Source organism: Mirounga leonina, unplaced genomic scaffold, assembly GCF_011800145.1.
Source record: "Mirounga leonina isolate KUSES-001 unplaced genomic scaffold, KU_Mleo_1.0 Mir_92, whole genome shotgun sequence".
NCBI classification, from domain to species: domain Eukaryota; kingdom Metazoa; phylum Chordata; class Mammalia; order Carnivora; family Phocidae; genus Mirounga; species Mirounga leonina.
The window spans coordinates 14,977,665-15,121,088 of NW_023270852.1; the positions used below are offsets into that span (position 1 = coordinate 14,977,665).

Genomic DNA, 143,424 nt, shown 5'->3' on the forward strand with positions numbered 1-143,424 from the left:
AGGCAGCTATCCGTGAACTGCTCTAATGAAAGTTATAAAGTTCTTTCTTATGTTGATCAGAAAATCTTTTTCTCTAAGTGTCTACTGTTTCTCCAAGGAATGATGCCAAGCAAGTCATACATTTGAAATAGTAAGGCTTTCTCTTTCAGCCCTATGTTGATTCCTCCTGACCCAAAGTATATGTTGTTCATGCCAGCATTTTAATCTGTCATCCAGTTTACTTCTGGGTGGTTTACTACACTGACAGTTTGTGTGAGTTCTGGAAATGCAAATGAATTTCAGTACTATTCCAGGTAAAATACAAACCAAGCTGATTTTTAAGCAGCTGCCTTTAGAGAGTGATGTTGAAGTTTCTGAACTATTCCAAAATACATTTCCCACTAGATAGTACAATGCTCACATTATTTGCTTAGGTTCAGTGTTGAGTTTTCTTGGTCAAGTTCAGACATATGATGCAGGTTGGCCACCGTATTCTCCTGTTGATACTGGGGCATAGATTAGATCAGCAGACTGGAACCATATAGCAAAGTGATGTGGCCAGGAGACATAGGATGAGAGGGTTTTGAATGGGAAAAATAGCACAGAAATGTTGGATTAGAAGCCACTGTGGGCAGGTAGGACAGGCCTTTGCTAGAGATGTGGGGAGAGGAGAGACACCCTGGAAATGCACCTTGTTTCCTCCTTTGTAAGTTTTCTGAGCTAATCCTGGCATAGTGAAACTTTAAAAAAAGTAAATCTTGGGGCGCCTGGGTGGCTCGATCAGTTAAGCGTCTGCCTTCAGCTCAGGTTGTGATCCCAGAGTCCTGGGATCAAGTCCCACATCGGGCTCCCTGCTCAGCAGGGAGTCTGCTTCTCCCTCTGCCTGTCACTCTGCCTACTTATGCGCACACTCTCTCTCTCTGTCAAATAAATAAATAAAATCCTTAAAAAATAAAAATTAAAAAAAAAAGTAAATCTTTTGCTACAAAAGAGTAGCTATGATGATGTATTTCATTCTAAAGCTAAAGAGAATCATTCAAGGAAATAATTTCTGCTTGGGATCATCCGCATCCACCTTGACTTCTGGCAAATTCTTATTTACCCTTCAAACTACATGTGCCACAGGGAGGCTTTTCCAACCCTGCTCTCACTCCATCCCAGGTAATTCATAACTCCCTCTTTTATGCCATACTGTCTCCTAGACATACTTTTTTGTTATTGTACCATTTCACTGTATTATATTGAATTATTTATTTGTCTGCCCCGCTGGACTCTGATTCCTTGAAGACCCTAAACTACGTCTCATTTTTCTCCATATTGCCAGTGCCCAGATGGTGCTCCTCAGTAACTGGCATATAGTAAGTGTGTGACAAATGCTTGTTGAATAGAGTTGCAGCAAAGGTAAAGTAACAGCTGTACACATTGGTAAAAGCATTGTTCTCACTGGACGTGTATTAGGCACAAATTGGAGAGTAGGAAACCAAGGTGAATAATAAGATAATCACAGATTCAAAAAAAAAATTCCTACAGACCCCCTTGTCAATGGGGTAGGTAACAGTCACCTGCATATAATTCTTACACAGTAAGATTAATGCTATCATATGGGTACTGTGGGTTTGGATTGGGTTATAAAGTTATAATGTTGCATGCATAAACAAAAAAACCATGTGTTCCTGAAATCTCTTAAATTACCAGGATTTAGGCCTTTGGAAACTCAAATGTAATGAGTTAAGGAAGAGACTGCATTTAATTTTGACTCCCTACATAAAAATTGAGTGCACTGCTATGTATTTCGGAAGTCCTTTTGTTTCATGGCTGACTTAGATTGCTTGAGGAGACATTTGGGCCTAATAAAAGGAAAAAATTTGTTGTTTGTAAAGGGGATTTTAACACTGGATCCAACCTATTAAAGAAGGTGAATTATGCCTACATCTCTCTAAGCATGAGTGAAACAGCCATTGGCCTTTTATCATTTAAGCAGGGTCTAGTTTGGAAACAAAGGCTTAAACCAGATGTCCTCTCTGGAGCACTTTTCCTCTTTTGACAGGATTTGTTCTTAGAACGTGTTTTGTTAATAAACTAATTCATTTCCTATTGTAGCTGCCCAGGGGAATCGTCTTTCTTGGCAGGTGGCTTTGAAAGTACAGAAGAGATTGTCATTCTTTTTCCTTAGTTGGTATATGGGCTACTTTTGACTCCTGGACTTGTGTTTACTTATTTATTTAGGAACCTGAATTCCAAGGTGGAAAGGAGTCAGAGCTGCAGTGACACTGCTCAAGACAGAGTGAAGAGCAGACTCAGAGCAGCCCCGACCAGCAAAACCAAGGTACACCTCAGACACGGGCTTCTGGAGCCCTCCGCACCCATCCGGTGGCTCCTTGCACACGGCCATAAAAGGAACTATTCCAGATGGGCAGAGGCACAGTGGGTCCGAGGCATTCTAATTATGTTGGAGAAGTTTGCAAATAGATGTGAAGGAAGAGAGTGTGAATTAGTAGCGAAGGGTGGAACGAGGACCAGTAGAAGAACTTCTTTGAAAGTTCTAGATGAGTTTTTTTTCCCCTATAGGTTTTCTTTTCCTTTCCTTTCCTTTTTTTCTTTTTTCTTTTTTTTCTTTTCCCTTCTGTTCCCTTCCTATTCTTTCTCTTTCTTTTAAAATTAAATTCAGTTAATTAACATGTAGTGTGTTATTAGTTTCAGAGGTAGAGTTCAGTGATTTATCAGTCTTCTTCCCTTTAGGTTTTCAATTTTATTAATTGTTTCAGGTGTGTAGGAATTTCTGCAGATGGTGTGCATTCTAGGTTAGGGATTTTCCCATTTCTTAGGCTCCCATCACCCTTGATCCCTTTTCTTAGCCTTCCCCTGCTATCCTTCTACCATCTTGAAGGAACTGTGAAGAGAAAAAAATATGTGTATATGTATGTCTATAGAATCTTTTTAACCTCTTTTAGGTTACGGCTATGGCCCCAGCCTCCAACCCCATCATCGGCGTCCTCCTGTCCACCCAGAACAACCGTTGCCTCTCAGCCCCCGACTTAACGGTCGAAAAACGTCTCCCCTTCAGCTCCCTCTCATCCTTGGCTTCCCTGCATAAGCCAGAACGCTCCATCAGTCCGGAGAGCAATGATAGCATCTCCGAGGAACTAAACCATTTCAAGCCCATTGTCTGCTCACCGTGTACTCCTCCCAAGAGACTCCCCGATGGCCGAGTGCTCAGTCCCCTCATCATCAAATCAACACCCCGCAACCTCAACAGAAGCCTGCAGAAGCAGACTTCTTACGAGGCTAGTCCCAGGATCCTCAAAAAGTGGGAACAGATCTTTCAGGAGCGGCAGATCAAAAAGACCCTTTCGAAAGCCACCCTCACCTCCCTGGCTCCAGAAACAGGGGAAGACTTAGTAGTGTCCGAGGTGACCCATCCTAGCAAGGAAAAGCCGCCGCTGGCTTTACAGACAAGACTGGCGGGGGGTCAGGCCCTCTCTGCGTGCGCCGGACCCACCCCCACCGACCTCGATTATGTCCCCTCCATTAGCCAAACTAAAGGCGAGCAGGGCAGCGCGAGTAAAAGGAGCCCTGAGATCCCATCGGAAACGTGCTGCTCTTCAGAACCCCGAGGGGGAGCCAGTGGGACTTCCTCGGAGAAGGAGCAGGAGGAAGGGCCGGGGCGCACCCCTGAGGCCAAGTTAGACAAAACCTGTACGAGCACAACCGTGAACATCCCAGTGGCCAATTCAGTGCTGCCCAAAAACAGTGTTCTGGGCGGGGTCCTCAAAGCGAAGAAGCAGCTGAAGACGGCGAATCCTTTTGATCTGCCCAACGGTGTGCTGGCGGACAGCCTAGGTGAGGAGCCCCTTCCTTCCTTGCGCCGGGGCCGGAAAAGGCACTGTAAGACCAAGCACTTGGAACAAAACGGCTCCCTTAAGAAGCTGCGGCAGAGCGGTGGGGAGGCGGGCCCGGCCGCCCGGGCCCCGGGCCTGCGGGAGATGGAGCAGAAGCTGCAGCAGGAGGAGGAGGACCGGCGCCTGGCCCTGCAGCTGCAGCGCATGTTCGACAACGAGAGGCGGACCGGGAGTCGGCGGAAAGGGAGCGTGGATCAGTATCGCCTACGGTCCAGCAACGTGGCCGGGGCCAAGTAGCGCCCCAGGAACATGTGGCCTGTTTTTAAGAGGTCTGTGGGCCTGATCATTTATCCTGAAGAGCTGAGTGTTCTCACTTTGGGTTTCTTTTCATGGCAAAACACTGTCTGCTATGGTTCTGAGAGGTTCCAGGGCCTTTGTGGTCTCTGTCCAAGGGCCCTATGTCTCTGCCTCCCGGTGACCACGGCCAGAAGCACTCCTCACCCCTAAGTGACCCACCCCTGAGGGCTTCTGGGCCAAATCTGGCAACACCCACTTGGAACGAGATTCAGGAGCACAGGGGCCAGAGTTAGAGATGGTAGAGGAGACAGGGGATACCTTCTGAAACTGACAGACCTCCTGACTTCTTTCAACAGGGTCTTATTTTAAATCAGCCTTGCAGATAAAAGGGAGTTCCCGCTTTCTCAGAGAAGTGGGTCAGTGTCGCTCTTTGGCAGATCCAAGATCATGTTCCCCCTTCTCCTTCCCTGTGCCACAAGTAAATATACCTAATGAAATCAGTTGAGTTTACCATCCTACAAAAGTTAATTTACCTTCCCTGTGTAAAAAGTAACATCGGATTAATGCGCTGTCTAGTCGACAGACCAACTTCACGGTCAGTGTTCAGTTTGGTCTTCCCAGGAGCGCTAACACGTAAGTGGTTATCAGCGCCGTTTTCGATGATGATGGAACTGCAGGGCGGACATTCAGGTCCCATCATTCACTAAGTGGCGTAGCCCAGACTGACTGTCGGGGCTCCTGACAACAGATCCCAGAGATTTTCCACACCAACAGGTTGAACAGGTTGCCGTAATGGACAGCAGCCCAAGGGCATGCCACGCACGGGAGCCCAGGGAAAGCTGGCTGAGCATTTGAATACTGATTGTGTAAAATGCACAGGCAGATAATTGAGATCGATGGGAACTATATAAATAAATACTATGCAGTTATCCACCCTGCTCCCCGCCCCCACCACAGTTTACAGCCTTCTGTTTTCTGGGGGGTGGAGGGGGCTTCCGCCCTGTGAGACAAATTACAGCTGAACTTCGTTATTACTCTCCACATGTCCAAGGGTTATCTGCAACGTTGATCTAAAATCCCAAAAATTTGCCCAGAAGTCAGGCAAGAGCAATGCTGAAACTCCATACTATGGAAACAAGGTATCTAGCTGGATGCAGCTGGTAAATTCAGTCCCATGGACCTTTGGGGTTTATTTTCCTTAGGAGCTGACACCATGTGTCTTTTGCATCCCTGGTGGTGCTTGGTGCTTCTGCCCGTCTGGGCTCATTGGGAATAGGGATTAAGAGATGATTTTAGGGAATCTCAGATGGGCTGGCATTCCCTGTGCATGTACGAGCTGTTACTATAAAGTCATGTGACTGGCATTTCAACAAAGGTTTTAGAGCTTATGTATCCCAGTGTACGTTGTCCCCCTTGAGTGACTCCAGCAGGATACTGCATAGATTTTCCAATGATGGTGCCATTGGCAAAAACATTTCTGGAACTGTCCTCAACATCTAGAAACATCTAGAAATATAAACTCCTAAAATGTTAGAATTGGAAGGGACCTTAATGGTCATCTTTTCCAACCTCCTCCTCTTACTAAGGCAGAAACGAAGATCCAGAACGGTGACTCACCTGATCACTAGGGATTTACCAGATCACCTTTTGATTCCTCTCAGGAGAATTTTGCCCCCTCTTCTCGGAGCAGATCTTTACTCTTTTGTGGTTACAGGAGGGAGAATTTTAAGTCTGAAACTAGTCAGAAGCTGTTTGAAGCCTCTAGAAGAGAAGGCCGGGCCAGAGGGCTTCAGAGTTACAAACGAGTTGTAGCTGTCAAGCAGTCGGAGTCATTTCCTCATGCTGCTCAGGAACAGCTCCCGGGGAGAAGTTCCAGAGATGTCGTAAGCATTTTGGTCCTCACTGAGATGTGTGGAACCTCCTCGGTGACTGCTTTGGTGAGAGGGTCCCTCACTTGAATGTATGTGTTCTGTGTTCTGTGGGTCTGTGTGCGTGCACACATGCAGATGTGTGTTTAAAACACATGCATCCGTCCCATTCCTCTGTATTCACACCACTTCGGTTCCAGGCCCTGCCAGCCACACAGGCCTCCACAGGCTGCTGGACGGTCGGTCCCCAGGATAGCAGAGCTGGTGCTGGTCTGCGGAGGAAGGGGAGGGTGACTCACTGAAGGCCCTTAGAGAAAGCCTCAGTTCCTGCCATTTCCTAGAGCTGCTCGTTGGTCTGAGCGAACATCCCTGGGAGGCTCGTCCGCTCGGTGGTAGCAAAGAAGCTTCTTTTCTCCACTTGCCGCCTTTTGTCTAGGTCTCCAGTCATTTGAAAAACACGTTTCAGTTGGAACTGGTTTTTGGTTTTGGAGAAAAGATAAATATTTTTAATAGAAAAAGATATATATTTTAAATATTTCCCCGAAGTCATACTTTTGTTTTAAGGAGTTGCATAGCAGTAGCAAGGAATTTTAGGTTCAGGTGCAGAGGGCAAAGCTCCCTCCTGTGAAGTGAGTATTGCAAACGCCAGATCCAGCTTGCTGACTTTCCCCCTTGCACCTCCTGTTGTGTCTAGAGGGGCCCTGACAGTTGTTCTGCAGACTTCCGGCCGAGCAGTAGTCCTTGCTGTGGAGGCAAAGCAGTTTAGGTTAAGGAGCGACAGGGCTTACCCTCTCATCTGCTTGGCTTTGGAGGAGGAAAAAACCACTAAGGTATTATCTGTATTTTAAAATGCTTCCCGTACTTAACTAACACCTGAACACTTTCTCCTTCTGAAAAACGTCTGTGTCCTGTTGCTTGCTTCCTTGTGAAGTTTATCACAAATGGTGTTGTTGACATGAATTATTTGGAGAAAGAGAAAGACAGGAAGGGAAAACAGAGTGATGGGGAGGGTTGGTGAGGGAGAACGAGAGAGCCGCTATTTCACAAAACAGACATTTCTCACGAATCACTGGAATCTGATTCACCATACAAATTTCCCATGTCCTACGAGCTCTGCTCCTTGTGTATATGCATTCTGTGTGTGTGGTTTTTGTTTTTGTTTTTGTTTTTTATTAAAGGGGAAGTTAGGAGAGGTTGGAGGATGAAGGTCATTCTGTGGTGCCCTGAGAAGAGGGCTCTCAGCCCTTTTCCATAGAGTGGGGAAGACCTTTGGCAACATATTCGTGACCTATTGATTGTATCTGCTGGAAGGAGTCATCAGGGCCTGTTGGGTCAGTGTCAAATCAGGGGATTAAGCACCCAGCCCTTGGACCCTTTCATATAATTGCCTCTTTTTAAAAGGTTAATTCATCATGGCTGCAACTTCCCAGGAAAACCTTTTGTAAGTGGCTTCATTTCTTATTTTTTACGTTTTAGATTTTTGTCTGGAGGAAGAACTGGTGATGAATGCCTTCTGGTTTTCTTGGTTTTGGGTGGTTTTTTTTGTTTTTGTTTTTGCTCATTTCCCCTAAAAGAAAAATGCCCTTAAGAGATTAAAGCTGCTTAATTAATTGCTGTCTGATTACAAAGTGACAGACTAAGATGGGAAGCTGCCACTGTGCTTGACTGGTGAAGCTGATGACCGAAGGCTGTGCTGTTCACCCTTTCTGTTCCATTTAACAGACATTCCTGAGCTTCGAACTTGTGCCAACCTTGTACTGGGTCATGGAGATACAGGATGGAAAGGACAGTCCCCGCTCTTGAGGAGCTCAGTCTCTAATGGAATGTATTTGAATGTCTGTGTGGCTGGAGTTCTGCTTCTTCATAGTGACCATCTTGGATGGCCCCATTTAAGATACTGTCCAGCATCTGGCAGGCTGCCTTGAACATCTTAGACCCCTCCCATCAGTATTTCTGAATTTGATTGCAACATTGCTTTCCATTTCCTAAGTAATTTTACCAGAGGAGAATGAATTTTCTCCTCCAGTGACACAGGACAATAATCTCTTCAGGAGAGCTTTTACATCAGTGCCAGGAAGTGAGGCAGGGTGTGGATCATTGACATGGGCAGAGGAGGCCCACATCCCAACTCCCTGACCTCCTCACCTCCTTCCCAACCAGACCTCTCATCACAGCTGGTAGCAACTTTTGGATTCCTTTGTCTTTTTTCTGCCTGGCTTTTCACTGAGATGGAAAACCAGCAGGAGAGGAAAGAAAGAAAAATTGAAGGCTGGATTATAATCATAAAATGCTATAGCTCGAAAGGGCATGGAAATCATTCAGGTCAAATTTTTCCCACTTGCTGCCCGTTTTTTTCTAAGAAATAAGGAACGTGAGGTCCAGTGTCCTATGCCCTATTTTATACTGTAGTTTCCTAGGATCTAAATGGTCCGTTTAAATTACACACACACACACACACACACACAATTTACTAATGAGGACACCCACATGATACAGGAGGCTTTTTGTTTTAATATTAGCTTTCTCTTTCAAATTTTTTGTTAGAATTAATACCTATATCCCCTGAACACACACCCAGATAGGGAAAACCCCACAATGTGACTAATGTGAATATGGAGTCTTGGGAAGTGATATATTTTTTGATTGGAATAGTCATCATTTTAACCACCAAGGGTTAAAACCCAGCCAGCCCTTCATTTTTCTTTGAAAAATCAAGAACTCCTTAGGGACTTAAATCTTTCTCAGCCAGCCTTTTCCCCATCAACCTATAGAGTGGTCTTTTGGCCTGGTTTTTAGAAGTAAGCATAGTTGCTTATAAATTCTTGTGAATCAGTGACAAAGCAGGTATTTTTTTCGGGGGGGGGATGTCGAGGAGATTCTAGGGAAAGCTGCTGCTGAATAGCTTTTCCTCCAAAGATGATACAGAAAATGCATCTTTCACATGCTTGTTATCCACTGTAACTTTCTGAAAAAGATTGTTCTACAGAGAAAAGAGACATAAGCAGAGGTCACAACCAGCTTAGAGATTGGTTAAATTGAAGAAAAAGTGCCAAGACTGAATGTGCACATTGTTCTATGTATGATCAGTATTTTTATTCTTCCTAAGAAAAATATTTACACACTTTGCTTTGTGAGTAAATGCTTCCTTACTGTCTTGTTAATAAGGGTGGCAGGCTCCCTCTGCCTTTTCTGGGGTCTTTTATCAACTAGTTGGACAAAGCCGAGCTAAGGCCAGGCTTATTCGTCTTCTTCCCTCTCACTTAATTGGTAAAAACAGGCAATGCACTCCTCAAAGATCAAGCTGTTAGAGCTCAAGAGTAGCTGTTTGGGCCCTGGGTCTGGAGGGCAGTGGCCAGAGTCTCCCTGGGTGGCCCTGTGCACCCTCCAACTATGCCACCAATGGGAGCAGGGCCCCTTCCTCCGTCGGTGGGTCCAGCCCTTTGCCTGCAGCAGAACACTTAAACTCCTAAGGAGAGAATGGAGAACTACTCGAGGGAAAAAATTATCTTAAATGCCACCTAATGGTTTTGTTTTTGTTGTTTCTCCTGATGTGCTGTTTACTCTCAATTTGTACACACACAGTTGTCCTTAGGGCCTTTCCTCTTCTCACCTAGAAACAGAAAATGGGATGTATATTGGTTTCCAACCTGCTGTCTACATTAGAATTGGAGACGGGGCCTGGATCCTTGTGGACTGAGCTTCCTCTCCAACTCATCACCAACAGCATCTTGACAAAGAAAGACCCAGAACAGGGCAGGCCCTGTCAGGGATACTTCTGCCAACAAAGAAACGGCACAGAATCAAACGGGACGATGTGCTGTTTGTTTAAACAGTACCAAAGTGCATTCTTCAGTGTATGTTTGCCTGCTTGAGGAGAGGCCCAAGTTGAGCACATAGTAAAGCAAACTCATGAAAGTGAATATTCTGTTTCTAGTCAAAGTCTTAACCTCTAGAGCACAATCGCAGGCAAATCTGGGCTGAGACTAGGTGTGTTTGATTTTTGGAGCTATCTTTGCTCTGAGAGATGCCCCACTTTGGAATGTCTTGTTTTGGCATTCAGAATGGTGGGAGAAATTAGGAGGCGAGATGGGGTTTCCCTGGTGTGCTGTGTCTGAGGTCTAAGTTAAGAATGGTCTGTTCAACCATTCTGACTCCTAATGAAGGCACAAGAGTCTGAGAAAAGAACGGATGTACAGGATGAGACTATCCTTGCATATTGGGGCTATACTCAAAACATCTGATTTTTAAAATACCGGCTTTGGAAGCACTGCTCAAGAATTCATCAAAATCCCCTTGGTGTCCATTTCTCATCAAACACAGAACAAATGTATCGCTGTCCCATCTAAATGTGTAAAACCAATTTGAAGGACTGATGCAAGACATGCCGTACGTGGTAAACCAGCACTTAAGGGATCTTTGAAATCTGGCCCAAGACTCTTCCAAAAGACTGTCTTTAAAATGATTTGCAAGAAACAAGGCAGCTGCATGGAAGTATACAAACAGTATGATTGTTCTTTGGCCTCTGAGGGAACAGAAAATGTCCTACATATTGCACTCATGGATTCCGATAGCCTGGTGTGGTGAAGGGGGTGCCCTCATTTACAGATGGGAAACTCTGGCCCTAACATAGCCTGGAAGTTGGGTCCTCTGACTGCAAAGCCACTGATTGCTTTTCCTGTTGCCCTAGCTCAGTCAGCTCACTGCGCTGCCATCCCCCCGCTCTGGTCTTGGCTAACTCTAAGGTTCCAGTTGCTTTCTGGGTTGGATCTTCTGGACTGGGCCTGCCCGGGATAGAGAGACCAGAATCTTCCCTCTGCACCCACCATAGGGGTGGGAGGTATCCTGCAGCAGCAAGCACTGTGAGACACAGTCTGCATCTGAATCAGTTCTCAGTTCCCTCCCCTGCGGCCATATCCAGCTCCCAGGGAGTTACTGGCATCTTGGATAAGTGGCTAGGAGGACAGGATGGCCCTACCTAGTTTTGGAGAATTAGTGGTGGGAGAAATTATTTCTTCTGGTTTGCTCACTAGGAGGTTGGAGAAGGCGAAGAGTGTGGCAGCCAGCTTCCCATCTGCTTATGAAGAAGGGAGGGCGGTGCTGGGTGAAAGCAGCCCACGGGGTCGAAGCCTCTAGTGGCAGATGTGCTGGGGAGAGTGAGTGTGCCGGCAGCAGGGAGGGCGGATGCCGCCCAAAAGGCTTTCCTGATTAGTTGTGAATTCATGTTCGTTTGACAATTCTAGTCAGAGGCTTTACTCATTGAGATGAGGACTAGTTCGTGTCTCTGCAAAAAAGGACAAAACTCAGGAAACCAAGCAACTGAAACCTGCTCACACAAGAGCCCTCAGAGTGTGTTTTTAACACCAGAAGGACCCACAGAGATTGCAAACCCCATTGTCACTGTGGGTAAGGCTAAATGACCTGCCCTTTATCATATAGCAAATAAGAGGGTTAAAAATCGAACCCTGGTAATGTATTAAGTCCAGATCACTCTGGAGACAGAAAAGAATGGACACATTTGGAAAGTGCTTGTATGGCTTCCAGAGATGCAGCAATTCGCCTGCGCGGGAGGGCGGGTGGGTAGACGTTGTGAGACCCTGCCTCTCATACTTCAAACAGGCACTAGGGGAGGAACTGATTTATTCAGATGCCATCTTAGGTGGAGTAACTGAGAACGTTAAAGAGCGTTCGGCCCGGATAGGTGTCGCCTCTCCGGGATGTTCTCACGTTGGTGGAGGGCTCTGGCCTGGCCTGGCGGAGGGAGCTGATACACTCCTGAGCAAACAGCAGCGCTGGGCGTACCGAGGGACTTAGGCAGACAGCTCAGCCCAGTGGCTAGAACTGCCTGGTAGCTTTACCAACAAAGCAAGGGACAGCCTTTGGAGGGAGGGAGTTCCCCGTCCGCAGGGGTGCAAGCAGGAGCTGAACGATCGGTTAGGGGGACCGCAAGAGGCTTCCGGTCTCGAGGCTGGGATAGGCTGTTCCCAGGAGCCTTTCAGGCCAGAGAGCCTATGGCTGGTAAGTGTTGCCGGCTGCAAAGTGCAATCCCGTTCTCTAGGCCTGGAGCCCAGCATGGCTTACAGGGTCACCGTGGGGGCGGATTCTCCTCCTCACGTTAGGGGAAGGGTGGTTTGGGGCCCCAGGAGATCCAAGTGGTGAGTCAGCAACACACCCTGCCTGCGAGTGTCACTGTCAGGGAAGCCCGTACCACGTGTACCCGTCCGGGTGCCTGTGTCGCTGTGATGTAACTGACGCTGTAACTACATGTGCGGCCGCGTGGCTGTGTGTGTGACTTGTGGGAATGCAGATGTGTGCGTCTGCTGTGACCACAGCTGGCTGTAGAGCGGACGCTGGCCACGCGTGGGAGACTGTGTGGCCAAGTAGGAGCGTTAGCAGGCGTTTCTGTGCCCTAACAGCCTCACAGTCGCGATGAGCAGACATGCCACCAGGCTTCTGTCAGACCCACGGCTGCAAGGCAAGATTCTAGCTCAAAGATCACCTTAATGGCAACTGAAGTTGGAGGGGTCTGTGCCTTGCTGAGGGTCCTTAATCCTTGTGCCACTCATTCCTGGGCCCTGGGAACTGCATGCCTGCCCCCGGGTCTGAATGCTACAACCCCCAGGAGAGTAGCCTTAGGCGCCGAGGGAGACCATTCCCAAATGCGCATCTCTGGAATTCAGTCCCAGTGGCCTCCTCTAGATCCAGCTCTGTAGCAGGTGCTGATTCTTGGACAGTCACAAAATGGGGCAACCCGACAGGCTGCCTTGGCCAGAACTGGAGCCCAGGCTGACCTTGTACAGCCCCAGGATCCGTTCCTGAGCCACAGTGTTTGCATATGGGACCTCAGCTGGTATCCCGGATTAGAGGACCTTAGGACACCACAACTGTCACAACTTTGTGGCCATCGCCATCTGATAAGGGAATTCCCGATCCTCTCTTCTTCCTCCTCTCCATTTGCCCTCATCATGGGAAAAGCTGCCCAACAAAATAAGGCCCCTTTTCTGGGGCCTGGAGGGCTCAGTTTTGCCCCCTACCCCAGCAACATGCACACTTTGTAGGCTGTGGATGGGTTGGTTCAATTCTCTGAGCTTTAGAGTCTGTGCTGCTTTTCTGTTCCATCAACCCCCTTGTTTTCTGTCCCAGTGCTCATCACAGCTCTGTTGGACAGGTGCGACTCAGGCAGGTTTCCCAAAGGATGTGTGCATCAGCCGGGATCCTTGTCTAGCCTGGGAGGCGGGCCCGATCTACAAGAAAACATGCGGGCTACCTTGCTCTATGCACCTACTCTTTATTGCTGCTGGGCCAGGTGCTGGGTCCTGCCCAGCCTGGGGAGGGGAGATCCTGACCAGTTCCCCACTCTCTGTGGCCAGCAGGCAAGGCCAAGCCAAGGTCTGAGGCCTGCACCTGGCCCACCTGGCCCCAAGGCGTGGTCCAGGGCACGGAGCCCTGGGAGGGCGTTGGGCACAGGCGGGGCAGTGCGCATGGCCCTGTGCACAGCCCTTAGCTTTTCGAGTCGCTGGCCATGGGCCCCTGGCAGAACTCATCCATGAACTCGAGGAAGCGGCCAAACCTAGGCTGGCCCTCGCTCAGCGCTGGGCGGCCCGGGGGCGGCGCTGTGGCCCTGAACACCGTCCGCAGCGAGCAGCGCACCAGCTGCCGGTAGCGGGCCTGGAACTCCTTCAGCAGCCGCTTGGCCTCCAAGTATTGCTTCTGGTTCACCAGCCGCCGCTCAGTCCGCTGGTGCAGGACAGCTCCTGCAGGGAGAGAAGGCCGAGGGGCACCAAACTCGCTCTGGGGCCCCCTAGCCCAAAGCAGTAGGGACTGTGTCCAGAGCGCCCCCACCCCCAAAAAGTGGGATGGAGTGAAAGGAGGATGCTACGGGGACTGAGAATGGCCTCCCCAGCTCCGGGCAGTAAGAAGCCAGCTGATTCTACCTCAAGCATTAGTTCTGGTCTGTAACATGCTGTGTGACTCTAGGCAACTCCCTGCCTCGCTCCAGGCAGGCCTCAGCTTCTCCATCCGCAGAGGGGGCAGGGCGGGGGCAGACGCCAAGGGCCCTCAGCCTCCTCCCGGCAGATGAGCGAACTTCTCTCTGTCTCGGGTTCTGGCCCCTGAAGACGGGGACAGGGATGGGGATGGGGGCGGGCAGAGCTGTACCTAGTGGAGCCTCTGTAATGTTCTGGGGATCCCGCATGCGAACGAGGAGGTCATCCAGCAGCTGGGCTCTAGTCTTCCGTGGCGGTGGAACAGGGATCCTCTGGGCCTGACGCAAGGTAAGAGGAGCCTGTCACCCCAGTCCGGTGCTCAGCCTCTCCGGGCCATACCTCATACAGACGCAGCAACACGCAGGAGAGCACTTGGGGGCACTGGGAAAGCACAGCCCTCAGAAGGCCGTGAGGTGACAGCCACGGCTCTACTTGGGGGATCCCAAGGAGCCAGTCGCACACGCAACGAGGTGGGGTTGACCCGCATACCCGTTTCTCCTTGGGGACGTAGTGTTTCTGAAGCGCGTCCAGCCTGGGCTTGGAAGAGCGGCCCCGCAGGGGGCACTTCAGCATGCGCTGCAGGGCCTGCGCGTTCTTCTGGATTCCTAAGGCAAAAAGGCAAGGGTTGGGGCAAGGTACTCTTCCTCCATCTGCTGGATGCCTCCCCAGTTTTCTCATTCCCCAGCAGCCCTGGGTGAAAGGATTTGAGAGGCCCCAAGAGGAACACACTGCCCCCATCTCTCCCTGATCTGCTGCAGTGCCAGAACCTCCATCATTCATTCAGTGAATACTCGTCCCCTGGGTGCATGGATCCTAATGGAAAAATAGCACTAGAATGGGGAAAGGGACTGGCCGCAATGTAACCCCATTAAACACAGTGGGTTACACTGCAGGGACTGACCTCCAAGAGAGCACAGCTGAGTGCCAGTTCCTTTGAAAGCACAAGTATTGTTAACACATCAGTCTGAAATCAGGGGCTCAGAGGGAGCACTGCCTCCCTTGCCTCAAACCAGAGAGAGAGGATTGGGGATGTTCAATCTGGGGCTCAGCTGGGCTGGGAAGGAGCTCAGGAATCTGGCCAGTCTGGGTAGCTGTTCATCAAGCCCTTCCTGGAGACGCTTCTCCAGCCAGAGCAGCTAGGCCTAGACTGGCTGGAATCTCGGAACAGCTGTGGCGCCTCAAAATCCACTGAAGGCCCGGGCCAGGGGTCCTGATATGGGAGGCTCTGAACCAGGACACCTTCAGGAGCCCTTTGACAAAGGACAGCATCCTGGTCTGGAAGTGAGGCATGCCACCAGCCTTAGCTTTGCCCTGACTTGCTCTGGGCCGTGGAGAGGGCCCCCGTCTTGGAGCCATTCTCCTCACATACCCTTTGGCTCAATAAAGGCTGGATCAGGCTTGGCTGTCAGCAGCTCCTCATAGCCATGGTACTTGCTGGGGAGGGAGGCAGTCGGGAGCTTCCTCCAAGCCCTCTTTACCTCTCTGGGAGCTGTGTGGGGTGGTCTTTGCTCTTCCTCCCTCATGGATGAATCATCCCTCTGGAGGATGGAGGAAGGCAGCTCACCCACCTGTGCCCAAAAGAAAACCAGCTTCCATTAACATGTCTAAGCATCAGCTCTGTGCAGGTCCCCACCCTGGGCCCGTAAGGGCAAGAACCAAGACCAGGGTGAGAGGAGGCAGCCGTGAAAGCAGACCGTGATTGTGCACCTTGGTAAGCGCCAGAGGAGAAGGGAGCACAAAGGTTCTGGGTGAGCCCAGGAAGCCCTCACCCCGCCTGCCTGTGGGGCTCGGAAGCTTCCTGGAGGAAGTGAGGCCTTAACCTGCACCAAGTCTTGAAGAAGCAGGGTGGCCCCATCCAAAGGCAGGGATGGGGAGAGGGGTGGGCTACAAGTGCTGGGGAGAGAGGCCTGCTGCGGGCCAGGAAGAGCAGGGGCCGAGCCACCCGTGTAAGACCCGGCAAGGTGGCTCTGGGGGTACTCTAAGTTGGTATCTTTGGGGTGTACTGTGAAGAGATGGGTGACTGGAGCAGTAAGCAGGCCTCAGATCAGTAAGGACTTTTAAAAGCCAACCTGAGGGTGTTTCTTTTGTTTTTTTTTTTGAATTTTCTTTATCCTCACGGCGATGGCAAAGCCACAGAGGAGTTTTAAGGAGGTGAATGACCACTGTCTGAACTCACATTTTTAGCCTACCCTAAGGGCTTTATAAGAAACATATTTATGAGACCTGTATTTCATGTAGGGATGTTATTTATACACTTCATGAAAGCTTGTGGCTAAGAAGAAACAGAAAATCTGAACAGATCTGTAACAAGTAGAAATCTCAACAATTCTCACAAAGAAAAGCCAAGGGCCAGATGGCTTCACAAGTGAATTCTACTAAGCATTTAAAGAAAAATTAACACCAATCCTTCACGAACTCTTCCAAAAATTAGAAAGGGGAACACTCCCAGCTCATTCTCTCAGTTATTATCCTGAAACCAAAACTAAGGAAAGACATCACAGAAGGACAATACAGACCAATATCCCTATGAACATAAACACAAAAATCCTCAAAAAATATTAGCAAACTAAATTGACAACCTATAAAAAGGATTATATACCATGATCAAGTGGGACTTATTGCAGGTAGACAAGCTTGCTTAAACATCTGGAAATCAATTAATGTGACACACCAATAGATAAAGCACGAAAGCCACATGATCATTTCAGTACACACAGAAAAAGTATTTGGCAAAATCTAACACGCCTCCGTGACAAAAAAAACCACTCAACTAGGGATAGAAACTTCCTTGACCAGGAAAAAAGGACATTTATGAAAAACCCACAACTAACGTCAGAATTAATGGTGAAAGACTGAAAGCTTTCTCCCTGAGATCAGGAATAAGACATGTTCGCTCTTTCTGCTTCTATTCCACACTGCACTGGAGGTCACAGCCTGGGCAATCCGGCAAGGGGAAGAAAAGCTTTTCCCATCACGGTGACTCCCAGTTGATTGTATTCCTTTGGCTCCTAGGAAGCCCAGAATTGCATTTTGGCAATATACCTCTGTAACGAGAGCAGCAGGGCAGATGAGCAGGTTAGAGTGACAGAGACCTTATTTCCTTTCCTGTCCATATTTTCCTTTCATCCAACTTTCTCAAGCTCATTTTATTTTTTTCAAGCTCATTTTTAAATATTTACTTATACTCTGCTTTGTTCCAAAAGGTTCTGATAGAGTTCATAAAGACAAGTTTTATACCGTATAAATGTGTATGTCACTATAAGTCATCTGTGGAATAAGGGATGGATGGAGTCAGGCATAAATGTATGCATGTGCATCTTGGAAAGATCTGGCAGACTGGAGGCATGAGATGGGAGGTGGGGAGCTGAGGAAAGGCAGTGGTACAAGAATAATGCTCGCGGGGCCCTACCAGCTCCTCCAGCCTCCTATTGCCCTTTTCCTATGTGTCACCTGTCTGCCGCCCAGACACTGAACCATCTGTGGTTTCTGCACATGCCACTTTAATTTCTGTCCTCTGTAGCCTGCTTCATGCTGTTTGCTCTGCGCAGGATGCCCTTCTGCCCATGTTTTCACCTTGTCACTGCCTACTCAGCCTGCAAAGCTCAGTTCATCGGAACCTCTTTCAGGAGCCCTCCTGGTCTGGGCAGAGGATCCTTCTTTCCCCCAGGCTCCCAGCGCCTGGGTTTCCCTTAGTCTCGGCACTGACTGCGTGCATTGTTCCTGCACTCTCCCATCAGACTGAGGACATCTCGAAGGCAGACCTTTGTCTTGGCCATCTGTATTCCCAGGATTCAGAGGCAGCATCAAAAGTGATGTGACCTTATACAGATAGGCAGAGGCAGCAGCAAACCCTCCCGAAAAACTGGTCAGAACCGTGCCCCAGCCAGACCCCAGATGCTGTCTGTGCCCCAGGACCGTGACTTGTCTCCATGGGTATCCCTACCAGGAGCCTTGGCTAGCGGAGCTCCCAGAGGGGCTTGTGGGGCCTGCCGGGGGGGGCTTCCTTCTAATTTCCGGACCTGTCTTGGACTCCCTTCTGGCTGCCTACCGCAAGCCAGCTATGCCAAGGTTGTATAGGAGCCTCTGGGAGCTAGGAACAAGGCAGGGGAAGGGGGGACCAGGCACCTGGGTCAAGAATATGGACTCCATGCTCCTGGTGTCCTCGTCTGACAGGTGCTGCGGGCTGACGTGGCCAGGTCTGTTGCTGCGGTGGGACATGGTCTCTTCACTGTACACGGTGGAATCAGAGCAGATGGGAGGCAGGGGCACGAAGGTCCGGTGGGACAGGGAAAGGCCCTCCACGCCCTCGATAGGTATCTGTGACTCCAGAATACTGCTTCTGGCAGCGGAGAGCTCTTTAGTCGGCTCTGCCTCAGACTCTGGGATCTCCTTTGAGGGAGACTGGACCGTGGTCATAGGGAGGTGATGGAGAATCAGAGGCTGCTTTGGCACCTTTGGGACTTGGGTTTTCACCTGTCATGGGAGAAAGGCTAGACTGGTTTGCTTCCTAATCAGAATCTCTCCTTCCAGACCTCACTGGACTAAGGCTACTTGGTACTGTGATCAGGGTACTGGATGAGGGCTCATAGCGGGAGGGAGGGAGCCAAATCCCACTAACTGGGCATCTACAATGTGCCCTGTACATGACAGATGTTGCTTGATTTACACCTCAAACTACCCAGGAAGTAATTCTCCTTATTTTATAAAAGTGGAAACCAGGGCTCAGAGAGGTAAGATGACTTGTCCAAGGTTACAGAATTATTTGGTGGCAGAGCCTGGACTACCTGATTTCTGCCTCATTCTATATCCCTGATCATATCACTCTGGCTCTCAACAGCCTTCTTCTTCTGATCAAGGTTTAACACGGTGCCCTCGACTTTCTTCAGGGACTCCTAGGAAGACCTGGAGGAGATGGTCCTGTCCCTTATGGAAGGCAGCAGCACCAAGCCCCTTTCAGGATGCTGGTCCCTATACCTTAAATGAAGTTTCATAAGGCAAATCTCTCTCAGGGTTCAGAACCAAGGAAATAACTTCTTTCCTGTTGAAATTCTCAGCTTCCTTAATTAGCGAAAGCCCGTCATCATGGGAGAGAGGATTATGTACTTAGCATTTGGCTCACTCTGATTGTGCCCCTCTCAGGCTGGCTGATGGGAAGGAGATACTCCAATCCTTAGAGGAGGCAACAAACAAGGGGATGATGATGGAAAACTTTTGAATTTCTGTCTATTTCTGGCTTTTAATTCTGTGCTGGTCCTCTAAGGGCTCCAGACTAGAGTTTGGCTGGACAGCGACAGGCTGCAGAGGGGGTAGAAAGGGAGTAACTATACTGTAAGGCAACTGTATAAACGGAATAAGCTGGACTGGGAATGCCCAGTCCAGCTTTTAGTTATAGGAAGGCTAAAGTTCAGGAGGGAGAAGCATTTCACAGAAATTTCTGCAATCCTTTTGATACTGTATGGCATCCCAGAAGGTAAGTCTAAGACCACCGGCTGGGGTTGGTTTTGGGGGGCAGATTGCTCTCAACATAAGGAAATGCTTCCTTATGTGTAAGAGATGTGTATTCTAGGCCTGGCAGCCATCCATGACTCCCACAGGTGGTTAGAACTTGCACAGGTATGGATTTGGGGATTTATAGCATATTTTTGTATCTGTTGCTTCATCCAGTCCTCTCAGCAGCTCAGGGAGGCTTGGAGTTGAGAAGCTGAAGCTCAGAGAGTAAAGCTCTTGCCCAGGTTCAGGCAGCTGTGGAAAGTGATGAAGCCAGGCTTATCCCCGGGTCTTCAGACTGATTTCTCCCCTACTTCTCCATAGCTCCTTCTCGGGGCCTCAGTTTCTCTGTCAAAGTTGGGGGTAGGATTCCATGACCTTCACAGCTTCTCCCTACTCTGGCAGCTGGGATCCTCTGACTGTCTTGTCCTTTCTGGGTGTATCTGTATGTAACAGACATGGAAAGGAGAAGACAATGCTAGTACTACAGACCTAACAGAAGGAATCCATGATGAGTGGGGAAGGGCACTCTCTCCCCAGGTCAGTTCACATGCAGTAAAACAGGCTCCACTTCCTCCAGGCTTGGCAGGCCTTACCTTCCTCGAGTCCTTCCAAGGCATCAAAATATGATGCTTGGCCTTTACTATCTTCTTGCGAATCAAGTGGATCCCCAGCCGCTCCTGGAGGAAGCTTTTCAGCAGTGGAGGGACCCCTGGAGTCATGATGGGGAAGATTACTATTAGCAGATATTTACTGGAGGCTTACTATGTGTCCCGCACTGTTCAAACTGCCAGACATGAATTAACTTTCATTAATACATCATTATTATGTAATGAATACATCATTCTCACACCAACCACAGGAGATAGGTACCTATATTATTCCCATTTGAAGCACGGAGAGGTTAAGAAATTTTCCCAAGGCAACAAGGATAGTGCAAAGCAAGGGTGAGAACTCTGCTGGTGTCACTCTAGGACCCAGGATTCTAAAATGCCTCCAAGGTGTAGCACTGAGGCAGCACCCACTGTACCAGGATGCAGCACCCATTTCTGGACACAGCCCATTTGAAACCTCGTGCGTGGCCCTTTACGTTTCTCATCCCTCTCCCCTGCTCAGCCATGCCTCCCCTGCAGGCCCCTCCCCAGCTGGGAAGTAGGAAATGAGGTCACAATAGACCTGCTCTACAAAGCCAGGTGGCACTTAAAGATCTCATGCAGGATCTAGCTAATTCTGTGTTCCATTCCCAGCTCTGCCTCTTTCTTGTTGTGGGACCTTGGGTAGATCATGAACCTCCCTGGTCCGCAGCATCCTTCACTGAGCACGGGGACAATGACACCTGCCTCACAAGGTTGCTGTCAGGTAAGCTGGTGCACAGCAGGTGGTCAGCAACATCTGTGGTTCTCTCCGTCCCCAAATGCACCATGAACCACATCCACCCATGACCCACAGCAGAGCCCAGGGGCTCAGCATCCATGAGGTGGGGCTGAGGGTGCCCACACTGGCCCTGGGCACCGGGGTGGGAGCACAGGTTTGTGGGCACCATACCTCGTGTATGGGCCACCAGAGGGTTGTTATGAAAGATGAGCTCGCAGAGCGACGGGAAAAGAGCTACTGGCAGGATGGCATCTTCCTTTGCGATCTGTAAGGAACACGGGGAAAAGCTTCAGGTCGGCACCGCCCCGCCTCTGCCCAAGTGCTGCCAGGCCCCACACCGCGGGGCTACATGCTTGCTAGGGCAGGGGTGGGGCCGGGGACGTGAGGCTCCTGTACTGGACTCAGTGTTGGGCAGGGTCTGCTCCTGCGATGTCACCTGCTCACACCCACAGATCAGGATCCTGTCTGAAATTCCACATCACTGTTTCACATTTGAAAGTTAAGAATTGTTTTCTCCACACTGGATATGTAGCCAAGACCAAGGAATGGAGATGTTGGTGGCAAAATAGGAACAAGCACAAAGAGTCTAGAAGTTTGGCAGGGCAATGACTTTGACTTCAGCATACAATTTGTCTGGCACTTCACCTTCCTCAATGCAACCTCTACACACCCTGTCAGTCTGTCAACAGCACTCCTGATGGTCTCTTTCATTAAGGCCTGTTCTGGGCACTGAGCTGGGGATGGGCAGGGGGCAGGCAGTCAGGGGGGACCCATTCATCTAAGGGATAAGCCGAGCCAATGATAAGGAAGACCTCCCGGCTGTCTGGGGCCCAGAGGCTGCTCTACCCCCATGAGGCCAGCCTCTGAAGGGCGAATAATACCCAAACCTTGCTGAGCAGAGTGGCTGGAACAACCTCGGGGAGGGTGTCTATTAGCAACAGAACAGTATCAGAGGGGCCACGAGTGGGGCAGTGGCCGTTCAGATGCCTGGGCACCCTGAACGTTATTGGGTTAGACTCAGGACCCGTGGAAGGCAATAAGGCCCGAGGACTGCGAGAGGGAGGGCCCTTCAGTTTGGCTTCCTCTGGAGCCCCAGTGGGTAGCACTAGATGCCCACTGGGCAATGAACCTATCCATTATCTTTGTGTTCATCCAGTCAATAAGTATTAGTGAATGCCAACATATGTCAAGCACTAGGTTGGAAATGAGCAAAACCGCTAGAACTCCTGCCCTCAAGGAGTGCTGCCTGGGGGGACACAGGCACTGAAGCTGTAACAGGAAGGATGGGAGTTCTGCAGCTATAATCAGCGCCATGAGAGAGGGCGTGGGAAGTCCTTCCCTGTCTCCCTGGTCCACGCAGGGAGATAGGGAAGGCGTCCCTGAGATTTGAAGGGTGAGGAGGAGGTAGGGACAGAGCGCACAGCATAGAAACCTCTGTATTGGGCGCCTGGGTGGCTCAGTTGGTTAAGCAACTGCCTTCGGCTCAGGTCATGATCCTGGAGTCCCGGGATCGAGTCCCACATCAGGCTCCCTGCTCAGCAGGGAGTCTGCTTCTCCCTCTGACCCTCCTCCCTCTCATGCTCTCTGTCTCTCATTCTCTCTCTCGCAAATAAATAAAATCTTAAAAAAGAAAAGAAAAGAAAAGAAAAGAAACCTCTGTATTAACCAGAACCGTTCTCTCTACTTTCTGGGCACACAGCCAGACTGTCTTTGTGCCTCCTAGGCAACTAGATGTGCTCATATGACTCAGGTCATATGCAACAAGGTAGAAGGGACCATTTCTGGGCACAGCCCATTTGAAACCTCCTGAGTGACCCTCTACGCTGCTCACCCCCCTCCCCTGCTCCACCATCGACCTGCCAGATGCAGAGGAGTGAGTAAAATCCCCTTCAGGCCCTATGGGAGGACAGAGCCACAGCCAGAAGGGAGCTGGGTCTCTGCAAGATCACATGGGAGGCCCCCAGCCCACCTGGAATACCCACAGTGGATTTTGTGAAAGCAAGAAACAGACTTCTACTGAGGGAGGCCCCTGGGAATTGAAAGTGTGTGGCAGCAGCTCACGGTGCGTGCCCCACCCACTGCAGAGAGGAAGTGCCCATGGGAGAACCATGCAAGAAGGGCCTCACAGTGAGGAGGAGGAAAGCCAGCTGGGGGGTGGAAAGAAGGCCACTTTGGTTAACAGCAGAGGGAAAATGAGGCTAGAGATGCAAGTCAGGGCCAGACAAAAGCTAGAAAGATCTTGGTCCCTGGGGACCTAATACGTGAATTTTCAGAACTATGAGGACCCACATATGACCAGATCTGGTCACAGATTAGATATGCGCAGTGAGGAGGGACATAAAGGAGAGAGAAATGTTAAGGACGACAGCCAGATTTTGGCGTGATGGAGCTCTTCTCTAAGATCCGGGGCGATGGAAGACCTTCAAATTTGAAGATCGTTAATTCACTTTGGATACATGTACTTTGGAGGTACCTTTGAGACCTCCCAGTAGAGATTCAGGTAGGCAGTGGATACACTGGTCTGGAGTGTGCAGGATACTGGTTCTGTGTTGGAATTATAAATTTGTGAGCCACCGTCCGTGGGCCAGTGGGTATATGAAGGCATCTCAGGGAGAGAGTCCAGAGTGAGAGGTGAGGGACGAGGCGCGGGCCTTGAGCAGCTGGAACATTTGGTCATCGAGACCAGGACTTGGCACGGTTTTTCTGTCAAGGACCAGACAGTAAACGTTTTAGGCTTTACTGGCCATACCCGCTGTGTTGCAACTACTCCACTGGGCCGTTGTAACACAGAAACTGCAGAGACAACTCATAAGTAAGTGTGATGGCTCTTTTCCAATAAAACTTGAGTGATGGACTCTGAAATTTGAATTTCATATCATTTTAATGTGTCATGAAGGATTATCCTTCTTTTGATTTTTCAACCATTTAAAAATCTAAGAATCAGTCTTAGCTTGAAGGCCATACAAAGACCAAGGTCGGCAGATAATGCCTGTGGGCCAAATCCACCCCCCCCATCTGTTTAATACAGTTTCATCAGATCACTGCCGTGCTCATCCATTTACACATTGTCCTCTGTGCTACAAGGACACAATTGAGTAGTAGTGACAGAGTAATGTATTTATCTGGCCCTTTATAGAAAACATTTGCTGACTTTTTATCTAGACTCTAGGGAAGGAGGGAAGGAGGATGAACCTACAAAGAAGTCTAATATGTGTTGATAAATAACTATAAAATGGTGGCTAAAGAGGGTGCAGAGTCTTTTTTTTGGGGGGGCGGTGCAGAGTCTCTTATATACAAATCAGGTGGTCAAGAAGCACGCACAACAGAATAGGGGAGGGAGAATTAAATTTAATTTTGTCAGGATGCAAAATTCCATCCATCCAAATCAGGCAACTAAAGAGTTGAAGAAAGTTACAATTAAAACTGATAGAAAGTTGAAAGATACCCATGGCACGGATGTCATATTTTCTGTGAAATTAAGTCCCAGCTGAAGATATGGACTTAGGATTCTGGCTGAGGTAGTGAGGAAAATCTGGCCATCATGCTAGCCTATCCCTGTAAAGTGAGTTGAATGCCACTGATAATAAATTCAGGGTCCAATGACAACTTAGTATTTCTGTCCAATTTCATTGGGTTAAGGCAAATACAACTTAATCTGTCAAATTTATGAACTAAGTAAATATTAGTTAAAGGTTGAATGAAAGTGATTATTTTACTTTTTTGGGGGGGGAGAGAGAGGGAGAGAGTGAGCAGGGGGAGGGGCAGAGGGAGAGGTAGATAGAAAATCTTTTTTTTTTTTAAGATTTATTTATTTATTTGAGAGAGAGAGAGACCATGTGCATGCACACAAGCTGGGGGAGGGACAGAGAGAGGGGGGAGAGAGAGAGAGTCCTCAAGCAGACTTCCTGCTGAGTGTAGAGCCCAATGCAGGGCTCGATCCCAGGACTCTGAGATCATGACCTGAGCTGAAATCACAATTCGGATGCTTAACTGACTGAGCTACCCAGGTACCCTGAGATAGAGAATCTTAAGCAGGCTGCAGGCCCTGACATGGGCTTGATCTCAGGACCCTGAGAGCATGACCTAAGCCAAAATCAAGAGTCGGACCCTCAATCGACAGAGCCACCCAGGCACCCCATTGATTTTACTTTTGACACAAAACTTACTAGATTTCTGAGTGGATATTCTAGACATTTAAGTTCTGTTTGAACACAGAATTGGTTTTAAAATTTGTAACTTTAATAAACTGAATATTAATTTCAACACAGGTAGCATGAGTATTCCTTGATGTGATCAAAACATCATTCATTCATCAAACAAACTTACTGAGTACCTATCATGTATCAGGTGCTGTTCCAGATGATGAGGATATAGTTATAAGCAAAACAAAGTCCTACTCTCAAATAAACCTACATTCTGGCAGTAGACAACTGACAATAAAGAAAAAGATATATATGTTAGGTGATAACTGTCATAAAGAAAAATATAATTTAAAAACTCAAGTAAGCATATAGAAAAATGGAGAGTAGGGACGCCTGGGTGGCTCAGTTGGTTAAGCGTCTGCCTTTGGCTCAGGTCATGATCCCAGGGTCCTGGTATCGAGCCCCACATCGGGCTCCCTGCTCAGCGGGGAGCCTGCTTCTCCTTCTCCCTTGGCCTGTCTCCCCCGCTCATGCTCTCTCTCTCTCTCTGATATAAATAAATAAAATTAAAAAAAAAAAAGGAAAGTATTGCTCCCCTCCTAACAACAAGAAAAAAGAATAACTATAACATCATAACTTTTCTTGCATCTCCAAGAGAGCTAAGGTCTCAGGGCAACCATCTGGACTGGAATCTAAGGAAAGATGGGCACCTCCAAGGAGCGATGGGCCATGGACACTGGCTCACATGTGGCAGAACATGGGAGGAAGAGATGGCAAGTGCCATATAAGCAACTAGGAAGAAATGAGCTAAACATTTTAATGAGCCACTAAAGGCTAAGTGTGGGCCTCTTAGAGTAGAAGAGAACTCTCAAGAGTTGCAGAGAGAAGGAGAATTCATGGCCACTTGTGCGCAAAAGCCTGGACCCAGGGAGCAAGACTGGAGAAAGCCATCCCTGAGGCATAGGCCTGGAGGAGAAGAGTCCCTGACACTATCAGAAAGGCAGGAAGCCTTGCCACCCCTCTCCCTAGAGAACAAAAGCCCTAAGTTTCTGAGGAAGGTCAGCAAACCCTGTCAGGCCCATGGCCCTGCATCTGGGGAAGGGAAAAAATTAAAACCTTCTGCTCCTGGGGTAGGGGCAGGAAACCAACCTAGGCCTACTACCTGAGAGGTCTCTGACTGCTTGCGGAGGGGTAGGACCACTGAGAAGGCCCATCCTTGAGACACAGGAACCCAGGGCCTACTTAAGAGTGGGGTTGGACCCTCCCTTTGGCCCTCTACCACCAGACAAGCGAGCGCTAAGTAACAAGCAAAAGCAGTCTCCTGCTTGGAGAGAGGAACACGAGTGTGGAGATAAACCCTTGTGAAGTGTAGGAGCATGGGGAAGGCTGCACCCCGAGGACAGAGCAGGAACATAGAGAAAAACGTTCTGGCACCCCAGCAAGAACCAATTATATGCTGTCCCCAAGAGATGGACTTGAAATACAAAGCTATAAAGAGGTTGAAAGTAAAAGGATAGAAAGAGACTATGCAAACAGCAAGCATAAGAATCTATATTAAAATCAGACAAGACAGGGGCACCTGGGTGGCTCAGATGGTTAAGTATCTGCCTTCGGCTCAGGTCACGATCCCAGAGTCCTGGGATCAAGCCCCACATTGGGCTCCTGGCTCAGCAGGGAGCCTGCTTCTCCTTCTCCCTCTGCTCATGCTCTCTCTCTCTCTCTCTGTGTCTCAAATGAATAAATAAAATCTTTTAAAAAAAATCAGGTAAGACAGATATCAAGACAAGAAATTTTGTTCAAGGCACAGGGAGACAAGTCAAAATAATAACACATCAGGTAGCTATAAAAATTCTAGGTGTTTATGTACCTGATAGTAAAACTTCAAAACACATGCAGCAAAAACTGACAGAACTAAAGGGAGAAATAAACAGATCCACAGTCATGACTGGGGATGTTAACACGCTGCTCTCGATAACTGGTAGAACAAAGAGACAAATAGTACAGAAATGATCTGAGTTATACTACCAACCACCTTAACTTAATTGATATTTATAGAACACTATTCCTCAAAACTGCAGAATACACATTTTTTTCTAAGTGCACACATAACATTCACTAAGATAGAATATAGGATGGGACATAAAACAAGTTTCAATAGATGTCAGAAGAATGAAATCTTACAGGTTATGTTATTTGATCACAACAGAATTAAAGTAGAAATAATAAGTATAAGACATCTAGAAGATCTCCATATATTTGGAAATGAAGCATTTCACTTATCTAAACAATGCAAGAGTAAAAGAAGAAACCACAAGAATTTAAAAAGTTTAAAAGAATAAAAATAAACACACAAATCATAATTTGTAGGATGCAGCTAAAACAGTGCTTAGAGAAAAAGTTATAGCTTTATATGCTTATATTAAAGAATAAAAAGGTCTAAATCAATGATCTAAAATTACACTATTTAGGACACTAGAAAGAGAGGAACAAATTAAACTCGTGAGTAGGACAGAAATCAAGTTAGGAGCAGAAATCGATGAAATGGGAATACAGATAGGTAGAGAAATCTAATGAAACCAGCAGTTCCTTTTTTCAATAAAAGACACAAGTGACCAATTTCAAGAATCAAAGAGGGACCCATAATACATCTATGGTCCACTGATTATTGACAAGGGTGAGAAGACCATTCAATGGGGGAAAGAGCAGTCTTTCTGATCAATGGTGTTGAGGAAACTGCATATCCACATATAAAAGAATGAAGGTGGACCCTGCCTCACACCACATATGAAGATAAACTCAAAATGGATCAAAGATCTGAGTGTCAAAGCTAAAATGATAAAACTCTTAGGAAGAAAACACTTGAGGAGTTTGGCTGTACCAACTGCTTGCCTTAGAAGGAATGTAAGCAGAGTACCTTAAAAGTTGCCTACATTTCAGACTTGAGTAGACCTCAGTTGGTGGCGTTTACAGAAGTCAAATAGTACATGGCTATTGGAAAAATATGCTAACATAAAACATGAAGGAAAAACACATTAAATTTGTCCCATGGACTTTACATCTGCTGTTCCCATAGGCTAGAACATTTCCCACTTCACTCTTCTCTCACACTTCACCTCACTACACTCACAAACCACTCTCTTGAGAACCTTCCTTGATCCCAAATATTAGGTTAGACTGCCCCTGTCATATACTTCATAGCACTGTGAGTTTATTCCTAACACTAAGCATGCTTATATTGAGACCACTTGTCCTGTACCAGTCTTCCCTAGGGGTGACAAGCTCCAAAAAGCAAGAGGCCCGATCTTTCTTTGCACAGCTGTGTACCTAGTATGCAGCTTAGAGTCTGGCACATGGTATTAAATAAATATCTGTGACTGAATGGATGGACTCCTGCCTTGGTCTGTACTCTCTCCACTTCCCCCACCCTGAGAACTCCTGAGCCCACATATCTGTAATGGGGAGTTATAGGGCTGGCCTTCAGGCCAGAGCAGATTGCATCCCACCCTCCCATCTGTGCCCCTGAGAAAATAGGAAGAGAAGCAGAAGAGTCACCTTGTTGTAGGCCAGGCTAAGGTACCTCAGCTCTGGAAAGGGCGGGGCCAGCGTCTGGTTCCTGGCCTTCAGTGACTTCACGGGAAGAATCTCGAATATGGGAGGAAGTGCACATACCTTGGTTGCCTTAGAAGGAAAAAAGGTCTATTGTCAAAGTGTCCTGATGATAAGAAGCTGAATGCTGTCAAGGACCAAGAGACCTTTCCTATGAAGGGTAATGGAAAGAAGTGACCATTCTAGAAAGGCTTGGCCAAAAGAGCCATCTAGGGTCATAACGGGAGATGTTACCAAGGGCCCAGAGTTCTGGTTCCAAGTTCTCTGAGGTCACATGATATGCTAATTCTCCGTCACCCAAAGTTCAGGCTTCAAGTGCTCTGATACCAAATGATAATATAGCAGTGATGTAGACATCAGAAGTTCTCTGCCCCCACCTCCCACTTTCTGCCCTACAGCTTATCCTGAAATGGCCGTTCTCTACAGTTGGGCTAAAATTTCTCCAACAGGCAAAAGGACAGTGCTTGCATTTTATTTTATTTTTTTAAAAAAGATTTTTAAATTTTTAAGTCATCTTCACACCCAACGTGGGATTGAACTCACAACCCTGAGATCAAGGGCCCCAGCACACTCTTCCAGCTGAGCGGGTGCTTGCATTTTAAAGGGGACTTTTCCTAGTGGGGAGATGGAGAGCACGAGCGACCTGAGCCTTGAGTACCTGGTCTGATGGGCTACAATGATCCTACAATGGAGGCTCTTCATTCCAGGATAAATCAATAGCTAAGTCCTGGATGACTTCAAGCAGGCCTTCAGGCCTGAGTGTGACCTGGTGCACCCGTGTCACTTGTAGGGTCGTGGTTTTTCAGCACAACCCAGTCTGCCTCAGGATCAACATGTTTAATTAAGCAGAAAACAGAAGGTACTGGGTTAATCATGCCTCACTGATTCCTTGAGTTAGATGGGACTAGAGGAAATTACAGGCTGAGATGCTGGGCTAATAACTGGGTTCAAATGAACTAGATTCTGTTCTAAGCTCCATTAATTGCTGTGTAATCTTGAGCAAGTCACTTAAATTTCACTTGTTCATTCAGTGAACAGTAGCGGAGTGCCTACTCAGAGCCAAGTATTTTGTGCCCTCCTAGGGTCCAACTCGTACACCCACACAAGTGGGACAGGTGAGTCATGAGTGAGAGTAAAACGAAAACCAGTGATGGTGCTGGCGCATGTCTGTGACTCTCCGCTGCAGGTGATCCAAATGCAATGTGCCAGAGGCCACAGTGGAAAGCAGTGGCAGTCTGGTAAAGCATTCTCCTCCACCGTGCAATTCCCTATCTGGAGCATGGCTGTGTGACCTGAAGGGGGCAAGTCAGACTGCCGCACAGAAAAGAAAGAGCCAGAGAGTGAGGCTCAGGGGTATCTAGCACTGTCCAGGGGCATGAGTGTCCTGCCCTGAAGGCATGAGGGATACACACCTGACTTCTACAGAAAGAGGCCACTATAAGTCTCCACCATCTAACACACTGTCTACATGCTCAGATGCCAGAGCGTTGGGATCTGAGCACTGAACAACCTACCAATTATCTTTGACTTTTGTGGCCGACTGTTTAACGGCCCACAGGCCCCTCTATGCCGTATGTATGCCCTTCGGCAGTGTGGCCTTGGTGCTCCTCTCATTCAGAGGTGGAATCTGTATCTCTATGCCCTCGAACCTAGACTGGCTGTTGTATAATAAAGAATTTGTCTGGTCTCTGTCCCAGGTTTTTGGCATTGAGCTTCCAAAACTCTTGGAACTTCCTGAGTGATAGAAATATCTTTGTTATTCATGAGCCCCGGGTTCACACTTAAGTTTATGCTAATGAGACGACTCAGGATGAGGGCTGGCCACACCTGAAAGACAACCCCACTATTAGAGAGTTGGGGTTTTGAGCCAGCCTGACCTCTGGGCTAGAGATTAAGTTCAGTCCTGTGGCCAGTGGTTCAGTCAGTCATGCCTATGTAATGAAACTCCAAAAAAAAGCTCCGGACACTGAGGCTTGAGTGAGTTTCCTGATGGGTGAATACATCAGATGTGCTGGGAGGGTGACACACCCAGATTCCACAGTGAGAGGGCACAAAAGCTCTGCATTTGGGACCCTCCTGGACCTCACATTATTTATCTTTTCAATCGGCTGGTCCTGATTTGTACCCTTTATAGTAAAACTGTGATCATAAGGATAGTGCTTTCCTGAGTTCTATAAGTTGTTCTAGTAAATTACTGAGCCTGAGAAGGTTGTGTGAACTCCAATATTTATAGCCAGTTTGTCATAAGTGCTGACAGCTTGGGGCCCCCCAAACTTGCAGCTAGCGTCTGAAGTGAGGGCAGTCTTTTTGGGAAATGTGCCCTTCACCTGTGGGGTCTGTGCTATCTACAGGTAGCTAGCATAAGAATTGTACTGCCCTATCATACTTAATACTTGCTTTGACCAACAGAATGTGGCAGAAGGGCCACCATTTGAGTTCCAGAGCCTTGCAATTCACTCTTGCCCTCTTGGAACCCTAAGGCCACCATGCTGTAAAGAAGTCCATAATAAAAAGACTCCGTATAGATGCCAAGCCATACCAGCTGTCCATGAACTCAGGCCCTAGCGAACCAGCCAGCTGCATGAATGAGCCCTGGCAAGACCAGTGGAACACCTAACCCCCCCAAATAATTGTGAGAAATAATAAATTGCTATTGTTTTAAGTCTGTAATTCTTGGGTGGGTTTGTCATGTGGCAATAGTTAATTGATATAATTTCTCACCCAGCTTTACCCGTGGGGAGGGAGTGTACTGAGCTGCCTCTCAAGGATGCAGGTTGGCTAAACGTGTACCTATACTTCTTATTGTAAATGAAGAAATCAATAGTGCATCAGTCCTCGTGAGCTTGGTTAGTAAGCATCTAACCCTGAAAGAAAAACCAATTTTCTGTCCAGACAAAAATCAAGCATCTAAACCTGTGACACCAAGGATCAGACCCTAGATGGTGGTATATTTGGCAAGGATGAGTGTAGCTTTTGGGGGCCCTTACTAGGGAGCCCCAAGGTTCCATCTTGGTGGCTGCCTCACTTCAATGCCAGCCTGATCACTTAAGGCAGCAACCATTCTGACTGCACACATCTGAGAACAGCAAAAGTGAGCTTGTGGGCTGTGTGAGGTCAGGGACCTGACTGTCTAGTCCACCACTGTATGTTCATAGGCCAGCACAGTGCCAGGCACATGGTAGGTATTCGGTAAATATCTGTTCAATGAACGGGCTTCTTCAGTGTGATATATATAAATGCCCCTCATAGCTTCATTAGCTTACTTTTGTTTTTTAAAATGAATGTTCTAACTTAAGGACACAAATATAAAATAGGCAGTTCCTACCTCTGAGGTTGAAAATCCAGGGTAAGATGAGAACACAACCTCTGAAACAAAAGAGAAACAGAATAAAGTTTGATGAGTGCACTGACTGCCCCCAGAGAGGCTGGAGTCTGGGTCTCCCATCCACTGTGTACAGGAGGGTGACCCCTAGCGGGGTTCTCACTGGTCCTCATCTCTAACTCTAACTGGGAGGAGTTGGCTGTGATACCTGTCAGGTGGTAAGTGGCACTTAGAATAAAATCAAAACTCCTTGGCCAGGCCTCTGAGGTCCTGCCTGATCTGGCTCCCACCTAACTTCTCCAATCTTATCTCATGCCACCCTGTCCTTCACTCACTACATTTCAGCCACATTGACTTTCCTTCTGACTTTGCAACATGCAAGCTCTTTTAGCCTCAGTACTACTGGGTGGGCAGACAGTACTGATCAGAGAAGGCAAACCAACTGTCTTAGAAGAGAGAAATGTATATAAAAGATTTTTTGTCAAAGGATTTGAAAATACTCTTTGTTATGCGAGTAGAAATAGAATATATTAAGACAGTGAATTCAGGAGAGATAGTAAGAATAACCAGCAGCACAGTATAGTAAGGAAGAGGTTGTGGAGTGACTTCATTCTTGGCATCATCGGAATGAGATGAGCCAATAAACATCTGAGTTCAGCCATAAATCAAAGCATCTTCTTGGACTGGATCCAAGTAGTGCAGGCACTACTCAACATTGCCCTGGCTAATAGGTTATATTAGTGATATTATACTTCCACATGTTAATGATATTATACTGATAAAAGTTACATGAAAATGAAGTAAACAATAAGAGGGGTGGAGCATCACATGGCCCAAAAAACTTCTCCTATGACATCCGTCTGGAAAGGACTGGAGGATGGGTTTGTACAAGGAACAAAGTAGGAATTAGCAAGAGGATGGGCCATGGTTGCAAGTGTGGCTGCTAAAGAGCGATCCTGTGGGGAGACAGGCCCTACATCTAGAAAGATGAGCCATGTATACTCTACCTGAACATATATCATCTCCCTATAATCTCAGGTTAGAAAGGTTATTGGGTACAAGTTCAAAATTTCTATGTACTAGCAACAAACAAGTGGAAATGTAATACAAAAAAGCATCACCATTGACAATAGCATTGAAAAAGACCAAATGCTTAAGAACAAATCTAATGCAAGACCTCACCACTGAAGACTACGAAGCACTGATGAGAACAATTTTAAAAGACCTAAAACATGGTGGGATATATTATTTTAATGATTTAGAAAACTCAATATTGTAAATATGTCAATTCTCTCCAAATTAGTCTATAGGATCAATACAATTCTTTTATCTTTTATTTTTATTTTTTTAGAGAGAGTGAGTGAGCGGGGGAGGGGAAGAGGGGCAGAGGACAAGGGAGAGAGAGAATCTTAAGCAGGCTCCACACCCAGCACAGAGCCCAATCTCACAACCCTGAGATCATAACCTAAGCCAAAATCAAGAGTCGGACACTTAACTGACTGAGCCACACATGTGCCCCTGATCAATGCAGTTCTAATCAAAATCCCCGCAGGATTTTGTGTGGAAATTGACAAGCTGATTCTAAAATTTATATACAAATGCAAAGGCTTTATAATAGCTATAGCAATTTTTAAGAACAACAATGAAGCTAAGGAACTTCACTATCAGTTCTCAAAATGTGTTACAAAGCTACAGTAATTTCTTTCTTTTTTTTTTTAGAGAGAGAGTGCACACACACGATCAGGGTGGGGGGGAGGGGCAGAGGGAGAGGGAGAGAGAGAATCCCAAGCAGGCTCATGCCCAGCACAGAGCCCCATGGGGGGCTCGATCTCACGACCCTGAGATCATGACCTGAGCCGAAATCAAGAATTGGATGCTCAACCTACTGAACCACTCAAGCACCCCTAAAGCTACAATAATTTAGACACATACAGAACCCACCTTACCATAATACCTCACTTACAACTCAGTGGGGAAACGGATATAGTCTTTTCAACAAGTGGTATTGAGTCAATTAGATACCCATATAAAAAAGTAAACTTTGACTCTACATCATACACAAAACTTCTAGGTAGATCATAGATCAAAATATAAAAACTAAAATAAGCTTCCAGAAGAAAATATAGGAAAATATCTTCTTGGCTTGAAGCAGACCCAAAATACCTGAACAGGAAATAAAAAGCACCAACCATAAAAAATTGAACTGAACTTTTATTCATCAAAATCAAGAACTTTTATTCATCAAAATTCATCATTAAGAACACGAGAAAGGAAGCTACAGACTGTGAAAAAATTTTTGTAATATACAGATCTACAAAGGACTTGTACCTAGCATATATAAAGAACTCAAGCGAATCAACAAGAAAGGACATATAACTAATTTAAGTATAGACAAAAGACTTGAACAGGTACTTCCAAAAGAGGATATCAAAGTGAGCAATAAACATATGGAAGGTACTTAAGATCATTAGTCACTTAAGAAATGCAAATTAAAACCAGAATGAGAAACCACTACATACCTACCCTAAACAGGTAGTATCAAAAAGACTGACATTACCAGAGAGAGCCTAAAAGTAACACAGACCAGAAAGGAACACAGACAATATATAGTAACAGTCACCTTACAGGTAATGCAATGGCACTAAATTCATGTAAACGGGCTGAATGTCCCAATCAAAAGACACAGGCTATCAGATTGGATAAAAAAAACAAGACCCATCGATATGCTGTCTGCAAGAGACTCATTTTAGACCCAAAGACACCCCCAGATTGAAAGTGAGGAGGTGGAAAACCATTTACTATGCTAATGGGACACCAAAAGAAAGCTGGAGTGGCAATCCTTATATCAGACAAATTAGATTTTAAACCAAAGACTGTAATAAAAGATGAGAAAGGACACTATATCCTACTTAAAGGGTCTATCCAACAAGAAGATCTAACAATTGTAAATATCTATGCCCCTAACATGGGAGCAGCCAATTATATAACCCAATTAATAACAAAAGCAAAGAAACACATCGACAACAATACAATAATGGTGGGGGACTTTAACTGACATTACCCCCCTGACTTTAAAGTTAACTGACTTTAACACCCCCCTCACTGAAATGGACAGATCATCTAAGCAAAAGATCAACAAGGAAATAAAGACTTTAAGTGACACACTGGATCAAATGGACTTCACAGATATATTCAGAACATTCCATCCCAAAGCAACAGAATACACATTCTTCTCTAGTGCCCATGGAACATTCTCCAGAATAGATCACATCCTAGGTCACAAATCAGGTCCCAACCGGTACCAAAAGATTGGGATCATTCCCTGCATATTTTCAGACAATGCTTTGAAACTAGACCTCAATCACAAGAGGAAAGTCGGAAGGAACTCAAATACATGGAGGCTAAAGAGCATCCTACTAAAGAATGAATGAATGGGTCAACCAGGAAATTAAAGAAGAATTTTAAAAATTCATGGAAACAAATGAAAATGAAAACACAACTGTTCAAAATCTTTGGGATCCAGCAAAAGCAGTCCTAAGAGGAAAGTATATAGCAATACAAGCCTTTCTCAAGAAACAAGAAAGGTCTCAAATACACAACCTAACCCTACACCTAAAGGAGCTGGAGAAAGAACAGCAAATAAAGCCTAAACCCAGCAGGAGAAGAGAAATAATAAAGATCAGAGCAGAAATCAATGAAATAGAAACCAAAAGAACAATAAAACAGATCAACGAAACTAGGAGCTGGTTCTTTGAAAGAATTAACAAGATTGATAAACCCCTGGCCAGACTTATCAAAAAGAAAAGAGAGAGGATCCAAATAAATAAAATCATGAATGAAAGAGGAGAGATCACAACCAACACCAAAGAAATACAGACAATTATAAGAACATATTATGAGCAACTCTATGCCAGCAAATTAGATAATCTGGAAGAAATGGATGCATTCCTAGAGATGCATCAAATACCAAAACTGAACCAGGAAGAAATAGAAAACCTGAACAGACCTATAACCACTAAGGAAATTGAAGCAGTAACCAAAAATCTCCCAACAAACAAAAGCCCAGGGCCAGATGGCTTCCCAGGGGAATTCTACCAAACATTTAAAGAAGAATTAATATCTATTGTTCTGAAACTGTTCCAAAAAATAGAAATGGAAGGAAAACTTCCAAACTTGTTTTATGAGGCCACCATTACCTTGATCCCAAAACAAGACAAAGACCCCATCAAAAAGGAGAATTACAGACCAATATCCTTGATGAACATGGGTACAAAAATTCTCACCAAAATACTAGCCAATAGGATCCAACAGTACATTAAAAGGATTATTCACCACGACCAAGGGGGATTTATACCTGGGCTGCAAGGTTGGTTCAACATCCGCAAATCAATCAGTGTGATACAATACATTAATAAAAGAAAGAACAATGGGGCGCCTGGGTGGCTCAGATGGTTAAGCGTCTGCCTTTGGCTCAGGTCATGATCCCAGGGTCCTGGGATCGAGCCCCACATCGGGCTCCTGGCTCAGTGGGGAGCCTGCTTCTCCCTCTCCCTCTGCCTCTCTCCCTGCTCATGCCCTCTCTCTCTCTGTATCTCCATCTCAAATGAATAAATAAAATCTTAAAAAAAATAAAAATAAAAATAAAAAAAATAAAAGAAAGAACAAGAACCATATGATCCTCTCAATAGATGCAGAAAAAGCATTTGACCAAGTACAGCATCCTTTCTTGATCAAAACTCTTCAGAGTATAGGGATAGAGGGTACATACCTCAATATCATAAAAGCCATCTATGAAAAACCCACAGCGAGTATCATTCTCAATGGGGAAAAACTGAGAGCTTTCCCCCTAAGGTCAAGAACACGACAGGGATGTCCACTATCACCACTGCTATTCAACATAGTATTAGAAGTCCTAGCCACAGCAATCAGACAACAAAAAGAAATAAAAGGCATCCAAATCGGTAAAGAAGAAGTCAAACTCTCACTCTTTGCAGATGATATGATACTTTATGGGGAAAACCCAAAAGACTCCACCCCAAAACTGCTAGGACTCATACAGGAATTCAAGCTCTATTACAAAGCTGTAATCACCAAGACAGTATGGTACTGGCACAAAAACAGACATATAGATCAATGGAACAGAACAGAGAGCCCAGAAATGGACCCTCAACTCTATGGTCAACTAATCTTCGACAAAGCAGGAAAGAATGTCCAGTGGAAAAAAGACAGTCTCTTCAACAAATGGTGTTGGGAAAATTGGACAGCCACATGCACAAGAATGAAACTGGACCATTTCCTTACACCACACACAAAAATAGACTCAAAATGGTTGAAAGACCTAAATGTGAGCCAGGAGTTTGTCAAAATGCTAAAGGAGAACACAGGCAGCAACCTCTTCCACCTCAGCTGCAGCAACTTCTTCCTAGAAATATCACCAAAGGCAAGGGAAGCAAGGGCAAAAATGAACTATTGGGACTTCATCAAGATAAAAAGTTTTTGCACAGCAAAAGAAACAGTCAACAAAACCAAAAGACAACCGACAGACTGGGAGAAGATATTTGCAAATGACATATCAGATAAAGGACTAGTATCTAAAATCTATAAAGAACTTATCAAACTCAACACCCAAAGAACAAATGATCCAATCAAGAAATGGGCAGAAGACATGAACAGACATTTTTCCAAAGAAGACATCCAAATGGTCAACAGACACATGAAAAAGTGCTCAACATCGCTCGGCATCAGGGAAATCCAAATCAAAACCTCAATGAGATACCACCTCACATCAGTCAGAATGGCTAAAATTAACAAGTCAGGAAATGACAGATGTTGGCGAGGATGAGGAGAAAGGGGAACCTACACTGTTGGTGGGAATGCAAGCTGGTGCAGCCACTCTAGAAAACAGTATGGAGGTTCCTCAAAAAGTTGAAAATAGAGCTACCATACGATTCAGCAATTGCACTACTGGGTATTTACCCCAAAGATACAAATGTAGGGATCCGAAGGATACGTGTACCCTGATGTTTATAGCAGCAATGTCCACAATAGCCTAACTATGGAAAGAGCCAAGATGTCCATCGACAGATGAATGGATAAAGAGGATGGAAAGAACCTGAATAAACAAACTGAGAGTTCTAGAGGGGAGGCGGGTGGGGGGATGGGTTAGCCTTGTGATGGATATATATATATATATACACACATACACACACGCGCGCGCACACACACACAATGGAATATTATGCAGCCATCAAAAGGAATGAAATCTTGCCATTTCCAGTGACGTGGATGGAACTGGAGGGTATTATGCTGAGCGAAATAAGTCAATCAGAGAAAGACATGTATCATATGATCTCACTGTATGAGGAATTCTTAATCTCAGGAAAGAAACTGAGGGTTGCTGGAGTGGTGGGGGGTGGGAGGGATGGGGTGGCTGGGTGATGACATTGGGGAGGGTATGTGCTATGGTGAGTGCTGTGAATTGTGTAAGACTGTTGAATCATAGACCTGTACCTCTGAAACAAATAATACATTATATGTTAAAAAAAAAAAAAAAGAAGATAGCAGGAAGGGAAGAATGAAGGGGGGGAAGTCAGAGGGGGAGACGAACCATGAGAGACTATGGACTCTGAGAAACAAACTGAGGGTTCTAGAGGGGAGGGGGGGGTGGGGGGATGCGTTAGCCTCGTGATGGGTATTAAAGAGGGCACGTTCTGCAAGGAGCACTGGGTGTTATACGCAAACAATGAATCATGGAACACTACATCAAAAACTAATGATGTATGGTGATTAACATAACATAATAATAATAAAAAAAAGACTGACATTACCAAGTGTTTATGAGGATAAACAACCGGAAATGAAATCTCTTACATTAATATGGGGATCAAAACTGTACAACTGCACTGGAAAAATACTTGGCAGTTTTTACTAATGTTAAACATACTTTTATACTCTAAGACACAACAATTCCATTCCTGGGTATATACCCAATAGAAACGAGTGCTTAAGTCCACCAAAAGAGGTAAAAGAATATTCATAGTAGCTTTATCCATAATAGCCTCAAACTAAAAACAACCAAAATGTCTATCAACAGTAAGAAGGATAAATAACTTGGAAAATACATAAGAGAAATGAAAAATAGTGAACTACCAATATATGCAACAACATGAATGAATCGGACAGACATAATATTGAGTGAAATAAATCTGACAAAAAAGAGCACATGCTGAATAGTTCAGTATTCATAAATTTCAAATCAGGCAAAACCTATAGCTGGTGATAGAAGTCAGAGTGGTGATTATTCTTGGAGGAGGTACTAATCAGGAGGATACCACATGGGATGCTGGAAATGTTCTATATTGTAATATGGGTAGTGGTTAGAAGGATGTATGTATGTATGTAACAATTCAAGCTGTACACAATATTTCTATATTTTTACTTTATGTTGGTTATTTCTCAATTTAAAATAAATATTAAGAAAACAGTAATAGATAACTAGATCAGTAAAGCAGAATATATAAGAAATATACTCATGTAATAGAGATTTTGGTTTATAATAAAGGTGACATTCCTTTCCTTTTCTGCCTCTAAAGTTGCCATTTGGATACAGTTCTTGGCACCATGGTAGTCATCTTGAGACCTCAATGGGAACCAGCCTACAAGGACAAGCAAGCAGGCCAAGGATGGCAGAAAAGAGGATGGAAAGAACCTGACTCCCTTAAGAATATCAATGCACCCCAGAATTAGCCATCTCTGGAAAGTCTTACTTCTGAGTTTCTTGTTATTTGAGATTTTTAAAAATCTACTTTTAATTGGATTTTAAAAGTATCTTAACAGAGAATCAGTTAGGAAGTCATTGAAATAATTCATGGGAGACCTCCACCTTTCCAGGCCGAGCAGCTTCAGCGCAGCAGCTCCTCAGGGAGCTACAGACCTTCAGAATAAGCTCTCAGAAGCTTATTCCCACCATGGGGCTTGAGTCTCTGGAACAAGGGGCATCACTCACCTGTCCGGTCAACATCCTTTTTCATGGGCAGTACAGTATAATCTGGTTGCTCGTCTGAGACCTCAAACATCCACGGCTTGGGCTGTCTCATGGAATGGGGCTCTTTCTGGGGACTCCCCCTGCCTCCAACCCAGTCCCCTGACCCGTCTCGGTGCTGAAACTGCTGTAGGTACGGGATCCGGAAAATCCTGTTTTGGTCCAGGCTTAACTTCTTCAGTCTTCAATTAAGGAAAGGGAATACAGAATCACAGCAATAATGATACCTCTGCGGCATTTACCAAACAACTTTAGGGAAAAAACATGGATTCACACTTGGACACTTACTCTTCTGGTGTGACCTTTAGCCAGTGACTTACCCTCTCTGGGCCTCAATATCCCTATCTCTAAAATGGGGATAATATTCATTAACCTTTCAAGGTTCCTATGAAGATTAATAAGACAATGTAAATGGCCCACCACAAAGTAGTATTCAGTAAATGGTAGCTGAATCCAAAGTAAATTTTCCAGGGATCTAAAGCTTAACCATTTAAATGCCAGCATTTTCATTACTTTAATCAAATAGGTAGAATTCAGCAGTTAACCTTATCTTTCTGATTCCATTTTTTTTTTTTTCTGTCCCCTATATCAGGGGTCAGGAGCCTATCTCTGATAATATCTCCTTTTACCCTCCTTTCTCTTTGCCACTTCTAATCCAGTCACTTGATCAGAAATGTCCTACTGATGCCCCACTTTTATGGCTGAGCTAAAGCTCAGAGGGGAGAAGTTAATCACCCATGGCCACACAGCAGAGATAAGTGGTGGAGCTGGGATTTAAACCCCGGCCTTCTGGATTCCAGAGCAGCACTAGGGCGTGGGCCAGGCTGGGGGTCCTGCAGAGAGGAGATGGTGGCTTTACCTTCTGAGCCCGGCCAGGCTGGCAAAGCAATTGGGGCTGGAGAGCTTGTTGTCATCCAGCATCAGTGTCTCCAGCGCTGGGAACCTCAGGATGTACCTCCTGCTTGTCAGTGACGTCACAGATGCTTCCCTGCGAGTGCAAGGATCCTGGGTAATGAGCAAGGGCAGGGGACAAACTCCACCATCCCCAGGAAGTAGGAATGGGGATAGGAATAGAGATGGAGGACAGGGAATCAATCAAGAGGCATAACCAGCTTGGGAACTTCTCTAGTGCCCCTGAGACGTCCCTGCAGAGAGGGACCAGAAGGTCCCTCCCCAACTGATCCCTTCCCCGAATCCCACTCATACATCAGTCTTCTGTATGGAGAAAGGCTGCACACATTCACAGATGGACTCAGTGAGACTGGGTTGGGGCAGGATGGGGGGCACTAGTAATGCTCATGGAAAATACCAGAATGAATGAGGCATGACCAAGTTGAGGGAAAACATTCTGCAGAAAGAATACTGCACAATTTTGGTTCAGGTCAGACTCCTGGGTATGCTGCATCACCCCAAGGACTGGTAACCATAGGAGCATCAGGAGACAGAGCCCTTGGCAGGGACCACAGCCTTGATTCACGTAGGGTAAGGTAGGCTGGTCACAGTGAGATTCTCCTCTAAAGAGACTTAATAAAATGCACACATCAGTAAGGAGTTGAGAATTCTCTTTTAAAACTCAAACTCTCTGGGGAGTCCCAGAAACACCTGAGAGTGGAATTTAATGGGCTGAGATCCTGAATCACACAGGTGGAGCAGGAAGTGGTGGCATTTTAGGTACTACCATTACGTGGCCTCATTTATGTGCCCAGGTGGATGAGACCTAGGTAATTCTTTATTTTTTTCAATCTTTTTTTTTTTTTTTAAGATTTTGTGTTTTTAAGTAATCTCTACACCCAACACGGGGCTCGAACCTACAACCCCAAGATCAAGAGTCATATGCTCTACCAGTTGAGCCAGTCAGGCGCCCCTAGGTAATTCTTTTTAAGTACACAAAGGCAGATGACTCAAATCATGTTTTCATTCCTCCCTCCAACTCTCTCCCCTCCATACACCCAAATAAACACTCAACACACTCAACCGAGAAGGAAAGAAGAAGCCTTTAGTTCATGGTATTTGAAGGTCACAGATGATTCTTTTCCTCTCCTGAAAGGACCAACTTTCATGCACTAAATTTTTAATTTCTACCTGAGAGCAATTACAGGAGGGTGCACAGCAGCTCTGCTGATTTATAATTAATTGACCAATCTTTTTACTCCAGTCAGATATGAAAGAGCTAAAAAATAAGCCTTCAAAAAATTTCTCTTATACCCGATAATGGAGAAGCTGGCTCTGTCCTGTCTCTTGTGACAAGTTACAGTGGTTTGCCTTTTAAAAGTTTCACCCTAATTATAACATATAAAAAACTTCATTTTGTCTCTAAAACTGATGTCTTAAAATAGGGGGGCAGTCAATAGGTGGGTAAGGAGGACAAGATGCAAGGCTTCAGAGGAAAGCATCAGGCTCTCCCACTGGGTCCTTCCCAGGGCAGTTTTGGGAGAAGAGCTCTTTGAAGTGGCAGGAGTCTATTAGTATGGAGAGGCTGAGGTTTCCAGGTGTTCAGAGTGGTGCTATTTTTATCATACCTTCTCTTGGCAAAAGGAATTAATACCATTTAAAAATGACGGATTTGACTAATTTGTTTAGAAGCTAAGAGTATGCCCCAGTGACTGGATTCAGGAATGGGAACTGGTGTGCCATATTAGAAGAAGCCTGGGGGGCGCCTGGGTGGCTCAGATGGTTGGGTGTTGGCCTTCGGCTCAGGTCATGATCTCGGGGTCCTGGGATCAAGTCCCGCATCGGGCTCCCTGCTCTGCGGGAAGCCTGCTTCTCCCTCTGCCTCTCTCTCTGTCTCTAATGAATAAATAAATAAAATCTTTAAAAAAAAAAGAAGCTTGGGAATGCGGGTCAGCAGCCCTGGGCTCTGGTTCTGGTGCTGCTGCTGCTTGGCTTGCTGGGTGACTTCTAGCTGGTGTTGAGCATCTCTGGTCCTGGTCAGTTCCTCTATCTACACGATGAAAGAGGATTTCTTTTATTTTACATTGTAAGACTTTGCATGAGGCTAAAAATATTGCTGACCAGGCTAGACAAAGAGCTGCAGTAAAACAGATGAAATTTAGCAAGCTCTAATGTCCATGAAAATGTTAGGTCAGCTTCTGTGATAAGATATAGAAAACCCACCATGTAAAATAGAATGAGGGAGACGGACGTAGCTTCCCAACTCACTTGTGTAAAAGAAGATTTATGATGTGGCTGCTAAAAAAGCTGGTGCTCCTTTAGGTGACATTTTGAGGAAAACAGTGGTTAGAAAAAAGAAGGTAACCATCCCCCTCTGCTCTGTGCAGGTCAAGCCTGAGAGGGGGGACCTGTGCCGTCCAAGGGAGACAGGGAATAGGCCTCATGGGAGACCCAAAGTCTCAGATGCTGATCCAAACAATAGGGCAGGCTGATGATGGAGTAGGTCAGATATGATCCCCCTAACTCACCCAGACATAATCATGTGATCTATCCAGAAATGGAGACACAAATAGTTCAGAATAGATGAGGTATGTGGTGAAATGGAAAAAAGTGAAGAGAAAAGAGGATGCAGAAGCAGGCAGAGTCAGGTCATGAAAAGCCCTGTGATCAATGTTAATGGTGTTTATCTTTAGAACGCCGGGAAGCTGCTGAAGGACTTTAAGCAGGGCAGTGATAGAATCAGAGGTGCCTTTTAGAAACATCCCTCTGGCTGATGGTAAAGATGATAAAGAGAAAGAAAAATGTGACAGGTCCTTAGCTGTATCCCAAGTAGCAGGGGCTGTGTTGATGTGCTACAGCCAGACTAAACAGGAGGGAACAGAAAGGGCCAAGTTTGAGAAACATTTAGGAAGCACAATTCATAGCCTCTGGTGACTGAATGGATGTACAGGGTGAGGGAGGGAAGAACACAGGCTGATGCCCACATTTCTCACTTGGACAACTGCACAGTTGATGGAGAGTAGCTCCCGTCACTGAGGCCAGCGACACAGGAGGAAGAGATCTCGGCATCGGCATGTGTGTGATGACTTTGGTATGATTAGGTAAAATATATGGGCTCATAGTTTAGAAGATGGATGTGAAGTAGAGATATAAAGAAGACTTGGGAAAGGATGAAACCATGAAGAAAGATTATAAAAATTAAGAAAAACAGTGGGTTGAGAGTGGACAACTGAGGACTATCAACACTGAAGAGGCTGCAGAAGAAGAGGAATCCACAGAGCATTTTGAGTGTGGACACACAAGTGGGAAGAGAATAATAGTAATACTTGTTTGGAGCCTCACAGCTTTCAAAGCACAATTATTTCAATTGATACTCTGATGTAAGTAGGAGTACATTTATTCTCCCCATCTTATATATAAGGACATAGAAATACCTAGTGGTGGAGCCTTGCCCTACTTTATGCAAGGCTTCCCACTGAAAACAACTAAAATGATGAATAAAACCTAAAAAGAAAAAAGATTCATTTAAAAACATGTAAGAGATGTGAAGACAGTAAAGCAGTAGTATGCCAAAATCTAAAAATCCAGAGACAGAAACCAAGCATAAGAAGCCACATTTGCCTTTCAGACACTTGCTGATCTTGTTGAAACAGCATGTAATTGGAGACCTCCTACACGAATGTAAGATCCTAAAGAGATATACACTCAGGAGAGCGAGAACTAGCACTAAAGCCATGCTCCTCATCCCACAGCTAGGGGAAAACTACCTTGGAATGAAAAGAAGGAAAGGGGGAGGGCAGACTGGTCCTCTTGCAAAATTGTAGCCCAAATTTGTATCATCTGCGTGGCTCAGAGAATATCCAGCTAGTTTAGTTTAGTTTAAAATGGTTCCATACTGAGTGCCCCTAGGCACCTGGCCAAAATAAATGGAAAGGTTTATGGTATTGCAGACTAAATAATGTGGGCCAACTCTCCCTTGAGTATATGCTAGAAAATCCAGACAAAATATATATATTAAAAACAATTTTCTTTAAGGCATCTGGGAACTAACAAGCTGTGAGAAATTAGGGGGCTAAGATTTGGAAAAAGAAGGAAATCAAAGGGGATCTTGCAACATTTGGGTGTCTTTTCCCCTAGGGCTACCTGCTAACTCCAGAAGTGGCAGAGAGGCTGAGATGCTGAGCAAAGATTCTGACAACCTTGCTAGTCTAGGGGCCAAGAGTCCAGGGTGCACCAGAGAAGGGGATTCCTGATAAACTTGCTTTAAGTTAGGGCAATGAAGGACTAAATCCTAGGGGGAGGTGTGACCTAGAAACAGTGTGGTCCTTGCAGAGACTGAAGACTAGCTTCAAATAATTATGTGTGAACCCAACAATCAAAAAAAAAAAAAATCTTGAACTGGTGGGAATAAAAATGATTTGAGTTGCCCAAAGGGAGAGTCATAGCCTCTCACTCAGTTTCCTATTTACTTTTAAATTAAAAACAATTAAACTTAAATAAAAGTAAAAATTCAGTTCTTCAGTCACACTGATCATATTTCAAGTGCTTAATATGACTGATGGCTACCATATTGGACAATGCAGATATAAAACATTGCCAACATTGCAGAAAATTCTATCAGATAGTCCTAAACCAGGCCTTTCAAGGATTACTAGACAATATCTGCAAATCGGTGCTAATGTCTGGGGATATGAAAGGTATGGTGGTCTATCACTCAAAGTAGGGGATTATGGAAGAATGGAAATTTAGCCTGTGAATGAACCCAGTGAAGTCATCAACCTACTTTGTGGTTACCTCCCCAGTTCCTGAATGTATAATTAGAATAGACATATTAAGCAACTGACAGAAGAATCACCTTTGTTTACTAACCAACAAAGTGAGGGCTATTATAGAAGGAAGGGACAAATTGAAGCCCCAGGAAATCTGCTTCTAGAACAGTAAGCCTACAGTTATTCTGCATCCCTGAGGTAACGACAGAGACTACTGCCATCACTAAAGATAAGAAAGGTAAAAGGATATTGAGTCTTATGATATTCCTGCTTAACTTGTTTATTTGGCTTGTGTAGAAGACAGATCATGAAGAATGACTACAGATTACTGCAGACTCAATCAAGTGGTGACTCCAATTTCAGCTGCTGCCCCACATGTGGACTCTTCTTACTACAGGACATTAACACAGCCCCTGGCACTTGGGATACAGCTAAGGACCCATCAAATGTTTCTTTCTCTTTATCGATGAACAAGAACTGTCAGGAACAGTCTGCTTTTGCCTGACAGGGACAACAGTACATCTTTGCCCTCTTCTCTCAGGGCCACATCAACTCTTTCAGTCTATCATAATCTATTACACATCTACTGCCAGTCTGTTTTGGTATTCCACAGAACCTGATGTTGATTGGACCTGATGGGCAGGAAGTTGCAAATACTCTAGATGATTTAGTAAGATGCATGTGTTTCGAAGAATGGAGGGAAACCGCACAAAAATTCAAGGAACTACCACCTTATTAATTTTCTTGATGTCCAGGTATCTGGGAGCATGCTGGGATATACCTCCAATGTGAAAGACATAGTCCTTTACCTTGCACCACCTCTTACTTTAGAAAAAGGCACAAAGCTTTGTTGGCCTTTTTGGATTTGGGAAGTGATGCATAAAACATTTCTGCTGTTCTGATCTATTTACTGAGTATCCCATGAGGATGCCAGTTTTGTGTGGGGCCCAGAGCAAGACAAGGTTTTGCAACAGGTCCAACTGCAGTGCAAGTTGCTCTCTGGACATTATGTCATTGGTCATTGGCATTGGGCAATATGACTCAGCAGGTCCAACCGTGCTCTAAATGTCTAAGGCAAATAGGTGTGCTGTATAGTACAGGGTTACCATACATCCTGGTTTTCAAGGACTTTCTGGGTTTTCACCTGTTACCCCAAAATAATTAATAGTGTTCCTTTTCCCTCTCAAGTTTGTTCTGGTTAGATGGATAGGTTACATGGTCTCTTTATGAATAGAGCCTTTTATAGGCCCCAATTGCAGAATTATTTTTTAAGTTTTTTTTTTAATACCCCACGTGGGGCTTGAACTCATGACCCCAAGATCTAGAGTCAAACATTCGTCCAACTGAGCCAGCCAGACGCCCCTGTAGAATAATTTTTGAGCAAAGTTATGCCCTATTCTTTTTTTATTTGAGAGAGAGAACATGAGCAGGGGGAGGAGCAGAGGGAGAGGGAGAGGGACAAGCAGACTCCCTGCCGAGTGGGGAGCCCAACGCAGGCCTTCATCCCAGGACCCCGAGATCATGATCTGGGCTGAAGGCAGACACTTAACCAACTGAGTCACCCAGGCACCCCAAAGTTATGCCCTATTCTGTGGATAACTATTTTCCTTTTGAAAAATAGTTTCTGGCTTACTATCCTATGTTGGTGAAGACTGAACAGCTAATCACAGGAACATGAAGTGACCATGTGACCTGAGCGGCTCATCATGAACTGAAGGTGCAGCAGAATTCCCTCATCAAGTAAAAGCAGTATGTGAGATCCAGCTCAAGCAAGTCTGGGAAAATTGTGTGAATGAATATGGCTCAGATTCCTATGATGCCTACTCCTGCTGTATTGTTACCTCTCCATCAATGCACAACTAAGGTTCTATGAGCAGCTGATGTAGGAGAAAACCCTCTGGGTTTACGAATGATTGTGCATGATATGCTGACACTAAAGATAGACTATTACAGTATTACTTTATATGGGGGTGACTCTGAAAGACATGGGAAGAGAAATCCTCCCAATCGGTAAAACTTAGAGCAATATATCTGACTGTCTATTTGTTTGGTTTATGCTGATTCATGGGCAGTGGTGATGGTTTAGCTGAATAGTCCAAGCTTGGAAAAAAAAATAATGTAAAACTGCTGACAGGGAAGTCTAAGGGGAAATTATGTGATTGAACCTCTCAGAATGGATAAAGAGTATGAGGATTATTTGCATCCCATGTGAATGCTTCCCAAAGGCTATCCACTTTAGAGGTGGACAAGATGACCCATTCCATGAAGTCAGTTGGCCTCTCTCCTCGGATACCCTAGTGCTTGCAAAATGGCCTTAGCACAAGCATGGAGGCTACACACATCCCCTGACTAAAGCAGATCTGGCTACCACCCCTGCTGAGTACCCAAACTGCCAATAGCAGAGGCCAATGTTGAGCCCCTAACATGGCACCATTTCTGAAAGAATTAGCCATCCATCTAGTTAGTGGGAGGATGACTATAGTGAGCACCTTCCTTCATAAGAGGAGCAGTGGTTTTTTGTTTTTTTTTTTGCTTACCAGAATAAACACGTATTTTGGATATGGATTTACATTCCCTGATATTCTGCAGCATCACCATCTGGGGACTTATAGAATGTCTTATTCTTTATCCTAGTAACTCACATAACATTGCTGCGAACGATGGAACACACTTGATAGCAAATAAGTGTGATAATGAGCCCATAAACATGGGCTCATTTTTTTTACCATGTACCCCATCATGTAGAAGTAGCTGACCTAACAGAAAGGTAAAGTTGTTTTTTAACAACTTATTTATTACACCAGTTAGGAGACTACCCCCTGTGAAGTTGGGGCTCTGACTACTTATAGGATAAGGTTTCACATAAACCAGCAACCAATACTGATGCTGTTTTTCTCATAACCAGAATATAGGATCTAGGAATTAATGGAAACAAATGAGAATAGATCCTCTTATAATCATCCACTTGCAGAATTTTTGCCTCCATTCCTTCAAGTAGAGGTCTTAGTTGCCTAGGGAGGAATACTTTTATAGGGGACACAAAGAATAGTTTCTCTTAACTAGAAGTTGAGATTGCTACTGGCCACTTGGATTCCTCAATCCACTAAACCAATAGGCAGAAAAAGAGGAGCTTACTATATTGGTTGATTGATACTGATTATCAAAAGTAGGTATGATTGCTGTTACACCTTGAGGACAAAAAGAAATATGACTGGAATCCAGGGAATTATAAGGTGTTCCTCTTAGAAGTGTCATGTCCATTAGTCAAAGTTAATGGAATTTTTGCAAGATGAAAAGAGTTCTGAAGATGGATGGTGGTGACGGTAGGACAATAATGTGAAGGTACTCTTGTGAATGCCACTGTACATTTAAAAACGGTTAAGATAAGGGGCGCCTGGCTGGTTCAGTCAGTAGAACACCTGACTCTTGATCTCAGGGTCATGAGTTTGAGCCCCATGTTGGGTATAGAGATTTTTTTTTTTTTTTAATTTTTAAATGGTTAAGATTGTAAATTTTATGTTACGTGTATGATACCACAATTTTAAAAAGCATTAATAGAAGACTACCACAACCCAATAAAAAAGCATTCATAACTCTGATCCTTTAGGAAAGACCATTTAGGATATCACGCCAGTTAAAGAGACCAGTCAAGGTGCTAGATAAGGGAGAAGGAAACATTAAGTAGGTGATGGAGGAAGGATTCATAAATATGTACTATGGCCTCCTGACCAGTGAAGAAAAGATTATTGTAGGGGCGCCTGGGTGGCTCAGGTTGTTAAGCGACTGCCTTCGGCTCAGGTCATGATCCTGGAGTCCCGGGATCGAGTCCCGCATCGGGCTCCCTGCTCGGCAGGGAGTCTGCTTCTCCCTCTGACCCTCCCCCCTCTCATGGGCTCTCTCTCTCATTCTCTCTCTCTCAAATAAATAAAATCTTAAAAGAAAAAAAAAGAAAAGATTATTGTAGCAAATATGCATATTTTCTTCCCTGCTTATTGTGTGTGTGTAAACTGCTAGTGGTGAATGACTTTGCAACTTAGTTTTTAGATTATAAAATATCCACTTGGCACTGTGACTGCTTCAGAAGAGAAAATATCATCCAGAAATGGATACAGTGACCCAACAGACGGTGTCTCATCCCTTTACGGAAGAGGGTGAAAGTATCTTCGTGGGAGAGGAAAAGTTCCTTCATGTAAGATGAAAGCACATTGTGGTTGCTAGTGTTGTAAGGAAATTAAATATGGAGAGAAAGAGGAGAGTAGATGCTGGGTTTCCAAGGGTTGGGTGGCACCACTCATCTGCCTATTTGCTCTTGAACTTTATTCCTTTCCTCTGTGTTCTGCTAGGTATTATTAGGGGCCACCCCTAAGCTACACTTCCTAGACCACCTTTCCGTTTGGCTTCCAGTGAGATACTGCCAAGGGAGGGACTGGGGAGACTGGAAGGCCAGAAGAGGGGAGAAGCAACTCTCTCCTTTGTTTCTGACAGCTTTTTGCTAGAGGCACCAGTGCAGCACCAGCATCCGTGCTGGTGGAGGTTCCAGCCCTGATTGAGGCAGCACATCTGCAGCAGATCCAGAACTGCAGCAACAACCTCTCTAAAAGTCCAGCAGCAGGGACAGGCTTGTGGGCCCCAGTCCAGGAGTGTGGGGGCATCTGATCTCTGGGTATCAACCTTTTTCGTTCTTGCTCTTCCAGCCCTTCCACCGCCTATGTAACCAATTCCCTCTATTTATTGTTGCTAATATTTAGGTGGAATAAAGGTACTCTGTTTTCAAGAGCCCTTATCTTTTAGAGGTATACACTGCATTATTTACAGATGAAACTACATGAATCTGCTGTATTCATTTATGGCTGGATATGTCTGAGATTTTTCTGAAGAATAATTTAAGGTGGGGCACCTGGGCGGCTCAGTCGGTTAAGCGTCGGCCTTCAGCTCAAGTCACGGTCCCAGGGTCCTGGGATCGAGCCCCATGTTGGGCTCTCTGCTCAGCAGGGAGCCTGGTCCTCCCTCTCCCTCTGGCATTCACCCTGCTTGTGCTCTCTTGCTCGCTCTGTCAAATAAATAAATAAAAGCTTAAAAAAAAAAAGAATAAGGTTGGGTGTGGCAGGGTATAGATGAAACAGGATTGGTTGTGACCTCAGAACTGTCAGGCAATAATCGTTAGGTGATGGGTACATGGAAGTTCATTTTGCCATTGACTCTACTTCTATGTGTGTTTGAAATTTTCCATAATAAAATGCCAACCATTATCTCTCCCCATGAAAAACAATTAAATCCCCTCAATTTGCAATACCTGAAGTGGTTTTTATATTCCTGACTAGACCCTGACTGATGTGTGTCTGGTCATAGAGAAAGCCTGACTAAGATGAAGCCAATACCAAGGGAAAAAAAAAGATGTGTGCATGTGCCTGAGAAAGCGAGTGAGAGAAGACAAGACAGAGGTTACACGCATGCTCAAGAAATACACTGAGATGCACGTGGAGCCCTGACAACAGCCTGTGCACCTGTATCCAGCCATATGTGAATCCAGCGTTCACCTTAGGACTTTACAGGTACATGAGCCAATAAATTCCCTTTTTTAAAGACTTATTTATTTTAGAGAGAGAGAAAGAGCATGCATGCTAGTGGAGGGAGAGGCAGAGGGAGAGGGAGCGAATCCTCAAGCAGACTCCCCACTGAGTGCAGACCCCAATGTGGGCTTGATCCCATGACCCCAAGAGCATGACCTGAGCCAAAACCAAGAGTTGGATGCTCAACCGACTGAGCCACCCAGGTGCCCCATAAATTCCCTTTTTGGTTGAGCTAGTTTGAATTGACTTCTGTCACTTGCAAACAAAAGGAGCCTAATGAAATCCCTAATATGATGATCATTACTATTATCCAAACCCCTTGGGTAACTAACCAACCACTATCATCAGTATAAACTCCATCACATCTGCCATCATCACAACAAACATCATCACCATGACTTTCGCCTTCACCATCTCTAAATCAACTAACATCCATTGAATACCTACAAGCAAAAGCACTGGATCCTCATCCAGGTGCTTCAGATCAAATATGACTAAGATAGAACCTCTGCCCTCATAGTGCTCACAATCCTTTTGGGAGACTATATGTGTATCATCAATTTATCTATTATTTACATATATGTACATATTTGTGAGACATAAGTCACAACAGAATATATAAACTTCTAAAGTAAGAGGGAAAACATTAAATTCAACAGATGCTTAGAGAAGGGAGGAAGAAGTATGGTCTAAAGCAGACAGGGAAGGCTTCTGATAGGGAAAGGAGGAGGGTCTGAGCAGGCCCTTGGAATACATGCAGAATCCACATAAGAAGAGAATGTAATGGTCATAAGCATGGTCTTTTTTTTTTTTTTTTTAAGACTTTATTTATTTGACAGAGAGAGACACAGCGAGAAAGGGAACATAAGCAGGGGGAGTGGGAGAGGGAGAAGCAGGCTTCCCGCGGAGCAGGGAGCCCGATGCGGGGCTCGATCCCAGGACCCCAGGATCATGACCTGAGCCGAAGGCAGACGCTTAACGACTGAGCCACCCAGGCGCCCCCATAAGCATGGTCTTTGGAGTCAGATGGACCTCATTAAATTCTGGCTCAGTCACTTATCAGCAGTTATTTAACATATCCGTGCCTCATTTTCTCATCTGTAAAACACGGATAGTAACAGGCACCTACTTCATAGGGCTGTTTTGAGGATTAAATGACTTAATATGTATAACGTGCTGAGAACAGTGTCTGGCACATAGTAAACACTATGTATATGGCATTAGCATTATTATACATTCTGGTCAGAAGGCATAGCCTGAACCAAGGTGCAGAATGGGAACATACAAAGCTTAGTAGGTTTGTGAAGGGGAAGAGTCTGGCAAGAGCAATATCCACAATTTACCAATGACCAATCAGAGACAGGGAAAGTGACTTGCTAGATACCTGAGTGTCTCCTAACAGCACAGAAGAGTGTGAAGACACCCATCTGAGGCCTAATCATTCTTTGGGGCCCCGCTCCCATGACTGCCTTTCCTAGGAGCTTCAGTAGGCAGCATTTTCCCAGCTTTGAGCACTCATAGACTGTCATTATAGCACTTCTGAGCTGCTCTGGGCTATTTCCTTGCATACTTGCACCCAAAGGTTCATGAGGGAACACATGGGATGGATCCTAGGATGTGGAACTTACTGTTCTGTGACAGCCAAATTGGGTGGCAGGGAGGTGAGCCCATTGCCTGTGAGGAGCAGGACACGGAGGTGTGGCAGAATCCCCAGATCACAAATGGCCTCTGCAGTCAGGCTGTTGAAGGAAAGGTCCAGGAACTATGTACAAAGATAAAAGATGGGAGAACGGAAGCACTAAACATGACAATGATGCTCATACATGAGGTGGGAGCTAACTATTTTTTTTAACCTTCTAGGCAACCCCATCTCTCATAAACCTAAAATCTTTTTGACTCTCTCTGGATTAACATTCAAGGCCTACTATAGTCAGTTCCCGGCCTATTTGCTAGCTTTAGCTCCCACTGCAAATCTTGATTTATCCTGTGGAGCTGACCAAAGTGACTCCTTCCCCATTCCCTGCACCATCCCACCTAGAGATCTTTGCTTGAGCTTTTCACTCAACCAGGAGAACTTTTCCCTCTCCATGTATCTTAATCTAAGCCCCAGAAGGCCAACTCAAAAGTTGCCTCCTTATAAAACTTTTCCTAATTCACCAGCCAGATGGAATCTCTTTCTCCCCTGAATTTGAGTGCTCTATTTGGGAAACTTCTCATGGTCAACCAGGTATCTGATAGGTAGACACACATCTGAGGAATAGGGATGTTGGTACATGGATGTGCCTAGCATAGTCTTGGTACACAAAGGTAGGCTAGACCATAAACTCCCTGGTCAAGGGCCTTGCTACTGTATCACTATATCCTTGTAACCTAGCATAGGACCTGGTACATAGTAGGTGCATATAAAAAATCAGCTGAAATGAACTGGCTTATGAGGGCAATGACCGAAACTGTCACTACCAACCACTTTCTAACTGGCCACCTAGATTCATGAAATAGTTCACTGGGTCAGAGGCCAGTCAGGAAACTGAATTTCTGTCTGCAAAGACAAAGACAATTGGGATAAATGATAGAAAACCCAATCTTTGTTCTTTCTCTTTTGGGCCTCTCTACACACTCACTTTAGCTCTTATGTATAAGTCTGCTTCCTTTCCTCCCCTTCTCTCCACACACAGTCATTGAAGCCTATTGAATGGGGGCATTTCAGCATCTTACCCAGCTGGTTGACCACATCAGTGTTACATAGTCAGTCAGACATATAACCAAGTGGCTGTAGGTCACTGCCAGAGGAGACTGAATTTGGTCTGACTCTACTATAGTAATCAATTGATGGATTCTGTAGATCTGAGTTTAAATACTGTCCAAATGTGTGATTTGGGCAAATTACCTAACCTGAGCTTCTATAAAATAGAAATAATAATGAATTATTATAAGAAATTATGTAACATAGTAAGTGCTTAGTTAATGTTGGCTGTCATCATTATAACCATCTCTTCATTCAGGGATGTATGCTGAAGGCTTACTCTGTATCAGTCTGTCCTCTGTTAACTCACAACCTAGCTGGTCAGCTACTAAGTAGCAATGCTGCTGGGATAGAGGTCTGAACACAGACCAATGGAAGCACAAAGAAAGGAACAGTCAGCTCTACCACAGGATCCAGCAGGCTTCATGGAGCAGGTGACGCTCGAGCTGTCTTCAGAGACTAGTTGGTATTCACCAAATTGTTAAAGGCAAAAAGAGAGGCAGTGCAGCCAGGAGACAGGAGGTAGCCTACCTTGTTCTAAGAACTGCAAATAGCTTGGGTATGACTAGAGTCCGTGGTATAACAGAGGGTTTGATAAGACTGGGCCGGCCGTGAAAGGTGCCAAGCACCAAAGAAGTGCTGAGTTCATGCTGCCATCAGCAAATTCCAAGTTTTGAGAGTTCACACAAAGGGGTGATTCCACTTGGCAGGGGCAAAGAGAGAAGCCTTCAAGGAGAAGACCTAGAAAGCTGGCTCAGATAATCGTAGATAAAGGTGGGAAAATCCTCTCCCTCATACCCATATGTGGGCAGTCAATAAGACCTATGGATTCTGTCTCCTTAATATCTCTCATTCTGTTCCCTCCAACTCATGATTCATGCAGTGGCCATACCTATCATCCACTGGATACTTCAAACTCCTTAGTGAGGCCTCCAAGGCTTCCTACAGTCTCTCTTCTGCTACCTCTCCAGGCTCATCTATCACTACTCTACAGTGTTTCACTTTCCATTCCAACCACACTGAGCTGTTTCATCAGTGTGCTAGCTCAGGAGTTGGTAAACTAACACCTCTCAGCCATTTCCATCCTGCCGCCTGTTTTGTACAGCCTGTGGGCTAAGAATAATTTTTGCACTTTTAAATGGTTGAAAAAAGATCAAATGAAGACTGCTGTGTGAAAATTATCTGAAATTCAAATTTCAGCATCATAAAATTTTATTGGAACACAGCCATGCTCATTTTTTTATGTAGTATTTATGGCTGCTTTCCTTCTAGAACAGCAGAGTTGACTAGTTATGACCATACAGACCACAAAGCTTAAAATATTCACTTTACAGAAGAAGTTTGCCGACTCTTGTCCTCGCTGATTTGGCTACTTAATGTTGGGGCCAAATTTGCTCTCCACAGAATTAAGAGCAGCTCAAAGAAATGAATGGTCTTAGAATAATAGGTCACAGAACTTCAGAGCTGACCCAGAATTTGAAGAGGGGTATACTTAAGTCCCAGAGAAGGGAAGTGATTTGGCCAAGGAGCTATGTCAAAATAGTGGCAGAACCAAGACAAGAAACAAGGTCTCCTAACTCTCAGGGCAGGGCACCAGCTGAGCCTTTTTCAGACCAGTATGCAGAAAATAAAATCATGGCAAAGTTAAGTTTTTCTAAATTGACTGCTGAAGAATTCTACTCCTTGGGTGGCAGCTTTCTGGCAAACAAGAACAGAAGATTCCTAACCTACTGCATCTGCTGAGTTGTATCAAGTTTTATTATACATCAAAGTATTCATTACTGTGAACTGCAAATTCAGGACTTTTGACAGTTTTATGCTTTTTCTTAGAGAGACCTTGTAAATCACAGAGATAGAAACCAATGATTAGCCAAGAGATTTCCTCTTCTCATTTATATTCAGCATCTTGACTTTGGTCTGCTCTCTTATGTAAATAAATTCCCCTGGGTAAGGCTGGGTCTGCCTGATAAATAATCTTTATCAGAAGCTATCAAACTAAGAAGTAGGGCATCTAAGTCAATCATGATCAATCAGTAGATCCAAGCTAGTCAGCTGTGGGGTCAGAGTCATGTCCCCTCCCCAGGGCCCATAGGTACTTGAAATTGGGATTTGAAATAGTACTGGTGAGGAAGACAAGATGCCTGGCACAATGCATGACAATGCATGACACAAATAACTACTTTTTAAAAAAGTAAAATAACAAAAAAATGGAAGTTCATAAGAAGCTCCCAGGCCTGTAGGTAAAAGAAATGGCTACCTGCATCTCTAGCATCAGGACTCTGTTTCCCACTGTTTATATTAAAATCTAGTATACAGATTTTTTTTAACATAGCAAAAAATTACACCAGTTATTGTCAATTTATACTCTATTTTATTGGACTTTCAAGAGCTCTGCTTATTGGACAAATCTGAGGACAACTCCTGTTCCAAATCACATAGTAAATCACCCCTATCCTCAATATCACTTGAAACCATGGAGAGAAGTTACCATTACATCTAGGATATCATGTTTTAAGAACAAAAGAACATATAATCCATTTTAGAAGATTGCCATCCCAAGCAGTTAAAGCTTTTTTTTTTTTTTTTAAAGATTTTATTTATTTATTTGACAGAGAGAATGAGAGAGAGAGAGAGAGAGCACATGAGAGGGGGGAGGGTCAGAGGGAGAAGCAGACTCCCTGCCGAGCAGAGAGCCCGATGCGGGACTCGATCCAGGGACTCGATCCAGGGACTCGATCCAGGGACTCCAGGATCATGACCTGAGCTGAAGGCAGTCGCTTAACCAACTGAGCCACCCAGGAGCCCCAGTTAAAGCTTTTTAAAACTTTGGCATACAAAGGCCATCAAGTCTGAAAGATTGATTCTTGTGGAAGAACCCTCTCTCTCTCTGGCAAGACTAAGTTAAGTGAGGCTTTTGTGAAGAGTGGCTGACCCTTGATGCCCTTGATGTTGGCGGATTAAATGATTTAAGTTACCAACTCTTTGGGGTCAACCCCAAGGCTTATGACGCACAGACATTCTGCTGAGATCTGAATCTAAAACATTTGTACTATAAGGCCAACACCTGGGGAAGAGCCCCTTATTCAGTGAATGAGCCTGGCCAGAAGCCCGGCCCCACACCTTGCTCCAACTCTAATCTCCATGCATGCAGTGACTTTCAGGGAGTGACAAAAGCTTTGTTGCTTTGTGAAAAATGGCCCTCAAGTTTTCATGGAAGTTGAAGAGGTGATTAACTTGAAGTATGAGAAGATGCATAGAAAATGCATCACCATAGGAAACTTAATTTAGGAGAAAGCCAAGAATGCAAACAAATTTTTCTGTATTTTTGAATCCGGGGTTTGGAGAACAGCTATGGATGTACAAATGTCAAGAGTATGCTATAGAACTCATAGGATTCCTGTTTTATTTCACAGTCACCTCTGGGCCTATAGATTAGGCCTTTAGCCTCCCTTACCTGAGCCCACTGGAGCCAATCTGGCTCATTTGGACCATGATGGGTCTCCGGCATCAGTCCATAATGCCTCTAGTTCAGCTGGTCTGATCTGCTGTGCCTCGCACTTAACCTCCAAGGCTCCTCAACCCCCACTGGATCCAGATCTCCCCTCAAACTCTCCTTCCTAAAGTACTCTGTTTAAACTCAATTTTCTACACGGACTCCTTTAGCATGATGTTTGGCATTTATTCTCCAGGACCATGCACAATGGCCATAGGTATGATACAGTCTCACCTATTTGCCACTGCTGCCATTCACAACCACTACCCTCATCATCACCACCAACCCTACCACCCTTTGCAGAGGACTGCTGTGAAGCAAGAGTCTGGCTGTAGCCAGAGAGCTCCTTCCCAACAGTTATAATCAGTAGAGACCTCTATACCCATTCTTTATAGGGAAACAGGTGGGCACCAAAAACTCCCTACCTCCAACTTACTTCCAAGAACTTAAAGTCTCCATATTTCACGTAGACTGTTTTGATTCCATTAAATGCAAGCTCCAGTTCCTTTAAGGTTGGAAATGTATGAAATGCCTCTACAGGAGAGGAGAAAGAGAGAATCAGCTACTTGTGAAGGATGTAAGAGAAAGATGTTAACGGTGGTCATTTACTGGGTTCCCACTGGGTTAAGCCAAGCTTATGGTCAGATGCTTTGTACACATGGCCTCTGAATCTCTAACAACCCTGAACAATAGGGATTACTATTCTCATTCTACTGCTGAGGAAACTGAAACTCGGCTAGGATAAGTGATTTGCTAGAAATGGAATTGCTGGGAAGTGAAAGAGCCAAGAACTGAATCTATGTCTAACTCCAAAGCCCATTTAAAAATTATCTTTGTTATTCCTTACTATAAAAGTAAAACATGCCTACCAAAAAAAGTTAAAAAATACAGAAAAACAAAAGTTCCCTTTAATCTCAACACCCAGACATAACCATTGAAAATTTCATGTATAATACTCCAGAATTCTTCTCATGTGTACAGTGAAACACAGACACATCTTTTTACACAAATGGAATCACACCATACACATCGTACTGTGATTTGCCTTCTTCCCTTAACAATATGACTTAAAGATTGTTCCATGTTGGGGTGCCTGGGTGGCGCAGTTGGTTAAGTGTCTAACTCTTGGTTTCGGCTCAGGTTGTAATCTTAGGATTTTGAGATTGAGCCCCAGATTGAGCCCCGCTTTGAGCCCTGTGTCAAGCCCCGCATTGGGCTCCACGCTAACTGCAGAGTCTGCTTGACTCTGCTCTCCCTGTCCCTCTGTCCCTCCCCGCCTCCACCCTGTGCTTCCTCTGTCTTTCTCAAATAAATAAATAAATCTAAAAAAAAGCTTGTTCCATGTCAAAACATAAGGATCTGCATAATGTCTGAGTTATGTTCTATATTACAGACATACCCTAATTTATTTAACCATTCCCCTATTGATAGCCTTTGGGCTATCTGGATAAAAAGAACACTTTTCCTCTTCTGCATGAGAACTGGACTTTGGGTTAACTTTCTAGCCCCTTTCCCTGGTAATCTGAAACAGATGGTATGGTACCATAGTTAGGCAATATTATTATGGTAAAATGATGCCAGACTGACAAGTCACATCTGGACTAGGAGAAACTCTAAATGAACTACAAACATCTGAAGGTGCACCATAACTTTGGGCTTCCCTGTGTGTGGTGACTCCCATAATTAGTCATGTCCTTTGCCAGGACTCTAGGAGCTATGTCTATGGAGTGTTACAATAGCTATTTGCTCCTGTGGGGAATGAGGTTTCTAAGCCAGAGTGGCTCCTACATCTACCGAAGGACAGTCTTACTGTCTTGGACCTGAGCAGCGGGCTGCAGAGAATGGCCCACAGACGGCTGCAGGGACTGCTGCTACAGGCACTGCTGTGAGGACTCCTCTGAAGAGAAACTGCAGATGCTGTGCTGCAGGTATACTGTGTAGAATGACAGAGCTTTCTGGTGTCAAGTGGGGCCTATGGTGGTCTTGGGAGTCAGAATGTTCAGTAGAGCCCATGAAAAAGACTGCTTGATAGGTATTTCAGTATGTTTCCAATGAACGTCCTCATACAAGTGTGTTTCTGTAGAATCAATTCCTGAAAGGGAAACTACTAGATTAAAGGCAATGACTATTTTAACAGACATTGCCAAACTATCTTCCAAAGACGTTGCATCAATTTATTACACTTCTGCCAGTTGAATGTGAGAATATCTGTTTCCCCATCAATGCTGGCTGTCATCAATCAGTCCTTCTCATGTTTGCCAATATTTCACAGGCAAAAAATAGGATTTTGATGCTGTTTTAATTATTAGTGAGGTTGAACATCTTTTCATATGCCTATTGGCCTTTGTATTTCAAGCCCACCTTCCTGACAAGACTGTACTCTTTCCTCAAGGGCAGGGACTGTGTCACAAGCTTCTTTAAAAACACCCTTCAACCTCAACCACTAAAAACTGAAATCATCTTATTTCTCCCCAAACTCTAGTGCTCTCTGTTTTCAGTGAACCCCCTTGGCTCCATCAGCTACCAAGTCCTGTTATTTCTACCGCCTCCTGAATCTCTCTTGCAATGACCCTCACCCCTACTGCCTGGCTCAGGCTTTCCTACCCCCGCCCCCAGGAAAAATGAAATCATCTCCCAGGTTTCCTGGTCCCCATCTTCTTCTCTTATCATTCACCTTCCTCATGGCTCCCACTGAAATTCTCTACTTAAAAGCCTTCCAAAGCTCTCTTTTGCCTGCAGGATTAGTGACAACTCAGGGCCCTTGATACTCTAGTCCCTGCCAGCCTTTCTGGTCTCCATTTTCCCCTATTCACATCCCATGAAAACATACAGAGCCTCTTCAGTGTCCTGATCAGGCACTGCTGTCCCACATCTACTCCGCTGGACTGAAATACCTTCTAATTCCTGTTCATTTTTTCGGTCTCAGCTCGGTGCCCTTCTCCTCAGAAGTTTCTCCTGACACTCTGGTCTGGGTTGGTGTCCGCTTATATGCTTGCATAGCATTTTCTGATTCCCTCTATCACTGCACTTACCATATCCTGCTATAATTGTCTGTGTCTGAACCCGTCTTTCCCACCAAACTATGAGCTCACCAGAACAGGCACTGATTCGTTTCTAAAAGCCAAGCATGCACATAGTCCTGACACCCAGCAGGGGTCGCTGTGGACTTGCTGAATAAAGGAGAAGCCTTTATGCTCCCGTAGGAGTTCTTACAGGCTTAAAAACAATTTCATATACCTCTCTCATCTCAGCCTACTAGGCATCCTGGCTTGGGGAGGAAGAAAGGAAGGGAACTGTCTCCATTTACAGACAGAGAAGCAGCATCTCAGAGAGAAACACTCTAAATAGGTAGTGCCAGCTCTGGGCTGAAATCCTGCGCTGGGCGTTCTCCAGCACCTAGCCTACGGCACCCTAAAAAAGAGATGAGCAGCCAGTCATGAATGGACTGACAGGCAAGTTCTAACAGGAGTGACTGGCTGTGCTGGCTGAGAAGCTTACCTAGAGGAAGCAGGTTTTCTGAGGCATTGATGTAAATCACCGAATGAAAATGCTTGAAGTCCTTTTCCTTAGCCTGTGGGAAAGCATTTCAAAAGAACACAAGATTAGTGCCCTGCCCGGAGGGCTTGCCAAAGCTCCAGAGCTGCTGTCAGAAGGCACAAAGACCTACAGGGATAAGCTATATTCTTAGCAAAGTACACCCACTTGCTAAGGGCCAGAATGGCTTTTCTGCTGCTTTTTTTCTATTATGAAATAGTTCAAATGTACAGAAAAGTTTAGTGAACGATACTTTGAAGACCCATGTAACCACTGTCCACCTTTATGTGAAGATTTTGCTGTCTCCGCTTCAAATTTCCTTAAAGAAATAAAATACTAAAGAGTTGACCCCACCCCCCACCCCTCCAATCTTCCCCAATTGTATTCTTTTCCCCTTCTCACAGATAACAGCTATCTTGAACTGGTGATTATCATTCTCATACTTGTTTTATACTTGTATTCTATATATGTGTATCTATAAACTATATATAATATTATTTGTAAGTTTTAAAACTCTATATTAGATGCAATCATACTGTGTCATTCTGCAATCCGCCTTTCCCACTCAACACTATGTTTTTGAGATTGTGTTGATACACCTAGATCTTTTGAGATTTACTTACGTTATGTTACTTGTGGTACTGATTTATTTATTTTAATTGCTGTATATTTTATACCACCAATCTCTCTTCATATGCCATGGAAGGCCTATAAACCAAAAACATGGCATAATATCCTGCACATATACTGGCTAATGGGGGGGGGGGGCACAAATGTGGCTCAAGCTACCTATTAGCCAATGTAAGAAAGAAACATGACTCATTACATGAGTCACCTAGTGTGTATAAGAACAAACCAGCATCTTGGGAGAACCATTACCACTCCTACACTGAAACTTGAGAGAAATTTCTCCTACAGGCTCTTCTAATGGGAACTCAGTGTCACCCCAGCAGAGGTCTATGACAAATTCAAACCAACTCCCATAATGCTACTTCCTTTAATTCACCTCACATGGGCCAATGGCAATAGCAAATTCACAGCAAAATATTGTGTCTGCATGTTGTTTCTACCCAGTGAAGCTTTGTCTGACGCCCCCCACCCCAAACCCCCAGTCCTCAGGGACTCTGGAGGTACAATGGACAAACAGCCAGGAGCCACCTCAGGTCTGGCTCATCCCAATCACATCTCTACTGGCTGGCCCTACCTTGGAGAACTTCAGGCCGCTCACATTAATGTTGACCAGGTCTGATGGCTTCCTCACACAATGGTGCTTCAGCTGGAACACAGTGCAGAGAGTCAGGTCTCAAGGCCCCAAGAAAGTTTATATAATTGGCCAAGACAACAAATGACTCCCTGTTGAGAAAGGGGGCCTAGTACAGCGCGAAGAGTATGGGCTTTGGGAGTCACTCAGAACAGAGCTGCCACCTCAGCTCTTCCACCTCTCAGCTTCCCAGCTCCAAGATGCGGATAGTAACACTGACTTGACAGGGTTCGTAGGAGGATTCCTTCCTCTCTGTTCCTCCTCTGTCTTTTCTGAGCCCCGCTTTTTCTACCTGACTCTTCAAAAAATCTGTATTTCTGGGGCCTTACCAATCTCTTCATGTTTATAATAATTTGCTTGTTTATTTGTTTGTTCGTTTTTTTATTCACTAAATATTTACTAAGTATTGCTTTGGGCCATGTATTGTGCTAAATACATCAATACATTTTCTTCTAATCCTAACTAAACCCTTTAACATAAGTATGATCATTTTTCCTTTTTAAATGAGAAAAATAAGGTTAAGAGAGATAAAGTGCCTTGCTGAAGGTCCCACAGCTAGTAAGTGATAGATGATTTGAATCCAAATGTGTTATCATTAAACTCTGTGCTCTTTTGACTACCATATGTTGCCCCTCATAAGTAAAAAGTTAAAGGAAAACTTAGTGTTGGAGCTTCTATTTCTGTTTAACCAAACCTCATTCTTTTTTTTTCTGTTAATCATTTATTTATGGTATCATGTTTAGGCATGGAATTAGGTGTTTATTATATTCTATTCATAGAACTTACGACAACATGGAAGCCAAGTAGCAAACAAGTATTTATAAATGTGATAAATATTTTTTACAGATTTATTTTCTATTTATTTTTGAGTAATCTCTACACCCAATGTGGGGCTTGAACTCATAACCCCGAGATCAAGAGTCGGATGCTCTACCAACTGAGCCAGCCAGGCACCCCTAAATGTGATAAATATTTTAAAGGAGAAATTCAAGAAGCTATGGGAGACAATAACAGGAGGTCCTAACCTCATTCGGGAGGAGAGGAAATATTTAGTTGAGGAAGTAATATTTCAGGTGAGACCCAAAAGCTATGTAGGAGTTGGTCCCATGAAAGTGGGTGGCAGGCAGCGAAAGCTATCAAGACAGGTAAAAGCCAGGTGCTTTTGAGAGGATGAAAAACAACAAGGCCAGGGGGGCAGCCACTAAATCACCTGGGTCCCTACTGGCTATGTAAAGGAGTGTGGATTTTGTTCTACAGTCGGTGGAAAGCTAACAGACTTTTTTTTTGGCAAGAGCTGATAGCAATTTTATAAAAATTGCTTTGTCTGATATACATAGAAAGGATGAGAAGAGACCAATACACCAGACATTGTTAATTACCTTCCCTAGAGCAACTTCTCTACTACTTCCTTATTAAAGAATCCCAGCATTATTCCATTTTTCTGATTGGATGTGTCCTTAGGCCCCAGCTCCAAGGGGTAAGTCCTGACAGTCTAATCCAATCTTGGAGGTTATGTTCCCCTAACCAATGACTGTTGGGACATATGATATAGGTCTGGCCAATCAGACAGACACCGGCTGCTGGGGGTAGGAGGCCATTTCTGGGGAGCTCTTTCTTACTTTTAAAAATAGACATAAGACAGTGACAGTCCCTTTTGTACCTTTGGATATTATCCTTTATATATGATGACCGGAGTTGCTGCAGCCATCTTGGGATCAGGAAGGCAATTAGCCCAAGAAGACAACATGCTAAGCACATAGAGCAGAAAGATGAAGGAACCTAGGCCTTTAACAGTAAATTAACCTACCCTGGAAAAACAATGCCTCTGGCTTCTTTTTATATGAAATAAAAGCATCCTAGTTGGTTCAGACTAGTTAGGAAGTTACTGAATTACTCTAATAAAAGATGATGGTGGTCCAGAATGGGGTAGAGGCAGTGGAGTTGAGGAAAAGAATACAGATTTGACAACTATTCAATAAAAGTGCCAGGGCTTGGTAGTGGCAGTAGTGGGGTGGTGAGGGAGAGGCAAGTGTCAAGGATAACCCCAGATTACTGGCTTGGTGACTGGATATCGCACCATCACTGAGGCAGTATAGTAAACACTAGAAAAGAGGTATGTCTTGGGACCTGGAGTAAGGGGGTTGGTGCAGTAGTTCAATAGGAGGTGCCAATAAAACATTCAAGTGGAACTATGCAGCAGGTAAGCAGGTATCCCATTACTGTGAGAAACACTCTTGTTGCTTCTGGTATACAAAGCCGCAACGTGGGTGACAAACCATCTCCATTACTGTGGGAATGTATATGTTGTAGGAAACAAAAGGGAAAAGAAGACTACTATAGTAAGTGTTTTCTGACCTTCTTTAATACTGTTGTTTCAGTCCTCCGCACACCCAGTGAGAAGTGGACATTACAACAAAGGACACATCATGGGACTCTGCAAAAAGCTTACACTACCCGCTTGAAGTGAGTTGCAACCTCAAAGCTGCCTTCTCAAAGCTCTCCTTCAACATCTGATCTGTATAGAAAGCCACTCTTGGGAACCATAAGCAGAGTCTAGGAACAAAGCAGGATGCCAGAGAGTTCTTCATAGGGAGCTATGTGAACTGGACTGGACATTAATATGAGTTTACAAAATATGTCTTTCTTTGCCAAGCCACTGAGGCATTGCAAAGAGCAGATGTGAAATTACCTGGCTGGTCTCCAATACAGCCACCCCAGTCTTCTTTGTGAAGCCTGCCCCAGACACTGGGTACTATCTGATTGGCTCCCCCAGACTTCAGCCAGATACTAAAACCAAAGGACAAAGGTTGTGGAGTGTAGAATCTCCCTAGTTCCCCCATTCCTGGAAAAATCTCCCCAGAGAAGAACAGGAATCTCTGCCCCCTACCAGGTGCAGGAATGGAATTTTTACTTTACTGTTCCCTGGACCTACTCCTTTGCCTCTCCAACTCAATTAAAAGTTTTTTACCTGATATACCAAAAGGCACAGGCTTTGGAGTCAGTAGACCAGAGTTCTCATCCTGAGTAGTTCTAATCCTGAATAGACAGAGTTCTAATTATTAGCTGTGGGACCATGGCCAAGGCAAATTACCTCTTCAGGGCCTCAGTTTTCCCATCTTCGCAATGGCAACAACATAATAGGGACAATAATACCTATCTCACAAGGTGGATGTAAAGAAAGCTTTGGGTCCCTTCATCATTCTGACTGTGCTCAATTAGCCAAGATCACTCTAATAGTTTGGGGGTGGGTTGGGGGTCATGGTATCAGAGTGGAACAGAGCAAGTCCTTGTCCCCAACCAAGACAGTCATCAGCTGATTCTGCCAGCCATTCCAGGATACATTTACTCTCACCAGAAAAGCCCGGTCCAGCACATGTCCAGGAATGTCCTCTTGGTTTTCCTGTTGAAACCCTTTCTTCCCCCGGACCTCAGAAGAAACCTTCTTCTGGCTTTCCTGACCCTCAGCTGGCGCCTCAAGCACACTCTTGGGCTTCTTCTTGAGGTTACATTTCCGAGCCACTAACCAGTGTCCTCGGCCTGTTGAGAAGATCAGAACAATGAGGAGGAGCAAACCCCTCTAAAGCTACAACTTGTGTGCTTACAGAATATTTACCTATAATACCAAAACCAAAAAGAGCTCCTCATTACCTGATATGCACCAGATACTGTTCTGCTGCTGCAGCTGCTGCTGGTGGGATGGGGGGTGTCTGCATAGCTCTCTCCTTTAACTGGCCCCAAACCCCAGTGAAGGACGTGTTACTGTCCCCATTTTACAGATGAAAAGGCTAAGACTCAAAGAGGTGGAATGACTTGCCCAATTCTCTCCTCCACACTTTTGTCTCCAAACACTAATGTTCCTTCAAGACCCCAAATCAAGTATTTCCTATTCTGCCTTCTCTGACTCTCCTCAGCAGGGCTGATTATTCTTTCCTATGCGGCTCACTACTCTCCCATTTGTCATCTCTTGGCATCTAAATGAGTGGCATCAACTCAACGGGCTCCATCTTGCTAGACCTTATCCTGAATCCCATCACTATAGCATAAAGGTTGTATTAGGAGCTCAATAAGAAAATGATAGGACAGTTGGAACTTTTAAAAAATCCAATACATGTTCACTGTAGAAAGAACTTGAAAATTTATGTAAGCGAAAAAGAATATGAGGTTTACTAGTAAGCTCACCTAAGAAAAATCATGACAACATTCTAGAATCTGTTCGCTCCTGCATCAGTTTTTTCACTCCAAGGCACTCATTGCAATCTGTAATTATTTTGTTTGTTCACTTGTTTATTGTCTTGCCCCTCAGAACAGATTTTGTCCGATTGATCCATCTCAGTATTCCCAAGGCCTCACAGAGCTTACCATATTGGGAGCATTTTCTGAGCATCTACATTGTGCTAGGAACTAGGGCTGTGGGGATAAATTTAAGATGGAGGCCCTGACCCAAAGGAGCCTAATAATAGAAGAGGTGCTGTGAAAGCACAGACAGGGGAGCTACCAGCCTAGGGCATGAGCTAGATCCAGTAAGTTTAAGGCAGACTAGATGGAGATGGAAAAAATAGGCAGCCTTGGCAGAGGGAAGAGCACCAGAAGTATCCAGAAGCATAATATATCAGAACGATACAGAACAGCACAGAGTTGTTGGAGCCAGCTCAGTGCCTCTGATCATTGGCTCCTTGCCCTCATAGCCCACTACCTCTGCCTTGGGGGCTTGCCCTGGCTCACCTGACCACAGCTGCCAATCCTTATTCCTGGGTGCAACTCCCACCCTATGTCTGCTGTGAGTCATTTCCCATTCCCACTCTGGGCCTGAGATTCCAGACACTCCATTTCCCAGGGTTGCCCCCATCTGGGTCATGGATCTTTGTTCTATTCTAATAGCCCTGACTCCTGGAGACTCCAGTGTGAGTTGGTGCCCAAACTCCCAACAGGTTGAGAAAGTAAGGCCCAGACTGTTGTCTGGAGATGAACATGAGGGAAAAGAGATGAGGCTGGGGAGGTCAGCAGAGTCAGATCAGAAAAAGTCTAGAGGACCAGAACAAGGGCCTTGAGTTTACTGGGGTAGGCTTTTAGCACAAAGAGTATCCATCGGAACATTTTCCCCCCCGGTAATTTTTCATTTTGAGGTAAGTTTAGACTTCCAGAAAAGTTGTGAAAATAATACTGAGTTCCTGTACAGCTTTCACCCAGTTCCCCTAATGCTAACATCTTTTATTATAAATTTCTAAAAATTTAAATTAATTAACATATAGTGTATCACCCAGTTACCCCATCCTCCCACCTCCCTCCCAATATTAATATCTTATATAATCATAATATAATGATTTAAGGTGGTAAGTTAACACTGGTACAATATTAGTAACTAATCCATAGCCCTTTGAATTTTGCTAGTTTTCTCACTAATGTCCCTTTTCTGTTCCAGGGGGATCTCACATTTTATTTAGTTGTCATGTCTTCTTAGAATCCCCCAATCTGTGACAGTTCTTCAGTCTTCCTTTTTTCTTGTGTGATCTTGACACTTTTGAAGAGTACTGGTCAATTATTTTATAGGAAGTCCCTCAATCTGAATTTGTTTGATGCTTTCCCATCATTAGATTAAGGCTCTGTGCTTTGACAAAACTATCACAGAATTGATGCGGTGCCCTTGTCAGCGCATCCTATCAGACAGCAGGTGATGTCAGTATGTCTGATGACTGGTGACGTTAATCTTGATCACTTGGTTAAGGTGGTGTCAGCCTACTTTCCCTACTGAAAAGTTCCCTTTGTAATTAAGAAAGATACTTTAAGACTATGCAAATATCCTCTTTCTCATCATACTTTGACCCACTAATTCTAGCATCTGTGATGGTTAATTTTATGTGTCAACTTGGCTAAGCTGTGGTAAGCAGTTATTCAATCCAACACTAATCTAAGTGTTGCTGTGAAGGTATTTTATAGATGTGGTTAACATCTACAATCAGTTGATTTTAGGTAAAGGAGACTATCCTCAATAATGTGTACGGGCCTCACCCAATCAGTTGAAAAAACTTAAAAGCAAAAACTGAGGTTTCTCAAAGGAGGAAAAACTTTTGCCTTAAGACTACAGTATCAGGCGCCTGAGTGGCTCAGTTGGTTAAGTGACTGCCTTCAGCTCAGGTCATGATCCTGGGGTCCCGGGATCGAGTCCCGCATCCGGCTCCTTGCTCAGCAGGGAGTCTGCTTCTCCCTCTGACCCTCACCCCTCTCATGCTCTCTCTATCTCATTCTCTCTCTCAAATAAATAAATAAAATCTTAAAAAAAAAAAAAACTACAGTATCAGCTCTTTCCTGAGTTTTTAGCCTACCTGCCCTATAGATTTCAGTCTTGCCAGCCCCCATAATTTCATAAGCCAATTCCTTAAAACAGATAATGTGTGTGTGTACACACATATGAATATGGAAACAGAACAAGTAGGATATAAATACATATCCTATTGGTTCTCTTTTGCTGGAGAAGCCTGATACAACATCTACAGAAGCTTCTTACCTGTAAAAATTATTATTGTGATGCTTTAACAGTGATTTTCTATTTCCTTCCTTCCTTCCACATTTATTAACTGAAATTCTACTGTAGGAAGAGTTGTTCCTTCTCCTACACTTATTTACATATTCAAATATTTATTTGTATCAATATGGGCTCATGGATACTTATTTATTGTATAGTTTACAACCCAATTCTACCTTTATTTATTTTGTTGTTCAGGTTGTCCCAGCTTTGGCCATAGGGAGCTCCTTCAGGTTAGCTCCTATGTCCTTCTGATACGCACTCATCATTTTTCTGAGCACTTCTGTACTTCCTGTTACTATACGATGTTCCAGGTGCAATTTGTACTTTTCTGGCTTCAAACCTGGAAACAACTATTTCTCTGAGGAGCCCTGGCTCTTTTTATTGGAGAATTGTATCCAGAAACCAAAATCTAGGGACCAGGTATGCTATTTGTGAATGAGGTGTCATTGCACTCAGTGGACTAGGAAATATACATATATATACTAACATACAGATGCACATGGCTGTATTTATTTCTCTATTGTCCATCTGTGTGTGTAAGGGGGTGTGGGGATGAAATCATGAGTTCCTACTGAGAGCTCCACGGAAGGGTTTAAACAGGTGGGGAGGATGGATTGGAGGAGAAAGTTCTTCCAATATTCCACATATAGAGTAACCAGCAAGTCATTTCTAGAATCTAGAGTCTTCAGCAAGTCTAAAGAAGGGATACTTCCCCCTTGCTCTACCCTTTCAAATCAACAAATCTAATCCAGTGAACTCATACTTCTCGGCAGTGTTTCATCTGTAGAGCTCTGCTCAGTGTTATGAGGAGTCCCTGCCCCAAGGGAGTTTTTAACTAGATGAATGTTTGAAAAACTACTTAGCAGTCATTTTATTTAGCCATTTTATTTAGGATCCTGGCAGAATATGATTACTCAACAAATAATAAACACAGAGAGGAAGACAGCTCACAAGAGAGTATGGTCACTGAGGGCTGGAGTAGCTAGACAGGGCTTATGGGAAAAAGAGCTGGGCTTTGTGGCATGGAAAGAGTTTGGATAACTGGAATGATAGCTGGAATATTCTGGGCAAATAAAACAAGCTATGTGAAAAGAAAGTACTATGGAATAGGGCATAGGTAAAGGAATGGGGTTGTGGCAAAAGATAAGGGGAGGTTAGACTGTGAACACAGAGTATCAGGTAAAGGAGTCAGCAATGAGAAGTCACTGAACAGAATAGGACACTGTGGTTCGATGTGCACTTTAGAAAACTCCCTGAGGCTGCTGAAGGAAGATGGATGGGAAGGGATAGGGCTGGGTAGTGCAGGGAACAGGAATAAATGGGTTGGAGAGGAAGGAATGGATGTAGGAACTGAGTGTGAAGCAAAGGTATCAATCTGAGAAGTCACCTGACCTTTGTCTGGCATCCGAAGGACATTTTTGGCTGGAAAGCAGTTGTTCAGGTAAGGCTTCCCATTATCCAGCTTGTATATTCCTGAGGAGGCCATCTCCCTGAGAGTCAAGCAAGGAAAGTGAGGAAGTAGAAGCACTGAGAAAGGGCAGCATAGTTCTCTCACCCAATGTGGCTTATGAGCCCACCAGGAGGACCACCATACCCTATATCCACCTTAAGTCTGAGGTCCAGGAGGCCCCTCCCCTGTTTCAGAAATGGGCTGGCCCTTTGAATGAAGAGGGAGACCAAGGCCCAGGATTTTTTGGTTCAAATCAGTCCTAACTCAGTGGAACACTATACAGAACACCTTTGGATACAGACAGACCTGGTTTGAATTCTGACTGTCCTTCCTCACTCTTATGACTGGAAATGTTCCTCTACCCTCTGAGGCTCAGTTTTCTCCCCTTTGTAAATTGGGAGTAATAACACCTACCTTAATAGACAGATGAGAGGATCAAGTTATAAAGGTAGTGCCTAGTACATATTAAGTGCTCACTAGAAATGTCCTTTGTTTTAACAGATTTCAGGGAAGAAGGCACACATGTTTTTAGGCAAGATGTCGTGAAAATAATATTTGAGAGATGAACTGAGTTTGCTAATAAAGGATAAGCATTCCAAATAAAAAGGGCCACAGGACTAAGGGCATAGTAGTGGGCACATTTGGTTCAGTAAAGAAACAACCTGATCAGGAAGGAGAAGGATGTGTGTTTGGGAGTTTGGGACAATAAGGCTGGACAGAAAGGATGGTGTCTGCTCTTGAAGGCTTTCAGCGCCGGGCTAGGAGCTCAGGCTTCCCCTGGTAGGTAACTTGAGAGCCATGAATGGTATCTGAGCTGGGGAAAGCCATGACCCAAGCTGTGCTTTAGAAAGAGAGGTCTGATAAAAATAATGCTAGGTGAAATGGGATTCCATCAACTGGTCACTGAGTCAAGACAATTCCAGCTCAGGAAAACTGTTCCAATGTAATTTTCTCTATCTCTCACTGTTTTCATTAAATCTTTTACCATCTCCCACCTAGAATACTGCAACAGTCTTCTGATCAGATTCCCACTGAGCAACCTGAGCCTGCTCTTGAAGGCCTTTGGAGTCCCATGTCCTAACCTTTCTAGCTCCAGTCAGCCCTGCCCATCAGGCTTACAGAATCATTTTCTATTCTCCAAACACATTCAGTCTTCCCTGCCTTTGTTCCTTTGGCCTAAAATAGCCTTCTCCATCATTACCTGGTTAATCTCATGCTTTAAGATTCAGTTCAGGGGCGCCTGGGTGGCTCAGTTGGTTAAGCATCCAACTCTGATTTTGGTTCAGTCATGATCTCAGGGTTGTAAGACAGAGCCCCCCATTGGGCTCCACACTGAGCATGGAGCGTGCTTAAGATTCTCTCTCTCCCCAGGCACCTGGGTGGCTCAGTCGGTTAAGCATCTGCCTTTGGCTCAGGTCATGATCTCAGGGTCCTGGGATGGAGCCCCGTGTCAGGGAGCCTGCTTCTCCCTCTTCTCCCCACTCACACACTCTATCTCTGTTGCTATCTCTGTCTCTCTCTCTCAAATTAAAAAAATAATAATAAACAAGATTCTCTCCCTCCCCCTCTCCCTCTTCCCCTCCCCCCACCATCTCTCCTTCTTAAAAAAAAAAAAGAAACAGTTCAAATGCTACTTCTGTTAGGAATAAATCAAAGATCTAAATTTCTTAAAACTTGAGCTCTTAGAGATTTGAGATTTTTCTCAAAGAGATCCAGCCAGCCAGGGGCTGCCTGGGTGGCTCAGTCAGTTAAGTGTCTGCCTTCAGCTTAGGTCATGATCCTGGGGTCCTGGGATCAAGAGTCTGCTTCTCCTTCTTTCTCTGCCCACCCCACCCCCCCGTGCGTGCACGCTCTCTCTCTCTCAAATAAATAAAATCTTTAAAAAAAAAGAAAAAAGAGATCCAGCCAGAGGCACCTGGCTGGCTCAGTTGGTAGAGTGTTTGACTCTAGATTTGGGGGTTGTAGGTTTGAGCCCCACATTGGGTATAGAGATTACTTAAAAATAAATTCTTAAAAAAAATAAAGAGATCCAGCCATTCCCAGATATGCTTTGGAACAGATGCAGACAATTTGGGGTAGCAGATTTTTGGGAACCTGTAAGTCCCTGGCTGGGGCAAGGATGTGGTCCCTGAAATGGAGGGTCTGGAATGAGATTTCAGTGAAAGGAAGGAGCAGAGATAGGATCAGGTGTCCTGGGAAAATGTTTTCTGGAAGTGACAAATATGCAAAGTAGAGTGGTGCAGTAGGAAGGGCAACAATTTTGGAGACAAGAGGCTTAAATTTGAGTCTAGTTTCTGCCACTAAGCTGAGTGACCTTAGGCAAGCCCTTTACCTCTTTGTGCCTCAACTTTCTCACATGTAAAATGAAGATAAAGACATGTGCCTTGGAGAATTATTGTAAGAATTAAATGAGGTACTCAATTTTTAAAAACCTTCTAGATCCAGTCCAGATGCCACCCTCTCCACAATGCCTTCACTGAACCTTCCAGAGTGAAATAACTGCTACTTTGGCTAAGCACTGGAGTATTTCTTCTATATCTCTTTCATGGCTGGAGCTCTTTCTACTTCATAAGATTACTAAAAATCATGGAGGGGTTCCTTCAATGGTTTGTGGACCTCCAAGTCTGGAAACATACCCAATTCACCATCTCTCTTCCACCTCTGGAATGCTCAAAGGAAATAACCCATAAACATGTGCGAGCCAAATGAAGGATATGATGTACTCCCAGGGCCCAAGGGTCTTTATACGTATTTCTGATCTTCCTAACTAGACTCTGAACTCCTTTAAAGGAAGGAGAGCACCTATAGAGTTCATTTCTTTATTCCCAGTACCTAACACAGCACCTAGCACATAATAGATTCACAATTATCTGCGGAATAAATAGGTGATGTTGGTATCTCCTTTGGTTCAACACAGGGCACTGTGAATTTCCTGATCTGTCACCATCCCAAAAAGGGTAAATGCCCTTCCTGTATGTTCCCACAATACCCTATACTTCTCCTAGTATAGTGCTTATCACTTTATTATAATTGTTCCCCTTAACCAATTTCTCACCTGCTGTGAGTCCCATGATATCTTATTCACGTATGTAATTCCAGAGCCTAGCATTGAACCTAGAATTCACTAAAAATGTGTCAGGAAGATGAATGGATAGAAGGATGGATGGATGGGGAAAGATCAATAGTTACTCAGTCAGGGGCGCCTGGGTGGCTCAGTTGGTTAAGCGACTGCCTTCGGCTCAGGTCATGATCCTGGAGTCCCGGGATCGAGTCCCGCATCAGGCTCCCTGTTCAGCGGGGGGTCTGCTTCTCCCTCTGACCCTCTCCCCTCTCGTGCTCTCTGTCTCTCATTCTCTCTCTCAAATAAATAAATAAAATCTTAAAAAAAAAAAAAAGTTACTCAATCTGTCTTTCAGGAAATCTCTCTTGTGACCAACTATACCTATCTGCTACATAGGTGAGTGAATGAATGGGTAAGTAGCTGGCTGGGAAATGTTAGAGATGATGACTGTTGGGAGAAGACTCCAGTAACTTACAGAATATGAGGACCTTGCTTCTGATCTGCATAGTACTTACTTGATCTTTGACCTTGGGAAAGACCCCTTGACTTCCTTTTTTTTGTGTTTCTTCACCTGTAAAACAGATATTACACTCCTTCTTAGCCTGTCATTCAGAGCTCTTCAACTTTCTCATTAGTTACATCCTACTGTGACCCTTGCCTCCAAAATGTGTCTCAGCTGGGGCCTAAAAAAACCCCCACAAAACTAAAGATCCCAGAAATAGATAACTAGAGATGTAGAGATAGAGACAGAAACATGGATGGGAGGAAGGTAGAACAAGGGAGTAATTTTGTGATGATGGGGTGGGGCTAGAGTGCTTAAATAAGATGTGCAAATCACAAATCAGGAAGGATCTTTTATATGATCATTAATACAAAATAAATCTACAATAAAAGTGCAAAGACAGAATTGAAAGATAAGACACAATCTGGGAAAAGATATTTGCTCTACATATATAAAGGATGAATCAGACTCAGACTTGTGGAGGGCGTACACACTCGGACACAACTAATCCACTGGGAAATTCCAGTTCCCAATGAAGAATACCAGGTGAGAAGGTGTGGATAGACAATTAATGAGCTAGGAAGGGCACACAATCCTGATGTTACATTGTCTAGAAAGTAACCCTAAGGAAAGTATGAACTTTATCTGCATGGTGGAAAAAAGAAAGTCCAAGTTCCAGACTTAGAGGCTGTCTGCCTAGTTAGCTTCAGATACCTCGGGTCTCTATCTCAAACCTGAAGAAGCTAATCTCAGCCTAATTGTAATGTCTCCCAGCTCCGACACACACACAGAGTAATGGTGCTCATTTGCATACATGTGCTGCTCCATTCCTTGGCCTATGACACTTCTGCCACTTCTTCTTTGCCTAACTCATACAGACAGCTTTCCTGTATCTCCACCTCCTCAGGTTGACCCTTCTCTGTGCTACCATCTCAGCCCACCTCTTAATGGAAACACTCTACCACACTGTAGTACAATGGCCTGCTTACCTGTCTGTTCCCCGCTCCTCACACCCCCAATCCCAGGCTGTGAGCCCCTCAAATGCCAAGCCTAGATCCTACCTCTATCTTTATTCCCAGCACTTCATACAGGGTCTGGCCCACTGAAGAGGTTCAAAGAGTGTTTACTGAACTAAACTGAACCATAAACACAATGCCATGGAGTTCTTCATTGTGTCTGCAAAGAAGGAAAAAATAAGGATCAGGAAAGTTTCAGAGCAGGTGACATTAGAGCTGGGTCTTGAAAAATGAGAAGGATAGTATAGAAGATAAACAGCAAAAAGCTATTGGAGCATCTGAATGGATTGATTCACAGAAGTGAAGAAATCCCATCTAATAGTAGTTAGTGATAATCATTATCACACGAATGTTCGCTTCACCAAGACAGGTATTTTGCCTAGACTTTGTTTATTATTTAGGAATATATCCCTAGTGCCCAGAACAGTGACTGCTACATAGTAAGCACTCAGTATTTGTTCAATATTTTGACACTTAGGAGGGATTTATGGTGATTAAAAAACAAACAAGTGATGCAATGTAAGAAATCATGGTATAGGGCGCCTGGGTGGCTCGGTTGGTTAAGCGACTGCCTTCGGCTCAGGTCATGATCCTGGAGTCCCGGGATCGAGTCCCGCATCGGGCTCCCTGCTCGGCAGGGGGTCTGCTTCTCCCTCTGACCCTCCCCCCTCTCATGCTCTCTCTCTCTCATTCTCTCTCTCAAATAAATAAATAAAATCTTAAAAAAAAAAAAAAGAGAGATCATGGTATAATATAATCCCGTCATGTGATAACTCTAGGTCACTAGAGTAGATGTTCCAAGAGAGTAGTGAACAGGTCTGTCTTGATCTTCCAGTACCCCTTAGTACTTCTGAGCAATGTTGGTTGGTGCTCAATAAATATTTGTGGAAAAGGGGTGCCTGGGTGGCTCAGTTGGTTGACCAGCCGACTCTTGACTTTAGCTCAGGTCATGATCTCAGTGTGGTGATATCAAGACCCCTGTGAGATCAGGTCCCGTGTGAAATCGAGCCCCCAGTCGGGTTCTGCTCTGCGCGTGGAGCCTGCATAAGATCTCTCCCCCCCCCGCCCCCCCCCCCCGCTCACTCTCTCTCAAAAAAAAAAAAAAATTGTGGAAAAAAATGAATTAATGAAAATCTAGAATACTATTACATCCTAAAACGATTAAAAACAGAGTGGCAGAGGGAACATACCAGGGGGTTAAACCCCCCTGGCTTCTAAACCAGGTTCTGATACATGCTATCCGGCCTTGCGTAAATTTCTTAGTTTTCTCTTCTGACTGGGCTGTTAAGGGACTACATGAGAGGATGAATATAAATGTACACGGTACACAGCCTTTCAGACGGTAGACACTCAGCAAATGTGAGTTCTCTATTAACACGAAAACATTACTAACAAGTTGACAGTCACCAGAGAAAATAACCAGTAAGTGCTGTAAAAGGGGTAGGACGGATGAAGAACGAGCTCCTGCCGCCCCTTTGGAAACTTTTAGGGCAACGGAGACTCTAATCCCTCACTCAAACTAAGTTTCCAGCCGCACCTGCCTCCGTCGTCGCTTCCGCCTCCGAGGCGTCCCCAGAGGCTGCGTCCCGGCAACGCGGGATGCGCGCCTGCGAGACTCCCGGAGATCTCGGAGCCGCTCCACGGTGGCGCCTACCCCTACCTTCTCCACTCCTTGGTAACCGCGAAGCGGCGGCAAGCCGTGTAGGCAGCAACCGGTGGACGCCACTTCTAACTACTATAAGTCCCGGCAAGCCCCGCGGCCACTTCCGCTGGTCGCCTCTCGTCAGCCAGCCCCGGACTACGGATCCCGACGGACTCCGGGCGGCGTGTCACGCCGTCAGCTTCAGCCAATCGGCTTCGGACAAGTAGGAGGGGAGGGAGACGCAGAGGCAGACAAGATGGCGGCGGCGTCTGCACAGGGCGGGAGGATCGGTGGTGGCGGAGGCGGTAGTGGGGCCGGCGGTGGTCCCAACTGCGGGACAGGCAGTGGCCGCAGCGGCTTGTTGGACAAGGTGAGGAGCCGGTTCTTGGGGACAGCCGAGACCTGGGGAGGCCTGGGAGGCGACGAACCCACCTTCCCATCCCCGCCCCCCTTTTCTTGTGTGGCTTCTTAGCGGGTAGACCTCGTCTGGTCCTCCCTCGGAACCCTACCGGCGCATGTAGTCCGGTCTCTCCACACCTCTTTCCTCTTCAGGCCTCATTTCTTCTTGGTAGCGTGCTTGGTCCTTAACGCTGGCCATCACAGCTTCTTAGGATAATTTGATTATTCCTGTATTTCAATGCAGCCGTCACTTTTTTTCGGAGGTGCTGGGGGCCACAGTCGATGTGCCCATTTCACTGACGGGGAAAACAAGCCCGAAGGAATGAACGCAGCTATTCGTAGTCAGTAGTCCCCAAACTCTCCATCACGACCCACCACGCTGGGTTTCGCTACAGATTCCAAGTGCTCCTTGACCTTTTGCTTACTGAAGTTTCTAGGCGTTTTATCACGATACTCCGAATACTGAATTTACTTGAGTATTTACTTACCTTACTGAGCTGACAGGAAACTTATAAGATTTTGTTTTTCCCTCTCCTTCTTCACCCTTCCCCTTCTTTTTGCCCCTCTGCCCGCCACCAAGTGCAGTAAGTGACTCGGATTCATGAGCTTGCTGCCTGCTCTAGTTAGCCTCTTTCCCTCTCCGCCCATCCATTCTTTTTTTTTTAAACTGCGGTTCTGGCAACGAGGCTTAAGGGAAAAGAAAAAAAGGAAAACTGTGCTCCTCAGTTGGCCCTTCTTGCCCTTTGCAGAGCATCTTGGAAGAAACAATTGTATGGTGATGTAGGTCCTAGTATTGGTTCTGCCTCTAATTAGTTAGCTGTGTGACCTTGAAATATGCTTGCTCTCCCTATGTTGCCTCTAAAATGAGGGACTTAGCCTAAAGTACCCTTAGTCCCTTCCAGTTCTCTCATTGTAGGGCCCTGGGCCAGTTTGATGAGAGATGTTAAGCATGGGGGGCTATTAATATAGTAAGGATTTTTTGCTTTAATGGAAAGCAGCTTTCAGACATCCTGTGCCTAACGCATGATAGGTGCCTAAGAAACAAATATGTGATCATATTGAGGGGTTCAGATCCAGGTCTTTTTGCTTCTGTTTTGGGGTGTCATTGGTTTTGAATCACATGGTTCTCAACTCTAACCATTTTTTTTCTTTTTTTTTTTAAAGATTTTATTTATTTATTTGAGACAGAGAGAATGAGATAGAGAGAGCATGAGAGGGAGGAGGGTCAGAGGGAGAAGCAGACTCCCTGCCGAGCAGGGAGCCCGATGCGGGACTCCAGGATCATGACCTGAGCCCAAGGCAGTCGCTTAACCGACTGAGCCACCCAGGCGCCCAACTCTAACCATTTTTAAGAGAGGAGAACAAGTTCTGGGGATTGGAATGGTAAATTGCTCCAAGACATGGGAAAGTATTGGGAATTGATATTTACTTTCATGCATAAATCCTGCCTTTCTGCTGGTGAGCATCTTACAGCCTATGCTCATCCTGTCGCATTGACTGTTCTTGCTGTCTCTGCCGTTTGGATCATCACCAGCAAACATTAAGCATGGGCATTCTTTACTGAAGAGTATATGGCATCATTGCATTATTCAAAGAACCTAGATTTGAGGATCAAAAGATACAGGCTTTGCTACTTTCAAACTGTATGAAGACTGGCAAGTCAGTTAACCTCACAAAGCTTACCTTCATCTGAAATAGTACGGTTTTGGGGAGAATCAAATGAGGTGATATACATGAATGATCTCTGTAACACATGTTACATACACATATGCAATAGCAGAGGGAAAAAAAATCAAGAATCCTACTGTCAGAAAGTATTCAGTATAGCGGACTATAGGACATAGAGGTACCCCAAATATTAAAAGTATTTGGTGTATTCAGATGTGTGCTTTTTACAGAAATTGAAATGAGAGAGAGAATGATCCGTGAGATCTAATTGATAAGGGGTGAGGGCTCCAGGGGAAGACCTCATGTCTGAGAGTGGAGCTGGGACCTTATTTTGGGAGAGAAGGATGGCATACTACGTAAGAATGTCCTTGAGCAGATGGTGCCTGATGTTTCAGGTAGTGAGTTGACTGGACTGTTCTCTAAGAGACCTGTAGTGATATGAAGGTAGAATCAGATTAAAGAGGGGGCATGGATTGCTTGGAGTAGGAAGCTGTTGAAAGTTTTTGAGGCTATATAAAGTGGTTTTCAGAAAATTAGTTTGGAGAGGTAGAAATTAAAAGCTTTCGAACAGGGTGCCTGGGTGGCTCAGTTGGTTAAGCGACTGCCTTTGGCTCAGGTTATGATCCTGGAGTCTTGGGATCGAGTCCCGCATGGGGCTCCCTGCTCGGCAGGGAGTCTGCTTCTCCCTCTGACCCTCCCCCCTCTCATGTGCTCTCTCTCTCTCATTCTTTCTGTCTCAAATAAATAAATAAAATCTTTAAAAAAAAAAAAAGCTTTCGAACAAGGCCTTATACCATTCTAGTGTGTGGGGTTTATTATAAAAAGTTTAAGTTCTAGTATAGCTTGTTGAAATCCACATGGCCTTGGATAGGTTACATGATGTTACTGAACTTAAATTTCCTTATGTAAATAATGTGGGTTCCCATATGTATTATGGACTTGTAAATATTAAATTGTACAATATTGGTTAAGTGTTCTTTGTGAACAGCTATAAAAATAGAATGACCCGGCAATGAGAACCCCAGCTTGAGTAGCAGCAGTAGATAAAAGGCCTCACAAAGGAGCACTTGACAGAATTAACCAAGGTGTGAGGGACATAGAGGATAGAAAATAAGATCTTTTTAGGTGCTTTTTCTTGGAAAACTTCATTTCAGCTTTACATCAAGTTGTTCCTCCTCTGAATTCTCTAGCATTTATTGTGTATGGGAATTAAGCTGTCACTTATATGACATACTGTCTTATATTTTTTTACCAGTCTGTATTTGTCCAGTTTCCCATGAAAGGTCCTTATAGTGCTCTGAGGCAATCAACACAGAATAAGTACTTGCAGCATTAAATTTAGCAGAGAAAAAAACCCTCAGATCTGCCCCCTCAGTCTAAAGAAACTGCCTCTAGTTGTCTGAAAACTGAAGGTACTGTGGAAGAGAAGATGGGAAAAATGTTATTCTCAGGGGAACAGGATCTGAATGAATAGAGAAGCTTTTGCTCTGCGGAGATTGAGAGGCTGTTATCTTACAATCTCTTTAATTTTATTTGTCTTTTTTGGGGGGAGGGTTTTTATTTCCTGCAGCTGTAGTTTCACTTGCCATGAAGAAATGTAATAAAGAGATGCAAATGTGCTTCAGTGTGCTTCTAGCTTTCCCTAAGCAGATGTGAATTTCTGCTCCTATGAAACTGACTTTGAGAACAAAGCAATTCTAGTTTCCTCATCTTAAAAATAGGTATGCAAATGCCTCCATCACAGAATAACTTACTTAGATCATTGCAGTAAGTTATTTTGCCTAAAATACATTGCAGTAAGTTATTTTGCCTAAAATACATCAAAGCATTTTGTTCTACATATCAGGCTGTAAAGAAAATTGCTTGCTTAATTGTTTTAGCTATTAAAATTGACATGTGGTATTAAACCATGCTTTCCAGAACTATATCCAAGTCCTTTTAACCTTGTACATGGATTTCTGTCTGTTTAGGCTATTGTTTTGGCTCTGAAAATGTGGTATTAAACTGTGTTTTTTAGAAGTTGTATTCAGACCCTTTTAACTTCATACCTGTTTAACTTCATTTCTGTCTCATGGCTGGACTGTCATCCTGATCCTAAAACAGAGCTTTTATATTTTAGTAGTTGAGAATGCAGGCTCTGGAGCCAGCCTATCTGCCTGGCTTTGAATCCTGGCTCTGCCATTTAGCAGAAATGTATTCTTAGGCAAGTTAATAAATTTCTTTGTATCTCGGTTTCCTCATCTGTAAAGTGGGAAGAATAATATTTACCTTAAAAGGTGTCTGGCCCTATGTCTAGCACATAGTAAGCACTTAACAAAATATATATATAGTTACTACTAACTAGCTGGTTACTCTGGGCTTCAGCTTCCTTAGATACCTATTTTTTCCTAACATCATATAAAGGCATCAGACTCCATTGGGGTTTTAGTTAAAAATACAGATTTCTGGACCTTATCCCAAACCTGAATCAGATTCTCTGGAGGTGGGACCTGGACAGCTGCTTGTTTTTACACATGGCTGTTTATTTATTTCTTTTCTCTACATTTTAACAGTTACTTCCAGGTTGAGAACTCTCTTAGATTACTTTTTAAATCCCTTCTGGTTCTGATATATTAAAGGTTTTTTGTTTGTTTTTGTTTGGTTTGAAACTGTTCTGCTTAATCAATAGTGGTTTCTCTAAAATGTTTATAATGAAGAGATTTTGAAATTCATCTGTTCCAGCATCCTCGTTTTATAGACATGGACACATTTGAAGAGGGGAAGATGAAGCAACTTGCCCAAGATGAGACATTGAGTTAGTTACAGTTCCAGAACCTGACTTCCCAGTTCTTTCTTAATCCAGTGCTCTTAGCTTACTTAGTACATTGCCTCTCATACTAGAGCAGGCCCTGTGCTAACTACTGCAGTAGTGGAAAGGACATCTGTTTTGAGGTTGGAAGACCTAGGTTCAAGCCTTGGCTTTGTCACCCATCAACTATGTGTCCTTAGGCCATGTATCTCCTTTTGCTGTCTTCAGTGGTATCTTAGCCTAGATTTCTGGGTGGTATGCCTGAACCCTAACCCACCTCTGACAAAGAAGATGAACAGTTTTATGGCATTGCTGTAGTTTGTGTGTGTGTGTGTGTGTATGTTTAAGGAAACAAGGTGCTGGCTTTTTTTTTTTTTTTTTTTTTGAGAGAGAGAGAGAATGAGAGAGCACATGAGAGGGGGGAGGGTCAGAGGGAGAAGCAGACTCCCTGCCGAGCAGGGAGCCTGATGCAGGACTGGATCCCAGGACTCCAGGATCATGACCTGAGCCGAAGGCAGTCGCTTAACCAACTAAGCCATCCAGGCGCCCCAAGGTGCTGGCTTTTTAACATTGTTTTGCAAACTAAACTTTAAAATAACATCTCAAAACTCATTATTTTTTACTTCATCAAAATTAAAAATTCTTGTGTCAAAGGACACTATTAAGAGAGTGAAAAGATAGTCCATAGAATGAGAGAAAATATTTGCAAATCATATTTCTGGTAAGTGTCTACTATCTAGACTATATAGAGAATGTTACAACCCAATAATAAAAAGACTAACAAAAAAAGATTTTTTTAAGTGGGCTTCATGCCCAGTGTGGAGCCCAATGCAGGAGCTTGAACTCACGACCCTGAGGTCAAGACCTGACCTGAGATCAAGAGTTGGACACTTAACCGACTGAGCCACCCAAGTGCCCCAAGACAAACTAATTTTTAAAAGAATAAAGGATTTGAATGACATTTCTCCATATGAAGATATACAGATGACCAATAAACACATGAAAAGATGCTCAGCATCATTTGTCATTAGAGAAATGCAAATCAAAATCACAGTGAGATACCACTGGAATGGCTATAATAATAATTTTAAAAAGAAAAGAAAAATAATCATTGTTGGTGAGGATGTGGAGAAATTGGAACCTTCCTGTATTTCTGGTGGGAATGTAAAATGATGCAGCCACCTTGGAAAAACAGTTTATTAGTTCCTCAGAAAGTCAAACATAGAATTACCATATGACTTAGCATATTTCACTCCTGGGTATAAACATAAGAGAATTGAAAATGTATGTCTGTACATAAAAACTTGTACACAAATGATCATAGCAGCATTATTCACAGTAACCAAAAGTAGAAGCAACCCAAGTGGCCAGAAAGTAGATTAGTGGTTGCTGGGGGCAGGGGATCGGGAATGACTACTTACAGGTTATGGGGTTTGTTTATAGGGAATGAAAATATTCTAGAATTAATGGTGATGGTTGTACAATATAATAAATGAGATAGTAAAAACCACTGAATTGTACATTTTTATAAATGGTAAGTTTTATGGCATGTGAATTAGATCTGTTTTAAAAACTCATTTCTTTTTGTCTTGACAGTGAGTAACCTCTAAAGCTTCAAATTATTATTATTTTTTTTTTTTTTTTTAAGATTTTTTAATTTATTTGACAGAGAGAGACAGCTAGAGAGGGAACACAAGCAGGGGGAGTGGAAGAGGGAGAAGCAGGCTCCCGGCTGAGCAAGGAGCCCAATGCGGGGCTCGATCCCAGGACCCTGGGATCACAACCTGAGTCAAAGGCAGACGCTTAATGACTGAGCCACCCAGGCGCTCCTATTATTATTATTTTCTTAACTAGTCATTCACAATTATGTAACAGAGTGATATCACAGATGTTAACAATCTCCATCTGCCAGGTCCTTTTTTCAGCTGTTTGCACCATTTCTTGGCTCTGATCTCTGTTTTGTCAAATTTCAATAATAGCTTTTTGTATTACTTGAACTTTCAGTAGCATTTGAGTCATTGATCACTTCTTTCTTGAAAGTTTTTTTATGTGGCTTCTAGAAGATAATTTGCCCCTGGTTTTCTTCCTCCTTCATTGCTTCTGTCTTTATTGTCACTATTTTGTTTTCTTCCTGACCTGTATATATTGGCAAGCCCCTCTTCCTCTATTTGCACTCATCCCACGGAGGTAACAGTGTCATGGCTTAAATACCATCTGTAAATTGATGACTTCCACATTTGAATTTTCAACCTGGACCTGTCCTTTGAGCCTTAGACTTATATGTCCAACTTCCTACTTGCCCTGTCCACATGGATATCTAATAGGTATATTAGACTTAAGTAGCCAGAGCCAGTCAACTTACCTGGTTTCTCTGGTGTTGGCACTAATGTTCATGCTCATAATTAACACGTGGTAGTTTCTAACTTCCAACTTAACTCCAGTAATAAATGTAGCTGTTAATAAGGCACTATTAAGTAATTTTCTTTGTAGTATTTCATGGTCATTTTTATAAAAAAAAAATAGATTGAAAATTAAGTATGTTGCTAAGAGCTAAAGTCTTTCTTTGAGATAACTGATATTTCTGAGTTAGGATCTAAATTTGGTGATGGTGCCTATTCTCAAGACAGACATTATTTTCTCCCCAGATTGAACATTTATTTTGAATGTATGAATATGGGTGGTAGGGGTCCATATCTCCAACTCAAATAGTAATCTCACCTTTCGAGTCTAACATCAGTTTTTATAATCTTAATTTTGGTTTAGAAAATTCTGAAATCAGGGTGCCTGGGTGGCTCAGTTGGTTAAGCGACTGCCTTCGACTCAGGTCATGATCCTGGAGTCCTGGGATCGAGTCCCACATCAGGCTCCCTGCTCAGCAGGGAGTCTGCTTCTCCCTCTGACCCTCCTCCCTCTCATGCTCTCTGTTTCTCATTCTCTCTCTCGCAAATAAATAAAATCTTAAAAAAAGAAAAAGAAAATTCTGAAATCAGTATAACTATAGAGTTTAAAGATCTCAGAGTCAGCACATACAAATGGGTATTTCTCCTCTGCGTCTGTGTGCCTTTTTTCGGAAAATGACATGATAGCTCAGCTATCTGAGCCTGAATTTTTTTATCCCCTTGCTGCTGCTCTTACTCAGGCCCTGCATCTAAATCAATCCCCATCTGATGTATTTATCTCCACTGTTACTCCCTTCTAGACCATCTACCAGGTTGCCACTAAAAAAAAAAAAACAAACATGGGGGCACCTGGGTGGCTCAGTCGTTAAGTGTCTGCCTTCAGCTCAGGTCATGGTCCCAGGGTCCTGGGATCGAGCCCCACATCCAGCTCCGTGCTAGGTGGGAAGCCTGCTTCTCCCTCTCCCACTCCCCCTGCTTGTGTTCCCTCTCGCTGTGTCTCTCTCTGTCAAGTAAATAAAATCATTAAAAAAACAAAAGAAAACATAATTTGATTGTGGTGTTCCTCTGCTTAAAATATTCTCTATTGCTTGCCTCAGAATAAAGTCCAAGCCCCTTAGCATAGTAAATAAGACTACCTAGGATATATTCCCTCTGTCAAGTGCCTCATCTCCTATTACTTTTCCTCTTTTGCAGCTTATATCCCCTTTCTAAACTGGAGAGACCTTTCAAAGAAGGGAGAGAGAAAGTGAATTAGTTTTTCTTAGAGCCATACTTGGCTCTTTCTAAATCAGAGCCGGGTCCTATTGGCACTGCTCACCCCTGGTAGCCCTCATCTCTTCAGTGCGAATTGAATCTTTTGGAGTCTTACTACCCTTTGTCAAGTGAAGGAACTTTATGAAGCAATTCATTGAGGTCTTTATCATTGCATAACTTCTGTTTTCACTTCTATAAAAATAAGAAAATAGAAGTGTTCATGCTGTTGTTTCATACTCAAGACAATTTTGTATTACTGGACATATCCTTAATGACCAAGGATTTTTGTCCTTTTTTGCCTTTAAGGCCAGAAGATGCATGGAGAACAGGAAAAGCCTGTAATCCTCAAATCGTTAAGTCAGAAAATGCCTTCCTGCACTATTTACATATGCTCAAGACCTGGATTGTGTTTAATATTCTTCCGAAGTCCTTAGAAAGTGGAGTTCTTAATGCCATATCTGCAGTGAAATGTCTTTGTAGAACTTTTTATTGTTCAAATTTGCAGCAGAGGTTCGTAACTGAAATGAGTCTTTGTAATGTTCTGTCAGAGCCATCGAATGCGTATTTTCTGTGAATTGGTTAGCCATCTAGGTCTGGCAGCAGGTATGCTGGTCCAATAAAGTGTTTTATCTCTTACGTTGGTACTGACAGGGAAGTGATCTCTTTAAACTTGGACTTTCCGAGCTATATTTTCAGTTAAATTGCAGTTGGTTTTAAAGGGAGGGAAATGGAAAATTCAAATATATTTTGTGGGTTTCGTTGGCGTATTCAAGATTAAAATCTTTTAAAGATTTTTTATGTTATTAATTATAACTTATTAAATAGGAATCAGGTTACTTTGTATGGCTGTCACTTCAGGGATTTGTGTCTTTTTCTTTTGTTTTTGATGACTAATAATTCCTTTCCTTATACCTTGTGGGAAGCAGTGCGGAATAGTGAGAAAGAGAATGGGTTTTGAAATCATGAAAACTCGGTTGAATCCTGGCTTTACCACTTCCTGGCTGTCACTTTTTGCAAATTTCTCAAACCCTTAGTGTCATCTGTAAAAGGAGGATATTAGTTTGAGCTGCTTTATCAAAAATACCATAGATTGGGTAGCTTAAACAACTGAGTTATTTCTCGTGGTTCTGGAGCCTGGGAAGTCTCAGATCAGGGTGCCAGCATGGTTGGATTCTGGTAAGGGCCCTTCTACTGTTTGTGGACAGCCTTCTTGTAGCCTCACGTGGTGGGGAAGCAGAGAGAGAGTGGAAGCAAGCTCTCCTGCCTTTTTTGTAAGGGCACTAATCCGTCTCATGAAGGCGCTACCCTCGTGACCTAATTACTTCCCAAAGGCCCACCTCCTCATACTATCTACATTGAAATTAGAATTTCAGGGGAGACATACATGTTTGTCCATAGCAGATGGTAATTGTTCTTAATAGTGTTTTCATAAAGATTAAAAGAGATGGTGTATATAAAACATTTAGCTCAATACATAGGACACATGCACGCAGTAAATTCTGTGGACAAGAATTGAGTGAGATTATTTCAGCCATGTATACATTTGTTAAGTTTAAACTGAAAGTTAACATTTTATAAATCTTTTCCTTCTCTTTTTTCTTCATAAGAGTTCAGACATCTTTTTAGTAGTAGCTGTTGATGCTGTATTGTGTCCCTGATTCTGAGAACGTTAAAAACATATACTCCCTGTTACTGAGGGAGATGTTATATAAATCCAGCTAACCGTGATGCAGTATATTAGTTTTACATAATTAATAGCAACAACAATAGCTAATTTTTAATAAGTACTTGTTGCATACTAGGCATTTTGCTGTGTCTTATAATTACCATAATTAATCCTCATGGTAACGTGTGAAATAGATATCTTTATCATCTTCATTTTACAATTGAGCAAACTAAGGCTGTAGAAAGATTAAATCATTTGCCCAGTATCATCCATTAAGTGAAAAGGTGGGAATTAAAACACAAGTGGTTGGACTCCAAAACTGTAGCTTTTAACCACTATATTGTGCTCCTTTGCACAATAAGGGCCCACCTAATTGGGTGAAGAAAGAGTGCATTTGCCTCCATCTGTTTGTAGTCAGTCTGAAATCAGTTAGGTTCTGGTTTGATTTATAGTACGTCTTTGAGAATAAGGCCACAAACAGAATCTGCCTTGGAGTTGAGTTCAGAGATTAAGACAAGTTAAAAGTAAGTTTCTATCACTGAAGACGGGACAGTTTTATGGTGAGCCATGTATTTGTAACTTAGCCCTAAGTAATTTTGTTGGCTTCACTTACTGGCTGTGTGACACTTAATATCCCTGAATGCTAGTTTTCTAATTTGAAGGACATTGGTTTCCAGATTGAGGATCTGCTTAGGGCCTAGCAGTGGTACTAGCAGTTTAACAGTGGATGAGAATTGACCTGCAGAAAGACATCATCTTGAAATTTTAGATACACAACATAAAGAACTTTGTTTAAGTTCTTCCAGAAGGGAAAAAGCATTGTATGAGGATCAGGAATCAGAGTGGCTTTAGGAATCCCACAAACTGTTGAGACAGTGGAATAAAACTTTAAAATTTTTTTTTTTTAAGATTTTTTTTTTTTTATTCATTCATGAGAGACAGAGCGAGAGAGAAAGGCAGAGGGGGAAGCAGGCTTCCCTCTGAGCAGGGAGCCCGATGCAGGACTCGATCCCAAGACCCTGAGATCATGACCTGAGCCGAAGGCAGACACTTAACCATCTGAGCCACCCAGGCGCCCAAAACTTTAAAATTTTTGAAGAGAACTTATTTCTCTTAAGTGTGAGGGTGGAATAAAAAGACATTTTCAGGTGTATAGTCTCAAAATTTATTTCCCATGTGCATTCTTCAAGGAAGCCACTAGAGGATGTGTTCACCAGATCAAGGGAACCAAGAAAAGAGTAAAACATGGTGTCTAAGAAAAGGAGGTCCAGCCCACGAGGAGGCTAAGGGAAATAGTAAATAGTAATAGTAAAGGGAAATTCCAGGGTGACAGCTATACAGCAGGCCTGGAAAGCAGTTCACCCAGATCACAGCAAGTCAGGAGGTCTAAGACCAATTTCTCTAAAACGATGAAATTCACAGAATGCTGAATACTTTTGCACATATTGAGAGGAGATTTAAACAACTGGGAGAGAATTAGAAACTACACTGGTGACAAATATATTGATTAAAAACAACAACCCAAACATCAGTAGCTCCAAGGAAAGCAAAAGCTATCAGGAAAGAAAAAGTAATCCTGGTATGCTACATGACTCATCTGTGAATAGCATTTATAGTCATAACATTATTCAAACTGTATAATGATCTAGCCAAAATTAAGCTATTATATAAGACCAAATCACTAGTGATCTGCTATGGCTGTATTAAAAAGATGGTGGGGAGGAGCAGGAAAAATTAATGTGAGTGTGGCAGGGGATGAAATGGCTAAATTTCCTCTTTCATAGTGAGAAATTTATAGATTTAATGTCAAAAACTGAAAAATTAAGAAATAACAATGTAAATTTTTTTTTTTTTATAGAGATGAATATATTTAAAAAAGTTAAAAGGAGATAAAAGTAGTGTGTCTTTCTGGAGAATGGGATTGATAGTAGCAATGGTCTTAAGGTCAATACCTGTGATTGTTGATTGGGCCCAGTATACATGTATCTGTAATATGCGGGAGGGAATGTGTGGGAAAGAGGAACTGTGTGAAGTTACAGCATCTGCTATATCTTAATTGGCAATATATTGCCCGTATCAGGGATCCCCAAGACTACTTTGTTCAGTGATTCACTAGAAGGACTCACAGGACTCAGTGTGTAGTTGTACTCATGGGCAAGGTTTATTTCAGCAAAGGAAAAAGATCCATAGGATGGAAGTCTGGAGGAAGCCAAGTGGAAGATGCCAAGAGTCTTCTCCCAGTGGAGTCCCATAAGTTGTGTTTAATTCCTCTGGCAACAGTGATCTAACAGTACATGTGGAATGTTTTCTGCCAAGGGAGCGCATTAGAAACCTAGTACCCAGGTTTTTTACTGGGGGCTGATTAAGTATGCACCCTCTGCCTAGCCTGTGCCCCCCAAATTCCAGACTCCTAGAAAGAAAACTGGTATTTAGCATAAACCACATTATTTATATAAACAGTTTAAGCACAATGAGCCACTCTTAATCACGTAGGAGAAGGTTTGTATCAGTGTAGGAGACTGTTTACCAGCCAACTTTCCAACACCAGCCTTTCTAGCAGGCCTTTCTAGGGATGGCAGTCTCACACCTATATTACCTCTTTTCTGCACAGAGCCTTTCTTCATAATTTATCCTGCGAGGCCCCACATGAAAGAAGCCAACCTTTGCTTTGCCATTTTATTACAAAAGGAAAGCAATTTGCACTTACGGTTGAGGAAGGTAAGAGTGAGAGAAAAAAGTTTCTAAAATGCCCTGAATAGCAGTAGAGAGAAAATAGAAGAGTAGCATACATTTTAGTTGATGAGCAGTTTTGAGAATGACAGAAAATAAATCAGAAAAATAAGCGCCTAATGTCCACCCTCCTGCCCTTTTTCCAGAAGTCTCTGTACTACAGCAGAGATGCTGTTTCCTCTGAAATAGGCTGAAGGTTTTTTTCATGCACCTAAAATGGATGATGCTCCCATATCTTCAGAAATCATTTAATAAACTTTCTTTGAGATTCAGTAGAAATGTTCCTGTGCCACTTACTGAAGATTGCTTCTAGGTACCAGAACTGTGGAGGTAGATCTAGGGCTATTTCATCACCTGCTATAATGGCTTCTTCTGTGTTTAATCCCCCGAAGTGCCAATAAATTATCCTCTGAATTGTAAAGGCAAGTTTCTTTTCTGTAATGCCCTGCAGGTAGTAATGTGCAGCTTGAGTGTCTATGAGAATATGATTTTTCTTTTTGGAATGACTCCAAAATTTTTTAATGACTTTGTTTCACAAAAATTTGAATTGTGGATTCTGGCTGTACAGGTTTCTTTGGCTTGCTGTTATCAAAATGGAATTTACTTAACTAAGTGTAAGTGAGCTATTTAGTAGAAAGCCTATTAATTTCTTCTTGGTTCAGTCTGTATTTTTAAAAGTAGGTGTCGAGTGTGATTTGTAGGAGGAATCACTTATTATAGCATGCTGCCACGAGTAATTTGCTCAAAGAAAATTCTTTTTTTTTTTTTAAAGATTTTATTTATTTATTTATTTGAGAGAGAATGAGAGACAGAGAGCACGAGAGGGAAGAGGGAAGAGGGCAGAGGGAGAAGCAGACCCCCCGCTGAGCAGGGAGCCCGATGCGGGACTCCATCCTGGGACTCCAGGATCATGACCTGAGCCGAAGGCAGTCGCCCAACCAACTGAGCCACCCAGGCGCCCGCTCAAAGAAAATTCTTGTTTTTATCATACATGAAGGGAAAAAACCTTGATTGACTTTTTAATCAGTTGAAACATGACTGTTGTAATTCATGTATTTTCACTCAACAAACTTCACAGTTTTTCTTCTTTGTGTAATAGTATATAGGATCACAATTTTTAAAAAAGCAAGTTTGATGAATTCTATTTCTACATTCCTTTAATATCTTCTCAATTACTTTTTACAGGTATTCTGTCTCATTTCTTGTATACAGTATCTCTGATCTTGTGCTCAATCAAAGATAAATACAAAGTTCTCTGTCTTTAGGTAAAATCCATTCTAAAGTCAAGTGAATTTTGGATTGCCTGCTGGTTTGTAATTTTTATGAAATATGGTATTTGTTCACCTGATATAAAAAATTAAGAGTTGAGCATTATGATCTATAAAAGACAGGTTTATCAGATTATTTGTAGTACCCTGTTCCACGTAAGCTACGTTCATGTAATCATTTGCATTTGAGAACATTTTTTACTATATAAAATGTTAACGTGTTTAAAAATTTAAAAGGCATTCTTTTTAATCAAATAGTTTAAAGTGCTTTGAAAAAAATAAAAATCAAAAAAGGCATACATTGAGAAGTCAGTCCCACTCTTGTCCCTCGACCTTCTCAAGATATCTGGGTGCGCCAGTTTGTTTAACCAGTCCCCTATAGTTGAGTATTTGAGTTACTTTTCACTATTAAAAACACTGCTGCAGTGAGTAGCCTTGTATATTAGTTCATGTGTATGCAGATATGGAAAAATTCCCATAAGTAGAATCCAAGGTGCTAAATTGTTTTAGTATATGTTGTACCATTTTGAATTTCTACCAACAATGTGAGAGACAATCACTTGATTCTAACTAGCACAGTATTGGGAAACCTTTCTATATCTCTGTAGATGAGGGAAATTGAAATGGGGTTTGTCCAAAGTCATACAGTTAACTGAGAATAAGACTTGATTTTTTAATTCAAAATGTTCTTTCCAACAGACTACACTGGACTTGCTGTTTTCCTACAGTTAAGATATGCTGGTAAAATATAAAAGTTGTTACTGACAAAGATCTATTAAAAGAGACCTTCCTCTTTTTGTTAGTGTCTGAAAGTTCATGGATGTAAATTGTCTTAAGTTTTGTGGTCATAGAATGAAAGGATGAACAAGTGGAGCTTTTTTCCTTGTTCCCACATTTGGGTAAAATGAGGATGGAATATGTGAGTTCACACAGTAGTCTCTGTAACCCAGGTAAATGTTCTGGTTTGGGGCTTGTAGATTTAGCTTTCCAGCATGGAGCCTTGGCAACATCATATGAGTACCACCTGATTCTAGTGACCTAGTCTCCTTCAACTTCATTTTTTTAAGTGTTTGTCTTTTAGCTGTCCGACATCAGGGGACAAGGAGTAAATGTACATATACTTGAAGATGCTCTTGTTAAGTAGAAATGCAACCAAGTAAATTTTAAAGATCTGATTGGCTTTAATAATAGATTCATGAATCGGCCAGCATCCCATCCAGCAAGTAGAGGGAAGCTCCAAAAGGCTACAGAAATGGAAAGATTTTTAAAGCTAGAGAGGGAGTGGAAAAAAGGGTTATTAGTGAAGAAACCATTGTTTTAAGGAATGGAAGGGGTCGGGGGGGTCTATCAGTAAATTTCCTAGTGCTGACCAGGAAGTTCCTCTGTTGACTGGTTAAGGGATATATTTCTTGGGGGTTGAAACTGCACTTAGGTTAGGTACTAGGTGTTAATTTACTGACTTGAGGTCTTAATATAAGTGACACCATTTTGGGCCTGGGTCAGGGGGTGGGCGTTTAAACACTCTTAAGGAAGTAGTTCGTTTTACTTTCAGTAAGATGCTATATCTCTTGGTGCACAACTTTTCTATTTTACAGTGGAAGATTGATGATAAGCCTGTAAAAATTGACAAATGGGATGGATCAGCTGTGAAGAATTCTTTGGATGATTCTGCCAAAAAGGTATTTTCTTGAGGTGGAATTCTGTTAGCATATATATAGCTTATGACACGTCTGTAGGATCTTTTTTTCTGTGACTTGGAGTGACTGTAGTTGTTAGTTTTAGGAATTGAGCCATAAAGCAGTTTCTGAAATCCTTACAGTAAATGTGGGGAACATGTGTTAAAATGTTAGCTACCTCAAGCCTCTGTCAAATTCTCTAATTTTTGAATTCCAGAAAGCTGGTGATCTGTTGTTTTTGAGGTTAATTAGCCTAGAGCCAAGAGGGTTGAGGGAATATAGGACATTCATTCATGATTGGTCATCTCTCTATTTAAAAAGGGAAGAGGGGCACCTGAGTGGCTCACTCGGTTAAGCCTCTGACTCTTCATTTTGGCTCAGGTCATGATCTCAGGGTTGTAAGATCAAGCCTCATGTCAAGCCTCTTGTTGGACTCTGCAGTGGGCGTGGAACCTGCTAAAATTCTCTCTCTCTCTCTCTCTCTCTGCCCCTCCCCCCTTCTCTCTTTAAAAGAAAAAAGCGGGGGGACTTTTAGCTTCATCCCAGGGGAGAAGTTGGGGATTAAAAAAATGTATGAGAAGTTGATGAACTTTTTCTCTGGGCTCATTGTGAATAGCTTGAGTCTTTTTTTGCTTGGAATGGTAAAATCCTGATTGGAGAGAGCTATTGGTAATTTATATGGTTCTTAACATATTTTAATCATGGAAATTAAGAATAAAAGCAGGTACTAGGAAGGAAGCAATCCTGTGCACTTGATTCCTTGTTCTTTTTACTAGGTACTTCTGGAAAAGTACAAATATGTGGAGAATTTTGGTCTGATTGACGGTCGCCTCACCATCTGTACCATCTCCTGTTTCTTTGCCATAGTGGCTTTGATTTGGGATTATATGCACCCCTTTCCAGAATCTAAGCCTGTTTTGGCTTTGTGTGTCATATCATATCCTTTTATTTATGCTCAGGTTTGTTTCTGTTGTGACTGCTTATTAAAATCTCTACTGATAATTCTCCCTGCTCCCTACAAAAGACAAACTGATTCCAGGGCCCACTAATGTTAGAATTTAACATTATGAGCTATGGCATCTGTAACTTTAGTTATTATCATTGATATTTGAGATTTAATGTGGTTATTTTATCTTTAATTCTGTTTAGTTATTGTAGAGATCATTATCTTAGTATGAGTGCCTAATAGGAAAACACACATTATAGTGAGACCCAGTTCTCATTTCTAGCCTGCCACATTCCCGTTATACCTGGTCTGCTTCAAGAAACTCATTCCAGGATATTAGGGAAGGATCAGACTTTGGAGGTTCAGGTTTCCTTGAAGCTGAAGGGCTGGACTGGACATGCTCATATTGAGCATGAGATAGAGGTGTGGCTTGTATAACACAATTAAATTCTCTTCTGGAGCTCGAGAACCTGGGTTTGAAGTCCAAACTGTTTTGTGATCTTGTGATAATAAGAACTTAACTTACTGGAGATGTTTGAATGCTGCTCAGTTACAAATATGGGCAATACACATTCAGAATTAAAAAGATTAAATGAGACATGTTTGGTAATGTAATCTGCTCTCAGATTCTTTTCTTTCCCCTCTCCTTTTATGATAAAAGTAGAATCATGTTTGTTACCTATCCACCTTGATTATTTCTCAAAAAGCTAAATTCAGAGAACTTATATTATTACTATAATTATAAAAATTCTACTTGTTCATAGTAACAGTTTTCTTGTGATTCCCACCACCTCCTCCCTAAGTCAATCTGGACATACTGCACTTTTTTTTGTAACTTAAAAAAATACATTGGATGTCTTTTCATGTTGGAATATATAGGACTGCCTTATTCTTAATATCCATATAGTATTTTTGAGTGTCTGCTATGTGCCAGCACTGTACTAATTTAAAACAAATCATTTTGGTAGGCAGTTTACTTTTCTTAACAGTGCCGCCACTACCTGAAGTATTTCTAAAAAATATGCTTTGGGGATTTTTCTTTTAGCAAGCCATTTAATAAAGCAGGCCCTGATTATAAATGGTATTATCCAAATTGATAACAAATCATAGTCCCAGAATTGGCACCTTCACTCCTTTTAGTAATCAGATAAATCATCCCAGTATGATTTTTTTCACCATTAAGGCAGTTCCAAAGAATATGCCATAGGTTCTGGAGGCAGTTCCCAAAGGAGTTCCAAAGAGGTTTAAACCATGAGGGCAACATTATTACAAATATATGGCCTCCCAAGAGAACTACCATGATGACATTTCATTTGTTTGGTGTTTAAAGCAAAACATCTTTCTGTTTTTATAATCATGTCAGTTTTACATATATTGGTAATGACTTCTCTGTGCTAGACACTGTGTGTGTGTGTGTATATATATGTATACACATACACAAGGATAAAAAATAAAATAGCTAAATTTTCAGTGTTTTTGCAGCAAGATGAAACTATCTTCTCTAGGATTATCATTATGGAAGTTTTCATAGCCCTTGCTTGTCAGTTTGTGTTATTTCTTTGTGTGTGTATGTTTGTGTGTTTTCTCCTTAACTTTATCTGAACCTATTTTGTGATGATGGGGATCCTGACCATTTATACCTCATATAAGGAGAAGAGCATCTTTCTTGTGGCCCACAGGAAAGATCCTACAGGAATGGATCCTGATGATATTTGGCAACTGTCCTCCAGTCTCAAAAGGTATGACTATCCTCATAGATCCTTTAATCCTGCCGTTGGGTTTTCTCTGGCAGTCGAGTCATCTTCAGCAATAGACTATTTTATTGTATGCTTACTCCATGCAGATCATAGTGCCTGTCGTGTAAAACAAAGTAAGGGGTATGAATGGTCTAGAAGGTTTTTCCTAGCATTGTACTTCTGAGATTGTGTCATCACAGAAGTGCTCTGAGGATAAACGTGGGAGAAAGAACTTTGGTGGAAGGATGAAGAATGAGTCTTTCCCTCTGGCCAATAAATTGAGCCAATTAGAGTACAGAACTATGAAGGCCAAAGGTGTGAAGTGAGTTATCATTGAAGAACCCCATTAGCTTCTATGTGTTCTGTGATCTTGACGGCAGTCTGTGCAATCAGGAATTTTTGCAGCAATGCACTGGGCAACTCAGAGAAGCACATTTCAGTGTTTCTGATCAGCTGTGGGTATAACTTCATGCAGGTGATACCTGAGGTCTTTTTAGGGATCCAGAGCTGGGTTTAAATTCCAGCTCTTCTCTCTCTAGCGGTATAACTTCCTGTATATCATGTAAACTGTTTGAGCTTTAGTCAAAGCTGGATCACGAGTGTCTCATAGAGTTGTTGAGAAGATGCCAGCTGGTATATATACCAAGTGTAAAAATAGCAAACGTCTGTGGAGCATTAACCATATACTGGGTATCATGCCAAGTGCATTATCTCATTCAAACCTTAGAACAACCCATTTTATGGATAAGAACACAGACCCAAAGGGTTTAATTAATTCTTCCAGGGTCCTAGAGCCCAAAAGTGAATTCTAGCAGGTGTTCCGGCCCACATCTGAGTCCAGACCTCATGCTCTTAGTTACTATCCTAAAAACACAGGGGATAGGTCCTAGCACCTGGTAGGCTCTTAAATTACAAGTACAGTTATTCACATATACAAAGGTAAGTGTAGCATCAACACCAAACAGCCTCTCTCATTACCAGCTTGTGAAGATGCTATGAGGAGGAGTGGAATGTTCTTCTGGGGTTCCAGCTGAGTTCTCCTGGCAGGGCTCCCAGCTGCCTTTTGACCTCAGCCATCATAAATTTATGATGCCAGGCCCCTGAAACAGAGTTGCAGAATTCTAGACCCTAGCAACATCTTGATTTCTTTATTTTCATTCATACATTCCATTTCATTCATATGTACAATATACAGAGTGTGTGTGTGTGTGTTTTAAAGATTTTATTTATTTATTTGAGAGAGAGACCAGAGTGAGAGAACAAGCACGGGCTGGGAGGAGGGGCAGAGGGAGAGGGAGAAGCAGACTCCCCGCTGAGCAGGGAAGCCTGACATGGGGCTCCATCCCAGGACCCTGGGATCACGATCTGAGCCAAAGGCAGATGCCTAACTGACTGAGCCACCCAGGTGCCCCTACCCAGTGTATTATTTTTTTAACAGCTTTACTGAGATATAGTTCACTTACCATACAGTTCACACACTTAAAAGTGTACAGGTCAGTGGTTTCTAGTATGTTTACAGATACTGCAGCCATCACCACAGCCAACTTTAGAACATTTTCATCATCTCAAAAAGAAACCCTGGGGGCGCCTGGGTGGCTCAGTTGTTAAGCGTCTGCCTTCGGCTCAGGTCATGATCCCAGCATCCTGGGATTGAGCCCCGCATCAGGCTCCCTGCTCGGCAGGAAGCCTGCTTCTCCCTCTCCCACTCCCCCTGCTTGTGTTCCCTCTCGCTGTGTCTCTCTCTGTCAAATAAATAAATAAAATTCTTTAAAAAAAAAAAAAAAAAGAAACCCTGTACCCTTTAGCTATCCTCTCCCTATCAACCTGCCCCATTCCCTCAGTGTTAAGTCACACCACTGATCTACTTTCCGTCTCTATAGATTTCTCTGTTTTGGACATTTCCTATGAATGGAATCATAGAATATATGGTCTGACTGGCTTCTTTCACTTAGCATAATGTTTCCAAGGTTCATACATGGTGTGGCATGTATCAATATTTCATTTCTTTTTATGCCAAATATCCCATTACATGGTTATACCACATTTTGTTATCCATTCATTACTTGATGGATATTTGAGTCATTTCAGCCTTCTTGGCTATTGTGAATAATGTTGCTATAAATAATCACATACAAGTTTTTGTGTGGACGTACGTTTTCATTTCTCAGGTAATGTCCTAGGAGAGGAATTGCTGGGTCATATGGTAACTCTTTTTTTTTTTTTTTTTTAAGAGATTTATTTATTTGAGAGAGCGTGTGCATGCACACACACACAAGCAGGGGGAGGTGGGGAGGGACAGACAGAGAGGGAGAGAGAATCTTAAGCAGACTGGCGCCAAGTGCGGAGCCTGACACGGGATTTGATCTCACGACCCTGAGATCATGACCTGAGCCGAAATCAAGAGTCAGGTGCTTAACTGACTGAGCCACCCAGGTGCCCCATATGGTAACTCTTTTTAATTGCTTGAGGAATTGCCAGACTGTTTTCCAAAACCACTGCACCATTTTCAATCCCCCTAGCAGTGTACGAGGATTCTGATTTTTCCTCCTTCTTGCTGATTTTTACCAGCTGCCACATCGTTTCCTGTGGCGAGGAACTATGCCACCCCTGTTGCTTCTCATTTCAGTTAAATACAGATTCACTTCTGTTTCCTTGAAGATAGCTCCTGGCTCATTGGCACTCTAGCATAGCTCCTTTTGGAAGTCTTGGTCATTTCATTATCCAAATAGATGATGGATTCCAGTTCTCTGGCTTCTCCTCTGATCATCTTGTTTTCTACCATGTCTTAAACACTTATTTCCTGGACATATCCTAGACTTTGCTGATAACTAATTACCTTCTATAATTTCAGTTTTGAGTATCCCAGTCTCTGATCATTGCTTCCTCTTTTTCTGGTTCTCTTGTCCTAGTGGTTCTTCAGCCCCAATGGCATCTTTGATCCATTGAGCCTCCCAACTTTTCATTGTCTCTTTTCTCCTTCACTGTCTCACTTCTTCCTTACCCAACTTAGATTCCATGGCATTTCTGTAGTCTAGTTACTCTCACTGTCCTAGAGCATCTTTCATACCTTCCTCTGTCCTCAAACCTACCCTCCTCTCTCATCTTTACTCTCAGCTTCTTTTGTTGCTGAGAGGATCAAAGCAGTCAGAAGCCTCCCATCATTACCTGCTTGCAGTGCTCTTCAGTTGGCTTCTTCCTGAGTTCCTGTCTACAGCCTTCTGTCTATTTGTCCACTAGGTTCTCTCCCCTTTCATTTACTTGATATTTCCCTCTCTGCTGGATCATTCCTTGTGGCATACAAACATGCTGTCATTTCTCCCAACTAAAAAAAAATTGGGTTTGTTCCTCTTATTTTCCTCACATGGTCTTATTTCTCTGCCCCCCTTTTCTTCTCTCACTATCTCTTGGATCTGCTTGTCTTTATTTCTCTTTTCTTATCTTACTCGACCAGCATTTGATAGTGGATCACTCTCTCCTTGCTATACTTTTATTTTTTTATACTAGGTTTCTAGGATACCATAATCTTCTAATTTTCTTCTTAATGTCTGCTTTTTAGTCTCCTTTGTGATGCCTCTAAATTTGAAATGCTGCTAGTGCTTGTTCCTAGCACCTCTTCTCTTTCTATATTTGCTCGCTAGGTGTAATCTTATCTAGACTCTGAAGACTTTAAATACCATCTATATGATGAAGATCTCTGAATCTGTATTTTCATCCTGCACCTCTGTCCTCAACTCCCAGATATATTCGTTTCCTGTTTGACATCGGATCCTAATAAGCATTTCAAAATCAACACATTCAAAACCTAACTCAGCTATCCCTCATCCAAACCTGCATCCCTCCGGTTTTCCCCATCTCAATAAATGGCTCTTCCATCCTTCTAGTTACTCAGTCCAGAACTCAGTCATTTTGACTGCTCCCTTATTAGTCTTTCCAGTAGTCTGTCAGCAAATCCTGTCAGTTCTGCCTTCTAAATGTATCAGTCTGACCACTTCCATCTCTTCTGCTACTTCATCTCTCAGTTAGGTTACTGTAATAATGTCTTCATGGACCTCCACAGCTGCTCTCCCTGCTGATAGTCTATTTCCAGTACAGCAGGCAGAGTGATCTTTTTAGAACAGAAGGCAGATCAACTCAATCCTCCGCTCCAAACCTGTCACTCTGAGAAAAATCTAAATCCTAAGCCCAGCTTAGAAGTCCATACTCATCTGTTCTCTGCACCCCACACACATAATGCACACACCCCCCTTATCTCCTGTGGCTTCTTCCTCTCTCATACCATTCTGTTCTTCAGACATTCCATGCATGTTCTTGCCCTAGGGCCATTGCATTTGCTGTGAACTCTGCTTGGATTATTCTTTTTCCAGATAGCTTGTTCTTCTTTTCTCTTCTTCAGGGCCCTGCTCAAATATCTGCTTAATGAAGCCTTTCTTGTCTACTATATATAAAACATCATATTTTGTATTTTATTGTTGGTTCTTTCATATACACTAAAGTAAAAGTCCCAAAAGGCAGAGTTTTGTCTCTTATGTTCACTGCTGTATATCCTTAGCATCTGAAACTGCCTGACATGTAAAGTTAGGACTGAATAAATATTATATAATTATTCTATAATAACATATTGTTATATTTTCCTGAAAATATTTTAGATGTAATAATTACATGTTGTGTAATTATATAATATATAAGTTGTATACTACATATTGTAAATACTAACTGAAGTGCATCAGATCACAACTCATCAGATCATGTCCTACCATCAAAGCCATGGAACTGCCAGTGGAACTGGGCCTAAAAGTTTCGAGATTATTGTGAAATCAATTAATGGCAGTTGACTTGAGTTTGAAAAAAGTTTTGAGGTGTTGAAAATAGTTTAAGGACTTTCAGTCATAGCTATCCAGGTTGGGAGTAACTGGCTAGACGACAATTTTTTTTTTTTTAGTATGGTTGACACATGATGTTACATTAATTTCAAGTGTACAACATAGTGATTTAGCATCTCTGTAGTTAGCTCACCACAAGTGTAGCTACTATCTGTCCCCATGCAGTGCTCTTAGAATATATTGACTTTTATCCCTGTGACTTATCCATTCCATAACTGGAAGCCTGTGTCTCCCACTCCCCTTCACCCATTTTGCCCATCCTCCCAGCCACCTCCCCTCTGGCAACCATCAGTTTGTTCTGTGTATTTACAGGTCTGATTCTGTTTTTTGTATGTTTAATTCATTTGTTTTGTTTTTTGGATTCCACATATAAGTGAAATGATGTGGTATTTATCTTTCCCTGGCTTATTTAATTTAGCATAATACCCTCTAGGTCCATCCACGTTGTCGGTCACAAATGACAAGATCTTGTCTTTTTTTGTGACTGTGTAATATTCCATTGTTTATATATACCACACCTCCTTTATTCATTTATTGATGGACACAGTATCTGAGTTGACACTGCTTCCATATCTTGGCTATTGTAAATAATGCTGCAGTAAATATAGGGGTATGTATCTTTTCAAATTAGCATTTTTGTTTTCTTTGGGTAAATACCCAGTAGTGGAATTACTAGATCATATGGTAATTCTATTTTTAATTTTTTGAGGAACTTCCACATACTGTTTTCCACTGTAATTGGCTGCACCAATTTACATTCCCACCAGAGTGTTCCTCTTTCTCCACATCCTTACTAACACTTGTTATTTCTTAGACAATAATTTATTGAGCTATGATTTTTTGAGCACTGGTTAATAATAGGCACTGTTTTAACCGTGACAGTAATCCTGAAAACTAGGTGGTAGCTTTCCTGTTTTAAACATGCAGGAACAGAGGCTCCAACAATTGCTTCCTCTGAAGGTAGTAACAGCTTGACAATCCACTGAATGTGCCCTAATTAAATGGAGACAGAAACAAACAGGTCACAGTCGGGGGAGGAACATCAGCCTGCCAGAGGTTGATTTTTTTTTTTTTTTTTTAAAGATTTTATTTATTTATTCATGAGAGACAGAGAGAGAGAGAGAGAGAGGCAGAGGGAGAAGCAGGCTCCCAAGGAGCAGAGAGCCCGATGCGGGACTCGGTTCCAGGACCCTGGGATCATGACCTGAGCCGAAGGCAGACGCTTAACCATCTGAGCCACCCAGGTGCCCCCAGAGGTTGATTTTTATAAACCCTCTTGAAGGGTAGAGATAGCGAAGGCCTTCAAGATACCTTAAGACTTAGGTAAGGAATCTCTGGAATTCATGTAGTTAAAGATTTATCTCTGGCCTGGAATACGGGTAGAACCTGGAACTAGATTGATTACAGGGAACAAGGACTGAGCAGCCTGGAATTGGTGAACATCTCTGGAAAACAAAGGTTCTTCATTTATTCATAAAATTTGGTTGTCTACCGAGTGCCAAGCTGGGAATAGAAAACAAATAAGACTGAATTCTTGTCCTCAAGAATCTTTGAGTTTAGTGAAGAACACAGATACATAAACATCATTTCAGTAGATAATTTGATTGACAGCATGGGAGCCTAGCATTAGACCTGGCATATGCTAGGTGCTCAGTATCTGAGTTGACAGTAGATGGTGTCGTGTATGACAAAGAAGAGACATCTGACCCAGTTTGGGAAGGGTATCCCAGAAAAGTTTATGCCCTAATATTAACAAATGGGAACTAGTCAGGTGAGATAAGAGAGAAGTGTCTACTAGGAAGACCCTTCTAACATAACAAGTGTAAAGTTCAGAGGTAAGAGGGTGGGGGTCCATATATCTTAATGGTCTATGACAAAGTAAAGGAGGTTGACACAGTAAATAAGGCAGACATGGCAGTACCTATGAATCAGAACTCGTATTTTGAAGGCAGTTAGGCACCATGGATTTTTTTTTTTTTTTAAAGAGTAGCTCTGTGTGTTACCTGTATCACCAGTAGCCAGCTCAGCCCTATTCTTCAAAACCACTTGATGCTCTAGTGTTACTTGTTGAATCTCTATCTTTGGTTTTTATTATCTTTGCTTAGGTTCGATGACAAATACACTCTGAAGTTGACATTCATCAGTGGAAGAACAAAGCAGCAGCGAGAGGCCGAATTCACCAAGTCCATTGCTAAGTTTTTTGACCACAGCGGGACACTGGTCATGGATGCATATGAGCCTGAGATATCCAGGCTCCATGACAGTCTTGCCACAGAAAGAAAAATAAAATAGCCAATTCTAAAAGCAGCCATCTTTGCTGGATCATGCTGAATTTCGGGGTGAGGGAGAAGGAAAGAGAACTTAAAATGGATAAAGTAAGATATGTTAAAAATGTCCCTGTTTTGTCCTGAAATTTTAGTCCATTCTGGATAAATAGGATTTTCTAGTTCAGATATGAGAAGTTGTAGCTCTGATATCTAGCTTTAGCCTTGGTCTTCTGATTGTGTTGTTTTGATTTGCTTTTCTGGAAAAGCATTTTTGCTAGCAGCCACACAGACTTCGTCCTTCATACCTAGCAGTACTTTATATCATATAGCTTTGTGCCATGCAGCATTTGAAGGCTCAGTTTTTGAAATTGTTAACCTGTTGCTGACTTTATTGTGTTAATTCCTATTTCAATAGCTATTTCCCTTAATTCAGGATACAACTTCTTGTGTATGACAGCTTTCCTTCACACACCATTTTTGTGGGTGTGTATATATCTGACTTGGGGGGAATTGGAAAAAACCACATCTTTTTAATTTGTTTAAAACAGACCTTCTGCCTGTTACATTTTGTGCTCTTAACCAATTAAAGAAGCCAATGGCATTTTTAATTTTATATTGTCTATGTTTTCCACTAGTATATCCCTGTTGATTTGTTTGTGCCCTTTATTAACTGCCATTTTCTAAAATTTTTTTCAATAAAAGGAAAGAAGATGTGAAAAAATGGAGTCATAGTCTTGATGGAAGAAACAGAGCAACAAGTGTTAACAGTCTCACTGTGATAGGTTCCTTTTGTTTTTAGGCAGTTTTACTGGTCAGAAACCTGTGCGCAACTGTAGGTGAGGAACTGCTAGCTTTCTGGGGATAACAATTATGACACTCAGTACTTCATGCCAACCAGTGTTCCAAGTGCTTGACGTGTATTAACTCACTGATGCTCACAACAGTCCTGAGAAGTAGCTGCTGTTATTATCCCCATTCTATAGATGAGGAAAGTGAGGCACAAAAGTTGAGTAATTTGTCACACAGCTGGTGTTGGAACTGGGATTTAAACCTGGTTTGTCTGGCTCCAGAGTTGTGAGTTGGCATCTTTTCTAGTGTTTTCCCACTGTAGTCAGAGAAGGACTGGCACTTGCCCAAATTCTGTAACCTATGGAAATATTGTCTCTCTAGCTTACAAAAGTACAATTCCAACTGAGCCTAGTACTTAAAACTATATTCAGTTTATAAGAAATTAATGCTTACACATTTTCCTATGGGAATGTTGCCCTATCCAGTGCCACACAGTGAGGGATTATGAAACCTCACTGGATGGGGAGTTGAAGCCTTGGATTCTGTACTCTATATTCTTAAAACCTTGGGCAAATCATGTAATTCTCTGAGCTCCTAGTTTCCTTTTCTTTTTCTTTTTAAGGTGATAATCCTATTCTGTCAGCTACTTGGAGCTTTTGAAAGTGTGTAATTGGATAATCGTATTTTTACAACGAAGGAGTTACTATTAGGGGGTTTCCAGGGCTTGTGGGTGTAGGGAATAACCCTCTCCACTGTCATACCAGGTGTGCCTTTTTCTTTACATCACAAACACTTGTCGTCTTCTTTCTTTCTTTCTTTCTTTCTTTTTTTTTTTTTTACAAAAACTGAATTATGTTGAAATATGTTCTGTAGTTTTTGTTTGTTTTTTCCTGCTCCTTTCCCCCATCTGTAGTTTTTTTAACTTAATATTTCTTTTTTTTTTTTTAAGATTTTATTTGAGAGGGAGAGAGAGAGTGAGTGAGAGCACAAGAGCAAGGGGAGGGAGAAGCAGGCTCCCCGCTGAGCAGGGAGCCCGAAGCAGGAACACGGGACTCAATCCCAGGACGCTGGGATCATGACCTGAGCTGAAGGCAGACGCTTAACCAACTGAGCCACCCAGGTGCCCCTAACTTAATATTTCTTAGGTGCTTTTCCTGTTAGTATATATAGGTCAAACTCATTTTTAATAGCTGTATAATATACCATATCAGTATAAATGTTTTAAATTTAACTCTTTCCCTATTGGAAGGTATGTTTGCTTTCTAAGAAAGTTTTTCACTATCCCAAGGGACGAGTGGGTTTGGAAGAGAGGAAAAAATAGATCCTCAAGTGAAAGAGACCAGAGACCTGGGTTGTTTCCAACTTTACTCTAACTTGTGACCTCTGGTAAATCTCCATTCCTTCTCTAGGAATGTGTCTGAACCTGTCAAAGAGGTTTTAGATGATGTATATTTTGAAATGATTAAAGCTCTTTACCTCCCAGAAATGCCCACATAGAAAACATTTCTTAGGAATATGAAGATAAGAGTGCTGTAATCCCTTCAATCTACCCATAAACCCCACTTTGAGATTTCATAGGCTGCGTGGATCTCTTAAGGTTTTTCCCTGACTCCAGAAACCATTTGAGGCAGTATGATTTTCTAAATAAAGAAGTGGATTAGCAGCCTAGCAATGTGTTAAATTTGGTCACCCACCTCCCTGCCACATTTGTGGTATTTTAGGACAGTTTCCTCTCACTTGAGCAGGGTCAAGCCTCAGCATGGGTTTGGGGGTTTATGGGTTTGTGGAGCTGCAGAGCACCTTAGGCTGGCTCTCAGCACATCCATTGGCCAGTGGTCACTCCAGCCCCTTTTGAGTGCCTCTGGGCTGCTCTTTTCCCTCTTTAGTAGGTCTGCAGCACCCCTTCCACCAGCACACCCTGACACCCATCAACTTCTCCTGGCTCTTAACTCCTCACACCCGCCTAGAATGGACTTGGGTCTTCCAAAATAGATGAGACTGTGAGGAGAGTGGGGAAAGATATCTAATGTTCATTATTTGCAAATTTCAGCTGCTAATGTGTATTTGATGTTTGATGATTTTATATATTTTTAGAAACCATCTTTTTGCTTCAAAACAACATGAGGGAGGGTGCCTGGGTGGCTCAGTTGGTTAAGCGACTGCCTTCGGCTCAGGTCATGATCCTGGAGTCCCAGGATCAAGTCCCACATCGGGCTCCCTGCTCGGCAGGGAGTCTGCTTCTCCCTCTGACCCTCCTCCCTCTCATGCTGTCTCTCGTTCTCTCTCTCAAATAAATAAAAAGTGAAGACAATGTCTTTAAAAAAAGAAAAAGAAAAAAACAACATGAGGGAATGGCAAAAAATGCAGTTCCTTTGAATACTTATACCAGTTATATTTTTCTCTGGGTCCAGTTTCCTCCTCCGTTGACAGCCCTTTCCCTCACCGACTATTACCTTATCTCCACCCTTGGCTAGACACCCCTCTCCCTACCTCAAACTGTCTGCCTGATGGAAACCATTTGAGAAAACTGCTAAATCACAATATTTTTTTCTAGAACGTATGGTTGTCCCCACTGACAGGCTCTTATTAAGTAGAATATTCTTAACCCAGCCTGAGAGTACATGTGCTCAGATGACTTCTGATATCTACAACTATGTTGAGAATAATTGCAGGGATTCACAGCCCTTTTTTTGCGCCCTGGTTCTTTTTGACAGTCTGGTATTGTCTGTGGCTCTCTACTCAGGATGATGTTTTAAATACATAAATACATTATTGCCTGTTAGAATGAGGAGGACTGGGGAGGTAGGTTCAGAGACAGTTGCTCAGAAGGTGCCTTGGCTGTTGCTTACTTTCCTCTGGGCAGGAGGATTTCCTCACTAATCTGGTAGCCTTGGCTCTGCCCTATTGTAATTAGTGACACTGTTATTCACTAATATTCATTGTGAGTGGGAGCAGGTTTCTCCTTTCAGACAGCAGTTATAGGGAAACACACCTACACGAGCATGAAGAGAAGTAAATTCCCTGCTTCTGTGGGCAGAAACTAGGTGAATTGTTAGAACTTCAGCTGGTTTGCTTGGGAGAGAAGTGATTTGGGTACAAAATGCTTGTTAAAGAAGAATGGCAACTGTTTCGTTGTCTTGCAGCCAGATCCCTCCTACAGTCTTTCAAGCCAACCTTAGATCTGTTCGAAGACCACAGTAAGGAACTCGAAATTTTTTGTAGTGGGTCTTGTCTCCTGTGAGGGAGCTTTGGCCCTTGGCGGGGGAGATTTCCCTCTGACAAACAAACCCTGTGACAATGGGAAACCGTTGGTGAGTATTGAATAGTATTAAGGACCTTAGTTCCCCGTATTTGGTTTATAATGCTGTAGAAGGTGACCCACTGGAGAATGAGAAACTGTTAGGAGAGGCAATCTACCATGAGCCCTGAGTACCCCTGTGTGTTCTTGCTTCGTATGAATGTAAGACCCTGACCCCTTCCTGGGCATATCTCAGTGTTCTGTTGACAGCAATCTTGAGAGATGAAATAATGTCTCTTCCCAAGGAGCAGGTTTCCCTACTGTGCATTATAAAAATGTTGAATCCCTCAAGCTCAGGGTTCTTTCCCTATGACACATTCCCCCTGCATGTATGTGTAGGTATCCTTCTAGGCCTACCCCAAGTCACTTTTTTGGGGGGGGGGCATGGAGAACTGGCACAAACATCATGCTCATGTTGCTTCTTGTAAGCATAAAGTTCTCTTATCTCTGATCTGGGAGTCTCCTGTCACTTGCCAGTTGCAAGTAGGATAAAATTCCAGACCTTTCATAGATTACTCTGACAGTTTGGGTAACGAGGATGGGATCCTGACAGACATGGCTTTCTAAAAGAGAAAGGACATGGGTCCGGTGAGGGAATATGAGAAAATAACTTGGGGTCTAGTAGGAAATGCTGCTGAGCAAGCGGGTAAGGGTCCCTCATTGTCCCACCTGTTAATGAATATTTCAAGGCTAAATAGCAAGAGGTAGGATTGAAACACATTGCCCAAATGATACTTAGGTTGTTACTCACTCTTCTCTGGACAGGAGGAGGAAAGGATGTTTTGATAACAAGGCAGCATGCTTGTGGCCCCAGCTGAAGGCCCTATGGCTGTGACTGATGAGTCGAGCGTTCCCCAAAGGCGAAATAGATGGTGTCAGCAAAAAAGATACAGAGCTTTGAATGGACCAAATATATTCGGAGTTTGTTGAGTCCAAGGAGGTAGCCATTTGAAATGAAAGTAAATACATGACCTTGTTTACTGGCACAAGGTCAGTCTCCCTCTGTAAACCCCTAATCCTCTCAGTCTCTTTTAAGGAAAGACCTTCTTTATGCTGGGGATTTTTGAGGAGGAGAGGGACTCTCTTTTTATAGCTCTGTTGAATATAAGCATCTAGGTCACTATCCTACTTGGTCCCATGGAGACAGGAAGCCCTGGGCACAGGGATGGTCAGAAGTACCAAGGAGCGTGGAGCAGATCCATGGTAGTAATGCAAGGCAGGCAAAAAAAAAAAAACAAAAAAAACCCAGCTCCTGAGCCCTAGGTGCTTGTTGGAGCCAAGAGATACACAAGGAAGAGGAGGCACTGACCCTGGAGCAGGAGTCTAAGGAGAAGAGGCCTTCCCACTGACCCAGCTGCTCCCTGCAGGCTAGCCTCTCCCACTCCCTTCATATCTTCACACTCTTTGCTGGGATGGAGTATAATCTTTTGGTGGCTGTGCCTTCCAATCTTAGATTGCCTGGTTTGAGTTCCCATAGTTGGAGACGGGGCGGTGGGGAGAAGTGCCTGAATTCATGTGGCAATGTTTGGGCAAAGTCTGTAGTGGGAAAGGAAAATGAGCGACAGCAGGGGAGCCTCTGAACTGATTCAGTTACTACTGTTTTATGGCTTTCACAGTAATGTGTTACTGGTAGCAATTATCCACTCAATTGAACTGTGAAAGTTTGTAAGTCTCCCATTCAGGGACTACTGCATATAGAGAAGTGATTCCTGGCTTCTCTTGAGTAGTATAACAAACTATAGAATCCTAAGAGGACAGAAAGGAAAATGAACAGCTTTAGTTGAAAACTTGGTGACTGCTGGAGTACTCAGGCCATTTCCCAGTATAGCAGTGCTACATGTCCTTTGCAGGCACCAAGTACACCCTTTTAAAAAGTTGGACAGCCAGAGGCACCTGGGTGGCTGAGTGTCCAACTCTCGGTTTCCACTCAGGTCATGATCTCAGGGTCATGGGATCGAGCCCTGCGTCAGTCTCTGTACTGGTTGTGAAGCCTGCTTAAGATTCTCTCTCCCTCTCAGAAAAACAAAAACAAAAATTGGACAGCCAGGAGGCTATTACTGAGCTATTGCTGAAACAATATCCGACCCATGGAAGCCTGGTAAGTGACCTAACACCCCCATTTTGGGTTATGTGAAATTAGAGGTGAAACTAACAAAAAATGCAGCAGCCTTCCCTAGTCAAATGGAAATGATGTGTTCTGGGGATGCAGCCAGCTGTCCATCTTAGTTTTACATGAAGTGATAAGTCACTCCTTTGGAAGAACTGTATTCCCCACTCAGCTGCCTGGAGCTGACCCTTAATTCACAGAGACTTCCCTAATCAAATGCCTGGGCCTGGTTCACTGATGGTCCAGCTAAGTTAAGAGCTGTTGGTGTCAAGTGATGATTCTGGAAACTGACTACAGTAAAGGCTGATCAGCACAATGGGCTGAATTGAAAACTGTTACCCGTGTCCTAGACAATCCCTAGGGACCAGACATGTTAAATTTTTACTAACTCAGGCTATTGCCAATGGCCTAGTCTTCTGGTCTGTCACTTGGAAGACACAGACTGTCAGATTAAAGACACCCTTGGGGGCCACAAACTAAAAATTGCAGCTATTAAACTGGGTCACATGTAAATGTCCATCGTGGGGGTTCATTCTCTGATGAGACCAACTGGGAACCAAGTTGCTGATGGAGCCTGTAACCACTCAGATTGCCACCATCATTGTCTGGATTCATCCTCATACCAGTCATGGCCTTACATGCATCATCGTAGCCTGGGCACAGAGTAAAAGATTGATGGTTCTGATGCAGAGGCTACCGCTACAGGCCAAGCTTGTGACTCCTGTTAAAAGTCTTCTTTGTCTAGCACAGGCCTGGCCTCCATCCAGTCCTGACTGACTCTATCAGACCTTTGGTTCCCTCTTGGGGTTATCAGTAGTGCCTCAAAACTGTTGCCACTTTTTCAGGTTACAGTTTACAGTGTTGCTGTTCTAGTCAATCAGCCCACTCCAACCACACTGTTTTGATTTTGAAACTAATCTGTCTCGTGTTACTGTTTTTCTTGACCACATACAGTCTGACAGTGGTGAATCTGTTACAAAAACCACTCAACAGAAGGCTGAGAGTCAAGGTCTTTGATGGGCCTTCCACTCCACAAGCATCGACTATCATAGTATGTTGGGACTGACTACTCAAAAAATGTACTCAAAAGATTTCTACTTACCTCATCCTGGTCAGTACACCTTCGTAAGGCAGTTTGGCCACTGAATATGGCTGTTCCCAGAAAGCAGTCACTTTTTACTGCCATACTAGAAATCTCCAGGAAAGAAGAACCAATAGTTTGTGTATATATAAAGAGATGTATTATAAGAAAATGGCTCTCATGATTATGGAGGCCTAAAGGTCCCATAATCTGCTGTCTGCAAGCTGGAGACCCAGGAGAGCCAGTGGTGTAGCTCCAGTCTGAATCAGAAGGCCCAAGAACCAAGAGAACTGATGGTATAAGTTCCAGTCCAGAAGCAGGAAAGGACTCGTCCTAGCTTGAAGACAGGCAGATAGAATGAATTCTCCCTTACCCCAACTTTTGTTCTATTCAGGTCTCCCAACAGATTGGACAGCAAAAACATTTTGCTTTACTGAGTCTCCTGAGCCAAATAGTAATCTCATCAAGGAACACCCTCAGACGTACCCAAAATGTTGTTTAACCAAGTATCTGGGGACCTCGTGTCCTGGTCAAATTGACATTTAAAATTAGCTGCTTGTGGTGCAATGATCAGAAAGAGAGACTGGAGAGTGTTGTGTAGATTTATTCTGGAAATTCAGTATTCTGCCCTGACCATTGCTAGGCATGATGTTATCTTTGCCCTAACAGCATCCGCAGGCCAGCCTTGTTGCTACAACTTCCAGGTGGCAGCCTAGCCAAAAGGAGGCTAGAATATTCTCATTCAATTCTGGTTCAGGCACCTGGATCCTCTTGTTGGTTGACATGGTCCTTGGAGCCTTCCTCTCAAAGGAAAATGGCCTAGTACAAGTCTCCCAAACTATTGCAGACTCCTTAAACTTGACTGACTGGTTTGACATCCCCTGCTAGATGGCTGTCACCATAATTTAGTCATTAACCTATCAGAAGTCTATCAGAAACATCAGGGGCACTTTCAGCTCCCATACCTCTCCTGCAAAACACGTCACAACCTGTAGGTGTCTCCCTAACCCCCATTCTAGTAGCTATTGCTCTCTTTTCCTATGGGGTGGACAAATGCCACCTGGCTGGTAGTGTGTACCTGTGGGACAGTTTGGGCCAATTGCCATCAGGCTGTCTTTCCAAAAATAAGGACTGTTTTCAATTATTCTAAGTTAATGGGAACTCTGAAGCCTATCAGGTGCCTAGGAGGCCTCATTAGTGACAGTCAACTGCTGTTCCCTGAATGATGTAGGTCCTACTTGGGAGGCCCCAACAGTTTAAACAGGTATCACATATGCCCTCAGGACTGTACCTTATATGTGGAAGCCAGACATTAACTTGCCCCCCTCCCTGAAAACATGGTGCCTTGCACCATAGGGAGGATCATAAGCAACCTTTAAGTGTTTAAGGAAGCACCATCATTAGATCATGTATCCCTCAGATGACTGTGGAGATTGCTCCAAAATGAGGCTAACTTTGGTTACATGGAGGAGCTTTCTGGAGGGGTGGCTTATTCATGCACATTCTGCAAGAAGTTATCTGCAAGAAGTTTTGATTTTGAAACTAATCTGTCTCGTGTTACTGTATTTCTTGACCACATACAGTCTGACAATGGTGAATCTTCTATTAGAGATTCATCTTATTTGAGATGTCCTCTTATTTGAAATGTTGATATGAAATTCATCCCTGACTTTAGCTGAAGCCATCAGTGATACCACCTCAGCCCTGGAAGGCATTCAGGTGAGTCTCAACTCACTGGCCAGTGTGGTTATGGGTGATAGAATGGCCCTCGACTTCTCTGTGGGTCAAGGTAGGTCTCCAATCACGAGTACATCCTGCTGTACCTGGATTAATCCCTCAGGCTGGGTATAGAGCCAATATAGAAATTAGAGAATGCCACCTGGCTTTCTAAGGCAGACCTTGATGTATGGTTGGGTATTTTTGGATGCCATTTTTCTAGCTAGTTGAGTCCTGGCCCTCGGTTGATTCCTGACCAGTTCTGCAGGTTGGTCTCATCCTGTTGCTTGGAGTTCTGTTGATAGTATGCTAATTAAATGTTGTATGAAACCATTAGAATGGATTTGGTCCCTTTTCTGTCAGATTAATCAGTGGCCAATAGAAAATTCATCAGAAGTCATCTGTACAAGTTGCTGTGAAGGCTGGAAGAGGAGTAACTTTTAAAGCAGGAAAGCCTGGGAGGTTCTCATATAGGAAGTGAAACCTGTTTGATCTAGCCATGAGTGAGGATTAGTACCAAGTGTGTCCATTTTACAGATGAGGAACCTAAGGCACAGAAGGTTGCCAAGGTCACCGAGTTCGGGAGTGGGAAGTCAGAATTTAAATCTCTTTCCCTCCAGATATAGCGATTGCTACTCACTGTTTTGGGCATAAGACTGAGACCACCAGTCAAAGAAGAATTGAGAAAAATTTGGCATTAGCTTTAGATATTTTTCTCTTTTTTTTAAGATTTTATTTATTTATTTGAGAGAGAGAGAGAGCATGGGGGAGGAGGGTCAGAGGGAGAAGCAGACTCCCTGCTGAGCAGGGAGCTCCATGTGGGACTGGATCCTGGGACTCCAGGATCACCTTAAGATATTTTTCTAAAACTGACTAGGTGATTGATCTACAGAGTTGGTGATTGTGAGTTTGGAGAAGTCTGGGTGAAGAACCCTAGGATTTTGTATGAGCCAATCTTTGAAAACTAAGATATTTTTTAAAAATTTTAAATAAAACTGAAATATTTAATAAGATTTAAAGAAGAATAAAATGAACCACCTTAAGATAAATTACCAATACAAGTGAAGTCCCTTGGGTATCCTTAATCATGTCCTACTCTCTGCACTCCCTGAAGTAACTACTACCCTGAATTTAGTATTTATTATTCCTATGCATTTTCTTCCTGTCTGTCCATTAATATATGTTACTGTTTTATATGTTTTAAAACTATATATGGTATTTGTAGTAGTAGTCCCAAGACTACCCCTAGGTTCATAGACCTGCTAGAAGGACTCACAGGACTCAGCATTATAGTTGCACTCACAGCTAAGATTTATTACAGCAATGTAGTAAGGACACATTGGCTCAGAAGAAAAAAACACAGCGGAGTCTGAAAGAATCCATGTGTAGTATTTCTTATGCTTCTCCCTCTCATTGAGGGGTTGCATTAAGCACAATTTCCCCCCAGCAAGGAAAATGCAGCATGTGTACCATGTTTCTGCCTAAGGAATCCATTAGAGACTCAGCACTCACAGTTTTATTGAGGGCTGGTATGTGGGCACCCTCTGCCTAGCATGTACCAAAATTCCAGACTCCCAGAAGAAAAGCAGGTGTTCAGAATAAACCATATTGTGTTCAGTCTGTGCACAGTCTACATTTATTAATTGAACTCTAGTGTAGAAAAAGCTGTCCTCTCTCCTCCATTTATTTATTCAATTATATCAGTATGAACTCATGGGTGTTTATTCAGTGGCTTGTAATACTATTATTTTCGCACTCGATATATAATCATGCAGACCCATTTAAAATTATACATATAATTTTTATTTTTTTTTAAGGACGGGTGTCCATTGCTCTGGATCTCCCGTCCTTTTTGCGGAGTCCTCTCTTGCCGGCCGGAACCTTTTTTTGGCTCTCAGGCTGTCCGGGGAAATTTTAGGCGGTGATACCTATCAACTGACAGGCGACCCAATAGGTGAGAGCGTGGGACTAGGGGACTGAGGGGAGGGAGAGAGGGGGAGGAAGTGAAAGGGTGCGGGGCGGAGCCAGGGAGCTGCGCGGCCGCGGGGAACCGCGGTAGGCCCAGGGCCTGAACCAAACTAAGGGCTGCCCTGGAGCGGGTGGTGGTCCGAGAGGAAGAGGCAGGTCCCGTGCCGCTTCTGGGACGCTGCTAGAGGCGAAAGACCGAAAGCGCGGCCGCGGCTCGGCAACGAGGGGGCGGGGCCTCGTTGCGTCCGTCCCACGGGGCGGGGCTGAGTCTGGGGAGCGGCCAACCGCTAGTCCAACAGCCGGCTGGCTGCGGCCTCCGCGCGTCCGCGCCCCCGCTTCCCGGCCTGCTAGTCTGGGAGTCCGGGGACTGGCGGTCTCCCCGTCTCCCCGTGGGTTTTGTCGCCCTGTAGTTTTCGTGGCTTGCTTCCGAGTCCTCTGCAGTCTCTCTCTCCCCCGCTCCTGCCTCCGTCTCCCCAGCCTGGCTCATTCTCCCGCGCTCCGGTGTCCGAGACCTGAGGGCTGCCCGGCGCCGAGCTCTGCCCCGAGAGAGATGGAGGAGCCGGGGTCCCGCGCAGGTGAGCGGGGCTGCGACACTGCAGAGATCCCCCCAAAGTGGGGCACCGTGAGTGTGGGGACAGGTTCGGCGGCACCGTCTGGACTTAGGAAATCCAGTCTGGGGGAGAATATTGAGTCAGAGCCACGATCTCAGGCGTAGATCTCAGACGTGGCCGGAGATATTCTTGGCTGGTCTATTTTTGTTTTCCTTCGAGTGAAGCCAAACCTAAACCTTAGAGTTACCATTTTAGAGATGAAAGGGAACTGAGCCTGGGGCAGCCCTTCTTTCTAGAGAGGGGTGTGGGGGTCGTAGGGAGTCCCCAGCTGGAACTTAGAGGACCTGGATCTTGGTCCAGGTTTGCTACTGACCTATTGAGAGGCCTTATATAAGCTACTCCCCTCTGCAGTCCTGAGTTTTCCCATGTGTACAGTGAGAGGGGTTTGGAGTACTGGATCTCCAAAGGCCTGACAAAGGATGGGTGCTGTTTAAACATTAGTTGTAACGAGTAAATAAGTGAGTTAGGGAGGCCTCCTTCTGGGGTTCACTGGAAGCTGCCTGGTGCACTGAATTAACTGGAATCTTTGGAATTACGTTGTTCATTTCAGTGCTGAGAAATAGGTGGCATTATCCCCTTTACAAGCGAGGCAGACTCCAAAGCGAGGCAGAGAGAAGGCAGACTCCAAAGTCCAGGCCACACTATACTCTCTCCCAGTAAGAGAGCAGGGGGACTTGATTGAAAGGTGATCATATGGAGCAGCAATTAATAACTTGAGTTCTTGGCTAAAATGAACAACTCCAAAGCAGAACTCTTTGATTCTTCAGAAGATACTGATTCTTCTCTATCCTTAGTTCCCAGTATATGGTTTGTGTGAAATAGTTTGGGTTTCAGTGCCAGAGTCATCATCTATGTTATGTAACCACTGTCATCAACGTGATCAGCATAATCATAATTAATAAAATTAATAAATAATAAAAAGTAATGATAGTGACTCCAGTTGTTATAGTGAGAGCAAAGCCTAAGTGAAATTTGAAGACATCAAAATTTATAATACTTATATAGTGCTTTAAAGTTTATAAGGCACTTTTGAGTGGTTCTTAATATTGGTCATCTTAGGTAGGTATTATCCACATTTTACAAGCAAGGAGTCCAAGACCTACGGAGATTAAGTGACTAGCCCAAGGTCACACAGAAGTGTAGCTGGGCCTCGAATGAAGTCCCGTTTGACAAGCTGTGCTTCTACTTTGGTGCTCTCCCTGCTTCCTCTCCCTTTCCTTTTTCCTAGTCCCACCTCCCCACTCCATGCCTATCCTGTGCTCTATTCTTATCACCCAGAGAATTCCTGTTTTCATGTTAACTAATAATCAATCATATGTTGACTGATGATTAATAGTGTTGGTAGTAACTCATAATTAAAGTGCGGGTTCATAAGAATTTAAAATATGATCTTTCCCAGAGGCATAGAGGGATTTAAATGCTTTTAAGAAGAGAGTTGTTCACTGTTATCATCATCATCACCCACAGATTTCAAGGAATAAAAACTACATTGACCCTTGAACAACACAGGTTTGAACTACACGGTTTCACTTATATAAGCATTTCTTTCAGTAAATGTAGTACAATACTATAAATGCATTTTCTCTGACTTGTGATTTTCTTAACATTTTTTCTCTAACATTATGATAAGAATACAGTATATCATACATATAACATGCAAAATATGTGTTAATTGACTTTATATTATTGGTAAGGTTTCCAGTCAACAGTAGGCTATCCATAGTTAGGTTTTTGGGCACTCAAAAGTTATACATGAATTTATGACTGCCGGGGGGGAGGGGTTAGTGCCCCTAATCCCTGTGTTGTTGAAGGGTCAACTGTAGAATGTGTAGTGATTGAAAGTCTAAAAATAACTGCCATATATTGAGCTCATACTATGTAATGGGCTCTATAACAGCCACTTTAACTTTTTAACTTAATTCTCTCAGCAACTCTACTGAATTTTATACATGAAGATCCTGAAGCATTAGGAAAGTTAAATAACCTGCCCAAGGTGATGTAGTCCCTAGTGTGGTCCAAATCCTGTGTTCTTAACCATTAGACCAGCTTGGCTCCAGGACAGATGTTTACTTAGAAAAAGCCACATCCTCCCTGGCAGGAGAGCCTGAATTGAGGAGAGAGAGGTGTGCTCTAGTACTGCGTGAAGAAGACATTTCACACTTGTTTTTCAATTCTGCTACTGAGTGCCCAGAATTGGAGTGAGGAGAGGCTTTTCTTCTGGACTCTGGAGACCACTCCCCCAGTCCCCTCATGATAATGAGCCATGGTTCTTCTTTCTTTTAAGTCAGAAACAAGTGACCAAATGAATCATTCATATGCTCTTGGATACGTTTGTCGCGATTGAAACTGGGCAGCTCTAGCCAAAAGCAGTGCAACTTTTTCTTTCAGTTTATTACCCACAGGCTACCTGGGAGATTGGTCTAAAATGCATACTTGATCATGCCATTCCTCTGCCAAAAACTCTTGAGTGGCCCCCTCTCTGTGTGATAAACACCTTAATAAGGTATCAAAGCCTCCCAGGACCTGGACTCTGCTGATCCCTCAGTCCCACCTTTGCATTCTACTATAGTCCTACCACCCAACCAATAGTCCCCACAGTTCACTCTGTTTTCTGTCCTTGGTAGGCTTTTCACATCCACTCCCTCTGCCCTTTTCACCTCCCAGCTGGCTGACCATCCTTTAGGATCCAGCTCACCCACTCATTCAGTCATTCAGCAGGTTTTCATCAAGTGCCTATCAATCACCAGGCATGGTTCTGGGTATAAAGATGTAGCGGTGAATAGAACAGACCTATCCCTGCCCTTCATGGAGCTTCTGTTCTGTAATATGTATTAAACAAGTATGATCTGGATGATAAGTGGCATGGAGAAGAGAGCAGGGAGAGGGGATAGGGAGGAGCAGGGGAGTTGTCAGTGAAGGCCTTCTCAATTAGATGACATTTGAACAGAGCTGAAGGAGTTGAGGGAGTGAGCTCTTGGTTATCTGAAAGGAGAATGTACCAGAAAGGCATGGAGTGTAGGATATGAGACAGGAGCTCACTTGGCTGCCCTGATCTGGACAGATGCTCTTTTTCTGTTTTCCTCCACACTCTCATGGTTACCTCTAATGTGGCACTTACTGCATGGTATTGTAATTGTCCATGTATGTCTGTTTCCCTCACTTGGATGCGGGTTTCTTGAAGGCAGGGACTTCTGATTCCTTTCTGTCACCTCAGCACCTACATTATGGCCTGACTTGGGAGTGGGCACCCAGAAATATTTATTAAATAAATAAATAAGGCTTTCTGAGTCTCGTTTTTATAGCCTGACAATTTTTACAAGTGATTTATAAAAGAAGGGTTGGATGACAGATGGTGAGAGAGAAAAAAAAAAGAATTCTAAGCCTGGTTCTGTCTGGCTTAATTCCCTTTTTGGGACTCTGAGAAGTAGAATACCTGATTTTCTTTGAGAAGCCTACCTGGAGACTTATATTTTCAGCATTTATAGCAGGCTAGCTAACCCGTACCATGGTGGATAAAATATAACAAAGTCCTTTATAGCTGAAATTGCAAGGAAGTAAGAGAAATTCCCAGGGGCCTAGAAACGAAGAGTAAACTGAAAACCAGAGTAGTTAGCCCCTTAACCTGACCTCAGCTGCCTGGGTGTTTGCTCATCTCACTTACGTAGAAGTTTGGGCTTTAATAGACCTGGTGTTGCAGTGAATGCAACTGTGGGCCCACATGGGTTAGACTCTCATTGGAACTGAGATCTCTGCATGAAGCTAAGTCCCTTGAAAGTTCACACCCTTTGATGGGGTGAACTAGGCAAAAAGAATTCTCACTACTGACCCGGAGAGATGACAAAGAAGATTGCCTCATATCATAGGCTCTAGTAGAGGGAAGAAGTTTCCCCAGAGAATTCTTAACCACAGGCATTTCCTCATAGGATTTGGATTTATATTTACATTACACGAATGGCCTAAGAACTCCAAAGATAGTGACATTAGAAACCATCCAGGCTGGCGATACCCCTGGATGCTTGCAGAAGCACATGCAGAATCTCTCTGGAGAGACATCCTTTTTTTTTTTTTTAAGATATTATTTATTTATTTATTTATTTATTTATTTATTTATTTATTTATTTGACAGAGAGAGACACAGCGAGAGAGGGAACACAAGCGGGGGGGTGTGGAAGAGGGAGAAGCAGGTTTCCTGTGGAACAGGGAGCCCGATGTGGGGCTCGATCCCAGCACCCTGGGATCATGACCTGAGCCAAAGGCAGACGCTTAACAACTGAGCCACCCACGCGCCCCTGGAGAGACACACTTGACACAGACTCAGGCTATGTAGGATTTCCATAGAGTCTAGAGGATAGATTTGTTCAGTGAGCATGCGTATTGCTTGCTTTGTGCTTTTGAGACCATGATATTACTTTTGTATAAAAAAATTAACATTTGAGTAAATCTTTGCCTCCCTGTGTGTGATCTCCAGAAATGGGATGATAGAGCAGAACTTGTACGCAGGGCAGCATTCGGATATGGACACACTTTTAGCTGCCTCCTGTCCTTGCAGAAGTCATGGAAGAAGTGACATCGTGCTCCTTCAACAGCCCTCTGTTCCAGCAGGAAGACAAGAGAGGGGTCACCTACCGGATCCCAGCCCTGCTGTACATCCCCCCCACCCACACCTTCCTGGCCTTTGCAGAGAAGCGCTCCACGAGCAGGGATGAGGATGCTCTCCACCTGGTGCTGAGGCGAGGGTTGAGGACTGGGCACTCGGTACAGGTGACTCCTCCTCCCAGATCTGGCTCCGAGCCTCACTCTCTCTCCACATTGCTTAGACTACTTCAGGGTCTGTGCCGTTTCCTGTCCGTGTGGAAAAGCCCTGTGCGGAAGGAAGGGAAAAAAAAGAAACCAATCAAGGCAATGGCTCTCACTTACTGAGTACTGACTGTGTGCCAGGCACAAATTGGACCCCCAACAGCTACTCTGTGACACAGGAACGGTTGTCAGTCACATTTTACAGATGAGGAAACTGAGGCTCAGAGATGTTGCCCCTTGTTCAAGGTCACACAGCTATAAGGAAGCACAGAAGCAGGCTTTAAACTCCATCTCTGATTCCAGAAGCCTCTGTGGTTCATTCAGATTCAACTAACACGCCGTGTGCTTTTCATTCACATTCTCTTTTGTTCTTATAAGTCAGCCAGGGAGGTAAGCACTGTTGGTTCAGTTTTATGGTGAGGAATCCTGGTCCTCCAGGAGGTAGGTAGCTTGTTCAAGACCACAACTAGCAGATGGTGGGGGTGAGGATAACCACAATCCTCCTTCCTGCGTGTTTTATGTGAGGTGCATAGTAGCCCAGTTGTACAGGAGGAAAGAGGATGAGTGATTTGCCTCAGGCACACGCCTCCCAAGCAGCAGAGCTGGGGTTCGAGGCCTCACCTCTAAGTGGCACATCTTCACTGCGTTTTTAGAGGACAGTGTTTGCTGCCTCTGGGACTGTGAGGATAGGGTTATTTCAGATCCCATTTGTCTTTTCTCCTGCAGAGCCGGCTCAAGTGAGGATCAAATGGTTGAGATCATTTGATCAAATGAGGATCAAATTGAGAGTCTTTTGTAAACAAACAAACAAACACAGATGTCTTTATAATAGGCACTCTAATCCCCCTAACCTGCCCTGGTTTTCTACCCACAGAAATATCACCACTTCTTACCAGACCATGCCTGTCCCATAACCTCAGTGCCCAGACGTCACAAGCAATCACAGATGCGTCCATTTTGACTCATTCTCCCTTCTCCGTATTTTATCACTTTCATTCTCTGACTTACCTGATTGTAGAATCTCGAAGATAGAAGAATCATCAGCCTAACTTCTTTCCCAGTGCAGAGATCTTCTGTATTCCCTTGGTAGCTACTAAGAGCTTAGGGGTTAAGAACATGGCTTTGGAGTCAGGCTTTGGGGACCATTTATTGGCAGTGTGACCTTGGATTTGACTTTTGTCTGTTTCATCATCTGTAAAATGTAATTAATAATAGCAGTTACATAGTAGGAACTCAACATTAGTCATCTCCCCATAAAGGGTCTGCTTACACAACTCCTCGAGTGAGGAACTTGATCCTGTGGCAACTGTTAACTTTTGTTTTTGGAATGAGACAACCTATACTTTAGAATCACCAATTGGTCTTCTGGGACATTTAATCTATATATAATATAAAGTCGCTTTTCCAGAGAATGCTCTTGATGTACCTAAAAGCAGTGTTCATGCCCTCTGAGCCTTCTGATTTCGGGGCTCACCAGCTTCAGTTCTTTTAGTGGCTCGTGAGGCCACAGTCTTGATTTGCTTTCTGGTCCCTTGAAAGCTATGATTACTGCCTTTGGGATTTGATCTGGAATGTCTGCGTCCTTTTTCAAAGAGTGGTACTCTGAATTTCGGGCTCCAAGGATAGACTGACCAGCTCAGCAATGAGGTGGCTATACCATTTTGTATCTCTTTAACTCAGTCTAATGTAAAGTAGCATCTACGTTTTGTGGCAGCTGCGTAATGCAGGGTGACTAATATTAAGTAGACTGTCAGCCAAAACCTCTGAATCCTTTTCACATTTACTGCTTTTATAAAAAATTTTAAATTATAGTAAAATATACCTAACATAAAATTTTCCATCTTAACCATTTTCCGTGTACACTGCAGTATTGTTAACTAGAGGCACATTGTTGCGCACCAGATCTCTCGAACTTTTCCATCATGCAGGGCCGCTACTTTATACTCTTCGAACAACTCCTCGGTTCCCCCTCCCCCAGCCCCTAGCCACCACCTTTCTTCTTTGTTTTTATGAATTTCTAGATACTTTATTTATTTATTTTATTTTAAGGTTTTGTTTGTTTGTTTGTTTGTTTGTTTTTTGACACAGAGAGACACAGCGAGAGAGGGAACACGAGCAGGGGGAGAGGGAGAAGCGAAGCAGGCTTCCCGCGGAGTAGGCAGCCCGATGCAGGACTCAAACCCAGGACCCTGGGATCATGACCTGAGCCGAAGGCAGACGCTTAACGGCTGCGCCACCCAGGCACCCCGAGTTTCTAGATACTTTAAATACCCCATATAAGTGGAATCATCCAGTATTTGCCTTTTAGTGATTGGCTTATTTCACTTGCATAATGCCCTCAAAGTTCGTTTGTGTGGTAGCGTAGGACAGGATTTCCTTTTTTAAGGCTGAATAATATTCCATTGTGTGTGTATATACCACATTTTGTTTATCCATCCGTTGGTAGACACTTGTGTTCTACTGCTGCTATGAATATGGGTATGCAAATATCTCCTCAGGACCTTGCTTTTAATTCTTTTGGGTATATATCTAGAGGTGGAATTATTGGGTCATATGGTAATTCTATTTTTAATTTTTTGAGGACCCTCCATACTGTTTGCCACAATGACTTTAATATCTTATATTCCCACCAAGAGTGTACAGGGTGCCAATTTCTCCATACCCTTGCCAACACTTATTATTTATTTTTGATAGTAATCATCCTAGTGGATGTGCAGTGATATCTTGTTGTGGTTTTGATTTCCATTTCCCTAATTATTAGTGATAGTGAGTGATATTTTCATTATGCTTGTTGGCCATTATGTTTGCTGTTCCTTATTTTTTTTTTTTTTAAGATTTTATTTATTTGAGAGACAGCAAGCATGGTGGGGGCAGGGCAGAGGGAGAGGGAGAAGCAGACTCTCCATTGAGCAGGGAGCCCAACACGGGGCTCGATCCCAGGACCCCGGGGATCATGACCCGAGCCCAAGGCAGACACTTAACTGGTTGAACCACCCAGGCGCCCCTGTTTGCTGTTCTTTAATCATGCTTCTCATCCAGATTTTCAAACCCAAGACTTGATCTATCTCTGTCAAGCCTCAGCTTGTTTATGTCCCATTGCTCCAGCTGGTTGAGATCATTTAGATTCTAATGCTTTCATGTTTCAGTTACTGTTTCTTTCAGCTTTGTGTTAACTTTATCTTAGACATATCTGGCCCAGATCATTTTCTCCTCTTAGCCAGTAAGAATGGTTGCACTTCTGACTTCACACTGACTAGACTGGACAATAACTAAGTTGAATTTGGCACATATGTTTGAAGTGTTTACAGTGCACCAGGCACTCTGGTACAGAATGGGCTGCCCCAGAGGTATTGAGTTCCCTGTCCCTTGACCAGTCAAGGAGAGACTGAATGGCCTTGATTCAAAAGGCTTAGAGGGAAATCTTCTATAGGATGGGAGTTAGTTCTAGGTCCTTATGACTCTGAGATTCTCTGATGTGAGCTTTGCTTAATAATATGTTTTGCCCATTTATTCAGGAATTAAATGTTTTGTTTCGCATAGTTAATACATTCATGTGGCATACATGGTATAAAATGCTATAAAAAGGTATATATCCCATTCTTAGTGCCCTACTTCCTATAGGTTGTCACCATTGTTTCTTATGTATCCTTCTAGTGCTTCTTCTTACAGAAACAAAGAAATACAAGTATATATTCTTAATACTCCCCTTTAAAACTTTTTAACATGAAGTGATAAAACACATATATAGAAAGCATAAAACATAACATAAATGTCCAATGCACAAAACATGAATGTCACCCCTGTGAATTGACAAATCCAACACTTGTGGACTCATCACTTAGCTCAAGAAATAGAATATTACCAGCACCTCAGAAACTTCTCTTATCCCCCCTGTCTTAAAGGTAATTGCTATCCTGATTTATAGCTCTAGAGTTTAGTTTTGCTTGTTTTTTTTTTTTTAAGTAGACTCTACACCCAACGGGGACTTGAACTCATGACCCCAAGATCAACATGCTCTACCGACTGAGCCAGCCAGGTGCCCCTAGTTTTGCCTGTTTTTCATCTTTATTCTTAATGTTTGTCTTTTTCTGTTAAGTGGAGGTTTATCCAAACAATTGTGTACAGGCTGCTGTGAATATTCTTGTATGTGTTTTCACTACTGTGTGCAGGCATTTTTGTTGGGTTTCTATCTAGAAAGGGCATTACTGGGTCATAGGTTAGGTTTACGTTGCACTGCAGCAGATAATGCCATCCAGTTTTCTAGAGTGGTGGCCGTGAGAGCAAGTCTACGTCAGTTTCACCCTTACTCTATGCATTTAGCTCTTTAAAGTTCCATCTTAAAGCATTGTTTTAATGTTTTATCTGTCATCTCTAGTCTCAGTGGAAAGCTTGGTTCAAATTACCTAGTTTGCTGTTACTGGATTTTTCTTCTTATTTCTTATGCAAAAAGTAGATACTACATACATTGCCTGTACTTTGCTTTGTTCATTTAACAATATATTATGGAGATCTTTCTATCTCAATGTGTAGAGGCCTTCCTTTTTTCTTTTTCATCTCTTGCATTGTATGTTCATTTAACCAGTCCCCTACTGATGAATATTTGGGTTCACGATGTTTTGTTGTTCCAAGCAATACCACAGTGAGTAATCTTGTACATACTTAATTTGATGAGCAGAGATATTTTAGGATAAATTCCCAGAACTGGGCATGCTGGGAAAGGATAAATGTGTCTGGAATTTTGATACACCGTACATTAATGTTGAACCATTTTGCACTTCGGTCCATATAAGAGAGTGCCTGTTTCTTCAGATTTTTGTCAACAGAATAGTGTCAAAGTTTATGATGTTGCCAGTTGGTTAGATGAAAAGTACCACCTCAATTTTAATTTTAATTTGCTTTTCTCTTTTTATATGTGAGGTTGAACATGTTTTAATTGTTTTTCCCTCTTTCTTTGAGTCGCCTGATCTTGCTTTTTGCCCATTTCATTTCGGTTTCTGGAAATTTTCTTACCAATTTCTAATACAGTTTTTTAGAATATATTAAGGAGATTAGGTCTTTCTTTGTGATATGTCTGATTAGGCATTATCTCATTTTAGCCTTACACCAACTCCTGTGTGAGCAAGTTATTACTGCTTAGGACCGTGAGCATGTTATTACATTTTCCATTTAACTGATGAAGAAATTGAGGTAAATTAAGTTTAAGTAACTTGTCCAAGGTCACACAGGAAGTGATGAGGGCTGCTTTGAACTAGGTAACTCTGACTCCATGCTTGAGTTTTTAATGACAGTGTTATGAATTGCCTCCCCAGGATAGTAGAGGAAGGGGAAAAAAATCTTTGTTTTAAATTTCCCTTTATTTGCCTAAATTCCATATTTGTCCGCCTTGCTTTGCTTTTCTTCATTTTCTTTTTGTTTTTCCCCCCTCTTCCTTCCCTTTTTCTTTCTTTAAAAAAATACTTATTTTGCTTCTATCATGTGCTAGGGACTGGAGATACAAAGTTAGAATAATTTGATTTCTATCCTCAAAAGACTCATAATCTAGGAAAGGAGCCAGTCACATAAAAAATTATGATTACTATATAATAAGTGCTGTAACTCTTCTGTATGTATAAAGAGGAAGCCACCAATTGCTTTTGGGAGGGGATGGTGGGGGAGGAAGTTTCATAGAAAGCTTTACAAAGGAGGTGACTTTTGAGTTTGGAGGGTGAATTGGGCATCTAGACAAAGTGAGGAAGAGTGTTCTAGACAGAGAGGACAGCATGTACAGTATCTAGCATTGCCTCTTCCCAGCTTTATAAATCATCCTGTAATATTTGAGAATTAGTGAATACTTCATGATTCCATAGATTTTAATACCATTTATTTCTTATTGCTGAAAAATACTAATGCTTTCAATGAGCCTCATGTCTTCCTATTAGTCTCTCACTCCTGCTCTCTCTCCCTTCCCCTTGTCTAGTGGGGACCCCTGAAGCCGTTGCTGGAAGCCACATTACCTGGGCATCGGACCATGAACCCCTGTCCTGTGTGGGAGCAGAAGAGTGGCTGCGTATACCTATTCTTCATCTGTGTGCGGGGCCATGTCACCGAGCGTCAACAGGTCATGTCAGGCAGGAATGCGGCCCGCCTCTGCTTCATCTGCAGTCAGGACGCTGGCTGCTCATGGAGCGAGGTGAGGGACCTGACTGAAGAGGTTATTGGTGCAGAGGTGAAGCGTTGGGCCACATTTGCTGTGGGCCCGGGTCATGGCATCCAGCTGCAGTCGGGGAGGCTGGTCATCCCTGCATATGCCTACTACATCCCCTACTGGTTCTTTTGCTTCCGGCTACCATGTAAAGCCAAGCCTCATTCCCTGATGATCTACAGTGATGACCTAGGGGCCACATGGCACCATGGCAGGCTCATTAAGCCCATGGCAACAGTGGAGTGCGAAGTGGCAGAGGTGACCGGGAGGGCTGGCGACACTGTGCTGTATTGCAGCGCCCGGACACCAAATAGGTGCCGGGCCGAGGCTTTCAGCATTAACCATGGTGAATGCTTTCAGAGGCCAGCCCTGAGCCTTCAGCTCTGTGAGCCCCCGCATGGCTGCCAAGGCAGCGTGGTGAGTTTCCGGCCCGGGGAGATCCTTCAAGTGTACCAGGACCCTAATGGCAAAGATGCTCCTACCGTTCAGCAGAGCCCTTTGCTGGACAGCGCACTGAGGCTAGAGCAGGAAGCTGGAATGCTGTCTGAATCTTGGCTCTTGTACTCACACCCAACCAGTAAGAAGCGGAGGGTCAACTTAGGCATCTACCTCAACCAGACCCCCTTGGGTGCTGCCTGCTGGTCCCGACCCTGGATCTTGCACTGCGGGCCCTGTGGCTACTCTGATTTGGCTGCTTTGGAAAAGGAGGGCTTGTTTGGGTGTTTGTTTGAGTGTGGGACCAAGCGAGAGTGTGAGCAGATTGCCTTCCGCCTGTTTACAGACCGAGAGATCCTGAGCCACATGAATGAGGACTGCAGCAGCCCTGGTAAGAGCTCTGAGCCAACTGAAAACTAAAAATTGGCTTAGGCCCCAATTTTCCTTAGAAAGGAAACCACAGAAGGCAACCACAGGATGATGAAGGCCAGGTTAATAGAGGTTATTGAAGTCTACAGAGAATCCAAAAACTTTAAATATTCTGCTCTCCACTTCTTTTCACTTCTCCAAAGAGCAAAAGGAAAATTGTGCTGTAGTTACTGCAGTGGGAAGAACTATGTGTTGGGAAACCATGATGTGGTCCTGGCTTGCTCTGGGACCTTGGACGTGTCCCCTGAACTCTCCGGGCCTCAGGTCGTCTCCATCTGTAAAATGAGAGGATTGGCTCTGTGATTTTTCTTCTTCCCATTCCTAGGAAAGGCAGAGTGCCTGCATGCTCCGTGATCGGCAAGTCCTGGCTGCATGGGTCTCTGATAGGACTCTGATCTCTAAGTGGAAGTCAGAGGACTCATCTTTTCCGGTGACTCACCACTCATCCAGGTGTGAGGCCACAAGCAGGTGTCCTGGCACAAAGGAAGATCTGGATGGTTTGTTCTGGATTTAATAACAAATACACCCTCACCCTTCTAATCATGCTCAGAACTCTGCAGGCTCTCTGTCCTAGAGGAATTGGGCAGAACAGTAGAATCATGAGGTCACCTACCTTCTCCAGCTTTGCAGCTCTGCTCAATCTTCCCTTCCTCCTCCAGAACCCTTATTTCCTAGGGAGAAAATAAGAAACTCAAAGCCAGTGGCCCCTGGTAATGGTACTTATTGTTTCTGAGGGCATTACTCCTATGAAAGATGACCCTGAAGTTCAGGTACTAGGATGGTTCCTGATGAGAAAAGGGCGTGAATTAGGACGTTAAAGCATTGGCTAGCACTTTCCATGGTCTCTGCCCTCAAAGAGCTCACAGTTTATGGGGCTAGAAGTGGGAGAAAATCAAGATAATCAATGCAGCGGGTTTGTAGATGTTGGGCTTTAAGTTGGGGTTATGGTAGCTCCTGATGTCATTGTCTTAGTTGCATCTTCATTGTGCTTGGAGTCAGCTGTCCCAGGGCTTGGCCACGCCACTGGGTTTTCCTCAGGTCTGTTTTTCTCAGAATATTGTTCTGGCTAGCCACTCCTTTACTTATTAGAAAGGTCTCTGGACCCCAGACCTCTGAATCAGGCCTATTTTTTTGTACCTCCTACAATCACTATTTGTGAAGGAGGGGTGCCCCTTTGTTTGATAGGTTTGGGGCTGAAATTTGCCAGTGCTGGGTATCTCAGATGATACTAGATTGGTTGCTCATATTTTAGAATCTTTCCCCTGTAGCCTGTTAATGTAACAGAAATTTGATCATGAAAGACTTGGGTTTTCTCCCTATTTTGGGAGAAGAAATACCTTTGACTTGTATCAGGTAACTAAATTTGGTGCTGAGTAATGGCCCGGAGAGTGAGTCTTAGTTGCAGAATATAGCCCAGGAGGCTGGAGGCTGCAGTTGCACCTGTCATATGGGGGAGAGCCCTCCAGGATGAAAGTAGGAGATTAACTTCACATACTTCTGCATATGGCTTAAGTCCATGGCTTAGAGTGACTTTTTAAAATTCCCTTAGCCTCTCTTCCATTTGTCAAAGTTATCCACCCAGTACACAGTTAATGCTCACTCATTCACTCATTTATACATTTATCTAAATATTCTTGAGAGCCTGTGCATAATGTAAGGTGCTTTCTATTGCCATTCCCTGGTTGAAAAGCATCTGTGGCTCCATTTGCCTGCTAGAGGGGGTTTACATTTAGTCTGGCATGTAGGGCCTTCAGTTGTTGGGGGAGATAGTGCATACTCATCTCTGCTGCTTTGTATGAAGCCCACTGTCAGAGAAGACCCCTGTCAAGTGGGCAGTGGAGGGGGCGGCAGAGTTGGTGGTACAGGGGGGAACCGGGGAAGGGCAGCCCTCTCCTGAGTACTAGAAGCTTCTTGTTCTGCAAAGCTTTCCTGAGCACCATTCCCCCAAAGAGATAGGAACAGCGGGGATGGCTTCCTTCTCCAACAAGGTCTAAACTATGAAGAGAATGAAAATAGCAAGACTTCCTTGGGGCCATCCAAGAAGGGAGTCGGGGAGGGCCCTCAGTCACATGCCAGTGCAAACCACAGATGTCCAGGACCAGCCCTCGAAAGATGTCTTATCCTTCTCCGAACTGCCGTTCCCTTTCTCCTTCCCCTTTGCTTTATGTTTGCTTCTCCTTAGTGATTAGCAGTGAAACTCTTGATAGGCAGAGGGCCTGTGTGCATCGTTCAGGACTGGCAAGCAAAGAGGGTTTGGGGACAGAGGTAATCCCGAATGAGGATTAGGGAGAGGAACAGAGTGGGCAATGGCAGCTATGGAGAAAAAGAACAGCAGGGTAGGAGTCCTGGCACCTTTAGGAAGAGAGAGAAACACGGCCCAGGTAAGAGACCTAGGCTGGAGAGGCAGTGTAGGTGGTGGCCGCTGTGAAGAAGAAATGACAACAGGCTGGAGCTGTTTCCCGACACGTGTGGGAAGGGCCAGAGGCCTACACAGGCCAGCAATTTAGGCTACAGATACGTTCCTACCCAGCCCTGTCACCTGAAGCTGGCTTAACTTGTTCATGTTCCGGGTGACCAACAGAGACACCTGTAGGCACTCCTGACTTGTTTGTGCCAATTCTTCAAGGTCTTCAGGGCCCTGGGACTGATCCCATGACACTGGTATCCTAACTGAGCCCATTCCAGGCCCTCTCAGGTTGGTAGAATGAAAAAGATGGGGCAGGTGATGGCAGTTGCGAAGAAAAGAAAAGCAGACTGGAGACCTCTAATCTAGAGGCATGAAGAGAGGCCTATAGAGGCTCTGGTCCCTTTGCCCCCACATGCAAGCCCCCCCCCCCGCCCATCTTTGGACCTTAGAATGGATCCATCCAGCACACACGGTGCACCACTGGGAGAGCAAGAAAGCATAGGTAGGGGCCTCCTGCTGCTGGTAGGTATCCAGATCCACCTCCCATCCCTTCAACCTGCTGAGCCTGCTCAGGCTCCCAACCTCCTGATGCCCTCACCCCTAGACCCCTACTGTTTACTTCAGGCCCTGGTTATTTGGGTGCTTTACTTGGATCTGTTTCTCCCGGTCACCAGTCTCCCCTCCTATCCTTGGGATATCATGCAACTGTAGCCATAGATAAGAGACATGGCACCCTGTCTGTTGGGTAGCCCAAGGGACCCACAGAGATAACCTAAGGCTGCCCGCCTCCTCTCCAGGGCAGTAGGCTTCAATGCTTCTGCTTCAGCCGGCTTAGGCTGCTCAGTCTTCTTCGGTAGGCTGTGCATTTTCCCCACTGCATTAGTCTGTGGGTCGTGTCATCCCTTTCTGTGCTCCCACAGTGCCCAGTTAGGGCCTCCCTTTAGCCATTACCACAGGGTGTGGTGTGTTACTGTTGTCTGTCTTGTGCCTTCGTGGCCTCTGCTAGGCTGTGAATTGCGGGCCAAGTTTGTATGAATCCTCTCTCCATCCTTTTTACCTTGAATTACAACGATTTCTTTATAAATATAGGCTTTTTCTGTTGTGTTCTGAATTCCCTGAAGGTAAGGACTGTGCCTGATTCCTCTCCCTGTCCTCTGCCCCCAGTACAGACTGGACAGCAGTAAGGTTCTGCCCAATGAATCAAGGAGTCAGATCCTTGGCCTTCTGGAGCTAAGTGAGAAGGCCAGAGCGAGCCCCCCCCCAAAAAGGGAGGGGCATGTTGCCTCCCTCTGTGAATTGGATAGCGTTCTAAACCCACTGAATACCCATCCGAAATGAGTCTTCTCTCTGCTGGCCTGCTTCCAGGACAGTCACAGGACTTCCTGGTAAAGAGCTTTTCTCTGGCTTCAGCTGAGTCCTGCCTGGGTGTCTCAGGATCACAGCCCAAGCCCAAAGCCAAGCCTCGGTTTGGGTTTTCATTTCAGTGGTATCGCCCCTCTGTCCCTGATTGGCGTTTCTGTAACTGCCCCTCCTCCAGGACTCCAGGGGCGACACCGTGGTTCAGTGTGTTCTGAGCATGTCTTGGTTCTGTGATACCAAGTTCCAGAAGTGCCCTCTGTACTGTAGAAACTACCTTGGAAACAAGGGAGATGAATAAAGAGCTTAATTTTGGTGACTGCTGTTTGTGTGTTTTGTTGTTGTTGTCAAACTGTGAGGTGATTTTTTTTTTTTAAGATTTTATTTATTTATTTGAGAGAGAGAGAATGAGAGAGAGCACATGAGAGGGGGGAGGGTCAGAGGGAGAAGCAGACTCCCTGCCGAGCAGGGAGCCCGATGCGGGACTTGATCCAGGGACTCCAGGATCATGACCTGAGCCGAAGGCAGTCACTTAACCAACTGAGCCACCCAGGCGCCCCAAACTGTGAGGTGATTATCATCCTAATACTTATATCTAGTTTGTACCCAGCTTCTTTCGAAAAATGGATTTGAGGCCTTTTCTTGCTTTCCATAAGAACTTTTACTTTCGGAAAGCTTTATTAATAATAATCCTTTGTACTTGAGCACACTGTCATTGGAATACAGTTGCCTATTGAGGGAAGCCGGGCAGAGATTACCATGACTGATAAGACTGGGTATTACTGGTTTGATTGCATATTACACAGGAGCTATTAAGTGATTAAGTGGGGGAGCTGGGATACACAGAATCACCCCGTCTGGTACCAGCCCCGGGGCTTGTCACTGCACATCTTACTTCTTTTTGCAAAACACCCTGAGATTGTTCCCAAATTGTAGCTGGCAGGGCCACAAATGCTTACCTCAGTGACGTGGGGTGATAGCTTTAACTCACTCCACTTTCTTAAAACAAATTGTTGAAAAGTTTTAAATGGGCATCTCTTTCATCATAACACTAAGAGTTGTATAAGGATGAAAGAATCAATGTACAGAACTGCTAATTTATCTCCTAAAAACAGTTTTATAATAATTATTGATATGATCATTTAAAAAATCCAATGATCTATTTTATTTTTGTGTGTTTAGTTGGATTGCCTGGAGACCTTTGGGCTTGAGAGGAATATGCACTACTCCATAAACTTCAGTGCTCAATTTCTTTTTTAAAGATTTTATTTATGGGCGCCTGGGTGGCTCAGTCATTAAGCGTCTGCCTTCGGCTCAGGTCATGATCCCGGGGTCCTGGGATCGAGTCCCACATCGGGCTCCCTGCTCGGCGGGAAGCCTGCTTCTCCCTCTCCCACTCCCCCTGCTTGTGTTCCTGCTCTCGCTGTCTCTCTCTCTGTCAAATAAATAAATAAAATCTTAAAAAAAAAAAAAAGATTTTATTTATTTGAGAGACAGAGTGCAAGAGAGCACAAGCAGGGGAAGTGGCAGAGGGAGAGGGAGAAAGACTCCCTGCTGAGCAGGGAGCCCAACACGTGAGGCTCCATCCCAGGACCCTGAGATCATGACCTGAGCCGAAGGCAGATGCTCAATCGACTGAGCCACCCAGGAGCCCCTGGTGCCCAATTTCTTAAATTCCTATTCAATAAAACATTGAAAACCTCTTAAATATTTAAACAATAACAAATTTGATTAAACTGCCTTCAACAGAAATACCAGTTACAAATTTAGTATAGCTGATCCTTTTGAAATTTCAAATACCATAAATAATAGATAAAACATAAGTCCAATGACTCTAAAAGATATCCTTATACCAAAATGGAGTACAGAAGAGCTAATGCCATAGATTTAACTTTGTTAGTTATTGTTATTACACCTTTTGGGGGGTTCTAACTTTTAAACCTCTCCAGAGTTTGAGTGGCTTCATCAGGCTTCCCCCCACCACCACACATTCCTAGCTCTTTAGTAATAGCAGGTCCAAAGGGAAAAGAGTACCATTTCAGACAAGTACCATTTCCACTGGGAACATTAACATGGGAGGTTGGAGGCCTGGAACCACAGACAGCTGTCTTCTCCGTGGGTGGAGAATACCTGAATGCAGGAGAAGCCTGAAGGTATGGAGCCAGGCAGAAACAGTCCTAATGATCTCTACTAGGCTTCTCCCTGTTATGGGACCTTATAACCACCCCCCCCCCCAATGTTTTTTTGACTTTTATTTATCTCTTAAGCTAGTTTGAGTTGGGTGTATACTGCTTGCCAGCAAAAGAATATGAATACCCATCCTCACAGGAAATTTGATTACTTGGTACCCCAACCTGTGAGGCACTACCTGAAGCAGAACCCCATTAACTTTTCAATGCAGTCTACTAAAGTTAACAGCATTACCTAAAAGGTACATTACCAGGAGAGTCCTTGGGATAGAATGGAGGGAGGACTGAACTAAGAGGGGTCGAGAGTCCAGGGTCTTTGTCCTAGAGCTTGCCACTGACCTGATGGGGAACTTTGTGCCAGCCGTTGGCCCTCTCTGGGAACCCATTTATTCAGCTATAGCAGGGGGATAATCCTTGCCCTGCCATCACCAGGAGTTATGTGGGTCTGAGGAGCTAGTGAATCCTCAAGAGGGTTTAGGAACTGATGCAATGTCATGCAAATAGAGGACAAATTACCATTCACTCCTTGATCTCCATCGTCCATCAGCATTGGCGACATTTGACAGTCAAATGCTGAAAATGAAGGTGATGGATGGAGGGAAGGAGGAGAAGGCAGGGCCCACTGAGGAAGGCACTTCAAGGCTGGACAGCGATCTTGCCTCACCTCTGTCCTGTCCTTAAGCAAACTGCAGGCTTCATGGTTTTGCCCAACCATTCTGATTTTGCCCCAGACCTTTCACTCCCTTCCTATGAGGAATGACCCAGCCTGGGTATAAAAGAGGGAAATCTCAGCCCCAAGTAGGAAGGGACTTGGTCTGAGTCATCTGTGTTTTCAGTGCCCACCATAAGGCCAGGCATAGCACATACAGGAAAGAAGGATGCAAGAGGAATAGCATTTGTAAGTTGCCTACCGTGGGTTGAGTTATACATACATCATCTCATTCAACAATCCATTTTATAGATGGAAAAGTTGAGGCCCAACAAAGGTACAAGATATGATCCAATGTCACACACCTGTAAGTGATGAAGTCTGATCTGATTCCAAACCTATATTTTTGTCATATGGCAAATAAGAGGCAGAACTGTGAGGGATGCTTACCCTGCAGGTTGACGTGAGGCAGAGACAGGGCCTCTTAATTCCTTGGAATTAAGGTAAGAGGCCACCGGTAAGAGGCTAGTGATGATGACCCCTGTAGTAATAACAGGTCTCACAGTTGTACTAAAGTGGCCTCTCAGACCAAAGGTCTTCCCCTTTTATTTCACTCAAGAGAAATGCATTAGGGGCGCCTGGGTGGCTCAGTCATTAAGCGTGTGCGTTCGGCTCAGGTCATGATCCCAGGGTTCTGGGATCGAGCCCCACATCGGGCTCCCTGCTCAGCAGGAAGCCTGCTTCTCTCTCTCCCTCTGCCCCTCCCCCCCGCCCATGCACTCTCTCTCTCTCAAAAAAAAAATTTTTTTTAATTAAAAAAAATCTTTTAAAAAAAGAGAAATGCATTAATTTCTTTCCTTGGAAGCCCAGATCTAGCTGGAGATTATTTTCCAGTAGCTCCAAACTTTGGAAGAGCTGCCTCCCACAACCCAGAGTCATCCTAAACATAGATTGTATTGTCATCAACCAGGAATAGAATCAGGGTGAGAGCATGGATTCTCTTGAGGGGTAAACATAGAACTTGGATGGCAGGTGAAGCTGACTTAGTGCTGAGTGAGGTCAGGGCCAGCAGGCGCTGGGCAGGCCTCGGATTGAGCCACAGGTTGGAGATAGCAACCCTTCTCTGCCTTTCCCCACTGTGGGCGGGTCCCTGGAGCTGTACCCAGTGGCCAGGTCTGAGGCTATCATGCACTGGAGATGGTCCTCCCTATATCGTCTCTAATCCTCACAACAACCAGGGGAACAAGGCATTATTGTCCCCAGCCTACAGACAAGGAAACTGAGCCTCAGAAAAGTTAAATGATTGGGCAAGTATCTTAACTATAATTTCATCTGTAAAAACTAGGATAATAAAAGTATCTCATAGGGTTGTTGTGAGGGTTAAGTGTAAATATTCTATGTGTATTTAAACTTAGATAAAAATTAAAAAGTGCCTGGCACATAGTAGATCGTCAAAGAATGGGATCTGCTGCTGATTATGATTCTTCCCTATAGTAATCATATTAGCCCATCAAGTGGGCAGAGTGTGGTCACAGTACTTTTCAGCTTACGTGTGCATATGAATCACCTGGAGAAGTTAAAAAAGATAGGTTCCTGCCCCCTACCCCACCCCCAAGAATCTACTCCGGTAGATCTGGGTGGGGCTTGAAAATTTGCATTTCTAACAGGCCCCCAAGTCATGCCTGATGCTACAGGTCCATGGACTACTCTTTGAATAGCGCTAATATTTCAATACTCCCCCTCTCCATCCATTGCCCCACCTGCCTCTTACTCACACCCTTGCCAGCTCCAGGTGCAGAAAGAACATAGCCTGCTATTACTAATGTCCATGTGGAGCCCATTTTATTTCCCAAATAGGTGTCTAACCTCGGTCTCTAGGCTGCCAGTGAGCTGCATCTTGCCTGGGTCAGAAATTTAGCTTTCCCATGGCGTGGTAATTGCATGGGATTCCTACTGATTTCTTGCCAAATCTCATGGAGCTTAAAGGTTGACACCACAGCTTGGGCACAGACCTGGGCCTGTGGGCACAGGACGACTTCCATCTGTAAAGCAGATTTGTGAGACTCCTGTACTTAGCCAAGTACCGAGGAAGCAGTGGAAAAAGAGGCCCTGGGTTAGCTGGGCTGCTGAGGACTCAGCTCTGTGAAGAAGGGCTTTTCATACCTGCAGAGGGGAGAGTGAGGGTCAGCACAGAGCATGAGCTAAGACTGGAGAGTTGCCAAGCTAGAGATTGCTGAACTCTATTAGTATGAGGGTTGAAGGTGAATAATCTGACCCTATCTCTGGTCTAGACTGTTCTTTTCTGCTCTTGGTGACCACAAAGTGTGTGCCATAGGCAAAGGTCCTCCTTACTGTCTCCTGATAACCCTCTCCTTAGTTCCTTCCCCTCAGGGTCCCCAGGCCCAAATCTCTTTGGATCGAGATGTTGGAAATGATCAGCAATCTGTATAGTGCCCTTTTTGCTACTCTATGTTCCTGATTTGAAAGCTGAGGTTTCTGTATTGAAATTGAAAGATGGTTTTAGGCCATGGAGTTTGGGTTAAGGTCAAGTCCTATGGGCAGATAGGAGCTTTGAGGGGAAGGTACCATGTCCATTTGTTCACCACATTATTCCATCCCCTGGCATAGTAGGTACTCAATAAAAATTTGTTGACTGAGTGAATGAATGGCCATTCCACATTCAATCCTCCAAAATTGGGAACTCAAAGGTGGATATTAGGCAGGATAGGACACACTTGCCTTTCCTGACCTCACTCCTTTGGTTTGAGGACTTGATGGCATCTAAATGACCCAGAAGATGATCCCTGGTAGCCTGAGTTAAAGTGAACCCTGGATTCAGGGAGGAAATATTAAGAGGCTCCCAGGCCAGAGCTGAGGAACACCTTCTTTGTCATTCCAGTAATCCAGGTTTGTACCACGGTCTATGTTGTTACTGGAAAACCTTTCCTAATGCCTGATCTGAACACTGTAGTTCGGCATCTGCTGTGTTGTCAAACATTAAGGGATGCTTGGGTGAGCGCCTTGACCCGGAGCCTTGAAAGTTGAGAGCGAGGCTCCCAAGGTCAGCGTGGTGGTGGTAGCAGGAATCAGTGAGACAAGACCTAAAGGAGAAGCTGAATCAGGAGGCCAGAGTCTGGTGTGTCAGCTGCCTTCCGCCTCTCATGTGAAGAGTCCACCTTGCTGGAAAGTAACAGTTTCCTTAGGACACTCAGGAGGGTCACGGTGGGGCTGGGGTGTAGGGTTCCAGGTTTGTTTTCCAGGCCAATGAGTATCCCACTGCTTCCAAGATTGCAAATGGAGGGCACAGGCGTCCTATTAAGCCCAGAGTCAGGAGGTGGGCAGATCCTCCCTCATCAGATCTCCCTGAACCCAGGGGAGCCTGACAAGGATCCACAGCTGCAAACACACTTATGCTTGCCCAGGAGCTGAGGCTGGCCCCATCAGCTAGGGGCAGTCGGGTTCCAGATTCAGGAGCTCAGGTAGGTGATGTGTTGGGCAGGGCTGCTGCTTTTTTTTTTTTTTTAAAGATTTTATTTATTTATTTGAGAGAGAGAGAATGAGAGAGAGAGAGCACATGAGAGGGGGTAGGGTCAGAGGGAGAAGCAGACTCCCTGCTGAGCAGGGAGCCCGATGCGGGACTCGATCCCAGGACTCCAGGATCATGACCTGAGCCGAAGGCAGTCGCTTAACCGACTGAGCCACCCAGGCGCCCCAGGGCTGCTGCTTTTGTTGCGTCATACAGAAGTGCCTGGCCGAAAGCCAGCCGACGCGGAGCTCCCCAACACGTGTACCTGTAGGGCTGCAAATGCCTGTTTTCCGACTGCTACTGGGTAGACCATGGCAAACCCCGGGTTTGGGTGTCTGAGGTGAAGCTAAGCATGACTTCCTGAGAGCTCTGGACTGGGGAGCCCATGCGTAGCTTCTTTGGGAGGTGCTGGGACCAGGGGCTGCCTCTCCTCCTTGCCGTGTCTGAGAGAGGTTGGCCTGGGCCTGGGATAGGGCTGCCCTGTATCCAAACCATCCTCAAAAGAGGCCTGTGTACTTGACAGTGGGACCTCTGGTCTGTGGGTAGGAATTAGGAACAGACTGTGGAAGGACATCTCACTTAAATGACATTTAGGAGAATGTACTTCATTGAATAGAATCTTACAGAAAAGAGCAAGATGATAGGAAATTAGGGTTATGCCGGGAGCCAAGAGGAAGCTTGGAACAGCAGTAAAGGCTCTTAGTCTACTTTCTTTTTTTAGCTCTCACTCCTTCCTCCTTCCTTTCTTTCTTCCCTTTTAAAAAACAAAACAAAACAAAACAAAACAAAAACAGCTGAGACCTTGGGCAGTTTCTTAAACTCGTTGAGCCTGCATTTCTTCTCTGTAAAGTGGGCACAACAACGTGAACTCCAGGTTGTTGAGAGGATTCAGAGTGTGTCTATGTGATGCAGTGGGGCAGGGATGGGCAAGCTCGTCCTCACCCTCCTTGCCTTGTTCCCATCTCGTTTGCGTCTCTGGGCAGTGCCAGGGGGCCGGAGGCAGTTTGTCAGTGAGACTAGAGCCATAAGGGCTCTCTCTCGTATCGAGGGGACCACAGGGACCCACGGAGGAGGCCTGGCTCCTGGCAACTGGAGCGGCTGGTGCTAGCGAAGGCAGTGAGCCCCACCACGTCCTGTCAGGCTACCCAGCCAGTCCTCACTGCTCCTCTGGGGCGGGAGTGAGTACCTGCTTTGTGTAAAAGAAGAAATACAAGCATAGACTTGCCCAAGTACCAAAGGTCACATACAGCAAGTGATGGAACTGATGCTGGAACCAAGTTTCCTGGTCCGGAGGCTCTGTGGAGTCAGCACTCCACCTTTCTGCACTTCGGTAACCCCAGAAACTGTCTAGGTTTGGGCTGAGGACAGTTCCTGACACACGGAATGACAGTCCTGGGTGGAGGCTGTGAGAGAAACCTGAGGAGCAGGGATCTCTGTGAGTTTGCCTCACCACCCTCCTCCCCCCGCCGCCCAATCTCCTGGGGCTGACCCTTGCTCAGAGTCCTGCTGGAACAAGATCCGGTGGGTCAAACCTTTACTGAGGGCCGGCCCAAGACAGGTACATCAGTGCGATTGGTTAGTTTAATGCTCACCATGGCCCTGTGAGGCTGGCCTCGCTAGCCCACGTTTTAGATGACAAAAGTGAGGCTCAGAGAGTGGCAGTGATTTGCCCAAGCTCACACAAAGTCAGGAGCCTGAGAGCTCTCAGACCAGGGCTTCACCCGTAGTCCCGCGGCACTGCCAACATCGTCCACCAGGTGGCAATCTCCCCCAACTTGCTGCGGGCGGCTGGCGACAGATGGCAGTGCCTGTGGTCGCTGATCCCAGTCCTTTCGGCCTGGTGTTTCAAAGCCGCCCCAAAGCATCACTTAGTAACCATTGTTCCCAGCGGGAAATGGATGCCCTGAGAGGGGCTGTGGCTTCCCAGGGAAGGAGGCTCTGTGTGTGTGCCTGAACACAGCACTCGCTTCAGTCCAGTTCCATTTGCGACTGGTGCACCTGCTGCCTCGTCCTTAGCTGAGATATGCTGGGCCTCATTCCCTTGGCATCCCTCCGCCCCCTCTGTTGTCAGGCCTCGCTCCGTGGTGGCAGCTGAGCTGTCCCTTGACTCTGGCAGAAGTCCAAGGCCCAGCCTCTTCTGTAGGTGGGGTCACCCTTACCTGGTTTGAGGCTGTCTGGACAGCCTGATGGACCCATGCCCTGTTCTAACCTGTGATCTTCTTCCACGCCTGCCTACAGCCAGGAAGAATTAGGAGGGGGTCCTCTGCATCCTTCCTGGAACACCTTACCACTTCCTTTCATCACTGCTGGCTGGAACAGCCCCCCTTCTCAGAGGATTCCTGCCACTGGATTGCTCTACTAGAAACTTCATCCCGGGCGCCTGGGTGGCTCAGTTGGTTAAGCGACTGCCTTCGGCTCAGGTCATGATCCTGGAGTCCCGGGATCGAGTCCCGCATCGGGCTCCCTGCTCGGCAGGGAGTCTGCTTCTCCCTCTGACCCTCCCCCCTCTCATGCTCTCTCTATCTCATTCTCTCTCAAATGAATAAAAAAAAAAAAGAAAAAAGAGTATAGAAACTTCGTCCCAGTCTCTGTGCTGCTCAGGGTGGGCCTGTGGGTTCCCAGCTCAGCAAGTTTTCTGCCTGGGTAAGAGAGCGAGGTTCCGCTTCTGGCAGGGATGCCTGGTTTCTCTAAGGAGCTCTGGAATAGTTCCCATTCTCCATCACGGCAGTCACTTCTCCACAGGAACAGAGCGCTCCTCACAGGGCTGTGCTGATATCCTCCGGTTTTCCCTCCTAACACTTCCGTGTGTCCGTTTATAGAGTGTCTCCATAGAGTGTGGTCTTAGAGCCTCCTGTCCTCAGCTGGGGGCCTTCACAGCAGTTCCACAAGCCTGAGACCTCAGGGGAAGTCCTACTCTACATCCTGTCAAGCAAAGGTCATTTACGGACACAAAGGGTTTAGTTTTGAAGTGAGGGAGACTAGGAGCTCCACAAAGGCAGGGACCTGCCATTTGAGTTCCACGTTGCCAGCACCCATCACAGGGCCTGCATGGAGTAGGCCTGGGCAGATCTCTCACATGAGTGAGAGTCCCTGAGGTGACCTCTCCCCGATGCTGGATTAGGTTAGGTCACCTCTCAGAGCAGGATGGCTCCCCTCCCTCTGGAGCCCCCACATTCCCCTCTGCAGGAAGTGGGAGGATGGAGAACAGAACAAATATTTATGGCTGCCGGGTTCCCGTGCTTCTCTTGTTCTCATGCCTTCTCCATGATTTTTGCTAAATCTATGTATTCTTAATATTTTTCTTTAGCATATTGTATGTATATGCCTAATCTCACTATCTCTTAAGTAATAATATTCATGAAATCATAGGCTTGATATGTTAGTTTTATTTTTTTCCTAATACACACTGATATAAATATGTAACTATTAAAAAATATTAGCAGAGGGAGCCTGGGTGGCTCCGTTGGTTAAGCGACTGCCTTCAGCTCAGGTCATGATCCTGGAGTCCCGGGATCGAGTCCCGCATCGGGCTCCCTGCTCGGCGGGGAGTCTGCTTCTCCCTCTGACCCTCCCCCCTCTCATGCTCTCTGTCTCTCATTCTCTCTCTCAAATAAATAAATAAAATCTTTAAAAAATATTAGCAGAGACCACTGACAAACATCCTGTGTGCTCCCAGTGAGGCGTGTACCGCACTTGGGGTATTTATTTTTCACAAAACCCTATGAGGTCAGTGATGTTATTTCTGTGTTACAGAAGCTCAGAGAGGTGAACTGCCCTGGCCAAGGTCACATGGAGTCTTTTGATCTTGACCTTACCGCCTCCAGATAGGAGAGGGGAAGGGAGGCTGTGTGTTGAGGGGAATGCGGGGTGGAAGGGGATGCGGGCAGCTACCAGAGAGAAATGCCGGTGGCGGAGAAGACAGGCGGTGGGGGCAGGACTCCACGTCAGAAAGGCAAAGGGCCTGAGTGCCCGACCACCTATGCTCAGTAATGGCCGTGCAGAAGCCCAGATTGGCCTGCATGTGTGTGACGAGGATTGATTGTGCTAGCGGGCCCGGTAATTGGATGATGAAAGCTCTGCAGCTGGGACCGCTCGCTGGAGATTAATTATTAGGGAGGAGGGGAGTGGCCGGGATGACGCCGGGCGGTGGCGTCTGTGACCCCCCCTGCAAGAGCAGGCAGCCAGACCTCAGCAATCCGGTGGACCCCTCCGCAGGCAGCTGCTACCCAGAGAGGGAGGCCTCTGGTCCAGAGCCACAGCCATGCCATGTTTCATGGCAGAGCGGGGGTGCGGGGTTTGGGAGGTCCCCAGGAGGAAGGCCATTCCTGGGAAGGAGCAGCAGCTACGGCGGCAGGAGGAGCCTGGGCTTGGAGTCAGGAGGCCAGAGGGGAAATCCCAGCTTTGTCGCTTACTGGCTTTGTAGCCTTGGAAAGGTGGCAATATCTTTGAGCCTCAGGTTCCCCAGCTGTAAAATGGGGAGGACGGTGCTGACTTCACTAGGAAGTTGTGAGGATCCAAGGCGATTATTGGGCCCTCTAGACCTGGCACCCACTCTGGGGAAGCTTTTATCTTCACCCCCACTGCTCAGGTCTGGCCCTTGTCCCCCCACCTGGGGCCTGCGTGTCCTTCCTTATCCTCCCCAGGGCCCTAAAACTTGGTGCCCAGCCACTGTGGGTACTTTCTGCATCAATGTCAAGGTCCCCAGCAGGATGGGGAAGCCAAAGGGTTGGAGGATCCCAAGAGGAGGCCCTGAGGGGAAGGCAGGGTTAGAGAACGAGTCAGTCCTGAGTCCAGCCATCTCCAGGCTCTCTAGGAGAGCCTCTTGCTGGCATCCGATTCTGCTCACACTTGGCAGGACTCTGGCTGGGCTTTGAGGGATTTGTCATGCACCTCTCTCAGAGGCCTCAGGGTCTGAGGGTAAGGGCTGGGGATGAAGAGAAGTGACCCTAGTTCACCTGGGGCAGGAGGAGTGGGCTCAGGAGGAAGAAGCTCTAATTCCAGCTCTGCCATTTAGCCAGCTAGCTGTGTCCAGCTTTTGCTTACACATGACCTTTCGTGGCCACAATCACCTCCATGGCTCCTCCCTCCACGCCACCTTGGAGTCTTCACTTCTTCCTGCCAGATGCTCCCATCCTTCCCAATTCATATGCATGACAGAGGGAATCTGGCCATGATCAAGGGGTCACAAGGCCCTCATAGATCTGTGGGAGGGACAGACCCCTGGACTGCCATGCCTCTTAGCAGACGAGGGTTGAGGCTGGACGAGCTCACACATGTAAGGGGGGGCCTGGCACATGTAAGTACTTGGAAGACTTTGAATGAAACTCAGAAATCCTCCTCTCACACCACAGACCTTTCTCCTGGCCCCTTCCTTTTGCCTTCACCCTCGTGGAGGCCTCCAGCCTTGGATTCCCCGACCGCTGAAGTTTTTCTTGGCCTCTCTCCCTCTGCCCGCCAGCCTGGACCTTGGGGGGGCGGGTGGCACTGTCCCATCCAGACCCCTTGCAGTACCCTGCACCCCCCCACCCCAGCAAACCTCCCCCCACTTAAAGTTGCAGACCCCAGCTCTGCTGTCGTTCACAGACCTCCTGCCAAGGTCTCTGTCACTGGGAAGGGAGTAGGTGACGACTGTGAGGATTCACTGAGCACCTCTAAGCACCTGGCCCACTGCTCAGTGCTTTCCCCATTAACGTTATGAACGCTTTACAGTCCTCCTTGAGATGAGGCTTTGCCCAGATGAGAACAAGGAGGTCTGGCCCGGTGAGAGGACGTGAAGCCAGCTCTAACTACAGATCCTTGGCTCACGAGGCAAGCCTCTGGTGGGAGCACTAGCATCATTAAGCTTCCACAGGGCACACTGGCATTTCCCGCCTTCTCTCTAGCTTTACAAGGTGAGTTAGCTAACAGCTAACTTTTATCGAGCCCTTTATGCGTGCCAGGCACTGTTGTAAGCACTTTACGCGTATGTACCAATTCACTGTGTCTTCTTCATAACTCTAGAGGATAGGCTCTGTCAGTATCCCCGTTTTGGAAACAAGGAACTCAGGTTCAGTAAGTTGGCCACAGTCACGTCATCCTAATGGAGCCAGGCCGTCTCCCTGCAGGCCCCCAGCCCACAGCCAGGCCGTCTCCCTGCAGAACCCCAGCTCTTGACCACTGTGCTACAGCATGGAGGCCACAGAGCTGCCCCCATTTCAGTTCAAGGCCCCGGAGCCCATTTTCTGCCCACTTCCTCCAGGAAGGTTCCATCAGTCATTCCCTACCCAACCCCCACACCTTTAAGTTCTCTCTTCCCGCTGGATCCTTGTGACTTTCCCATGCCGACAACGTCCTCCATTCCAGGTTACTCTGCAGCTACTTCTCTCTCTCTCTCTCTTTTTTAAGATTTTATTTATTTATTTGACAGAGAGAGAACAAGAGAGGGAACACAAGCAGGGGGAGTGGGAGAGGGAGAAGCAGGCTTCCCGCTGAGCAGGGAGCCCGATGTAGGGCTCGATCCCAGGATCCTGGGATCATGACCTGAGCCGAAGGCAGACGCTCAACGCCTGAGCCACCCAGACGGCCCTGCAGCTATTTCTCTTCCTTTCCTCCCCTCACAGCCCAGGTTCTGGAGAGAGTTTCTCCACGTGTTATCCACGCTTCCTCACCCCTCTTCCAAACTGACTTCCACTCCTCCCACTCTGCCCTAAGCAGATGGAGACGGCGCCCTCCCCTTTCCAGAGGAAAAACTGCGTGCCCATCCACAGCTGAAAAGAACCCCTCAACCAAACATGAGATCAGCTACGTAAGTTGTAAAACATGTTACAGATCTAGCAGTTCCGTGGCAAACGCAATCAAGATTAAAAAGAGGATCAAAGGCAAGAGCGCTGAGTCCTTTGGTAAAACCCAACTGGCGGTGAGGCTTGAGCCGAGTCTTCTCCATCCCACCGGAGTTCTGAACACCTCTCTGCTCCCACATGCTAACATCTCAGCCAACCCGGCTTCCGAGTGGGAGGCGGCGACCCATCCTGGCACTGTCCCGTTTCACTGTGGACACAGCCTTCTTCCGCTTCCTCGCCCAGTTAACATTCGGCCATGCGGACTGTGGCTTCTTTCTTGGCAACTACAGTTACTGGAAAAGAGCATCAAAATCAGTCTCCTGTTCTTCTTGGTGGTTTTGCAGTCACCATACTTCCCTAATGGCCTTTAGGCATTTCTCAGCCTTTCTCTCTTCCTCCTACAATCTTTGTTCTTTCCTTCGCATCTGACCTCTGTCTCCCTTCCTAATGCTCTACTTGCCGCACTGGGCTCAGGGTTTCTGGGAGAGGTTGGATAGGAGTCACTAATGTGCCAGCCCTGAAAGATGACCCGGGGCCTAATTCAGAGAGAGAATTCAGGGTCATGGGTAGGGTGTGTAACAGTGGGCCCAGGAAGACTCCATTGCCAAGGTTCCCAACGACTGCTCCACGGAGCTCCCCTGCCGCCCTGCTCCCTGCGGGACCCTCAGCCCAGGTCATGTGGCGGCCTCAGGGCCCACTTGCTCCTTGATGTTCAGGAAGCAATTCCATTCCTCATGGGCCAGCATCACATTGTACCACTCTGATTCCTTATCTCTCTTCCTACTGCTCAATCTCTAAGGACTGGAATTCTAAGCTCCAGCCTGATCTTCCATTTGCTGTATACATTCCCTCTAATGACCTAATCCACTCTCACAACTGTGGCTACCCTTTGGTCAGCCATTCCCGAATCTCTGTCTCCAGTCTAGGTCTGGGCTCCATGCCCACATACTGAACTGCACTCTAATCCCCTGACCAAGACCAAGCCCATCAGCTTCTCC

The 143,424-nt window shown here is 44.4% G+C and overlaps 4 protein-coding genes across 5 annotated transcripts in view; 3 read left to right on the forward strand and 1 right to left on the reverse strand.

The window, feature by feature from the left end:
* RNF169 (ring finger protein 169) overlaps positions 1-9,109 on the forward strand; it is an 82,862-nt gene extending 73,753 nt beyond the window's left edge. Inside the window, exons 6-7 of the mRNA XM_034995142.1 lie at positions 2,206-2,305; positions 2,931-9,109. Coding sequence (XP_034851033.1) covers positions 2,206-2,305; positions 2,931-4,115 — 1,285 coding nt within the window. The 3' untranslated portion in view covers positions 4,116-9,109. The remainder of the gene's footprint in view (positions 1-2,205; positions 2,306-2,930) is intronic.
* A 4,117-nt stretch (positions 9,110-13,226) lies between these two features.
* XRRA1 (X-ray radiation resistance associated 1) lies at positions 13,227-76,533 on the reverse strand. Its single transcript, XM_034995021.1, has 19 exons — positions 76,288-76,533; positions 73,748-73,803; positions 70,114-70,211; positions 65,551-65,735; positions 62,142-62,213; positions 60,902-60,974; positions 57,840-57,937; positions 52,796-52,929; positions 40,797-40,925; positions 39,902-40,119; positions 31,900-31,940; positions 28,521-28,646; positions 20,998-21,091; positions 20,049-20,164; positions 18,091-18,438; positions 15,335-15,533; positions 14,455-14,570; positions 14,138-14,243; positions 13,227-13,734 (listed from the first exon to the last, which is right to left on the reverse strand). Exons 3-19 carry the CDS (start codon positions 70,205-70,207, stop codon positions 13,481-13,483), a joined length of 2,403 nt encoding a protein of 800 aa, XP_034850912.1. The 5' UTR covers positions 70,208-70,211; positions 73,748-73,803; positions 76,288-76,533; the 3' UTR covers positions 13,227-13,480.
* Positions 76,534-76,619: 86 nt separating this feature from the next.
* Positions 76,620-102,682, forward strand: SPCS2 (signal peptidase complex subunit 2). Its single transcript, XM_034995020.1, has 5 exons — positions 76,620-76,762; positions 92,160-92,243; positions 93,017-93,177; positions 94,791-94,925; positions 101,908-102,682. Exons 1-5 carry the CDS (start codon positions 76,649-76,651, stop codon positions 102,092-102,094), a joined length of 681 nt encoding a protein of 226 aa, XP_034850911.1. The 5' UTR covers positions 76,620-76,648; the 3' UTR covers positions 102,095-102,682.
* A 10,459-nt stretch (positions 102,683-113,141) lies between these two features.
* Positions 113,142-129,563, forward strand: NEU3 (neuraminidase 3). Of its 2 annotated transcripts, none has more exons than XM_034995024.1 (3): positions 113,142-113,603; positions 118,189-118,400; positions 124,393-129,563. In XM_034995024.1, the coding sequence occupies exons 1-3, from the start codon at positions 113,579-113,581 to the stop codon at positions 125,470-125,472; spliced, it is 1,317 nt and encodes a 438-aa protein (XP_034850915.1). In that variant the 5' UTR covers positions 113,142-113,578; the 3' UTR covers positions 125,473-129,563. The 2 variants fall into 2 exon arrangements, with proteins under 2 accessions (XP_034850915.1, XP_034850914.1); XM_034995023.1 differs by having other exon boundaries at positions 113,525-113,603; positions 118,108-118,400.
* The last annotated feature ends 13,861 nt before the right edge of the window (positions 129,564-143,424 follow it).

What these genes read in the sequence shown, in the direction of transcription:
- SPCS2 (XM_034995020.1), top strand. Translation starts at nt 76,649, where the DNA reads ATGGCGGCGGCGTCTGCACAGGGCGGGAGGATCGGTGGTGGCGGAGGC. An exon ending in GCAGCGGCTTGTTGGACAAG is followed by an intron (nt 76,763 to 92,159) that starts GTGAGGAGCCGG and finishes TCTATTTTACAG; the next exon opens with TGGAAGATTGATGATAAGCC. An exon ending in CTGTCCTCCAGTCTCAAAAG is followed by an intron (nt 94,926 to 101,907) that starts GTATGACTATCC and finishes ATCTTTGCTTAG; the next exon opens with GTTCGATGACAAATACACTC.
- XRRA1 (XM_034995021.1), bottom strand. Translation starts at nt 70,207, where the DNA reads ATGGCCTCCTCAGGAATATACAAGCTGGATAATGGGAAGCCTTACCTG. An exon ending in CCTTCGGATGCCAGACAAAG is followed by an intron (nt 65,736 to 70,113) that starts GTCAGGTGACTT and finishes TCTTCTCAACAG; the next exon opens with GCCGAGGACACTGGTTAGTG. An exon ending in AATTTGGCTGTCACAGAACA is followed by an intron (nt 40,926 to 52,795) that starts GTAAGTTCCACA and finishes TTGCACTCGCAG; the next exon opens with GGAAGCATCTGTGACGTCAC.
- NEU3 (XM_034995024.1), top strand. Translation starts at nt 113,579, where the DNA reads ATGGAGGAGCCGGGGTCCCGCGCAG. An exon ending in GGAGCCGGGGTCCCGCGCAG is followed by an intron (nt 113,604 to 118,188) that starts GTGAGCGGGGCT and finishes CTGTCCTTGCAG; the next exon opens with AAGTCATGGAAGAAGTGACA. An exon ending in GGACTGGGCACTCGGTACAG is followed by an intron (nt 118,401 to 124,392) that starts GTGACTCCTCCT and finishes CCCCTTGTCTAG; the next exon opens with TGGGGACCCCTGAAGCCGTT.